The 112,572-nt window shown below is 31.2% G+C and overlaps 4 protein-coding genes across 5 annotated transcripts; 3 read left to right on the forward strand and 1 right to left on the reverse strand.

Moving 5' to 3' along the window:
• The first annotated feature begins 916 nt into the window (after nucleotides 1-916).
• LOC148276802 (uncharacterized) lies at nucleotides 917-9,411 on the forward strand. 2 transcript variants are annotated; one of them, XM_088233739.1, is made up of 4 exons: nucleotides 917-1,967; nucleotides 2,402-2,603; nucleotides 5,278-5,523; nucleotides 8,137-9,411. In XM_088233739.1, exons 1-4 carry the CDS (start codon nucleotides 1,084-1,086, stop codon nucleotides 8,302-8,304), a joined length of 1,500 nt encoding a protein of 499 aa, XP_088089865.1. In that variant the 5' UTR covers nucleotides 917-1,083; the 3' UTR covers nucleotides 8,305-9,411. The 2 variants fall into 2 exon arrangements, with proteins under 2 accessions (XP_088089865.1, XP_088089866.1); XM_088233740.1 differs by lacking the exon at nucleotides 8,137-9,411 and adding an exon at nucleotides 4,105-5,087 and having other exon boundaries at nucleotides 923-1,967.
• A 3,158-nt stretch (nucleotides 9,412-12,569) lies between these two features.
• On the reverse strand, nucleotides 12,570-15,797 carry Rtel1 (Regulator of telomere elongation helicase 1). Its single transcript, XM_088233735.1, has one exon. The coding sequence runs from the start codon at nucleotides 15,613-15,615 to the stop codon at nucleotides 12,691-12,693; it is 2,925 nt and encodes a 974-aa protein (XP_088089861.1). The 5' UTR covers nucleotides 15,616-15,797; the 3' UTR covers nucleotides 12,570-12,690.
• Nucleotides 15,798-15,859: 62 nt separating this feature from the next.
• On the forward strand, nucleotides 15,860-17,838 carry Pfdn4 (prefoldin subunit 4). The gene is made up of 3 exons (XM_088233736.1): nucleotides 15,860-16,058; nucleotides 16,559-16,786; nucleotides 17,324-17,838. The coding sequence occupies exons 1-3, from the start codon at nucleotides 16,014-16,016 to the stop codon at nucleotides 17,474-17,476; spliced, it is 426 nt and encodes a 141-aa protein (XP_088089862.1). The 5' UTR covers nucleotides 15,860-16,013; the 3' UTR covers nucleotides 17,477-17,838.
• Nucleotides 17,839-24,766: 6,928 nt separating this feature from the next.
• On the forward strand, nucleotides 24,767-101,260 carry LOC148276805 (uncharacterized). The gene is made up of 3 exons (XM_088233731.1): nucleotides 24,767-25,135; nucleotides 50,193-50,396; nucleotides 100,880-101,260. Exons 1-3 carry the CDS (start codon nucleotides 25,040-25,042, stop codon nucleotides 101,033-101,035), a joined length of 456 nt encoding a protein of 151 aa, XP_088089857.1. The 5' UTR covers nucleotides 24,767-25,039; the 3' UTR covers nucleotides 101,036-101,260.
• The last annotated feature ends 11,312 nt before the right edge of the window (nucleotides 101,261-112,572 follow it).

The following is a 112,572-nucleotide window of genomic DNA, read 5'->3' on the forward strand; positions in this document are numbered from 1 at the left end:
TGTACAGTGGGATTGGCACGTTAGTGAAATAATTAAAAAATACTGCCGTAGAGACAGCTACGTCTTGAAACCAGTAGACATAGGAAAATCGATGAATGATTACTAGTTTTATCCGGTTGGAAAAAATAACGCTTTTCGAGAATGAGAAAGTTTAGTCGTTTTTTATTATTTGTTAAAAGACAATAAAATTGAGTTAAAAAATACGTATTTTTACTTTTATTTATCGTATTATCAGCGCTATGTTTTTCGAAGTTTTTTTATTTATGATATTACTCCGCGTGTGACGTTTCAAGTTCTATTCCGCTTCTTCTCGGTCAGTTTTACCGATTGGTCCGTTGACGGTAAGTAAACTGGAAATCGTCCACAATTCTCTTATTGGTTGATTCATTTGAACTATATTTTATATATTTTTTTGCACCACAGCAGGCCAGGAGGCCTAATTACAGTGGTGAATTACATCACAGAGCACCCAGGCTTGAGAAAAATCACATTTTAATTTTTGTGTTCTCACCGGGAATCGAACCCGGAACCTTCCGTGTGTGAGTCAAGCGTCTTGACCACTACACTACGGAGGCCGCCTAGTCACGTCTTTCCAAGTAGTCCATTAGTATTGAAATATTTTTTCGTACGCTTTGACAAACTTTGCCGTAAAATTGAATGTTGTAATTTTTACCGCACGTTAGAAAACATTTTTTGTATCCAATTTCCCATAGGGCTGAAGTTCCTCATTAAACTAAGAATCAGGCAAAATGAACATAATTATTTTTATCATTTAGCAATAGCATTAATTTAATGTGTTGTGCTATTTTAGCCTTTACTTAAAGAGATTTTTAAAAATTACTTCTGCGGAATGGATAATGGATGAATAAAATATCCCCTCTATAGTATCTATGGATACATTTTTGACGTTTGCCTAGTTTGACGTTTGAGCAGTTTGGTTCCGTTTAGTTTGTTTTAGTTGTTAAGTTATAATCAATTTGTTGATCGGAGGCAGTCTTTCGTTCCTGTTGAAACTTATGAATGAGTCGTATTTATTTTCTTTTTGGAAATGATTTAAAGTAACACAATAATATATTGTTTACAATGGATATCATAGATATATCTAACTTTAGTGATATATGCCGAGTTTGTCTCCAAAGAGGAACACTTCATTCAATATTTAATTATTCAAATAATTTAAATTCTGACGACGTGCACGATCTCTCAAAAAAAATTGTTATATGTGCTGATATAACAGTGGGTAGCGGGGACGGACTACCTAGCAATATCTGCAAACAATGTGTTCATAACCTAATGACTGCCTACCAATTTAAAATTTCCAGTGAAAGCAGCGATAGGACACTAAGGAATATTTTAAAGTCACAAGAGAAATATATTTCACCAAAAACTTCTAAATCCAAAATAACCAAAAGGACTTGTAATTTAAAACCCGATATAACTTCGGTAAAACGCAATAGAGTTATATGTAAAACTAATGAAAAACACGAAAAAAAAACGTCTTTAAGTAAATTTAAAAAAAAAACATTAGTTACTTCCAAAATAGTTTCTGATAAAAACAGCGACAAAAAAGACGAATGTAAAGATGCTTGTATAACGTTTAAATCTAGGAACAATAATCCTCTACCTGGCGATGAAAAGAGTTTAATGGACGCATTTCAAGATAATATTTCTGATTCTGACACTGAAGAAAATGGTAAATGCTCATTAAATGACAGTAGTTTAAAAACAGATGAATTTGATGTAAGAGCAAATTTCTTAGATGATTATTATGGGTGTCTTGAATGTAAAAAACAGTTTCCTAATAAACTAGTCCTACATAAACATATGTCTGAAGAGCACGGAAGTCACCTAAAGAAAACATATAAATGTTACGGTTGTGATATAATGTTTGCCACGAAGTACCGGCGTTCAGAACATGAACAGAAGAATTGTCCTAAAATGCCCCCCGGTAGCAAATATCATTGCAGGTAAAGGAGTATAAAATTATAATTGTATGCAAAATGTTAAAATATTAATAGATTTAGTTTTTCTACTGACATTTCTTGGTGGAGTTGCATTTTAATTATAATGATGAAAATACATATTCAGTTTAATTCCTCATTTATTTTAAATTTTCACCAATGACCGTGTTTTGTCCTGACTGACATCAGACTGGTGAGAGACTACAAATTTGTATGTTATACAAGTGCAAGCATGGCTAGAGCCCGCATTCGAAGAACTACCAACAAGCGGTCCCTATTATAATTTTTATAGAATTCAAATACAAACATTAAATTCAAGTGCGTTTTAATTAAAAAACTTCATAAAATTATGTATTTTACACCTGTTTTTATTATATACATTCAACTAATATTAAAATTCATATAATTATTACATTGTGTGTTTCAAATGTTTATTACAGAGACTGCAAAACTATTTGGGAAACCCGCAAAGATTTCGATGTACACATTCGCAGACATCGGCCTAATATGGCAACTCCTAAAGCCAATACTTTAGAGTTGGGTCCTCTGTTCCCGTGTCCACACTGTCCTAAAACTCTAGCAACACAAGGATCCTTGTATACGCATGTTCAAAACCATAGCAAAGAAGATTTTGTCTGTGAGGTAATAAGTAAAAGAATTTCAATTTATTTTATTTTAAACAGGTGACAATGTTTTTGAGAAGGAAACATAGAAGTCTAGGTATTCTTGGGGTCTTATGAGTTATCATTAGCAGGTTTAAGTGACCACTTTACATGATTTGTTTCTCTATGTACTCTATGGATGAAGAATACAGATCTGTGTGTGAATTAAAACCAAAACCCTGGATGAATGCTTTTGACCCGATGGGTGGTCTCAGGTAAAAATCCTGACTAAGGAAATCGGGTGGAGATAAGTCTACCTCGTTGCACAGTGATTGAAGTGTTCGCTTACCATTCTTGAGGTCCTGGGTTGGATTCCTGGCAGGGTGGATATGAAATATTGATTTTAAAGGTTTTTTGAAGTGTAATATTTCATTCCTTTTGGACTGGCATCTAAAGCGTAAGACTGATCACCTTACGACCTTACGTTCATGTAAAGGATGATCGAACCACGCTGCATTTGGTTTTCTAATGCAGTGTTCTATGCACCTCAGGTTGTGGAAAGGGGGCTGATGATGATTACATGCTGTATTACATTCACCATTCTACCTGTGTTTGAAGATCCATACATCTTTACTTTTTCCATCTGTTGAATTTTTTCCAAGTAAAAGAGATGAATTATTTTTTGATGTGGGTGAGATTTATTAAAATATTTAACTTATTGGGAAACTCGTTACTTTTAAATTCTACCATGGTCAATCAATTTAAAAACCACTTGGATAACTTATTAAAGAGAGTACAACAAAACAAATCATTGGGTTTCTGGCACAAGTTGGTATCTAACATTTCACTAGTTGTCAGATATTACACTTTGAATGTTAAAAACTCATCCCAAATAAAAAATTCAAACAAAACCCAAGTCGAATATTATAAAACCCTTTTTTGTATTTATAAAATACGAAATATTCATATTTACTTTTTAAATAAAGATTATTTGATGCCAGTTATGAAGAGATCTCACTTTTCGAAAATTTATAGTTACCAACTTATGCCAGAAACCTGACGAAATTATGTGTACTAGATGTCGTTACCCTAACTTGTAAAACCCGTACATCCACAAATGGGCAAAAATGATATTTTGGCGTTTTCTGTTAGGACTTCGAATTATCTATATGTGTGCAAAACTTGTATTTCCCTACAGTGTTGCATTGTTTTTTTAATTCCCTACAATTTGCTACAGAAATAAAAACTGTTTTTACTCTGCCTTGAAAAAAAATAAGTTTGGGATTTACGAGTTTTACAAGTTAGGCCGTCGATATACATTCTGTCAAAATAATACCGGGATTGAGTAATTTAAAGGACTGCGTAAATGTTTTTTTTGTTAAGTTGGCACAACTGTACTCTACATTGACACTAAGTTTGCGCATGATTTGTCATTTAGTTTGTTGTCAGCAGTCAAAACATTAGTTGTACTCAAGCACGTGTTGAAGAAAAATAATGGACAAAGATTTGTCTTAAATTTTGTGTTACAAACGAAATTTCAGGTTCAGACGCGTTGAAAATGTTTGCAAAAAGCCTACAGTGACTCTACTATATCCAGAACAAGAGCATTTGAATGGTACAAAGCATTCAAAGAGGGTCGGGAAGTGGTTGAAGACTCGCCTCATCCTGGACGTCCTTTAATGTGAAACTGAAGAAAACATCGACCAAATGAAGAAATTATTAAAATTTATTTCAATAGAGAAGGAAAACATTTTCAAGAAGGGAATATGGAAGTCTAGGCATTTACAGGGCTTATGACCTGTCATTGGCTGGTTTAAGTGGCCACCTAGGGAGGAAATCCAGCCAGTCTGCAAGCATTTGGACATACTCAAACATTGTTGAAGAAATTATTGCTTGAAAATCGTCATTATAGCTTGAAAGAGATCGGTTTGAATGATTTTGGTTGATTTTTTGGGCATGAGTCGCGTCACAGCGCAGCTTGTTCCAAAAGTGTTGAATTTTTTCAAATATGGCAATGAACTCAATTGGCTGAGGTAAATAAAGGTCATGGTCACTGCTATCTTCAATATTTGTGGTATTGTTCACTCGGAACTTTGTCCTGACGGCCAAACATTGTTAAACAACATTATTTGAGCGTTATGAGACATTTGAGAGAGAAAAAGACCAGATTTGTGGAAAAACAATGCTTGGATTTTGCACCACGATAATGCACTGTCTCATAAAGACATCATTGCGAATTATCGAATGACCCCCGTATTCTCCCTGTGACTTTTTTCTGTTCCTCAAACTTAAATTGCTGCTTCGTGGAACTCATTTTGACTCGATTGAAGACACAAAACAAAATTCGCAAAGGGAACTCATGGCAATGCAGGAGTATGCCTACAAAAAGTGCATGGATGACTGGATTGTTCATTGGAAAAAAATGTATCGCTTCAGAAGGAGCCTATTTTGAGGGATATTCAATAAATTTGGATTGATTTGTTGTTGTTTTTATGACTCAGTCCTGGTATTTATTTAACAGAATGTAAGTTTAATGTCAAGTTGTTTTTTTACTTTTTTCATGCCAGCAATTTAGGTCCATTTTGACCATTATTTAATGTCAAACTTGAAGAATAAATTTTTGGTGTATATTTTCAAAACTTTGAACTTTAATGATTCTAAAATTTTGTAACAATTTTTTGGTTAAATGTTTCGTGGTTTATTTTTTTCAACAGATTTGTGGAAAATGTTTCAAAACTCGCATCCGGCTAATGTGTCACATAAGGCTGCACCAGAACCACAAGGCCTTCAGTTGCAAGGAATGCGATTTTAAGACATCCACTCGTAACTCTCTCCTTCTTCACATACGTAAACACTCTGGAGAGAGACCGTACTCCTGCGAGGTTTGTGGGAAGCTAACGGCTACCAAAAGTAATCTTAATTCCCACCGTAAAAGACACATGGGAGTGAAAAATTTCAAAGTGAGCACATACTTGATATATATTTGTAATTCATTCAGCTGACTCATTCATAACAGATTCTTGAGTCTACAGAAAGTTGAAGAAGAAGACTTACAAGATTACAAGGCACTATGTGTGGAGATTGTAATCCATTTAGTCTATGTTTACTGCATATACTGGGTGTTCTTTAAACCCCGTCACATCCGAAACCACAATGATCAGTATGGGCAAGAAGACATATTAGCACATTAAAAAAATTTATTTAGAACGAAGAAATTTAAACAAAATAAAATATTCGAAAAAACAAATGGTTGCTTACTTCTGTAGGGGAGAAGCGAGGGGGGCAGGGCCGCGCTTTTGACTGTGTATCAGACTCCCCCTCCCCCTCCTCGTTTCTCCCCTGCAGAAGTAAGCAACCATTTGTTTATTTTAATATTTCGTTTTTGTAAATTTCATTCGTTCTAAAAAGTTATTTTGATGTGCCACTATGTCTTCTTGCTCATACTGATCATCGTGGTTTCGGATGTGATAGGGTTTAAAGAACACCTTGTATAGTCATGATCGAAAAATGCGACATTGAATTTCTTTTATATTTGATCTTGAAAAGGTATTATAAAGGATTTATAATCCAGGTTTGAAAAAAAATATATTAACATTTAACCTCAATATCAAAGGATGTGCTTATATACTTATCAAGTTGTGACCCAATTACAGCACAGAATACTCAAACTTGAGAAACATCACATTTATTTTTTTGTGTTCTCATCGGGAATCGAACCCGGAGCCTTCTTAGCTTACACCACGGAGGCCATAGTTATGTTATGCATATATAATTGTTATGTTTTTTGTTATTTATCTTTTACTAATGAATATTTGTGTTCACAACATAAAAAAAATATCTGTGTCGAGGTGGATAAAGAATACAGTTCTGTGTATGAAACAGAACCAGAACTCTGAACAAGTGTTTTCGACTCGGTGACTGCTCTTAGGTAAAAGTCCTGAATATGGAATCCAAGTGGAGATAAGTCTGCCTCAATATAAAGTGATTGGCCCATTCGCCTACCATTCTTGAGGTCATGGGTTTAATTCCTGACAGGGTAAATGTGAAATATTGATTTCAAAGGTTGTTTAAACTGCAATATTATTCTTGGACTGCCATCTGAAGCAGAAGACTGATCCTACCTTCTTGTAACAAATGAGCGAAATACACCACATTTGGTTTACCAATGCAGTTCCCTATGCACCATAGGTGCAAAAAAGGGAATGATAATGGTGTTTGTATGTGTTTTCTACTCGTGTAAAAAAAGTCTAGTATTCAATAAAAAATTTGGTAGAATTGTAATATTTCCATCCATAGTTTGGTAAGTCTTTTAGCTTACATTAAAAAAATATGTAGACCTAAATGCATTTTAGGACCTTTATACATTTTTTAATTTAAAAAGAGATATATAAATTTGTATTTTTTTTTTATCAAAATTATAAGATTTATAAATTTAATTACTCTGATAAATATTTTGTAACATGGCAATATTAGTACCAAAGAAGGGGATGAATTGACAGCCAGTTGGGTGATTGATGCCTGCCCACTGACATATTAATACACATAGACATGCCCTGAGCCCTCAAAAATGATGACACCTAACTCATGCCCAAACGCTCAGTCATGTCCAACGGGTATTTAGTTGTTCTGCCACCGCCAGCCAGGCATGACGTTTAGAATCGAAACCAAAATGCCCGTTTGTGTCATAAAACCTTTCGGATAAATATTGTAAAAAGGATTGTGTAACTTTTCATTGGTAAATATTTGTTCATGAATGATTAACAAAACTTAAAACAATTCATATTAAAATATAAATATTCTTTTTTGTAAACGTCAAACTACGCCTGGCGGCGCAATTGCGAAGCTCTTCTTACTTACAGAGCTGCACAGATAGGAATGCGTTTTTAAAATATAATTAAAGGTGAGTTAATATTATTTTTGCATTCCGCAAAATCCAGTGAAAAGAAATAAATGGGTCGAAATTGTAAAGAATTTAAGAAAATAATCTGATTGGGATCCATCAAAAGTGAATGTTGATTGTTAATGTTATAATACAATTTTTTTTACATGCCAAAAATGGGTATCCTCAAATTCAAAAGTATATGCATGCTCATTGAATGTAGCCCTGGTTTAAATAAACAAACTCAGTAACTACGGGTATGTTTTCGTGTCACTACTCTAAAAAATATTTTACTCCATAGCGTGTCTATGTATTAAGATGTCAATGTGTCTGCCATATTGCCTGGAACCGAATCCAGGAAACCGGCTATTGGCGGACTTCACTTCCTTCCTGGATCGAAGCAATGGTGGACTGTAATTTGAATTGTATCACTACGTTTTGAGTTTGCCAATAAACTAAATTTGTAACATAACCTCAAGTCTTTTGATTGCAACAATGTGACGTTTTACAATTATAATAATTTATATGACGAATGCATCATCCACTTGTCTATTTTTCCTTTGTTATCTTGAGTACCTATTAAGAATATTGCAAATAGCATATCCCGGGTCTGTAGAAATGAGGTGCATCCTGTGTGATTTTATGAACTATTTGGAGGAAATGTTCACTTTTAACCGTGATTTATTTATTTCAGTGTGATATTTGTGGTAAATGTTACGTTGACAAACCTCCATTAGAAGAACACATAATGGCTGTGCATGCGGGACTCCGCCCCCATGGCTGTGAGCATTGTGGAGCAACATATACTCGCAAAACAGGACTAAGAAGACACATTAAAAAAAGACATCCAAAAGGAAGTTGAGCTTCCAAACGACTTGTTCTCAAAAATCAGCTTATGACACAAGTATATACATTATGTAATTTTATTGCTAAAATTATGCAGAAATTGTACTTTTTTGTTTGAAATCATTGAGGTATATAACTAGAGTAAACATAAGCGTTCAAAATATGTTCCCCCAACCTGCGGCCAATTAGTCTATGTTTGATAGAACGGACTTTAGTCTGTTGCAAGCGTTTACCAGCTACTTTTCTCCTCGAAATGATTAAAATGCCTATATGTACACTAAGATACTGCACAAATCGATTTGGAAAAGCAATGGTATAACCTTTCACCGGCAAGTAATGTTTTTATCTCAATCAATACTTGTTTAAAATAGCTATTTTAATGTCAAATAACATCTTATTAATATGTTACAATCCGTGAGTTATCTCTTGTCTCCGTCCTGCTCAGTTAGTCGGGCGTAAAGCAAAATGACAAACAAAGGTGACGCATATGCGGAAGGGAGCGACATACTGAATAGAACTTACAGTAGATCGATGTAAACAGTCCATACTTTTTACTGTACTACTTGTTTTGCTTGTCAAAGTCGACATGACGATAATTGCTATCTCCACTGGTCAATCCCTGTCCTTTAGGGACGACTTTTTAGCTTGGATTTGTATGGAGTGTTATCTCCATATATTATATCTCATCGTTTCAAATAGTGTAAATTTGTTTTCACCGCCATTCCTTTATCCGCTCATGGTGCATAGGGCACTTCATTGGTACACCAATCGCAGCGAATCTCATAAATTTATTGTTACATGAAGGCCAGGTGACCAGTTTCGGTGTCAGTCCAGGGACAGTAAAATATTGCAATGTAAAACGCCCATTTAAGTAAATATTTTATGATTAAGATAAAATTATCGATAAAACTTCTTGGTTTATTTTATTTTATTAGTGTACACGACACAAATGCCCTCTATAAACATAAATACATTAAACATAACAGTGTTCATATAAGTTATTGATTTAAAAATACTTGATTCACTTCCACTTATTTGTTTGACCAATTAGCGCTTTCACCCTCTAATGGGCATCTTCAGACCGGTCTTTAAATTAATAACTTATATGTAAACTAGCGGACCCGACAGACGTTGTCCTGTCCGAACGTTGGTTTGCCTGCTATTACCTTGGAATAAGACTTCATTGATAAATAGGTACCTAGGTACTTGTTAATGATTGAATTCCAAAACTAAAAATTATGAATATTCAAATATTGAATTTTGGTAGGTATCTAGGTACTTGTTTGCGGTTGAATTCCAAAACATAAAATAATTCATTTTCAAATATATGTTTTTTTTTGCAAATTAATGTGAAACTCAGCTCTTCTCACCTGTCTATTGTTTGTGACTATATTGTTATTTGTGTTGTTATTATGTTTATTGTTAATGTCACTTGTTTTTGGCCAAGGTTTCCATGTTTTGGAAGAAGGCCCTTATAAATGAAAAAAAACGGGGTGCACTTTATTTATGAATGCGATTTCCAAAAATGTATTGAGTGTCAGTTTATAATATTTAAGTATTACCAAAAATCCAATAAAAAGAAATAAATGGGAAGAAATGATAAGGAACTTTGGGATAGAATCTAATTAAGATCCACAAAAAACAAATGCTGTTTGTTAACATTCAAATTCAAACTTCTTTTTATATTAAAAAAAATAACATCTTCCCAATTTTTTAGCATATGCATTCTCCTCGAATGCAACCCCGGTAGATCAACGAATAAAATATTTATGCTCCTAACTTCTTTATTACATATTCGATTAAAGATTTTAATATCTATGAAAGATACGCAGCGCAAAGATCTACATTTCTTTAAAAAACGCATGTAAATCGGTTAAGCCGTTTAGGATAAGTTCAGTGACATCAAACGTACAGAGGAATTTTATATATAAATATATAAGTTATTACATCATTACAATGGAATTCCACCAAAAATTGTCAATAAATAATTTGAATCAAATAACAGTGCTCTTTTACACAAAAAAAGATAACACGGTAAATTAGAAATAGTAAAAATCATAAATTCTTGATTTGTAGGTATTGTTGCAATGTATATTGAATGCCCTAGGCAAAATACAAACTGTCTCGTTCTAAAAACTCAGGGGTTTTTTTTTATTTTTTTATTTTTTTTTATTTATTTATTCACACTCTTTATCAAAATACAATTCCATATTCACTTTGCCCAGCTAACAAGGGTACATACCCCGTTCCAAGCTAGGCAATTACATTTTAATATATTATAATACTTAACAAATTAATATAGAGCACAGACAAACAAAATATAAACTTATTCGGATACACATTTTGATTCATATACATACAGACATACACATATATACACACATGTATATATAAATATACACATATATACACATGTACATACACACACACGTACATACACCCATGCGCATACACATACATACATTCATAAAGACATAGACAATTTATTTATGCGAAACTTCATGGTTGTCATCTATAAATATATATTTTTTAAATTATTCTTTATTTTTTATATTTTATTTTTGATATCCAGTAAGGTTCTCCAATCCGTGGCATGCATCAACTTTTCTGACTCCCTACGACCAATGTCATGAAAGAGCGAGGTCAACACCTTCCGTAACTTGACAACACTCCCGTCTTTCCACGATTCTGGCAAAAGGTTATGGACCTTTTTGCCTACGTTATAGTGTTGTCTCGATGCCAGAACAGTGTTGACCCCTTCACTTAGTATCAGATCCCTATTAGAGTATCTTGTGTTATGGTTGTGGTTGACGCTTGGGTAAATGTCTCTCTTTATGTGTGTAACCACTACCGTTCTCAATATATACTGTTGAATAATATTCAGTACTCTGAATTCTTTGAAGAGCAAGTCACTTGGATAGCGAAATGTTTTTTTTAAGATGACTCTGATTAAAGATTTCTGTGCAATTGCTACAGGTTCAAGGGCGGTTTTTGTGCAAGCTCCCCAACCAATTAGACCGTAAGTCAACACAGAATTTGCCAGTGCATGGTATAGGTGTTTCAAGTCCGGGACTTTAAGTATATTTCTAAGTGGGATGAAAAAATGTATTAAGCGCTTAATTTTTGCAGTTATAGTTTCAATTTGTTCATTCCATCTCAAATACTGGTCTATAATTATTCCAAGATATTTTATACTTTGAACACTACTTAGTTTTTTGCAGTTGCAATTTACCATCACTGAACAATTATGTAGTTGAAGTTCGTGAATTTCATTAGGTTGCCCGGCGGAAGTTGCATTAAAACGTATGAACTTTGTTTTATCCGAATTTAAAGTCAACAAGTTTTCGTCTAGCCATTTTTTAATATAACTTAAGTCATTACTTGCTTTTTTATGAGTTTCTGACCAAGTTGATGCGCTATAAATTATAGCTGTATCATCTGCAAATGAAATGATTTGTCCAAGTGATGGCTTGTTACAAAGTTCGTTAATATATATCAAGAACAGCAGTGGTCCCAAAGTGCTCCCTTGTGGAACACCAAATGAGAGCTGAGCAGGTTCGCTCAAGTCACTACCCACTTTCACCTTTACGTGTAACTTTTTGCTTTAAACCAAGAAGTTTTATTGATAATTTTATCTAAATCAGTAACTTTATCAAGAAATATCTACAAAAATATCAATATAAATGTTTTATTGATTGATTTGGTGTTTATTTCGTAGAACTCCACATTGACATATTGAGTGACAATTGTTTCGCCTTATTAGGGCATTTTCAATTGTCAACAAACAATTGTCACGAAGTTTTTATTTTTATATGTTTATATTTGTAAAAATAAAATAAAGTGTTCAGTAGACACAAATCAGTGTTTGATTTCTAATTATAAGTTTAAATGTTTTATGTTAACCATGGTGGGAATCGAATTTAAGATCTCTGAAATTTTGAAATCTCTTGCAGAAGATTCCATTTGTAAAAAATGTAGATAAAATCAAATTGAGAGTAAGAAATATTTTTCAAAATATTTTTCCAAAAATTATGTTTATGTCACCTAAATATATTATATTAAAAAAATAATACGATAATAAAATCTATTATGAATTATCTACAAATCAAAATTGTACAATTTCCGTTGGTGATAGTATAAAACATAGGTACCTAACACGTGTATTTATGAAATTCATCATTATTTTTATTAAGTAAATAATAAGCAATAGTTTTATCATAATTTTATGTACACAAATAATATTATGTAGCACTTTAAAATATCATCATCTTTAATCTTTAAAATACTGTTTATCGCCATTGAAACAAAAAATATACTTATATTATTTTTAATAAAAAGAGAATAAAATAATATAAAAACATTTGAAATTGTTACTTGTGCATTCCCGAATAATAAAATAAGATCATAATTTCTGACAGTAAATTTCAAAGTTCTTTTTGTGTGATTCTTTTAGAAATCTACCCATGTCCTGCAATAGATAGTGAATTTTTTGATCAGGATAAAATATTCGGTCTAGGGTTTTTATAAACTCTTCATAGTTATTACCAGATTTGTAAAGGGATATTGACGATTGAAATTCTTTATAAGTTTCTTTGTTTAGTGAGCTTTTTACACATTTTACAAAGTCTATCAAATCCTTGGGTGCCATTTTCGCTGGCAATATTTCTTGGGTTTCAGTATTAGAAGAATCAAAACCGAAGGGTAACATTTTCAATTTTTTCCTTTTATTTTTCATGTCATCGATGTTAGAGATTCTTTCTCTCTTATGAATTGTTACCTCAGAATTATTTGAAGTAGGATTATTTTGCGGTAACGTGTCATGGCACGAATCTAGCGCACTGAATAGGTCAGCTGCCTTATTCAAATTTTGTGTACTGCTAGAGGGGCATTTCATATTTTTGTAATATTCAATATCTCCTAAAACTTCATTTGATTTTGGTAAATGATTAAAATTTCCGGTTTTTTCTTTTTTGGGTATTGTGCGAACAATCGGGTTAGAGTTTTTAAGAGAGCTCATGATATTATTTTTCGTAGCGTCGTTGATTTCTATATCGATCATTGGCTTTAATTTAGGTGAGGGAAGGGTATTTTCAGCATTTTTGAAAAATCTGCACAATTCTCCGACCGTTTCACCAAATTTATTTCCTGTTGTTAAATGACCTTTAAGCCAAGTCGATAATTGATTTTTTAGTTTTGGATTGTTGAATCTAGTATCACACAACAATATCGCTCCATAGTCATTTTTATGACGTATGACTCGACCGATGGCTTGATTAACAGCTCGCGAGGCTTCTAAAGAGTACCATTCATCCCCTGACAGAAATTCATTGTCTTTATTCCGTTGTTCTTCTAAATATTTCTTTTTTAAAACAATGCGAGGGTCTTTAAGGGGAGGAAAGGGTAATCCGGTTACTATAACTGCGCGTCCATTCATATCCGCAAAATCCAAACCTTCAGACACTTTTCCTCTACATACTGCCATAAAGCATGCGCCGCGAGAATTTGGATCATTAATTTTGCTATAAAAACCAGCCATCGTGGCATTAAATGTATCTTTCCTTTGAGGTTCTACATATATGGGTTTTATATCGGAAATGTTGCCCCAAATACCTTCCACCTGCCAATCTTGTTGACACTTGGCCATTATGGGGTAGGAAGGAAAGAATACCAATAAGCCATCGGGAACTATTCTGCAGAAACTGAGGATCGTGCGACCGAGCGACGTGATGTATTTTGGGTTATTTCGATTTTCGTAGTTTGAATTTAGAATCTGTGCATCCGGTCCTTGACTTATAATTTTTACAAATATTTGTTTTCCAGTAACAATATGTGGGTTTTCTAGCCGAGCTTGTATTGGGATTCCCAGTTCTAGAATGAGAGGTTTGAGAGGTGCGAGGGTACCGCTGGTGAGTATAATACACCTTACATTTTGGTCTAAAAGTTGTTTCATACCAAATCCAGGACTGAAACACCAATAACTGATAACTCTATCCGCAGTACTTCCAGTGGGGGCTTTGATGACTGACCACGAATCGGACTTTTTGTTTTTCTTTTCTTCTAGATGTACATGTACCTTATAACATTTGGAAACTCTATCTCTATGAATGTTTTTGGTGTTGCTAAAACAAATATTTAGTAAGTCTGAAAATTTTTGTAATCCATTGCCTTTTCTTTGAAATGGAGAATTACCACCAGTTGTAGTTAAATATTGTATTAAATTATCGACAAGCGAAATCACTACAATGCAATTTGTCTCATTAATTTGGGCTTTAGACATTAAATCAAATATATATGCACCATCAAATGTGATTCCATCTCCCGGTTTAACGGGAATTTCGTCAACTGCTCTTTCAAGTGATAATAGAATTGTCTTAAGCGTACAAAGGTCATCCGGAGTGAAATCTTTCGGCTGGGAATTGTCATTTACTGTAAAATCAGAGCCTTCATCTTGAGTTTCGGAAATTGCTTTCATGATGTGCGTCACTTCTTCGATGCACAATGCTATTTCTGTAGAAGTGAACTGTAACGATGCAGACTCTTCGCACATTCTCTCTATGTTATGAGCTTCATCTAGAATGATGACATTATTGGAAAGATCTATACCATTAGCTTTACGTGATTTTGGGTCTAATAGATAATTGTAAGGTAAGAATATAATGTCTGCGGTCTGCTTCAATTCTTTAGCCATATAATAAGGGCAGCATTTCAATTTTTTCCCAACTTTTACAAGGTCTTCGATGTCTAAAATGACATCTTTAACACTAATATCTTCTTTCTTATTCTCCACATTAGAAAAAAAATAGCAGGTCTTTGACTTTACTCTTGCCTGACAAAGAGTGACTTTATTAGCGTTATTAGTCTCTTTGGAGACTTCTGGGTGGATACACATTTGGTCGCGAGAGCCGAGAACTGCCGCCTTAACACTCCGATAGTTTGATCTCTTTAATTCTTGCATAGCTTGAGATAACTGGGAATGAGTGCGAGAGGCGTATATAATTTTGGGCATTCCCCACCCAGCTGATCCTTCATTTGTTGTTTGTTTTCCGGCCACATTCTTTAGTTTACTTTCGAGAGAGTTCATGAAAGATCCAGGGTTGTCACTTATTCCCATTTGAGCATTAATCTGAATTTGGGCTTTTTTAACAAGCAGCCAAGCCAAAGAGGAACACAGTAAGCTGAGAGTTTTACCTGTTCCTGTAGGTGATTCAAGAACACCGTTATAACCATTTTGCAAACAGTTTATAACCTTTTCCATGTACGCTTCTTGAACATCGTAAGGTTTGAATGGAAAAGAAACGGGGATTCCATTTATCATTATATCTGACATGTTGAAATATTCAGTGCGCTGATCCGGACAAGTGGAATTAAAATAATATTTCCACAGATTAATCTATCACACGTAAATCGCATAGTTACCATAAATGTCGAAAACAAACATGTCAAATCTGACGTTACAAGTTTTGTTTTGCGCCAAATCTAGCAGAAGGCAGAACTATTATTTTTTATTCTTGCCATGTAAGAAAGTATAAATATTTTAATAGACTGTATAAAGTAAAAATAGAGTCTGCCATGCTTCTGTCTTTCATTGCTACGGTTTATGGTTTGGTTTGGATCTTTTATCTGTGGTTTTAAGTCAAAAATTAACCTCACACTAAATATCGTCAATCTTTTAGAAAGATTTTCGCATTGATCTATTACATTCTGTGAAATTTTGTTCAAATTCATATGGCTAAAATGGCTAGTTCAAGCACGAAAGAAAATTTCATGCCGGTAAGTTTATAGAATAGTATCAATGTGTTTTCGAAAGCATTGTATTCTTCTTTACTTATTGCTTTGAAAATTGTTTAGACTGTCCTAAATTGTTTTTATTTGCTTCCGGGAGGATAAAGAATATATTTCCGAGTGTAAATAGGAACCAGAACTTTTTGAAAGAGTGCTTTCGACTCGGTAAAAATCCTGAAAATGGAAATCGAGTGGAGATAAGTTCGCCTCGTAGTGTAGTGGTAAGCGCGTTCGCCTACTGTGCTTGAGGTCCTAGGTTTGATTCCCACCTGGGTGAACGTGAAATATTGAGTTTTAAGTTGGTTCTGCACTGCAATATTGAATTGTTTTTGGACCGTCACCTGAAGCAGTGCACTGGGTGCGGATAGGGAAATGATTATAAATAATTTTATTGTAACCTAATCTATGTACCAATTGGTGCTCTAAAATGGGAGTTTGTGATGTCTTCAAGAATCTGTGTAAATTAAAATAATCATTTTTCTTGATAGGATTATGACGATGTTTCAATAACTTTCGAAGATCAGCAAAAAATAAACAAATTTGCAAGATTCAATGCAAAGTTAGAAGATATTAAAGAGGAACTAAAAAACAAACAAAATGATATGAAGAGCTTAGATGAAGCGTGTGATGAACTTGCTCTAATGGATGAAAGCGACGGAAAAGTTCCCTACCTTATTGGAGAAGTGTTTATTTGCCAAAATGTGGATGAAACTATCGTGAGTATAAAATTATGTACTGTTTTTTTTGTACCAGATTGAATTACAATTAAATTTTTATATTTTATCAGTTTAAAATGTATTCAGTCTAAAAATTAATTTTTAAATATTGTAATGTCGGTCGGCGTGCAAAAATTATATTTTCATATGGGGAAAGTTTAACTCTTATTGGATGTTCCCTAATCATACAATAAACGTGCAGCCAATAGTAGGCGACCTTTCTAAAGAAGAGCAGTATCGCGGATCAGAGTAAATAATGTTGAAGATTGTATTTTATCAACAGTTTGTATTGTCTCCCGAAATTACTTGATTTAGTACATTGGCGGTAATGCACGTCCACCGACAATATGTCAATAGATCATTTACTTCTTATTTTTAAATGTTCAAATCTGCATTAGATTACTTCAATTGATTTTGTCAGGTGTACTGTAAAGTCAGTTTAAATTATGAATCAGTAGCTTTACATTTTTAAAATGGTGTTGATTGTCTTATATTTGTTTTTTAACTTGGAGAAAAATTCATATTTATTTCTTACAGAAACGACTAGAAGAGGCCAAGTTAGCTAAAACTGCAGAAACTGAAATATTGGAACTGCAAGCTGAAGGAATCAAAACTCAAATGAGCGAACTAAAGGCTCACCTATATGGAAAATTCTCAACACATATCAACCTCGAAAATGAAGACGATTAAACTTATTTAACCAAAAAAATATTTATTTTATATTAATATCTCCGATATTTTTAAACTACAATAATTGTGCTTTTCAATGCTTTAACATTTAAAAGTAATATCGCTTACTTTCAAAAACACTAATGCTTTCATTTTTAGATTGTTATTTTTTTTTTTATATAAACACACAATACAACACAGATTTGTGACTAAACAATTTATAATGGCTAAAAGATTTTTTACCCTACGATTTTCAGTAACTTAAAACACAATTACAATATTGTTTGTAGCTTTTAATTGATCAAGATTCATTAATTTTTTATGTAACATGAGGTAAATATTAATTTTTATACTTGAACAATAAAAATATTTAACTCCAAAAACATGTTTTCATTTCATATTAATAAACCTTGAAAATGTACAAATAGGTAGCCAACCTATTTGTACATTTTCAAGGTTTAAAGATAATTGCGAATATCGTAGAATCTAAGGAGCGCCATAAAAAATAAAGATGCTCTACCTTTGGTACTCTACTTAACTTACTTACCTCTACTTAAGTTTCATGCCAAGACTTGGTTCAACAAATTAATCCACTTTTTATTGTTGCAAAACCTCTTGCATTCCCAAAAGCTGGTTTATAGATTGTTGCTATAAAATGGGTTCTACCTGAAAACCTGAAATATACATTATATATTTTGGATATTAGTTTTGAGGAGTCTACTTTATATGTACTTATATTTTAATATTACATAACTTTAAATATGGGGGTTCATACATTTTCGTAAACAATCATGTTAGGTTTATCATTTCCAGACTGTTTTCTAAGTGTAAGGTTTTTCAGTTTGCTTCGCCTCCCACACACTCCATTCCAGATAAGATCACATTTCAACTTTGTTGTTTTGAAGTGTGTGGGTACTAAGTACACTATTTATTTTATTTTATTTATTTATTTTCTTTTATTTAGGAAACATACAGTACAGTTACAAAGTTTACTATTTTACACAATTAGACTTAACTCTAATGGACCAGTGAAGTTTCCATATTATAAAGCAATTATATGTAAGGTTAGTTATGAAAGTATAAAAAAGAGAAGGAAAAATAAAAACATAAATGAAAGTTGTTTGAAAATTAAAATTTAAGTAAAAAAAAGATATTTTAAAGTTTGTAGTTTATAGCGAGTATTTACAAATGAAAATTATATTAAAAATGAAGAAAATTTGTAAGAGTAATTAAAAATTAAGAATTGAAATAAAGAATGAAAAACATGCTCAGATGTAAAAATAAAATAAAATAGTAATAACATTTAAAAAAAAAAGGAAAAACATAAATAGACACATATTTATTTTAAGGGATTCAAAGAATGGATGAGAAGAATCTTTAAGTGAAATATAAGACAATAAATTTAAGTCAATTTAAAAAAACATCTTCAAAATTAATATGTCTTAAATATGTCTATGTTATTATGTTTATCCCAATAAAACAAGTTTATATCTTAAATATATACCTTAAAGGGTAAACCATGGGAGTCGCATTAAACAAAATGTTCAGGAAATTAGATCATGTGATTTCTAAAACATAATTCAATAACTTTTAAACTAAATGAGAACATTTCATATATAAAGAACTTTCAATGTATAATAATGATTATTTTGATATTTGGTCATGATCATAGAACAGCAACGTATGTGATTGCCTTCAATTTTACATGAGAGTGGTTTAATTTTTTTTTTTGGACACTTTATGTCATAACTCAATAAGTACAAAAGTATATCCTTTGACATTTGGGGATGGTCATGTATATATATATATTTTTCAAACCTGGAATACAAAGCCTTTATAAAACCTTTTCAATATCAAATATTAAAAAAAAAGTCAATGTCGCATTTTTTGCACATCCCTCGTTCTACGATCAGAACGATTTCATTATCCTTTTTACACACCCAAGCATTCATGTGAGAACGATGTATATATAGTTCCTTAGTTTATATTTATTTCTGTGTAACTCATTACTAAAGATACGACACTAACTGGCAGCTGTCCATGTGAAATATAATTGTGAAAAATGTACTTTCTGTGCTGTTTTTTTATAGTTGCAGAGCAATTACAGCACTTTCTCAACACAGGCGGCGGCATTACTCTTCGTAGCGTCACGTCTGATTACTACAAAAGCATGTAGAGAATGAAAAAAAGGAAGGTAATTACCCACAAATGCTTGTAACATGTCTATATAATTAAACGTCATTGCATAAAATATGTTATGTCTCTGGGAGAGAAATTTTTGTATGCACACAGTACAAAATTTTTTTTAATATCAATAAATTAAAATTAATACGAAGGTAGGCTGAAAAATAATGCACATATCCTTGCAGAACACAAACAAAAACAAATAGGAAGATTGGACAAAATCATTTATTTATTTTTCAACATAGTCACCGTTAAGTCTAATACATTTCTCCTAAGGTTTAACAAGTTTTTTCATTTCGTCACTGAAAAATTCTTCCGGTCCAGTACTTTTTGCCTTTTTTTCCCTTTATTAGGGCCATCTACCAAAATATGATAACACCGGCTAAAAACAAGTTACATTAATTTACAATAAACATATGAACAACACAAATAACAATATAGACACAAACAATAGACAACAAAAATATAAGTACAAGAATAACATAAAATAGTAATCGAAATAATGAACATATATAACCAAACTAACAAAATTCCAAACCAAAATTAAAATAGGGTCTAACAGAAAAAACTTACCAAAAACCCGATAGCGCCTATTTAACAGAAAAGAGAAACTTACAGTAAAATATATTAAGGAAGATAAAACTTAATAACTAGAAAAATTACAACAAAATTTTCAATATAATAACAACCATATTCTTATAATAATGATAAATTTTAACAATTTAAAAAAATAAACACAAGGGAGCAATAATAAGGGTAAAGGTTTATATTTTGTTTGTCTGTGCTCTATATTAATTTGTTAACTATTATAATATATTAAAATGTAATTGCCTAGCTTGGAACGGGGTATGTACCCTTGTTAGCTGGGCAAAGTGAACATGGAATTGTATTTTAATAAAGAGTGTAAATCAATAAATAAATAAAATATTTTATATAAACCTAGAAATGTAAGAGAAATTTACTGTAAAAAACAAATAATTAATTCAAACATATTACAAATCATAATAAATAACAGTTTGAACTTCAAAAAGTATAAACAGAATTGATCAATAAAGTATTAGAGATAAATGAATTGGACAGGTTATAAAAAACATAAGTAAAATACAAAATAATTTTTGCCTCCCAGTCATTAAAGAACATATAAAAAAATGTGATTAAGATCTCCAATGCCTCCATATTCGCAGGCATTGGAGTATAAAATTTTAATTTTAAACAGATGGGACGGAGTGCAACGGTGGCCAGACCTGATATGGCTAAAAGTTACAATCCTAGACCTATTGAGTTTACACGCGCTATTATACCGTGTAAACTAAAAATTATTAATATTCAAATATTGATTTTATTTAGGTACCTAGGTACTTGTTTATGGTTGAATTCCAAAACATAAAATAATTATTTTTTAAATATAGAATTCTTTTTGCAAATGACAAACTCTGTGCTACCTACTAATAAGGGTGCATTTTGTGTAGGAATTCGTTTTTCAAAAATGCATCAAATGTCAGTAATTTTCTTTTAAGCATTACTAAAAATCCATTAAAAATAAGTTCATACGTAGAAATTAAGAAATTGTAAGGAAATCATTCATTCAGTATCCATTAAAAATTATTGATGTTAGCAAACGTTAAAATACAAACTTTTTTTACTACACAAAAAAACAACATCCTCCGAATTTTTAAACATATGAATTTTAGTCGAATGCAACCTTGGAAGTTTGATGAAAAACACATATTCGCTCCTAACCATAAAATTAAGAATAGTCCAGAAGGAGCGTGGAATCATATTTGAATACATCGGACTGCGTCCAAAAATCCTCCCACTATGCCCCACTTTCACCGCGCGCATTCGTGATGTTGCTGCCTAATGTTGCACGATGGGAAAAAATATAATCAAATGTATGGTAAAAAAAAGCAATCTGTTAATTTCTCTAAAATTTTATTGTGCACGCGGAAATATTGATTGACACAACAGAGTAGATAAGTAAAGGGTCATTTAATAAGAGTAATTGAATTAATGAACTTTAAACTAAAACAAATTTAATAAAACAAATTTTATTGAACATAAAACGGATATTTTTATATCATGTTAAATAATATTTGATGTTTTAAAGATAATGTCGGTCAAATGTCCACGATAGAGTTGTTTAATCCGAGATCCAATTTTCATTAGTTCTCTCTTATTAGATGAGCAAAGTAGGGTAAAAAAATTTACTACCCTGGCAACACCAACGAAATGTTCATTTTGTTTCTTCGACAATCTGACAGATGGAAAAATAATTCAATTTTTAAGTAATGCATTTGTTACATACACATTCATTTGCTAATTACACATGAAATGTGATTGCATCTTGTTTCTTCAAGATCCTAGCAGTATTTATACACTTTAAAAGGACACAACCCGGCATAGTTGAATTCAAATCAGGAGTTGGGTACTGAGCGACGTCTACAAAGAAACTAATGGGTCAAAACGTGAACCTATTCATTTATGAGTAGTTTAGTCGCCTTCTGTTTGATGTGCGTATGCGGTTTCTGGACTATTTTAAATTCTATGCTCCTAACTTTTATTCTGATAATCATATTGACGATAGGCATTATTATTTACAAATCTAATTCACGTATATTATTTTGCAAAAAATCGCATGTAAATTGGTCCAGTAGTTATCGAGTCTATAAAGGACAAACATATATCCATTCATTTTTGTAAATATAGAAGATAAATAGATGCTACGTTTAGCTATTTAAATTTTAAAACTGCGTTTGTCAAATAATATCTGAATCTTTGCAGTATTGGATCTTTTTAGAGAAAGTGACAAGTGACAGTAGAGGTGTTTATTTGTTCTTCAGGCAAAGAGAAAATTTATTTATCACGATTTGCGGTTTACAGTCTACATCAATGCATTACAATTATTTTATACTTTTGAATAGTCTACCATTTCACAGACTGATACAATAGCTCAGAGATTGCAAACCTTGGCTGTGTCAATGGAAATATTTATTGAAACAATACATCATTTTTTATCAGCAATCGCTGCACTTGCTTCTAAACTTTAATGAATATGATAGCAATATTTAAAAAAATGTTTTTGAACACACGATTCATTTTTATATTTCGCATAATATTTACAGTTTGTCAGTACCTACGTACGACAACATTTTATATTTTACATATTTTTAACCTACCTTACTAACATATTTAATAAATGATAAAAATGTAAACTACAAAAAATTCTGAGAAACAATTTAGATTAAAAAAAGAGCTTGAAAAAAGTCCCGTGGTAGTGTCGTACTTTCACAAACAAACCCAAAGTTCAAAACCTTCTGTATCCAACATGGCAACCATTTTCTAACAGTGAGCTACATTTTTAGAACTCGTAAAAAATACCCCCCGAAATGAAAATATCCGAATAAATAAAAAATAAATAAAGTCGCAAGAACGCAAATAATTATTTTGATTTTTTAAATATTTTTTTAGAAGTAGCTGAGATTATAGAGGCTATAAAATAAGATGTCAAAAACTATTCACCAGTAGAATACAGAATTATTTAATTACCTATTTATTAAATATTAAATTTTTGGATTTCGGGCCATTATTTTAGTAGTAAATAACGAATGGGGTTCGAACCTCGGACCTCCGATTCATGAGTCTGCGACACTATTACGGGACCATAACCCGTCTCAATATTGCGTGTGTGAAATAACAGAACTCCGGATAAGTGTTTTCGACTCGAGGGCAACTCTTTGGCAAATGCCGAAAAAAACAAGCACAGATTAGTCCATTTTGTGGTCTTTTCTATTTCTGTTTCTGGCAACCCATTTTCTAATAGTGGGTTATTTACAACTCGTCAAAAATGCCCCTCAAAATTAAACACGGAAAGAAAGCAAATATTTTTTTTTACTAAAAAATTGCAAATATTAAATATTTCTTTACCAACAGGTGGTTTTGCATTCCAAATTTTGTGTTTCTTTGACTGGCGCCTGAAGAGTAAGAGCAATCATATTGCCTTTATGGATATGACAAATTTAATTAACTCTGATTTTCGTAAAATAAAACGTCTTTTGATATTTTTCTTTAAATTAAGTTTTGTTAAAATCAATTGAGGGAGAGAAGTATTTATACCTAAAAGTATAAACTTAGAAATGGTAATTTTAGCAAAATAATCGCGCCTACATTGTTTGAGATATGCAATCTGTATAGCAATGCTGTAAATAATAAGTAGCCTGAACAGGCGTGTAAAGTGAGACATTTATCGACGCGGATATTTTTTAAATTAACATTTATAATTATGCACATTATTGCATAAATATACTATTAACATGTTTATGGCCCACAAATAAGCATTATCAGGAAAACAAGAAAACTGAAGTCAGATAGCGCAAAAGATGTTCACGTCACGAGAATAGTATATATGAGCCCATTTGCAGGTGAAGTAAATGAACTGAGAAAATAGACAAATTTTTGCATTCAAAGTATTACGCTATGAGATTTCTGCCTATTTTTTTAACAAAACTGTTTTGAAATTTTTAATTAGCGTGGATATTTTGTGCTTAAGGAAATTTTTTTTTTTCGATTGTACTGATTACAAAAATTTAATATAAAAGCGATGAGTTTACTTCACTTTTAAAATATCAGTTAGTTAACTTCGCCTGCAACGGGTTTAGTTCTTAAATATATAATAGTTAAAACACTTTGTATTTTTACGCCACACATGGGCTTAATATTAAATATAACACAAGTTTCGGGTATTCAAAATTACCCATCATCAGGTGTGAATGTAAACTAAACCTAAATAATTATACATAATAGTGCTAATTACTAACAGGGTCAGATAGAGGGGGTAAAGCAGGGTCTTTAAAAAATACATTTATTGGGAATTTTGAAAGCGGGGATGAAGAATTTTGGAATATAATATAGTTAATTAAAGTTTTGTCGGGATAAGAATTGGGAAAGAAAGAATCTGGGTTCCTTAATTATTAGTTACTATGCCGAATGTAAGAGAATGTATATGGAAAATGGGTCCAATTATTCCCGAACGCCACATTGGCGCTTAACCTACCGATGAATTTTTATACAATAATGGCGTCTTCGGTGATCATTTGAAATTTATTTGCCTAGAACAATCGCACCACTCTCTGGCAGACACGGTACATACTTCTCCCACTCCAGCCGAGCTCAGGTTCCTCTCGACTGCGAGAACAACTTTCATACTGACGGTCGACGTCGGAGAAACAACATCCTATCCCTAGCTGCCAGGCCGTCACCTGAAAACGTCACGCCGCGTTTGAATTTAAATTCGTTTAATTACTTTGCATATTCTTGTGACTGCGCTGTGCTAGTACTGCCGAGTCGCTGTAGGTTCCGTGAATTAGTTCGGGTATATTTACTGTGAGTTCGCCATCTGGCACGATGGAAAAAGATCACCAGCCTGACTCGATGGCTACAGTTACCATGAAGCCGGAATATCCCCCTTCTGAGGTGTACGCCAGCTCAGAGCCTCCCCCGGTAATATAACATAATTCTGTTTATTTTAATCACTAAGCTAATATTTACTCAATATAATCATATTTACATATCTCAAAATAATAATGCCGAAGTTGCAAAATCGATTTAAAAGATCTTCGCATTTTAAATTACGTAATTCAAATTAATGTTAATGTTAACGGAGAAGAATAAAGCTGTCGTGATATATTTTATAATTGCATTTTAAATTTCTTGATTATGTAAAAGCATCGCGAGTATCTAAATAATGTAGATATCAAAAGATACAGATATTGAAGCGAATATAAAATGTGGAAAATTTTAATTCAATGTTGTTTCCACTGTACCTATACTGATTCATAGATACCTATACGTATATACAGATATTTGAAAAAGTAAAAAGTGTGTCAACGAAAGTAAAAGCGACTCTATAAAAACAACTATATTGAGCAAACTTAATCCTGGACTAACAAAAACATGTCATTAGTGTTTCGAATTGAAATATAAAAGAAACTTTGTTTTTTATCTAAATGTTAGGAAACTGATTTTGTTGTGTTTTTATTGGAATTGAGTGTCGTACATTTATAAAAATAGCCACATCCAATTCCCATAAAAGTCCATAACTTTTATTTTATTCACGTCAAATTGAGATGTTCGTATTATTAAATTTATCATAGATTTAAGTGTTTTCTTAAAATTATTAAATAGCCTTCTTCGTAGTAAAAACCATAAATTTATTTTTAGTAAAATATTTATTTCAAAAGTACTATTTTTATAGCGCAATCGTCCACGAACATGATTTTTTGTTTTCTATAATGATGTATGTGATGTGTTATGTAAATGTATGACTCAGCAATTTACTGCAACAATTGTTCGCTACGTACTTATATTAAGAAATAATTAAATTAATGTTGAAAGTATTATTGTTAGATTATAAGAATGAAAATTATAATTATAGTCTTTTTGGTCATAATATGATTTCCTAGTATTCCTGGAATGAAATTGCATCCAAAGCATACGGTTAATTGTTTATTAATTATATCTTGAAATTATTATGGTAAATTAAGTATTAAGTATTATATAATTCTTTACATAGGATTCATTGAAGCACTTATAAACTTTAATAAAATTATAAATATTCATATAATTCAACAATTAGTAAATTAAACCTAACAAACGAATAAATTTAAATAAGAAACTAAAATTAATAAATTAAAATCAATAAACACGAATCTAATGCCAAGCTGTCCTGTCCTGCAAATATTATTCAACTCTATAATAGCTCTTTCCAAACAGCCTGTGCTTGATAAAATCTTTATTTATTTTTGCATTTTGAATTTCAAGAGATACCTTGTTGTAGAATCGTATGCAGTTGAGGCAAAATAATTATCATTTTTTGGCCACAACTAGCATATCTTTATTTCTTGTGTTTAACCTGTGGACATCTCTGTTCCTCCTAAAAACATCAATATTTTTATGTACATAGATCAAGTTTTCATAAATAAATTGACACGTGACTGTCAATATATTGATTTCTTAAAACTTATCTCTGAGCGATTCTCTGGGATTCACATTGTAAGTTGCTCGAACAGCTCTCTTCTGCGGCACAAAAACAGAATAAATATCTGCAGCACTTCCCCACAGCAGTATACCGTAAAACATGACGCTGTGGAAGTAATTGAAATATACCAATCTAGCTGTTTCTACATCAGTAAAATGTCGAATCTTTTTAACAGTGTAGACTGCAGAACTAAGTTTGTTCAATAAATTAATAAATAATATAAATTAGCTGTATGTGAACACCATTAAAGCTTAGAATCTAATTTTATGCCCAAAAGTACAGTAGTATCCACAAGATTCAGTTCTTTGTCTTTAAGTTTTAAATTAAACATAGTTAGATATAACGCTGCGGAAAAAGTAACGATGCTGTTATGGAAGAATAAAGAAATCATTTTACTATTGCAATCATACCATTTCCTTGCAGGGGTAAACAAAGAAGATGAGAATCAGTATTTTCACCTTGGCACACAATGCTAGCTTTTTCCACTTATATACTCGAGCATCTGATCACGTATTCCCGTCGATTGTGTCAGCTTTTGACATTTTCGGATAAAGGTTTATATTTGCTCGATCGTGCTAAGTTCTAGCCCACACCAATATGGTATGATCATGTAGAACGAATGGATGAGGAAACAACAGTAAAAAATATTTATAATGTAGGACGAGGACTGGCAAAAAAGACTTGGCAAGATCAGATAAATCATAACCTCAAATCTTGTCAAATGTAGACACAGTCGAAGGGCATGTATACCAATATGAATGAAAGTAGAAGCTTGCTTTATAAAACAAAGGATTTACTGGTATTTGAGTTACATTTTATCATAAGTGTTGTTCTCGAGTCAAAATCGCTCGTCCAGGATTCTGGTTCTATTTCACAGAATCGTATTTTTTTCTCTCCTGGATACGGAGTTCTGTGAAATAGGAGAATTATGATTTATTTATCCAGTGGACTGATTGGCTTGACTTCTACTAAACAAAATCCTGTATTCAGTAGAATAAAGAATACATTTCTGTTTATGCAATATAATTAGAATCCTGGATGAGTGTATTTGAGTCGATGGTTACTCTGAGGAAAAAAATCTGCAAGTTACAATTCAGTGGAGATTAGTCAGCCTCATGATGTACTGGTTGGTGCGCTTGCCTGCCAATTCATAAATATAATAAGATTACGGAATAAAAAATAATAAAGCTGGCCCTCCACTTTCCGCACACCGCACTTTAAGTCCCATGAAAGATTGCTAGTTGCCCAACGAGAAAATCTGCCTTATGGAAATCTCTGTAATCTAATAGCCTTGGCATCACCACGCCGATAGAAGGTAATCCAGAAGTACATAATATATACTCTATTGGATTAAGGAAAAAGAGAAAGTGAAATCTCACCTGACTAGGATTAAATTTATTCGACATGATTCGAAATTATTACCAAACTCTTTAAAATTTACGAAACTATTTTTGGAAGCCATCAGATCAGTATACCCGAGTGGACTTATATAAAGACTTCGGTCAGCCAGCAAGAAGCTCCGTTCGGTATTTATAGAAGGAAAAGGACAAGACCACGAGATATGTGTAAATATTTTTTTTTTAAATACCTAAAAATTAGTCCTCCCTAGTTAATTTTACCGTGCCGTGTGGATTTGTACGAACCATCTGAAATAGGCCTTTGACCCACATTGCTCCATTTCTCCAATACATTAAAATATACCGTGGGTATAATATAATATATGTAGAAAACTTCTCTCCCCGAGTTAGCGATAGGCACAGAGTACAAAGCAAACTGTGAACATGCTTTCAATGTCAAACGTTTTCGTTTTCTCTGCGATTCATAATAACAAAGTCAGTCTAAATTTTGTAATTATCTAATAATTGACTAGTTTCTTAAGAAAAACATCATATTCTGAAAGTGATGAGTGAGGTGATATTGATTTATTTCAATAATCCAACAAAATGGAGTAAATTGACGAATTCCAGAAAGTGGGATTTTAATGTTAACTTCGTATTAACAAACAGCTAGGGAGTTTCCTTGCTATACAAATCGCAGTAAATGTAGATATTTTTTTTACACAAAGGCAAGATTATTAGTCTTACGCTTCAGGTGTTAGTACAGTGGCTGTAAATTATTGGTTTTTCATGTCAATCTTACCGGGAATCGAACCTGGGATCTCATGCGCGGTAGAAAAATGCGCTTACCATTAAATAGACCGCGGACGGAATCAAAATATTGTCAGTCAGGGGTTTACAGTAAGTATTAGAAAGAAACAAATCATTCGTGTGTTTTGCAATAATTAGTTATTGCAACCCGTTGCGTGCCTTGGTTAGTGATTACACAGCACGGCGGAGAATAGTTGACGTGATCACGAATAGCATATTGCACGGTGTTTTAAAGAAGACATCACATCACAAAATGATGCACAGGAATCTGAGAAGATGACAAGTTAATTGCAACTAAAAACATACCGTGTAATTGCACAAATCGATGTTCTGATTTCGGAATCGCTGCAATTAATCTTTTCAGAAAAAGTAAATCACATTTTAGTTTGCACAAACACTAAACTCAATGATACTTTACCCAAAATATCCACATTTTGTAGAGGTAAGTAGAGAATTGTTCTTCTAATACATGTTAATTGTACAAACCGAATTTAAAAACTATAAAAGAAGAAAAATATTAAATTTCTGAATTCCGAGAAGCATCAGTTGTCCAAACATTTTATAACTAATTAGGCTTAATCTTCTTCTTCTTTTGCCACTCCTATCGGAGATTGGCAATCATCATTCTGAATTCATTACGATCCTGGGCCAGTCTAATCAGCGCTGCTGCATCCGGCACACCGAACCGCTGTCTAAGATTTCTGAGCCATGATGCTCTTTTCTGTCCCATACCCCGCTTGCCCTCTATCATTCCTTCCATAATAAGTTGGATAAGGGCATACTTCTCATTGTGGAATATGTGACCAAAGTACGAGGCTTTTCTTCTTTTGACAGTGGTCAGTAACTCCTTATTTATTCGTTTATAATGCTTAAAACCGCTTCATCGGAGACACGATCAGTCTATGAGATTCGATGCATTCTTCTACGTAACCAAAGTTTGAAGGCCTCAATTTTGTTCATCGTTGAAACTTTAAGAGTCCAACCCTCCACTCCATACAGCAACACTGGCTATACATAAGCTTTTATTGCTTTCCATCTTGTGCTCAGTCTCAGATCTCGGTTTTAGGCTTTGTAATTCAATCCAGATTAAGACGTTCATTTGCGGTTTTACAATAACCAAATCGATGTTTTTAAATTGGCAACTTTATTTTTATTTATTTAGAAAATACGAGTTAAAACAATATTTTTAGGACGGCGTAAATAGGACGAGGAATAAACAATACGCAAACGTGTTGAAAATAAAGATACAATTCGATGATTTGCATCTAATTCTCATTCAAAACATGAAAAAAACATCTTATATTCTTAAACGAAATTCTATTGTTGCCTTTTTAGACAAAAGGAAAATAACACAGTCAAAAGTAAAATATTCCTATATTGTATAATATGTAAAAACTCGTAACTGTTAAAACTCATTACATAAAATGTATCTATTTATATTTTTTTAAGCATCGAAGTATGCTTTTCTAATAGGTGAAAAAGATATGGATAGTACCAATTATTTTAAGTATTGTATTATTGTTGTAAAATTAATATCTAATATATGATATCTTTGGAAAATGGTCCAGCGCTTTTAGGAGAAAGGTTTCTTGTTTCTAGATGTGTTCATTTTTTTAACTTTGCCATTTTCTAAATTTATAATTCAAGTATATTTTTGCTCAATATTATTTATCTGTCTTATAATTATTTAACTCATACATAGTACTCGTATAAAGGATTATCGGCCCGGTAAATTTTGTTTTGTACTTGTTGAAAGGTAATCAGTCATTGTTCCTAAATAAATAAAATTAAAATAAAACGGATGCTTCCATTCAATTCAATACGATGAATTCATGCAATTGTATTCGATACCTGGTGTTATCAGCTATTGACGTACGTAATACTCGTAATGATTCTACCCTATTTTATTTAAACGGTGATTACTAAACATTACACATACATATGGAGCCAATAAGTCAAGTCTTTTTGTCATGTTGTTCTTTTAAAGATGGGAAGTGTGAAGTGAGATGGACTAAAGGAAATATTGTTTATTTGGCTATTGATAATTTTTATATTATCATGAACCGCTTTTCTAATTTCTAAAATTTTCAACTTGTCTAAATTTAAGATTTTATTTTCAACACGAAGAACTTTTAGTCCAGTGATTAAAATTGTGATTATTTATTTATCAGATGGTTTGCGAATTAACAAAAAATATTATTATTTAGACACATTTGATGTTCTTTTATTCTAATATTAGAGTTTCTTTTAGTTTTTCCAAGGTAGATTGAATCGCAATAATTACAATTCAGTTTGTATATACAAGATTTATGGTATATAGGGACATTGTCTTTGTGGTTTTTAACAATGCTCCTATATTATTAGTTGTTTAAATAGAATGCAGGTTTAATTTTTTATGGTAGGGAATTAATTGTTCATAAAAAATATCATTTATAAAAGAATCCGTCTCAATTGTTTAGGTGGATTAGCTTTATTTATTGTGAGGTAGAATATAAATATTTATTTATTTTTACACAAACGGCATAAATTGCCTTTAACATATATTGAACATAAATATGAAAAAAAAAAATACATATTTAAATACATAACAAAAAAAAATAAAATTGCATAACTTTAACAATATTAATAAGTAGGTAAATACACATAAGCAGCCAAAAATATTAACGAAATAAATTCATAAATATGAAAAAATAAAAAAGGAAAACATTTTTAAATACCAAGAAAAGTTAAAGAATAATATTGCCAGAGAAAAAAAGAAATCAGACTCGTTTTATAACTATCAAGTCCAGAAATAAATATATCGGCCTTGTCGTCATACTGATTGCCATATCTGTGGAGCCTAGAGATAGGCGAGTGCATGTGATAGTTGGTCCTAGAACTTGCAGAACAAAAAGGAGATCTGTGGCGATCTGTTGTGATTTATTTATATGTTTGCGTTTTTGTTTTTGATTTAATATTTTATCGATTAATTTATCTTTATATCCATTATTTTTAGCAATCTGTTTTAAAGTATTAAATTATTTTTTTAAATTAGAATCTTCTTATTAATAATAAAATTAGTAATTTATATTTTTGAATGTCACTTGTTCCGACAAATATTGAATGTGAAATCCCAAATTTCAACACAAAATTGACACCTGTCTTTTTAAAGTAATGAAAATTAATGGTTTACGGTTATCGGTGAAATTTAAGAAAACAGATTTTACGTACAAATATTTCAGATTTCTTTCAGTTTGCTGAAGAGAAAGTATTATAATATGGACAGCGTAAAGTTACGAGCTTGCATATTATTCGTCGCTTGTCATAATAACTTTCTTTGTTTTTGTTCGATCCAGGGTTACGAAAGAAATCAACCGCAAATAAAGAGACTGAAAATAATATTTAGTATTTAAACCGCTAAAATTCTTTATACGTGTTTTGTGGATATTTTAATTTATCGTTTGTGGTGACGATTTTATAACGATAAATTATTTCCGTCTTTCATCTGAGTTTTTGTGCAAATTTGTTTGTTATTTTTCTAAACTCATCTTCTTACTGAAGCTGGTACTACGTTGGTAATACTTTGAACAATTATTAAGGTACTATTGAAGGAAACATGCATTAAAAAAAAAGCCTTTTGGCAATATGATTTCACCTGACAATTTTGAATTTAGTCAATTATTGATATTAGAAACACAATTTCGCATCATCCCAACAAAAGCAATATTAATTGTGATTGAACAGTTTATTCTATACAGATAATAAGGTAAATGTCTAAGGTATACAGTTATTGCAATTTTATATTAAAATATAAAAAAGTCCCTGAGAAATAAATGCAGGAACTTACGTAAAATATGGGAAAATTCATTTTCTGTCATGCTCCGTTTGCCTGTTAGAGGCATTTTCTTAAAAAGTCCTTTCATAATCCCAGATAAAATTAGTTAAACCATTGAACCAATTAAAGGAATTATTTTTCTACTAAAACTCAATCAAACTTTGGGGATGTATCGGGACGCTAGTGCACCTGTCTTCATATATTTTTTCTGACACGGCCGGCGACAACGCGTTGAATGATAATACACTTATTTGTCCGTTTAGAGAAATATTTTGAGCTGCAAGCACGTCAGTTTAAATTGTACTTAAAAAAAAATGTAAGGCGGGATGTGAGACTGCGGAAGTACATAAATACGTAGCGTCGGCCAGCTAGTTTGTGTCTTTGGCCTTAATTTGGTAACAGAATGATTAAAAAACAAAAGTTCTTGGTTTTTATTATTTTTCCTTGCATACGACCTATGTGGTCTGTTCTTCAGATGGTTGTTCCTCCTGTGAGGTGGATTCCCAGCTGTTCTTCTATCTTTTGGAAGGTGTTTTCGAGGACGAGTCCCATGAGGCTACATGTCCCATGACATTGCAATATAGGGAGCCTGGTGGCGTTCATTTTTTGGACATGACCGTACCATTCCATCTTTCGCTGTCTACTCCATCTTACGATGTCTTTAGCATCATACCTCACTTATTATGGTGTTCCACACGCGACATTGTTTATAAAGAATAATAGTAATTTAAAAAAGGTACTTGCAAAAAGTTTTTTTATGTTCTACAATTTATAAAAGTTAAACGTAACGTTTAAACAAAAGTATTAAGAAATAATTATTCAAAACTTACGGATATTATATTAAAAAAACATTAAACGATAAAAAGAAAAATAAAATCTCGGTTCCATGATTATGCCTCTAGTCAATAAAGCCATTAATCGTTTGTGAACTATAGACGTAATAAAATATTATTTTCTTGGTTTGCTAAGATAGAAAAACTCGATATTAGAAAACTGTTTTTTGAATAAATTTAACTTTAAGACCTCATTAAAATTCTCTAATTTTCACAGCCGTTTAGAAGCACAAATAAGTTTTTCTAGTTTATTATGTTGTGTATCGTACGCACTCTTTTCCGAGGTTTCAGATAGCATGAAAGCGTCTTCAGGGTTAATGCTTGAATCGGGTTGTGGTCCCGTGGCTAGTGTCTTGGACTCACGGCTCAAAGGTCCGTGGTTCGAATCCCACTCTACCCTAACTTGATTTCCATTTTCCAATAGTGAGTTATTTACAGCTCGTTGAAAATGGCTCTCAAAATGAAATATTAGGGTAAATCATAAGAACGCAAATATTTCTTAATTATATTTTTTTAAATGTTTTAAAAAAAAAATTGCATTAAAGAGGGAAAATATTTTTGAGCAAGGAATATGATAGTCTTGGTATTTGCAGGGTTTATGACCTGACACTGGCTAGTTTTTTAAAAATAAATATCATCTATGGTGCATTAGTATACAATTCGCAGTTTATCTTTATCATTTTTATAACATGAAGGTAAGATGATCAGTCTTACGTTTCAGGTTTCAGTCCAGGGAGTATGAAATATTCTAGTGAAAAAACACCCTTTTAAGTAAATATTTCAAGTCAACTATATCGGGAATCGAACTGCGCTGACCACTACACCATGAGGCCGACTATAATATTTTATAAATGTAACATATAAAATATTTTTTGTACACAATTATTTTAGGCCCTTACTAGAGTAACCAGTTCTAGGGATGACTGTATAGTGCAATTCAAATACTTTTTTTATTTCTTCTATCATAATTTTCTTCGGACAGATTTTGAATAGATTCACTTTTGAAGAATGAATGACCACTTTACACGTTGTAACATTCACAGCTCCACCTATGTTCAATTAATATGTTTAAATCTGAATTATTCCCCAGGGACTAAAATTCAGCCTTGTCTACGAACATTTGGAGATACTCTAAATATTGCCGAAGTTTTTTGTTTCGAAATGTATGTTTATAACGTCATGTACCGTGTCGTAGTTAAAACCTTATCAAAAAAGTTTTACCAGCATGTTTTTAATTAAAGTGATAAATAAATCGACCGATATCTCGAGGAAATAATTTTTAGAGATATTGGAGAATTTCTAAATCTAGCCATTTACAATGCTTTTGATCTGTCGAAAAAGTCAACAGATGTCGCCTATGAGGAAGTATCAAATAATGTGAAAGCATGTCTGTTTTTACTAGATACATTTTATTTTTAATAAAAAAAATAATACCGTAGTTTTTATTATTTATTCAAATATTTCAATTTTCAGACCATTTCCTACAAGTCGTACATAATTTGTACCGGAAAAATGCAAATCGAGTTGTGGAAGAGTGGGATTTGAGCCTCGGATCTTTGGTCCGTGAGTCCACAATACTACCACGGGACCACAACCCGGTTTAAAATACATATAATATAGGTATAATTTATAAATATAGGTATAAATTAAAATGCACGCAACGATCCATGGAAAGACAGATGCTCGGTGTATGTCTAAGAGACAAAATAAGAAATGAAGAAATAAGGCGCCAAACCGGAGTCGTGGATATCATGGATCGTGCAGCGAAATCGAAATGGCAGTAGGCAGGGCACTTGGCGAGACAAAATGATGGCAGGTGGACACCCAGAATAAAAAGTGGAGATCATGGGCAAACAAAAGAAGTGTTGGAAGGCCACAAAAAAGATGGGTCGACGACATTGCCTCTATTGCCGGTAAAACGTGGATGATGAAAGCGGGTGATAGGAAGGAATGGAGACGTTTGGAAGAGGCCTTTATCCAGCAGTGGAGAGAATAAGACTGCAGAAGAAGAAGAAGAATATAGGTATAACGTTTGAAAATTGTGGAGATGTAGGAATTTGCAAATATTAGGCAGAATGGTGAATGTCACACAGCGTGTAAAGTGATCACTCAAACCAGAAAATAAGTCCTTCATCTCAGGTGGTATATCTATCTATCTATCAAAATTATTTCCTTTGTCTCTGTTAAAATGAAATTAATTGAATAAATAAATTATCTCTCTCAGAAATTTTTGGTTATGTCTAAATGTTTGTAGAAAGGCTAGATTATGACAGGTCATAAGCCCTGTGAATGTTTAAACTTCCACATTCCTTTATTAATAATGTTTTCCTCTCTGTTGCAATAAATTTCAATTTTCTGTATCTTCGGATGACATCCTAAAAGGGGTTCAATTTCAGTATTAGTCTCTAATGATTAGGGCAAGTTAATATTGATAAATATTCAACAGTCACAGTTCATACCTAAAATTTGAACTGACTCGCTGGTACCGCTTCCAACACGAAATAATAATGATCAGTAAGTTCGCTAAAGCGTATCGTGCGAATGAAATACCTACTTTCTATTTACCGTGTTTCGACAGAGTCGCTCTCTTCTTATATTGTTCACCACTACTATCAGATCTGCTGTGTAGGTATTGGAAACAGGAACTTAACGATAATATTATATACTGTACGTATTCATCTGTCACTTATTGATCAACATTATTGAAGAAAATTCTATGGAATATATTGTGAGGCCTTTCTATAGATTTTGCAAGTATGTAGATCCAGTACGCAGATGTATGGAAATGAAACTTCTAAATTGTTGTGTAATTTGACGTATTGATCTTCTTCTTCTTCACGTGTCATGTCGGGTCCCCCCCGACGCTGACGACTACTCGGAGAAAGTTTCAGAAACAATTCCTCCACAGTTCTAATCCTGGTCCATGCTCAGATGTTCCGAAGCCAGAAAAGCTGTTTTAACAAGCTGAAGTATGGCATATTTATCACCTCTCAACACATGGTCAAAATATGAAATCTTACGGAGCTTAGCGGTGGTAAATAGTTTTCTATTCGTATTGACTCTACGCAATAGTTTATTGTTAGTTATCATATCGGTCGAAGATATTATTAACATTTTACGGTGGATTCACATTTCAAGTGCTTCAAGGCGGTTTATAATATTACCTTTATGAGTCCACGCCTCTACACCGTATAGTAGGACAGACCATATATAACATTTGACCATTTATTGTCTCATCTTAAGGTTTATACCATCGGCTTAGTAATAACCTATAGTAGGGCCAATTTAATAGGTCACATTTGACATTTGTCGGTTTTAGCTTCATAGTGAGGTAACCTGCTTAAAAACATCGATTAAAGTGAATGAATCGATTCGGACTTCAAACATAATATATGTCAATTGAATTCAGTTGCTATGAAAAAGTACTTATAGGTACTGTAATTTTATTTTCAAAATCAGAAGTCGAATCCCTGTCCCATTATTATTTTCTATCTTAAATTTAAGGAACGAAATAAGATATGTACATAATTTAACAAAACTATCAACATTCGATTTTTCTGGGTAACATCCCTAGTGTTTAAAAAGAAAAAGGGTTCACTGATGCAACATTGTAACGACGTTTAGAACAGAATAGGTTTATTATGTTTAGAATGGTTTATTAGTGAAAGTAAATCATAAAATTACCTTATTTTGTCATTATTACAATAAATATGTAATCGTAATTGAAAAAAGTTAAGCAATTGTGCAGTTCTAAATTCGAAAAAATAAATAATATTTTACTACCGCCCTTACAAGGTTATGTTGTTGAATTTTGATGAAGTGTCAAATGTGACCTATTCAATTGGCCCTACTATAATACAGTCGCCCATATGGAGAAAAACCATTCTATGATTATTGACCACGAAGTTAGCTATATATTACGGCAATACAATGGGCCGTAGGCACTTGGATTTAGAATTTTAAGCGCTAACTGAAACCGTTCGTTACACGTTTGTTGTTAAACTAAAACCAAACATATTCGCATCGGGTAGTGGTCCCGTGGCTAGTGTCTTGGACTCGCGGATCAAAGGTCCGTGGTTCGAATCACATTCTTCCCCAACTTAAATATTATTTTATAATACAGAGTTATGTACAACTTGTTGAACTCTATGCAATAGAGCTTAAGGGATTCTTTAGAGAATTATTACTCTGAGGTTTATACTATCGTCACAAAGAAGATTTTTCATTTTGTTAAATGCTGTTCATGTCACTTTTATTTGAGCCTCTTCTCTTCTGTATTTTATCTCAGTGTCGGGGACTAGATTATTAGTGACAATACTGTTCAAGTACCTGAACTGTTTGACTCTCTCAATATTGACACCCTTTAGTTGGAGATTTAGATTTGGCTAACTTTCTCTACGTATTAACAAAACCTACTTATTATTTATTCTACTGCTTCAAATCAACATAGTAGTTTATTTGTATTAGTAATGGGTAACCTATGACCTATGACATGCGTGTCACAGGGGACACGCCGAGACCTTTTTTGGACGATCTTCATCCAAGAACGAGCGATGCTCTTTTTTTGTTAGTAGGCTGACTTCGTTTGTCTTCCATTTACTAGGGCTGCAATATTATTAATATTCCTGGATGTGACACGGCACCTGAGTCAAGCCAGGTTTTGTCAAGAGTATTGACATACCGAGTTAAAAAGGTTACCCATCACTGCTCTAGACTGTACCTAATCCGAAAGGTTTTAATTTACATAGAAAATATAATTCTACCAAGAAATTTTAGAAGATGATTTTCAGTCTTATTTTTTCATAGAGGTAGAGATAAGAGCTATACAAGCTCCTGATGTCACTGCGACCTGTAAAGATCTATTCTCCAAGCCCAAGTCTTTAAGAGCCTGGCTACTGAGTGAAAGGCAAGAGTTAGCATTTTGCTAAATCCAAATCCGTAAAGTATCGGGGTATTTTTAGTAGAAGGCGAGCTCTTTTACATCCTCAGGTTTAACCAGTGGTCCTCCAAGGATGAGGCTTCTTTTAAAATGAAAAGTATCACATTCGCATATAATGTGAATAGGTGTTTCCTAATCTTCACTGCAGAACCTACATCTAGATGTTTTTGAATGGTTATTTCTAGCAAATGAGGATCTCCATACTTTAAATTTGAAACTTTTGATTTAGACTGCACCTAATCTGAAGCGTTTTACTTTATATAGCATATGTAATTCCATAAAGAAATATCAGAAGATGATCTCAAATACTTCACCTTTGACTTAGACTGTGAATTATCAGAACGGTTCAAATTTATATAGTAACTGTAAATGAAATAAGAAAAGAAAACTAAGAAAAATAGGAAGAAATGGCAGAAGATAATCTCTATATATATATATATATAAATGTAAAACCTTTGATAGAGATCTCATCCACCTTACAATTATAAAAAAAGAAATTAGTTATGTTCATGGAATAAATATCAACGGCGTCTTAGTGACAGTTACTTAAATGTAGGCTGTGGTATTCTTGGATCGAGTGTTTAAAAAAACAATGATTGTTAGCGTAAACCTAGAGAGACATAATAAAAATAAACTGTTAAAGAATAACAGTTAAGGTCGTATGTAGTCTGGTAAGAGGTTCGAAAAATAAAATAGCATAAGATTTGGAAAAAAAAACATTGTTTATTTAAAACGCGACGTTGAAAATATTGATTAATGATAGGTAAAACTAAATAATAATTACTACAACTGAAATTTCTTTTCAAAATATGATTAAATGTTTTTAAACATTTGAAATGAAATACAGGCATTTTAAAACGAAACAATATCATTAAATTTTGACATTTATTGAAGATTGTTTACTTTATTTGATAAATGTATTAAAAAAAAATTGCCTCATTATTAAAAGATATTGTAGTCATTTTAAAACATTCGTTTTATCCGGTTTTTAACAATGTTGCTGTTAAAAACCGTTAAGTTTATAATTGATAGACAACTTAAATAATATCCATTTTTATACACTCCTAGTCTATTCAAACAAACACAAAGGGTGATGATTGTCGCTCTCTTTTTCTGATACCCTGGTACGGAAATCCTAATTCAATATTCATGTTTTGAGATAGTCACAACTGGTTATTATCTCATTCCAATATCCTTACATTATATTAATAGTACTCAATATGAACAACTTTATAATTTCCTGGTAACATTTTCAATTGTCAAAGGGCTGAAATTGAAAAACAAAAAAATAATAACGCTGTTTCCCCGTAGGGGTAGTCAGAGATGATAAAACGTAACATAACTCTGCCTTAACATACATATCTGCCTTCCTCTACATTCCTACATCTTTTCATGTACGCATGCCGATTATTCCGACTTTTGACGAGATCTTCAAGTAATGACGAAGTTCACTGGTTTTTTGAAAAAAAATAATGCCAATAGACTATCAAACTAAGCAAAAAATAATATTTTTTTTATGTATCGTGTATTCGTATTATAATCGAAATGATTTTTTAAAGTTTTTTAATTTTGAAATTACTACGCCCGTGACGTCACTGGTTGTCTTTGCTAAATTGTCCTGGCTGTAAGATGGCTTCCTGGAGACCGGGAATTTATCCAACACTGTAGTTGATTGGTTGATTAGCAAGAACTTGTGACGTAGTTCGATTTTATTCAACGGGGCATTTTTACCAAATTATGTTACAGCTCAATTTTAAGATGTATTTTTATAATTTAAATTTTTTGTAAATATGTAAGAAAAAATATATTAAAAAAATTATTTTTTTTTCGTGCGTTTTTGAGAAATTTCGCTGTAATGCTCTAATTTTTACCGCGTGTAAGAACACGTTTTGTAAATTCTATTTCCATTCTCATTATTGGATTTTGTCACGCCATGTCATGAGAACTTAATATGTTCTTACGCAAAAAAGATTGTCTATTTTGGGAGCAAAATCACATGGGATGGCTGTAGGAAAAGCGAAGTTGACAGGCGCATCCACCAAACAAAACTCGCCTTTAACCCTAGATCACTAACGATTCGTCTGATAAACTACTGGCACCCCGTGCTTTTGCTGTTTCTATAAGTTCCCTCCGCCCGCCTCCCTGCCCTCATCTAGTACCTTCGTAAATAGTGAAATTAGTTACCCACACGCATCGATTGCGGACGCATGGTAATTAGATCGGGATATATCGCGTAATCGTCGTCTGACAGATGAAAGGTTGGTAGTTCTGCAACTTTTTTTCCTTATATATTTATATAATTGAAGGTTGCCAAGACGGCAATAGTCAACTAACAAGTAGAATTACCGAATAAGCGAAAAATTTGCACCTATTGTCCCGCCGAAAACGTCGCATGACGAAATACTTCTGGAAGGGTTGCAAAGACCTATTTGTGGCGAACACACTGTTTCTATGTGCAGTGGCCATACCATGTAGGTTATTTCCAAAAATATTTAAACTATTTGATCTCCTGAAAATTTCGATTGCCATATAAGGAAATTTGTTATACCTAAAAAATAAAAGTGATTAAATTAATATTGATGATTTGTTTCGTTGTCTGACAGACGAAAGCTTAGTTACACCGTTACTCGAATATAAGGTTAGTGAGCTAGGGTTGATAAGATATAAAATATTTTCGGATGCTACATGGACGTAAAGGGACGCAAGCAATTAGTAAAAACATACGTGTAAAATATTTTGATGTGTGGTGAGAAATGGTGCATAAGCGAAAGTGATCGCAAAATTTTGAGACTTTCGAAATGTGGACCTATAGACGAATCCTAAGAATTTTCTGGAGAGAATACATTACGAATGATGAGGTTCTCAGCAGGATCGAAGAAATCAGGCATCTGTCAAACACCGTGCAGAATGCAGTCTATAATGTATTATTATGGACTCAGTATTGATGTAGACATTTTTAACTGCACGTTGCATTTATACAGAAAATTTCTTCATGGGGTCGATTATTTGGAATAGTTGCTGAATGTGCATCTTGAGTGGTTTATGCTATGTATATGTGCCGCATGTAATGTATATGTTTGTGTATGTTTTATATGTGCGTTCATGTGTGTGTGCGTGGATGGCTCGGAGTATGCATTCGGTATTTTTATTTATTACCTCCATAGAAAACGCAAATGTTAACAATTATTCTTTTCTCACTTGAAATTCTTATTTATTTTTTTGTCATATTTAATGTTTATATTTATTTCTTAATTTATGAAAAGGTAATTGGTCTTTTTATGTTAAAAAATGTTGACTTTAATACTAATTATGTATGACTGTATGTTTTTTGAATAAAATAAAATAAAATAAAATAAAATAAAATAAAATAAAATAAAATAAAATAAAATAAAATAAAATAAAATAAAATAAAATAAAATAAAATAAAATAAAATAAAATAAAATAAAATAAAATAAAATAAAATAAAATAAAATAAAATAAAATAAAATAAAATAAAATAAAATAAAATAAAATAAAATAAAATAAAATAAAATAAAATAAAATAAAATAAAATAAAATAAAATAAAAATAATAAAATAAAATAAAATAAAATAAAATAAAATACAATAAAATAAAATAAAATAAAATAAAATAAAATAAAATAAAATAAAATAAAATAAAATAAAATAAAATAAAATAAAATAAAATAAAATAAAATAAAATAAAATAAAATAAAATAAAATAAAATAAAATAAAATAAAATAAAATAAAATAAAACAAAATAAAATAAAATAATAATATGCAGTGACATGAAAATCTCCTGCACAATATACTAGAGGAAATGATTGAGGGATCGATTGGCGGAGGGCGTGCTCTCCGAGAGTATCTGAAGCAAATATGCCAAGACATGGACTATACCTCCCATATAGAGCTGATGAGGATCGTCAACCGAGCGGAGTGGAGGAAAAGATGCGGGGCTTTGTTGCTAACCGATTCCCAGGATTGAAACTAAAAAAGACCTTTCATGATCAATATACGCAAAATTGTGGAAAGTTATCACTTAAACTAGCCGATAGTTCATAAGTCGCGAAAGTCTATGCTTCCATATGCTCTTTAAAAAACGTCTGGTAAAATATATTTGAAAACAGGAAGTACTTACTAATATGTTGTAATGAGGAAATATAAATGATTACATAAACCGGGAAGTGAAGAGTTAATAAAAGATTTGTTAATGAGGGATTCACGTGTCTTGTACACATCTTCACGACACACTTGATAATACAAAAAATCGGTAAAACACACATTAAAAGAACAAAAAACATAAAATGCTTATTTCTTAGAAATCTAATTAATTACCGGAAGTACCTACATTATTTTATTATTCTTTAGAGGGATAATTTTATTATGTCGTAGTAATAGCAACCATCGACAAATTAATAGTATGAAAACTATCACTCCTTTGATCAATAAATTTATTGTATAATAATATCCGTATAAACTCTTGATCAAATGGTCAACGCGTTTGTCTATGATGCAAGAGGCCGATTAGATTCCGTAGAGGTCAACATGAAAAGTGTCAGTTTATATCAAAAATGGTTGAATCCTTACTACAAGTGTTTTTTCATAAACGATGTTTTTCTGTAACAGATTATCGCAATTCGATTAATTTATTAAAAGGACAAGACCATAGGAACGATTTAAATATATTTTACTATAATAGCACTATCTATATAATGTAAAGATGTATTTTAGATTTAACAGCGTTTGATGTGGTAAAATAATTCTAAGTATATTTGAAGAAATTAATAAATGGAAATTACCAATTTTAATTTAATCTATTTTTATAGTTTATATAGCTTGAAAAACCCTATTTAGCGCTTTCTTATACAATGTTTGAGGTCCCAGATATTAATAACATATTATTTATAATATAACATCTGTTAATTTCGTAATAAAAACCTATAACCTTCTATATACCCCTTTCCGAAAGGTTCTCTTCTGTTGAAACACTTATAAATCATGATAAATCCATCCGACTTATCTGTAAAAATGGCGCTGAAGTGTTTTTTTTGATAAAATTAATTTTGAATTAAAACTTCGTTATAAACTCAAGTTTGGAGTAGGGAAACTAATAAACATAATATGTTATGTACATCATAACGTGACGCCATGTTGACGTGATAAAACTGGTTTTTGTTATTATCAGTATTTTTATTACCAATTTATTTCTCTACTGGCATTTAAATACGAAACTTTATTTTTTATTTAAATGCCAGGAATTAAATACTAATTACGAAAATTTCATCTTCTTCAAAAGCGTTTTAATATTTCACATTATAAATAATAAAATAAATGCTTTAAAATTAACAGAGAGTCCTCTTCAGAACATGTTATCGTAGTGAGTGGGACTCTATGAAATTTATGTCATCATTAATTATATTTTGTGTATTATTGATTATATTTGTAATTTTATTATTTATAATAGTTAAATCTAATTCCGATACACGAAACATTCAAACATAAATATCAATGAGTTGATATTGCTCACAATGAAGTAGAACGTACGTAAAATTTTCCGTTTTTGAATTTTTTTTGCAGTCCCAAATTGGGTGTAGATTGTAAATATTATAATATTTCTGCTTTATTCTTCGGGTAAAATTTAAGCTGTATTCTAAAACCTGAAGCTTAGTGAAAATGCTATAATACATTATAACTGAGAATTGCAAGTAGTAACCTAAAATAAAAAAAACTTGTTTTCTAAAAAGTTTTTCTTAAAATTTTTTGTTTTTTTTTTTAATATTCGTAAACGAATAAAAACCAAGTAAATCAATTTATATAAAATAAATTAATGGAAAAGAAAGAGAAAAACAAGTTCTTTTACAGGAACAAAAAAAAATACAAAATAATATTGAACTTATGGCGATCTCAGAATTTGAATAAAAATAGAAAATAGAATGAGTCAACGCATCGAAAAAAGCTGCTTAAGTCTGAAATTGCTGCCAATAAAAAAAGGATTATAATAATAATTGTAAAGACCTTATTTTATTTAACTTTAAATACGTAATAAGTTTTCTTAGTCATATCCTTTATAAATATGCGCATAACTTCTAAAAAAACTAATTTGATGGATATTTGAATATGACGTTGTTCAAAGATAACATCTCATAAGTATAACATATTATTATCTAAATGAAATAATATTTTTCAACGAGGGCAAATTAAGACGCCTAAGAAAAATGATTATTATTTTTAATGCTCGGCTTTTAATATTTTATATTATTATAAAATAGTTAACTCTTGAGCCCAGGGACGGCAGTTACAAACGCTATCTTTATCTGTACATATCGAGACGGTACAAAGTAAAATCAGCCTCGTGTTGCAGTGGTCAGCGCGTTTGCCTAGCATGCAAGAGGTCTCGGGTTCGATTCGCGACATGGTCGATATGAAATGTTTATTTACAAGGGTGTTTATACACCGGAATATTTCATAGTCCCTGGACGGGCACCTGAAGCGTTAGACTGATCATCTTAATTTCATGTAACAAAAATGATTAAGATACGCTGCAATTAGTGTACCAATGCAGTGCCCTATGCACCATTAGGTGTGGAAAGAAAATGCTGATGATGAAGGAGTTATAATCTTATTTTCATAACAGATGATTCATATCCTAGATACGCTGCATTTTGGTGTATCGATGCAATTCCCTATGCACCTTTTGGCGTGGATATGAATATGATGACGATAATATGCTTTTATATAAAAAAAAAATTGCATAAGAAAAGTGTTTTGGCTCATATATTGTTGTGATATATTTAGTTATACATAAATAGTTTCTTTGTTACATTGTTGTTATGAATATGTGTTTAAAAAAAAAAAAAGTATTTAAGTCTTGAATTGAGTTCTAGTAACTCTTTATAATGTAATTCAAATGTTTTATAATTTGTATTACATGATTTATAAATTAATAAATTTAAAAAATATATTAAATTCACATAGAAACATACGTTACGATTATTTATTTATTTATATGAAAAAAGAAATATTAGCAATCTTATAATTTACCCAAATACCTACTCGTATTTCAATTTTGGTGGCTATTTTCAAAGAGTTGTAAATAACTCACTATTAAAAAATAGAAAACAAGTTGGGGTAGAGTGGAGTTTGAACCTCGGACCTCTGGCCCATGAGTCCTCAACACTAGCCACGGGACCGATTCTACTTTAATCGATATCTGTCAAGATAAAGTTAATAATCAATGGGCCTTACTTATAAACCTGCAATAAAGTTTTGCCTAGGCATTGTGTTATAATAAAGATGGTATTAATCCGTATTCTACCTCGATGCCTAGGTGTAACTTATGCCAAGTTTATGAGTAAAGCCCTGTGAGTTTTAAAAACATTTTTTATGCACAAGTGGTAACAGTAAAATTGTAAATACGTATTTTAAAACATGTTGCAACATTCCTGCCCTGAAAAGATTTTTTTGTCAAAAACTTCTTTAGAATATTTTGTACAAAAATATATGTTTGTTTTATTTCCTCATTTTGTTTTGTCTCTAAATTTTGGCTTCAGTTTCTATTTATTATTATAAAAGCATCTGTTACGTAATACGTTAGTACAAAACAAAATTTAAATGTTTTATTCGTCATTTGATGTTATCTTTGGTTGTCGTTATTTGATTTCGTGACATCTTTCTTTACTCGCAGAATTGAAGAGGTATCATGCCGAGAACATTAAGAAGTTTTGCCGATCACGACGATTATTATTTGTACCTCGAATGAATATATATCCAAAATGTTACGCTCTGGTTCCATTTTTCGATTAACAAAGCAAGATTCAGGGACAAATGGAAAAACAAATCGTACTTCGACTCTTATATTATACTACACGTACAAACGCCAAGACTTAGTTGGACGCCATTGAAGATTATGCTTCGTGACTTCAGAATTTGACATAATGTAAAATGGAATGGCGTAAAATTGAAGGAATCATGATTTTGAGAATATTTTTAGCAACATCCTTATATAACATTTTTAGTCGTAGGTACTTGACCCATTTAGTACTAATGTTCCCGTTTGGGACATATAACTTTTTATCCAATCGATCTCAGATAATTGATCAAGTGGGTGTTTACATTGTCAGCCTCGTGGTATAATGGTCAGCGCGTTTGCCTACCATTCAAGAGATCTCTGCTTCGATTCTCGACATGGTTGATATGAAATATTTATTTTAAAAGGGTGTTTTCGCGCCAGAATATTTCATAGTCCCCGGACTGGTACCTGAAGCGTAAGATTGATTATCTTACCTTCATTTAACAAAAATGATCAAGAGACACGGCGATTGGTATAACAATGCAGTGCCCTATGCAAGAGAATGATGATGATGATGATGATTAACATGAGTTGTATCTGTTTATTTTTCAAAATGATAAATAAACGTCACCAGTAAACCAAAATGGTAAAAGTAACATGTCATTCGAAAGAAAATTTTCTGCTCTACAAGATATTACGTTTGATTTGACGTGACATATTATTTTATTTGATTTCAAACCTTCTCACTTTCGTCTACTATGCATTCCATTTTAAAGGACTGTAATCAAATGTAATAATATATGTAACGTAAAATCAAACAATATCATTGAAGGCAGAAAATTTTCTTTCGATCGAGTATTACTCTTACATTTTTTTATTTGTTGATAGACTATTAAACTAAGAACAAAAAATTTTTTTTTGATGTATTGTATTATCTGCGATATGATTTTTTCAAGTTTTGCATTTTTGAAATTACTCCGCGTGTGACGTCTCAAATTCTCTTCCCTTCCTTCTCGACGAGTTCCGCTGATTGCTCAGTTGATTTACTGTAAACCGAAAATCTACCACAACTATCTTATCATTGGTTGATTCGGAAGAACAAGTGACGTCATGCAAAGTACTTCGTTTTTATAAAAATATTTTTTATTATTTTTTCCATACATTTTCAAGAAACTTTGTAGTGAAATTGAATGCTTTAATTTTTACCGCGGGAAAAAATACGTTTTTTATATCCAATTTCCCGTAGGGCTGAACGTCCTAATTACCATTGGGTTCTTCGACTGTCTATAATGTAAAGTCGATATTTATGTACCAAAATGTGTATATTTGTATGAAAATTTAACGTATCTTCCTCGGTAACTTGTAATTGAAAATGTTTAGAAAAAAAAATATGCGAATTCTATTTTTCATACAAAAATTTACTTCATTTTACTTTGTAGATAAAATTATAGATAAATGTTAAGTTCCCATTGTAACACGGGCCCAGGCATAAGAACTATGGCCGATGTTATAGAATATTCCATTATAACAACTTTACTGTTCTAGATTGTATAATTGTTTGAATAAAAAAATAATGTTGCCAACTCATCACGTAATAATAGTAAATAGGATTTGACTGACCTTGTCCGCTGTACACAGATCAACCATCACAGATCAAAATGAAACTTGACCTTATTTACGGGATAATCAAATGCATTTTTTTACAATCATGGTTGTGTAAAACCAAGTCTCACGAATGATTTGTTTTCAATGCATCTTTTTCTCACGTTCCTATGACAATGGAACAATTGGGCAGTGATAAATGTTTAAGTTTCCAAAATAAATTTAATGCTAACAGTATGAAGTTCTTTTGTCAAAGTGCGCAGTGGGATGATTTATAATGAGAAAAGAAACGCGATGCACTTAAAACTTTTTATACTGTTTTATAGCCGATAAATGCGAAAAGTTTTTGCGGTTGGAATCGGATAAAATTGTCTGAATAATAACATTTCTTTTTTGTTTGTATAAAAAAAATAACGACATCAAATTTAAGAATATTTCCATTATCTTAGTTAAATAATGAATTACTAATCTTGATACGAGTAAAAACATTGATGGTTGTTATCCTTAGTTATTTGTATCAAAAAAACAAAAGAGACTTACACGAATAGATAATTTATAATATATGACGCGGCATTCGACATAACAGGGCCCCGATTACAATAGGAAGTTAACAGAGTTATCTTCGACTGTCTATAAAAAGAAACCAATATTTGTGTACGAAAAAGATAATATTTGCATGAACATTTAAAATATCTTCGTCGGTAACCTACATTTGAACATGTTTTAAAGAAAAAAATGTATGCATATACTGCTTTTCATACAAAAAACTTAATTTTACTTTGAAGATAAATGTTAACTACCCATTTTAATCGGGGCCCTGGTGCATGATTTTCGTAATTTTTCTTAAGTAAATTACAACAGTGTTTTGCAGTAATCATCGAACATGGTCTAATGAGGAAAACCAGAGTTTTTTTTTTGTTAATAAACTAAAACAAACAAATTTTATTTTTATGTATCGTATTATCGTTGCAACGATTAAGTGAGTTGTCTTGATTAATGGATTGCGTTCCCGGAAACCGGAAATCTTTAACAACACTGGCATTGGTTGATTTAGAAAAAATGTGACGTCATTCAAAGCAGTTCATTTTTTAAAGTGCATTTTAGAGAAACTTAGCCTTACGATGAAATGCTCTAATTTTTACAGCATCAAAGAAAAAAAATATATATCCAATTATGCGTAGTAATAATCTCTGGCACTAAAGGTCTGCAGGTGTCTGCCAATAGTCCAGCTTCCCCGGAATTAGTTTTCCGTGGTTTCTTCTTCATAAAAAAAATGGGTAGAAGTTCCTTAACAGGGCCACAGTCGTTCATTTCGCCAGATCCTTACCCTATACAAGTTACTAGTAGTCAGGAGAAACATTCTTATTCCTATTCTTATTCTTAGAGGTGGGAATCAGTGCTATGTAAGCTCCTGACGTCTCTGCGACCCTGGTCTATAAAGATCCTGGCCACTGTGTGGAAGGCGAGAGTTTACATTTTGCTAAATATCCCCTTCCAAGACCAGATCGTTAAAGTATCGGGCTATTAGGTAGGGGGCGAGCTCTTTAACATCCTCAGGTTTAACCAGTGGTCCCCCGAAGATGAGGCTTCTTTTATTATGTAAAGCATCACATTAATATATACTGTGTATAGGTGTTTCCACATCTGCACCGCAGAACCTACATCTAGAAGTTTTGGAAAGGTTCATTCTAGCAAGGTGTTTGTTCAATCTGCAGTACCCTGTAAGGGCTCTACTGATTATCCTAGGAGAAACATACTTTAGTAATTATTTTCTATCATCCGCAAAATACTAATCAGTACTTTATCTAAAGATAGGTTTTGCTTATTTTTTGCCATGCTTATTTACTGCAAAATGTAGGCGAAACATACTTTATGCAGTAAATAAGCATGGCAAAAAAATTAGTATTTTGAAAAGACTAATTAGTATTTTGCGGATGATAGAAAATACTTTACAAGCTAACTGATTCAAATATTACAACATAAATTAAGAAAAATATTTAATAAATAAAAAATATGGAAGACTGAGTGTATACAGGACTTATGACCAGTCGTAGGCTAGTTTAGGTGGCCACTTTACACACTATGAAACATTCACCATTTTATCTATGTTTGAACATCCATATTTTTTCAATTCTTGAATTTGTTGATTTTTGTGAAGTTAAATAACTGAAACCTTTATTGACGTGGGTGAGGTTATCTGTGTAAACTATTTCATCTACAAGGCAATTCATTCATTGTCCACAATTATTTGGAAAAAACTCAAGACATTATTGAACCTTAACTGAAACGACAAATTTAAAATAATTATATCTGGTTTTGTTGGATACTAACAAATTGTAAAATCTACAATAAGGAGGCGAAGCCAAAATTTCTGACGTGATTTGTCTTCTTCCAGGCCTACCGACACCCCCGCTCCACGGCTGTCCAGATCGCCAGGATAGCGGCCTTCACCATCATCCTGTCGTCCATGGTGCTAGGCGGCTTCATACTGGCTGCCAGCTACGTGCAGGCCAGATCAGGCTGCCAGCAACTAGAGCAGCTGGACGCGATGCTGGATAAGGAGTTCGCTTACGAGGCCAGGCTCCGGGCCGAGGATGAGGTGAGTCTTTAATTTAAAGATAATTAAATGTCACTACCAAACCAAGAGCTTGCTAAAAAAATTAAGCATGAATCAATTACGGCTTGTGTAAAAACAGATGAAGAAATATTACATTTAGAAAAATAAAGAAAAGAAAGGAAGATAGAAAAAGACATGGCATGTACAAAACCGACAAATATAGTACTTGAGGATGGACATATCTATGTCCGTGGGAAAATGTATGAATGAAGAGGAAGCGAGGTCTGCATGCAAATATTTTTTTATGGATTTATATAAAGATACACATTACATTATCATCATTCCCTCTTTCGTAGAGCACTGCATTGTTACACCAACCGCGGCGTATCTTGATATTTTTTGTTACATGAAGGTGAGATGATCAGTCTTACGCTTCAGGTGCCAGTCCGAAAACTTTGAAATATTCAAGTGTAAAGGACCTTTTTTAATAAATATTTTATTTCAACCGTATCGGGAACCGAACCCAAGACCTCTTGGATGGTAGGCAAACGCTCTGACCACTACACCACTAGGCCACACATTACAAAAAAGTATCCCTTACCCCATGAGGCCAAGAGACCTGTGTTGAGTTGGGATACGTTAGTTGGCTGGAAGATTTTTCCCGTTGAGTAATAGTTTTGATTTAAGGTAATTTATAAACAAATACGTTTATTTCTATTTTTATTTATCTTTAGCTTTTAAATCTTTATTTTCTTTTGAATATGTTATGTAACTTGAATTGTAAACATAAAACAATAATTTTGTTGGTTGGTTGGATGAAATTGCCAGTTGGCAATAATCCTGCCAATGTACAAATAACATTATGTACAAAAAGTTAAATAAATAAAAAAGATATTGCATTTAGCAATAAGTTCACCAAAGTACATATTCTTTGTACTTGAAGTTTTAAATAAATACATAAATAAACATTCAGGATAGTGGAAGCATGCATATTATTAAAGAATACTACAAATGTATATGTTTAACATTTTTAAAAAATTAAAAAATAAAATATTTTTATTTAATACATGAACAGAAAAATTATGAAACCCACTAAACCGCGAAACCAGCTTGTCAACAGGTTTTTTTTCCATTACAAAGAAAAAATCAAAGAAATTATATAAATTTAAAAATTAGATACAGGCGAATTTGATTGGAAATCTGGATTTTTTTTACCTTCAAACAAATGTGAAGTTACATATTATAAATTATCTTCAACAAACACGAGAACATAAAAAAAGTACTGTTCCTATTGATATGTTAATCAAAATGATTAATTTATAATTTAAATACAGCATTGTTTAGTGTAGCTCGACAAAGAGTATTTTACATTGAAAAACTTGGCGTGTTTTAATCAAAAGACTTAAAAATGAATTAGCGCGTCGCACAAGCAACGGTTACATTTAACGGTCCCGGTTCGCCGGAACATTTTCTGTCGCGTCGTTCCATTTGGTCGCGCTACACTAAATCCGCCCTTGCTTCATGCTCATTATTTGTCTCAATTTTATTAGCATGCGAAATGTACAAGTTTAATTTGTAAATATGTTATTGCTAATCTCAATGAAGAAGTTAAGTCGTTTTTTAAATATATTTTTATTTTTAAATTTGTTGCAGCAGAGGGAACAAATTTTTGAGAAGGGATATATAAATATATTTTTGTCTAGGCATTTACATGGCTTATAAATTTGATTAAATACGTGAATATCATATTAACTAACATATTACAACAGAGATGAAGAACATTTTAGAGATTATATAATGAGAATCTATTAAAAACTGTATTTATTTACTGAGTTGAAATTGACTTTCAAAAGTGGTTAAGTGGTAGAGAGAAGTAAAAACAGGTATATAATTAAGAATGTCCTTAAAAATGCACATTGGGCGTATATATAAAAAAATTAATTAAGGTATATTAGTCATAACATTCGAAGGCATAAAACATAGCCGGTTACAAGACAAAAAAAACAAATAAAGTGTAAACAAATTACAACCGGGATGAAGAATATTTTACAGAAGGTAATATAGAAGTCTAGGCATAAACAGGGCTTATACCTGTCGTTGGCTGGTTTAAGTGGCCACTTTACACACTGTGTAACATTTACCATTCTGCCTATGTTTAAACATCCATATTCCCACAACTCTTCCATCTGTTGACTTTTGTGAAGTAAAAGAGCTGAAACCTTTATCATGTAGGTGAGATTCTTTCGGCTGAATCAATTCACCTACTTGGCAACGCCTGAAAACAATTTTCCCATTTTTAAAAAAATTTAATTCATCAAATTTAAATATGAACAACTCCTTAGGGAGAAAGCCCAGCCAGTCTGCAAGCGTTTGGACGTACTTAAAACGTTGTTTTTTTAAATTTTTATTTGTTAATAGACTATTAAACTCCGCCCGAAAAACTTTATATTTTTTGGCAAGAATTTAAATTTTTTAGTTAAGGTATTATTTACATATAAAATTCTCCTCAAGTTACAAGTATTATATTTATCTTTATTAGCATTTGTAGTGAGTGTCCTGACGAAGAGAATGGTACGTCTCGAAACCAGTAGATTAAAAAAGTCGGTAAGTGGTTGTATATTAATATTTGCTAACATAAGTTAAATTGTTTGACAACAAAGTTATTGCTTTAAAAATAAATAATATTTATGAGTATTAGAAAGATTCATTACAACGGTGTTAGTAGAACAAAATGCGACGAAAATTTGTAGTTCATTTAAACTGGCTTGAATACAAATCTACGTCAAATGTCGACTGTGTCGAATCATGAATTTTTTGTACCACACAAAATGTACATATAATGATAATAACTTTAAGGAAGTAAGTAAAAAACACGAACAATGTTTACAACATGTATGTACAATTTTACTTACATAAGTGACGTGAATTATTCCTTCTTTAAACATGTAGAAATAATTATCTTAAATCATTTTGTGAGCACGAGGTCTAATGAGTTCCATCAATATTCGCTCGTAAACAAAATGGCCGGGTATTACCGCGGACTCGTCGTTTATGACGTTAGAGGCTATTATGGTCCGCAATTCTTCGCTAGGGGAGTCATTTGTGCAAATTAGTGTTTTTAGTAGCTTCTCTGTGCTTACGACGGGAACAAATTATATGCCAAAGAAGATGATGTCAGTGATTATAAAATGTTACTAGGAAATCAAAACGTTGTTTACATTTGGACGAGTATTCGACTGTGAGCCTTATTGGCACTTCCAAGTGGACCGTTAATTCATTCTTACTGTCGTAAATATTGTTTTACTTTTTGTTTATTAATCGAATACTGAATCGGGTTTCGGTACCGTGGCTAGTGTCTCGGACTCGCGGCTCAAAAATCCGTGGTTCAAATACCACTCTTCCCCAACTTGATTCCCATTTGTGATATTTACAACTCGTTGAAAATATAAGAACATAAGAAAATCATAAGAACGTAAATATTTTAGAAAGTAAAAAAGCAATTCATAATAAGAAAAAAATAATTAATTATTAAGTAAACAATATTTCTTTAAGTCCACTTCATTCTAGTTTCAAAATATACATTTCAAATTACCACCCTTTTAGAAAAAAAGGGCTTGATATATAGCTCCACGTGTAGTATTTAGTAAACATGGATAAAATAAAATAGGAAATAATTCATTAGTTACGTAAACCTTAACGAAGAAGCTTGTTTGCTTTGAAAGCGGTCGGTAGAAAAAAATAAAAAAATAGTAGTGGAAAACAAAGTTGTTTTATATATTTTACTTTATGTAAATATTTCTGTTTAAAAAAAGATTTTTTGGAAATGTAATTATGAATTGTTGTTTAAATAGTAAAATAATTAGTAAAAAGGCATTAGATTGATACAGTGTCATGGGAATTAAAAATAATGTATACTTTTAAAAAAATATTAGTCTTAAAAACGTTATAACTACGTATCATATTTTAAAAATGGTGATTGGTGTTCTTATTGACAAATTTAAACACACTATTGGTACTATTTAAAGTGAAAAAATTATAGGATGAGAAATATATACCCTTTTAATCTAAGCTTTCATAATAACATAATTAAGAATTTTCGATTGAGTTTTTTTCTAAGAATAAATAAAATAAGAATAAAAAATCATTATTTATACATTATAACTGAAGGCAAGACATTTTCAACTATTCAATTTGTTTTTTAATTTTATTTTTCAACATTTTTTTGTCATCTGTGCTTCATTTCCCACAAACAATTCTTCATAAATTCATTGCAGAATAAATGAACGCTTTGTCTCCGAATTCATTCGATATGACGGTTACTTGTAAATGTTTGATTTACCTTCGAATCCATAATGATTTGTAAATATTAGGTAGTATTAAGGTATTTCAAAGGGCTCGAACGAGATTGTACAAAAATTGACGGACGTAATTTAATTAATTTATTTAAAGAAAACACCCGCCATTACTCTTATGATATTACGATGATATTTTATTGTTAAGTGTTTCAATTTTTTTAAATTCATCCAATTTCGTATCAAAAGTATTTAAGAGCTGTTACGATAAGTGAAAGAGTTTAGAGAAATGGATCATAAAAAAATAAAATAAGGGTCTCTGAGATGGTTTGGCCATGTAGAACGATTGGATAACGAAAGAATGGTAAAACAGGTATATATGGCAAGAATGAACGGTAACGTGGGACGAGGATGACCAAGGAAGACGTGGCATGATCAGACAAATCAAAATCTTAAATGTTTGGTCATGTCAAAAGCAGGCAGAACCGAAGGGCATGTATGACAAGATGCATGAATGTGGAAGAAGCTAGGAATGTATGCAATGATAGACATGTGTGGCGGTCCATCTACAGGGCTTATAACCTGTCATCGGCTGGTTGAAGTGGCCTCTTTACATATTGATTTAATGGGACGATTTATTGAAATGTGCTTTAAGGGATTGGGACCCTCGATAAAATTTTTCGACCAGTAGCTCAATCACAAATAACTATCGATGTACTAATAAGCGACGTGATAACAATATCTCACCATGTTTTTTTTTATCGTATTCGCGATCAGAATGCAACATCCGTGAACGCCTAATATTAAATGCCAAAATATTTACGTTTCGCGACGTATAATCCTGCTGCGCAATCATATATTTGAGTTTGGCCGGTGTAAACATGGAAAATATTCCAAAATTGTTTTTTTTTTTATAAATATTATTTATCATGCTATTTATTGCATTGAGCCAGCGGTTACCAAGCCAACTGCCAAGAAAAGCAGTCGCCATAGTAATTGTAATTAAATGTTCACTTTTTTGTACTAGATACTCCTTACTATTTTGCAAATGCAATATATTGTATTATTTTTATAGTAAACGCCGTTTTTTCGCCAGTGAACTGCATTTATTTACGAGAAAAAAAAAATAAACCTACACGTGCGTTAACTTAGAGATTACACACGCGTTGACTTATGACTGCGATAACTTAAGCATGTTTTTTTAAATATATTTTTTTATTTGGTCTTAAAATAGTACAAACATAGTAAATGAATGTCCTAATAATAACTTATATTTAATTATTATTTGAACATATACTAATTATTAACATTTCTAAATAATATACGTACACTTAAAAATAAAACTTCTATAAAGATATTCTTTATTGTTCATTGTGATCACTCAAATGCTTAGCATGTTTTTAAGTACGTCGATAGTTATTTGTGATTGAGTTACTGGGCCAGTAATCAGCATCACTACAGCGCTATAGTTTTGTTCGGAATACCAGCCCAGGGGTTATATTCTGCACCGCTCTCGCGCCCATAGACAACACTCTTATTTCGCGTATTTAGATATAAAAAAACGAGATAAAAAAGTTTTCTACGGCCGCGAGAGCGTTTGGAATATCACCCCTGGCAAGACAGATCAGAAATGCTTCTACGTTTAATTGAGTTGAGCTAGAGAAGTTATGAAAGAAATAATAATATTTGTATGGGTCAAAAAATTGTATTGTTATTTACGATCCAGAAGTTTCCGGAATCTATTTATGCCTAATAAATTGTATGACAAAGATTCCACACAACAGAACCAAACTAAAGATATCTGAAAACGAACATACACATTATGTAATATTTTGAGTGAAGCAATTATTACGAATGATCGTGTAGTGCGTATAATATAGCCCAGGTTTCTGTAAGCCTTATTTATGGATGCATGAATATAGGAATCAAAAAAGAGATGGAGGTGATAATTTAAACGAATATATTTTTATTACAATATTTAAGTCTGTCCAAATGTTTGTAGATAAAAGACAGGATTTCACCCCCTCGGGAGTCATTAAGATCAACAAATTACAACAGGGATGGAGAATACCTTAAATAAGGGAATATGCAAGTCTACGTATTTACAGGGCTTATGACCTGTCATTGGCTGGTTTAGGTGGCCACTTTACACACACTGTATAACATTTAGCATTTGCCTATGTTTGAACATTTTCAATTCTACCATCTGTTGATTTGAGTAAAGATAAAGAGCTAAAAACTTTATTGTTGCAAAGATATTTATCTGACTGAATTATTTCACATACTAGGCAACGCCTGAAAAAAAATTCCAATTTTTAAACTTCTCCTTGAACCAGTTGGTTTTATTACAATGTTTGAGTTTGTCCAAATATTTGTAGACAAAATACTGGATTTTGACCCCTCGGGAGTCATTAAGAGTAACAAATTACAACAGGGATGGAAAATACCTTAAATAAGGCTACACTGTTAATTCGTTATACAAGCAGAAAAATATATGATTTGGGATTGATTTGATATTCGTGACGTAACGTTTTGTTTATCAATAAAATCACAGGCTAAGATTTTTTCTTGATAAACCTAGTCACTACATTTGAACAAATGAAAAAACTAGACTACACTGTTAATTGATTAGTGATTTTTACGGTATATTATGGCTAAATTAAATTAACATCAACAATGTTTCAGTCTTACACGAAGTCTTGAACACCGTGTACTCGTATTGAATTTAAAACAAAATGAACAAAAATGGAAAAGTGACAAAACAAAGTAAATCGGGGACACTCGCTGTGAATTGTCACACTGTACACTAATGACGCTTTCTAGGCCAAGTGGGCAATGTTTTGTAACATTCTGTTACCATCAAGGAAGTGTTTTGTGCCTCTAAACCTGAAGTAGTTGCAATACAGAAGGAACATATCCATAAAAACGTTACTTCTGTTTACAACGAAAATATTTTACACTTGACTACAAGTCATTTGAATATTCATGGAACTAACATACTATTGACAACGGAGAAGCATTGTTTTGTGTTAAGAAAATATAGTTTTTTTGCTGATAGGAATATTTTATACGATGGCATTGTGGTCCTGCGGTCGTGGCCGTATCGAGGTTCATAGTTCGAACACTGCTCTATTAATTTAAGGTTATTTTTAATCAAATTTAGCTTAATTTTACGGAGGTCGTATTTTAGGCTAATAATGATAATCTTATGCAGCAACAAAAAACGAAGAAACGAATCAATTAAAAGAGAAAGTAAAGAGAAAAAAAGATCGATTCAGGTTGATGATAGGTGCGAATTGTCTATTGTATATTGAATATGATGATTTATTTTGAGATTCATAAGAAAACTTATAAAATTTTATTCAAAATTATTTTATTTATTCTTAACTAACAAATTACAACAGGGAATGAGAATACCTTAAAGAAGGGAATATGGAAGTTAGCATTTACAGGGCTTATGACCTGTCAATGGCTGGTTTAAGTGGCCACTTTACACACTGTGAAACATTCACCATTTTGCCTATTTTTGAACATCCATATTTCTTCAATTCTTCAATTTGTTGATATTAGTGAAGTTAAAGAGCTGAAACCTTTATTGTTGTGAAGAGATTCATTTGACTAAATTATTTTACTCACTAGGAAATGCCTGAAAACAAGATTCCAATTTGTTTAAACTTCTTCTTGGACCAGTTGGTTTTATTAAAATATTTGAGTTTGTCCAAATGTTTGTGGACAAAAGACTGGATTTCACCCCCTCGGGAGTCGTTAAGATAAACAAATTACAACAGGGAATGAGAATACCTTAAATAAAGGAATTGGAAGTCTAGGCATTTACAGGGCTTATGACCTGTCAATCGCTGGTTTAAGTGGCCACTTTACACACTGTGTAACATTTACCATCCTGCCCATGTTTGAACATCCGGCCACTCTGCAAGCATTTGGACATACTCAAACATTGTTGAATTATTACGTAGTAAAAGAAGAAGTATGAAAATTGGAAAATTGTTTTCAGGCGTTGCCTAGTAGGTGATTTGGTTCAGCCAGATAAATCTCACCCACGTGATAAAGGTTTCAGCTCTTTTACTTCACAAAAGTCAACAGATGGAAGAGTTGAGGAAATGCGGATGTTCAAACATAGGCAGAATGGTGAATGTTACACAGTGTGTAAAGTGGCCACTTAAACCAGCCAATGACAGGTCATAAGTCCTGTAAATGCCTAGACTTCCATATTCCCTTCTCAAAATGTTTTTACTCTCTGTTGAAATTAATTAAAAAAAAAAAAACCATAATTGGCTCATCTGTAGAGTTGCTACATGTCGCTTAGTAACTTTTTCCTTTCCACCGTCGATATTATGGTAATTTTTTTCCGGTTTCCATTAATTGAATAAAGATGACAGTGCGTATTGCACAATAATGCATATTGAACAAACGAAGTGCTGTAGGTGTAGAGTCGGCTCGGCGATATGAGGTAATTTAACAACTTTGTGCAATAAAGTACACAGAGAAGCACGAATAATTTTCTGCACGAATGGCAATCTTGAAAAGAAAATATACGGACACGTGCATTCTTGCGTTCAACAAAAAATTCATATTCATAACCCCAATATTGAAATTTCTCAACCAAAATAATACATGAAAAGTAAAGATGCTTTTGTATTAATTACATTTTTAAGCAAATTAAAATGCACCAGGGCCCAATTAAAATAGGATGTTAACGGTTATTTTCAATTGTCTTTAACTCTTAAAGGACTGTGGTAAATAATCCCTTTGCGCGCGGTGTTGTAACATCGTGTTACCACTAGCAAAAGATGGAATATTCTAAAGTTTAAACATTTGAAAAAAAAACATAAAGACATACTTTTTAATAAATCTTTATTCATAATTTATGCAAAAAAAACAAATTATTTTGCCCTGTTATTGCAAAATAAATTAAAAATCACAAATACGCCGCTCATATTACGGGCGTGCGTCCCCCATAACTGTTATCAACCGGCTGAAGATTGAATCTGTTTTAAACAATACCCGCCACAGAATAGCGTCTCTGACTTCCTTGTTATGGTTTTTATCTTCGTGCTCTCTCTTGTATAAGGTATCTGAATAAATGTGTTGCTAAATTAGCGGACTCATTCTTCGCGTAGCATGGATAAATATTTTTCGTATTAACATTTAGCATAGTTATACAAATTGGACTTTGCAAATCGGGTGTGAAAATGTCCATTTTAAGATTACAGAAAATACGAATTCATTATTCAAAAAAATAAGAGAGATATATCAAATCTTGTATCCTATGTCGACAATGTGACATCACAGCCACACAAGAGTTAAAATAAAATCTAATTTTCTGTCCGCATCTTCATCAGTATAAATTATAAAATCTGCACATTTTCGTAAAAAAAAATCAATTTTTCTTTAAAGACAATTGTTGAAAACTCTGTTAATTTCCCTTACGAAAGTGGATTTTTTTATTTAACTTTTTGTAGATAATGTTAATTTTACATTAGCGGGCTTATTACCGAATGGATTTTTTTCCCAACTAACCAATAAAATAACTTACAATATTTGAGTTTGTCCAAACGTTTGTAGACAAAAGACCGGATTTCACCCCATCGGGAGGCATTCAAATTAACAAATTACAATAGGGATGGGAATACCTTAAAGACGGTGATACGGAAGTCTAGGCATTTACAGGGCTTATGACCTGTCATTGGCTTGTTTGAGTGGCCACATTACACACTGTGTAACATTCACCATTTTGCCTATGCTTGAATATCCATATTTCTTCAATTCTTTCATTAGTTGATTCTAGTGAAGTTAAAGAGCTGAAACTTTTATCGTTGTGAAGAAAATCATCTGACTGAATTATTTCACATACTAGGCAACGCCTGAAAATATTTTTTCAATTTTCAAACTTCTTCTTGGACCAGTTTGTTGAATTATAATTTTTGAGTTTGTCCAAATGTTTGTAGACAAAAGACTGGATTTCACCCCATAGGGAGTCATTAAGGTTAACAAATTACAACAGGAATGAGAATACTTTATAGAAGGAAATATGGTAGTCTAGGCATTTACAATGATAGTTCACAAGCCATGTAAATGCCTAGAGTTCTTTATTTCCTTCTTTAATGTATTCTTCATCCCTGATTTAGTTTGTAAATGTTTAGTTTTTGTAATTCAAGTCCAAAACATATTCAATACAAAATAATAATAAAAAGGCTGAAGATATACAAAAATATAAATAATTGTATTTGTATATAAATTAACTTTTTGTGCCCAATTTTATTATTGGAACCACCAGAAAAATCGCAGATAACTCTTTGCACTGGTCTACTACGTTTTTTGCTGAAGGGCGCAGAAAATCTGGGCAAAAATAAACACTATCAGGGCCTCAATGAGAGGGTTATAAGAGTTGCCTTCAATTGTCTTAATTAAAATATTTAAAAACGAGTTTTCTGAATAAATCGATCGAATAATTATAGTAAAAATGTTTTTAAATATTTTCAATTACAGGTTATAAATTTTCACACAAATATACAGTTTCTGGCAGAAAAATCGATTTGACTTCATAGACAATTGAGGATAACTCTGTTAACATACCATTGTAACCGGGGCTCTAAAGACGGGTCTTAAGAGTGTTCTTACGTTTAACAGGAGTTAATCGCTAAAAGTGATTTTTTTATATTTATATGACAGGAAACAAAAAAAAACGAAAAGGAGAAAAAAAACAACGTAAAATGAACTGAAACAGCTGGCGTCAAACGATATGGTGATGAAGAAAAACATATAAATTTGGGTTTTAATTTAAACATATTCGTATTATAAAAAAATTTAAGAAGTCGGATTTTTTCATAATGTCCAAGTAGTGATGATTTTTTCGGTTTTTCCGATCATCTCATATGCAAATAAAACGAAGTAATAAAGCAAATTAAATGTATTACCGCAAATAAAAGACCAAACCACCAAACTGGTACAGCCTGTCACCGATCTTATACAATCTCTCACCTTTACTTAAATAAGCGGGAGAACGTTTGCGGATGTGTGAACAAAAAACACTTTTATTATAATGAAGTCCAACTTATAAAAATTAGTCCAATCGTACCTACCTATAGTCGTCTTTTGCATGGGTAATCTAAAAGAGATAGAAAAAAAAGCACGGCAATGTCGTTTTTATTTTGTATAGTGATTTAAAATTTAATACATTTAACGTCCTTTTATTTGTCGAGAAAATATACAGCTTAATATTGAAAATTTGTAAAAAAACTATTATTATTATAAAATCAATTGAACGATTACACTGATAAAAATAATGAATGTACAAAAAAGAAAAGTTTGAGTTTTTCTACTGAAATTTCTTGGTGGAACTACATTTTAATTATAATAAAATACGTATATGGATTTATTCCATTTTTATTTATAATTTTTTACCAGTCACCGGGCCCGGGGACATAGCTGTCGATGGAACTACCAACCAGCGGCCCCTGTTATAGTTTTAATAAAATTTAAATACATGTAATTCAAATACATTTTCATTTTAAAACTTCATAAAATTATAAAATTTTCACAGGTTTTTATTATATACATTCAAACAAAAATTAAATTCATACAATGGTTATTACTTTAAACTTAAATTAATTTAATTTAAACTCTTTTATTTCCATAATTAAATTAAATTATAATTTACAACCCCTGCTCGCACGTGTATATAACATAGACATTTGTTTAGTCTCCCACCAGTCTGACGATGTCGGTCACGACGAAACCCGGTTACTGGTAAAAAAATATAAATAAAAGTGGAAAAACTATATATGTTTTTTATTATTTAAAATAAAAAGTGTATAATATATGTGGGAGGGTGTGTGTATGTGTATGTGTAATTGTGTATGTATGTTTGAAATGGAATATGCACATATGCATGTATACAAAAACTACATACTGAATAATATACAACAACCCTTTTGAGATTTTTATGAAATCAATCTATTTAATTTTTGTTTATTTTCTATGTAGGCATTTAGAATGTTTAACATTTTATATACCGGGTCTTAGGTTACATATTTTTATTTTATTTTATTTTAAACATTCGTATAATACATTGTACTCACACGAGATAAAAAAAAGTCATTTAGGTATTGTGAGCAAAATAAAATAATTGTGATAATAATCCATAATTATCATAATTCCCTTTCCGTATCTAATGGTGCGTACGCCAATCGCAGCGTATCTTGATCGTTTTTGTTACATGAAGGTAAGATAAAGGTAAGATAATACTTTCCTTAAAAATGATTTTTTAACTATTTTTAAACATATTTTTTAATTATCTTTTTGTGTTTCTGATCCTACATTAATCATCATCATCATTCCCTTTCCCCACCTAATAAATCATAGGGCACTATATTGGTATACCAATCGCAGTGTATCTTGATCATTTTTGCTACATGAAGGTAAGATGATCAGTCTTACGCTTCAGGTTCAGAAATATATTTAAAAAAAAAACACCTGTTTAAATATATATTTCATGCCTACCTGTTTGTGGTGATATACTCTGATATACTATGTGTGTGAGTCAACTAATTGCTCGTCCTATCTCAACACGTGACTTTTAGTCCTATGGAGTTAGGACTTATGTCTTAAATAATGTGCAATAAATTAATGTTTGTAAATAAATAAATAAAAATCACCAAACTAACCACTCTCTAAGGGGCACAGAAGATTCAGAACACCTCTACTGGTTTCATTTGTGTAAATGACGAAAATGCCGTATACTGACAAGCAAATAAATGTTTGAAAAAAAATTTGTTCAAACTCAGCCAAGCGTATCTGTTTGAGTTTTGTTTACTTCTTCAACCAATAGTGCAACAATATTTATTTATATCCTTTTAAAGTACCCATTGTTTAACCCTGTGAACGTGCTTGTTGTGCAGTGGCCAATACTTACGTTCACATTTACACGAAGATAAGTTAAATTGTTGAGGAGTTCTTACATTGAAGGCATAATATTTACATTCGCAAGCCTATGAAGAGTTGTTTGTTTTTTATGAATATCGGTACACATTAAGAATGATGTATGCGCTGGACCACCCTCACGAAAACTGATTAGAAAGCTTTGCACAAGAATACGGTTTTGATTCTCGACCCGGGTCTTATGCTGGATAGACGTGACATTTTGTCACCCACTCGGCAACGGTCGAACGGTCATTGCGAGCTTTGTCATAATAAGCTTTTTTAGAAAACCGATCGATAATTCAATTGCAAATACGAATTAAAAGGTGGCAACGCTAATAAATAGATAGATTATTTTTAATAATATATAATAATATAATATTACGCGCGCCGATTATTCCGACTTTAAACATGTCCATCTTTCAGTATTTGTTGGATTTGATCATGCCATGTCTTTCTTGGTCTTCCTCTATTTCTGCATCCATCAAAATTTGCATCGTAAATATTTTTAGCCGTTCTTTCGCGGTCCATTCGCTCTACATGTTCAAGCCAACGCAGAGCTCCTTTCTTGATTTTGTCGATAATGCTTATCTCAGCCTTGCATAATGTACAGATCTCAACATTTGTGCATCTATCGTACATAGTTTTACCACACATTCGTCTGAGAGATCGCATTTCGACAGCATTATCCATATACCTGTAATATATATATATATATATATATTTATCCTTGTTAAGCTACTAACATATTTTTATACCTTTATTGTTCATTATATTAAAGTGTTTAATTTACAAACCCAATTGTTGTTTATTTTTCATAATTGTTTTATTTGCCGTAGAACAAGAAAATAAAAAGTTTAAAATATTATTTTAACTTAAACCAAACTATAAATTTGGGGCTACTGTTTTTTTGTATACTTTTACTAGTTTGTTTACGATAGCAACTGATCCTTGTTTTTTGGCGGAAGAAAATGATTTATCACAGTTATTCCTCACTAATTATTTCCTTATGAAGTGAAGTTTTTTGCGTAGTTGTATAAACAAGTTTTACAGAAAAATCGTTTTTCTGTTGAAGAATATTATTTTGCAGTTACAGTCTAAGTAACAAAGATTCGTATTAGTGTAACACTGTGTAATAATTATTTTACTGTTCGTCCGATATTTCCAAACACTACGATTTTCTACTGATGAAAAATCGGACCTTCGGCTTTTGATTATGAGTTCGTCATGCATCATTTGACTTTTCAATGCTAAACTGCATTTTCTTTTATGGTTTACTGGAAATTAAGAAATATTGATTTTGTTTTCAAAACATTTTGGGATAATTTTTGCAAACACTGATAAATCATAGCAAAGAACACCCATATTAAGGAAAATCAATTTGATTTTTTGATCTTACTAGGAATCAAACCCGAAACTCTCAGTGTGCGAGGAAAGCGTTTTAGCTAATGCACCATGAGGGTAACCAAACATTTCAATTTTGGATTACTTTTTAACTAAAAATAATGAATTATCCTTAAATTCTAGTCGTAGGAATCAAATAGACCTTGAATATATCATTTGACAATTTTGATCAAATTTTATCGTCATAAGATCCGGTCAAGATATTTATTTTAAATAAATTAATGTTTTATTTCAACTATCTTCCACATTCCCTACTCTCAGATGTCCTTAAACCCTGTTGTATTTTGTTAATCTTAATGACTCTCTAGGGGGTTAAATCCAGTCTATTGTCTACAAACTCAAAATATTGTCATAAAACCAACTGGTCGAAGAAGTTTAAAAATTGGAAAGTATGTGAAATAATTCGATCAGATGAATCTGTTCACAACAATAAAGGTTTTTTAGCTCTTTAACTTTACTAAAATCAACAGATGGAAGAATTGAAGAAAGATGGATGTTCAAACATGGACAAAATTGAGAATGTTACATCGTGTGTAATGTGGCTACTGAAATCAGTCAATGACAGGTCATAATCCCTGTAAATGCCTAGACTTCCATATTTCCTTTTCTAAGATGTTCTTCACCCCTCTTGTAATTTGTTATTTTTATATATATTGAAAATATCGTGAGCATACAAAGAAAACCGATCAAGTCACAATTTTTGTTTGTTGGCAAATCTAGGTTGACATTTATACATAAGCACAAACAAATAGTTTTGTTAGTAAGTACACTTTTGACTTTAAGTTTCTTTTGCTTTACTTATCAAATCATTAGCAGAATCATTACCATTGTGTTAGTATGGAAGTGTTTTGATTGTGTCAATAATTCCTGTAGCACATGTTCGTAGACTTACTTTATCAATATACTATTATTATTTCTATAAACAAAAATTAAGATATAAGTAGACTTGCTCTAAAACTTGGTGAACAAATGTAAAAGCCGCTAAAATTGTTATCAGGTCAGTTTTCAGTCATATTGCAAAATACAGACTATTGAATTATCGATTATCATTTTGATCATCAGTCAGTCATTAGTAAAGTACTGATATTGTGATGACCGTGAGATGATGTTCTGGTCTTGTAGTCTAGTGTTAAGATTGATGAATTATGAGTAATAAGAGTCTAGTTTGCATTCAAACTATAATTGTGTTCACAGGAACTTACATAACTCACTGAAGGTCGCTTTTTTTAGTGAAGATTGTCCTGATAATAAGAGAACAATAAATTATTTGAAGATCTTAAGATACAGATTTCCGGTATTTCCACGTTTATATTTTTAAACGGAAAAAAATCTTGATAATTATTTTTTGTCAAATTTCACACGTTTATATAAATATGGCACTATGTTCAAACTAATTTGAACTAGTTTACTCACCGTCACGCTATTTATCCGTGGAGGTAGTCAAAGGATTGAAGCTGTACAATGAGTAACCCGAAGAAATAAAAGAAAAAAAAGAAATAGAAAGAATTGAAATATTTCAAATTAATTTGAAAAAATATGTTCTTGAGAAATTTTGATAAAAAATTCTAATGTTAATGAAAGTTCATATTAGTTCTTAAGGTTTTATGAAGAAACTTAATAAAGCATAAATAAATAAATAAAATAGAGACGATGGAACGCCATACCACTCTATCTTAACATTCAAACCATGCTTCCTCTATTTTACATTATTTTAATTTATTTAAACTCTTTTTTAAAAATTTTATTTTAGTTTTATTTTTGCACCACAACAGGCCAGGAGGCCCAATTACAGCGGTGAATTACATCACAGAACACCCAGGCTTGAGAAAAATCACATTTAATTTTTGTGTTCTCACCGGGAATCGAACCCGGAACCTTCCGTCTGTGAGTCAAGCGTCTTGACCACTACACCGCGGAGGCCGCCAATAATCTTAATACGTTTATTGGAAGCAATGCTCCTAATCTTGATTGTTTTTGATTGCATCCTTTAAAAATATTTTTTTCAGCTTCGTGGTGTAATGCTCAGCGTATTTGACTACCGTGCAAAAGGTCCCGGGTTTGAATCCCGACATGGTTGATTTCAAATATTTATTTAAGTTGTTTTTGCACTAGAATATTTCATAATTTTTATGATTTTCATAATCCGAATCATTTCTATTAAACTTATATGTTATTCTTATTTATATATTATGTAGGTGCATATAATATGCATTTGTGTGTTCGTTTTGAATCAACGTTCGCGTATTGTCAATCCTTATTTTATTGTTGTCATTATTTCGTATTTACTGCATTTTGTGATTACCTACTGTATTGTATAGGACTCGTCCCACATTATTCATTCGATGTGTATCAGTTAAATTTAAAAAATAAAATGCTTTTTTTTTTCTTCAGAATACGGTTTTGAAATTTAACATACTTAAAAAAAAAAAAAACAATTTATATCATTTCGTCATTTGAATTTTAACAAAAAGGTTTCTAACTTTTTACTAAGCTCTTTATTCTACCATTTTTAATACAATTTACAAGTTTTAAGCAAATATATTATTTTCATACTTACGCACCCATACAAACGCACCCTCTCCCTCTTTCATTCCCACACGCACATGTATCCTCTCCCTCATTCATTCACGCATACACACATTCACATACACATGAATACAAACGTCACACAAATACAATTTCTAAACTTCTTTTCTTATATATTATGTGTCATTATTTTTACAGTGGATTTTTTTAATTGGCTTTAGTATTTTTAAGATTTTTCTAATTATTTTGTTTATGTAATAGCTGTAAAAATCCCAAATAAAATGAAATAAAATGAAATAAAATAAAATAAATAATCCCTGGACTGGTACCTGAAACACAAGACTGATCATCGTACCTTCACGTAACAAAAATAGTCGAGATACGCTATGATTTGTGTACCAATGCAGTGCCTTATGCACCATTTGGTGCAGAAAGGGAATGATGATGATGATTTTTAAATAAACTTTCGCGAATTGAAGTATCCTTGAAATCGATTTTTTTAACATTGAAAAGTGCAGATTTATTCTCTAAGATTATTTGCAAGGTCTCTGACAATAGAAATACTGTTCCGTATAGTTATTTTTCTGGCCAAAGTGGTACATTGATTTGCTGTCAATATTGAACCAAAACGATAAATATATCACTGATTAGTAAACAAATTATTTTGATCCAATTGGCAAGAAAACCACTGAATTAGTTATATAATATAATAATAATAATAAACAATATATAAATAAATAAATTAAAGCCAACAAACGTCTCATTTGGTTGAAGTTGTGAGTAGAGGCATGTTTTTCTATTTGATCTTCAATAATGAACTGCTCAAATGTTTGCATTTCCCCTTTAAATTGACTTTTCGTTTATTTGACCACAAAAATATGTTAATTTATATTTAAAATGGTGGGTGTTTTATACGTCTTTTTGTATTTTTTGTGTCCGATTTTCAAAGCCAAATAGATATTTTAACATTAAGTTAGCAGTATTTTCTTTCTTCTAAAAACATTGATTATTCATTAGATATTATCAATACATAATCATAAACAAGAAATCAACATTTTTGTTTTCGCGTTTAATGGTGCATAGGATAGTCCTACGCTTCAAGATCCAGTCAATATAAATATTATATTAATGACTCACGCACGGAAGGTTTTGGGTTCGGTTCCAAGGAGAACACAAAAAATAAAAATCCATTTTTTTAAGGTGATTCCAAACGAAAATATGAAACTAATTATTTATAGATGGCTTTTATCATTATTTATTGAAAAATGTCATTTTTACGTTTATTTTCAATGGAAATTTTACAAAACTTGGTTTGCAGAAACTTTACACTATATTGATTGTAACGAATACTATAACAATATACTTTAGGTTCTTTTCACAAAATGGTGTACAAAACAAAAAATATAATATAAAATAAAAATGTATAAATACAGCAAAATAATATAGTTTTGTGTTGTAATTCATAACTATAACTAAGCCTTTTGGCCTGTTGTGTTGCAAAAAAATCTTGGGTTGAAATATTTTAACATATTACAAAAGAGATAAAAAATATTTTAGAGTAGGTAATATAGAAGTCTAGGCATCTACAGGGCTTATGACCTTTCATTGGCTGGTTTAAGTGGCCACTTCACACACTGTGTAACATTCACCCTTCTGCCCATATTTGATCATCTATATTCATTCAATTCTCTCATCTGTTGATTTTTGTGAAGTTAATGAGCTGATACCTTTATTTATACGGGTGAGATTCATCTAATTGAATTATTTCACCAACATACTAGGCAACGCTTGGGGAGCCACTAAAACTACTTAAGCCAATTAAACCAGCCAATGACAGGTTATAAGCCCTGTAGATGCCTAGAATTCTATATTACCTTCTCTAAAATTTTCTTCATCTTTGTTATAATATCTTCATATGGAAGTAGAATCCAGTCCTTGTCTACAAAAAATTGGACAAACTCAAAATATTGTTTAAAATATTTTTTTACTTTTTTCCCCTAATTTATTGATAGTGTAAAATTACGCTTTTGTAATAAACATGATCAAGATATACTGCGGTTTGTGTACCAATTCTGTGTTATATGCAAAATACGGTGCGGAAAGGGAACGATAAAGATGATGATGACAATTTGAATTTGATTCACACAACGTATTTGCGATTTTTCTCCCTGGATTATGGCACTAGAGCAGGGTTTTTTTTTACAAAATAAAGAAGTTTACCATTAGCGTGTCTCCGTCGTTTTGATTTTTTGATGAATTGTTTCATATGGGAGCTAAGACTACCTTTAAACCCAAAAAAGCGCCGAGTTTTATCTGCCGTCTTCGGACGTACGGTATACAAATATGATAAATAAATAGATGTTTTTGATGTTTGAACCACTTACTTTGTGGAATATTATTATTAAATATATTAAAATAAAATAAAATCACTTTGTTTTTATGTACCACTTATATTTTTTATAATTTGACAACCAACTAGTTTCGGCAATACTATGCCTTCTTCAGGGTTAATTACAAACTAACATATCAAATATGAATTTTTCACAGTGAAGGTAAAGTGGGCGTGGCTACGGGGGTAGAGAAGCCTTTTAGAAGAAGTCCTTTTAAATAGGAAAGTCTTTTATTCAGGAGAAGTCCTTTTATATAGGAAAAACATCAAGTACTTTTACAACTAAAGTTAAAGAACATATGAGATGTCTTAAAAATAATATTTTTTTTGAGTGTGCTGACCATATCCTAACAAATAATCACTTATTCAACTTTGAAGATGGCATCGAAATTCTACATACAAACAAAAAAGGATATTCACTTGATTATTTTGAAATATTGGAGATTAGAAAGGCTGTAAATAAAAATTTAAATGTTATTAATAATCAAATAAATCTTAGTAATAGTCCCATTTTAAATATGTTCCCTCTCCCTAAATCCACACACAAACCCCCTCTTTTCTCTACCCCCGTAGCCGCGCCCACTCTACCTTCACTGTGAAAAATTTATATGTTATGTTAGTTTGTAATTGACCCTGAAGAAGGCACAGTATTACCGAAACTAGTCGGTTGTCAAAATTTAAAAAATATAAGTGGTACATAAAAACAAAGTGATTTTATTTTATTTTTATATATTAAATAAATATATATTTTTTCTTAAAAAAAAAAGTTTTGAGGTTCGGAAAATGGGACGACGAAACCTCGATTTTGTTGATTTTAGTTGGGATATCGATCCAACGTGCAGTTGTCTTTTTTGCATAATATCGAGGAGGCATCTGCGAGACAGTGACAGAAAAACAATGTTCAAATGACTATTCATTCAATTTCTCTGATACGGCGCATTGTCATAAACCTGAATTAAAACAAAGTTACAAGCTAGTTCAATTTCAGTGAATAAATATGTCATCGGCCTCATAAATTATATTTACGCATTATTTCATCAATAAGCGGGTGTTGAATGATTCTGTGATTATTTGTTAAGTAATCAGACACGTCCCAGAAAATGGCCTTCGGAAAAGTTATTTTGTTTTTATCATCCAGTATTAATTGTACTTCATACAAGGTTACTTCGATCTGTGTTATACGTGATTCGTATCACTATTACAATAACTTCTTTATCATCGACGATAATTAATTATTCGTTTTATTTGGATGGTTTAATAACTATTTTTTTTATAATTATTAACTTATAACCTCCAAAAAAAGATAAATTTATTTTAAATACTATAAATATTGACCGCCCTCAAAAAACATGATTTAAGTTAGTAATAATATTGCTCCCAAGTAACAATCTTCCTCTCACTTTTCTTCACTGTAATCTCTGTGAAAAATTTAAACGTTTATCAGTTCATGGTTTTCTTCATTGTTCTAATTCTTAAAGCACTCTTCCAGAATTGAACTTAGTTATGTAGAAAGCAGCTAGCCATCAAAAAGTGAAACTGAGATAATAGAACCCCCGTGAAAAGAGTGAATAATCAAATCTAGGCAAAAGTTGGAATGTTTTTGATTTCGACAATTGATAAACAATGAATATAAAAGTTTTTATTGTATATTACAAACAAGAATCTTATTATGTATTTGACCAGTTTAAATGATTTTTAAAGGACTATAAGATTTTTTTAGTACTGTGGGTGTTATCTACAAATTAAGCAATGCTGTTTTTGTGATCGACACTATTTTCAGAAGGTGATTATAACAGATTTTGTATGAAAGTGGTCTGGCTGTTTTTAGCAGAACATAGAATTGATCTTACTGTACATGATAAGACCAATATCTATTTTATTTTTAAATTGTAGACTGGCTGCTTTCTGCTTAACTACGTTCAATAATTCTTTTTTCCTCTGTAACTCATAAAGTGTCCATGCGGCTCGACTGTAGAATCATCTCCCACCCACTATCAAAGATGTTTTTACTGTATCTCTGTTTAAATTACGTCCAAAAAAGCATCTCCCATAACGTCCTTTTTATATCCTCTTTTTCTTTTTCTTTTTTTTATGCCATCGAGTAACAGTATTGATTTACGGTGATTTATATATGTACAAATACAGTTATTTATATTTTTGTACATCTTTAGCTTTTTATTTTGTTTTCTATTGGTTAGGTTTTGTCACTTTTATTTTATTTTTATGCAAGGAAATTCGAGACACTGATTTTGTCGATTTTAGCTAGGCAAAATCTGTCCGATATTCAGTTGAGGTTTTCGTATAGTGTTCGGGAAGGCATCTGTGAGAGAGTGATAGAAAAACTGTATACAAATACCTGTTCATTTTTTAATTTTAATTTTAAATTTCATTGATAAAACCCTTACGGGTTACATACATGTAACGAAATATTTTTGCTTTTAAAATTCACATTCTACTGTTAATGATAATATTTTCAATATCTTTTGTAAAAGTTGTCTGAGTCTTTTGTTTAGTTTTGTCTGCTGGTTTATTGTATAATTTCAGTCCATGGTTTATTAGTCTCGACTGTCCTTGTCTCGTTTTAGAAGGTTGTATATGATATCTTTTTGATATTCTCGTATTGTGTCCACATTTACTACATTTTTTTTCAGGTTTTAGTTCTTCGTCTACAATTACATCAGTGGCTAATTTATGAATACATTTGAAGGATTCTTGTTTAAAGAGTTCAGTTGCATTTAATTGCTTAGTTTGTTTAAAAAGTTCTTTAGTTGCTGTTAGATAGGGTAGGTCATATACTAACTTCAATATTTTATTTTGCTGTCTTTGTAGTCTGTTAATGTCATTTTGATTTCTTGTTCTCATAGTGGTTGCATGTAACATATTTAAGTTTTTACATAGGCTTCGTACAGTAGAATTTTTTCCGTTTTTGGAACAAAGTTTTTTATTTTAAAAAAAGACGCGATAATGTCGCCACTTTGCTAATTAAATTGTTGATATGAATTGTCCATGTCAATTATTTTAATTAATTAATTAATTTATTTATTTTTTACATATTTATTACAGCAATTTACAATGAATTATTTATATACCAAATTAATTGAGTGGTAAAAGTATACATATATATATATTTTATTTTTGCTGGTGGTTCATCTAAACTGCCTAACTAGGGATAGCTTCCCCATTCTAAGGCAGTAAATAATGTTTTTTATAATAATATAAAAAAGTAAAAAAAAAAAAAGATTTTGTATGCTTTTTCAGTCTTAAAAGTAAATAACAAATAAACAATGAAAACACAAATAACAGCAAAATCGTTATATCCTAAATCCTAAGTCATTACCAGTAAAACAAGAAATTAGCTGACGTCCAACAATTATCGTACAACAATTTCTTTGACACCCTCCGACCAATACAGATTAAATATGCAGTCAACACCTTCCTCAGCCTGGCAATCCCACCACATTTCCATGAATCTATGATAAGGTTATCCTCGGGCCTATATAGTATTGCTGCTTTTGAGCCAAAAAAGTACCAACTCCGCTCTGTAGAATCAGATCCTTATTGGAGTGTCTAGTATTATGAACATGACAAACCGTTGCGTATTTTTTTCTGTTGAGATGCCTATTTGTCCGTCTATTGTTAGTCCTCAGAATTTAACAAGTTTAATTTTAATTCGTCGTTCATTATTTATTCAAGCATCTACTTTATGTCGTTTTTTTCTTGAATAATTTTTTTTTTTAATTAAGTGTGAGTAAGTTTGTTTTTGTCCATTTAGTCAACATATTTAGGTCTTCATTGATGTCATTGTTTGTTAATACGTCTGTTTCCGCTCTTCTCCGCATATCCCCTTAAAATAAAATATTCGACTGAGTTTGAGAAGAGTCACACGACGCGCAGGTCAATGCGCTCTGATCTGAACGGAGAAAGGTGAAAGCAGATGCACACGGAATACTGTACTCAGGCGGAAGGTAACACAATGCAATAAGTACCATTCTTCCATGCTCTGTATGTACAGAAGGTAAGTATACACTACCTAAGTACAAACATCATGTAGGCATCTACATATCGCTCCTTTAGAACGAAAACGACTTAAATAAAAAAAAAACTTAAAATGAGTTAAGATCATAAAACGACTTCAATGAACACTATCCATCTTTCTGCATTAAAAAAACGCAACATTCGGGTGGGAATAGGATAAAACCGTTACATTCTCTTTTTTACTCAGAGAATTTAGATTCCGTGTCAGTGCGGAAGCGACGCTATTGGTGTTGTGTTTACATTGCTGTGTGAAGGACGCAACGCAGACAAACATATATTGACAGAAAGCCGGTTATATCAACTTTATTTTGATACAAATAACAAGTTTTTAATATTTTTTTATACCAAAAAAATTTAGCTTTGTGATTGTTTTGTTCCGGCTTACCAATAATCTAAGTGACTTATTTAAGTAAATGTCATTTTATTATTAAAATCGGTCTCTTTTTTACTCAGAAAACTTAGATTCCGTGTCAAAACGGAAGTGACGCCATTGGTGTTGTGTTTATATTGCTATGTGAAGGACGCAACGCAGATAAACATATAGTGACCAAAAGCCGGTTGAGTCGATTTTATTCAGAGATACAAATAACAAGTTTTTCATATTTTTTTATATTAAAACAACCAATTCAGCTTTGTGATTGTTTCGTTACGACTTACCGATAATCTTAGTGACTTATTTAAGTTAATGTCATTTTATTATTTAAATTATCGATACTCTTAGCGACTTATTTACGTTTGTGTCATTTCGCGAATAAATAAAAACATGTGTTTGGTGACCTGATCTGACCTAGTAAAAATGATGTCATTATCTTATTTATCAAAGTGTCTTGTTTAAAATTATAATAATTTATTTTTATTACACCTTTTTTCATAGATTCATAGCTAAGCCTTCGGTATGATTTTGAACAAAAAATTTAGTGCGTACTTCGAAAAATACGAAACAATCGTCGAAAAAGTACGAAAGTGTCACAATTTACATTCTTCTTTTGCGATTTCCCAAAAAGTTAATTTTTTAAGTTGAGTCGTTTTCGTCCTAAAGGTACGATTTATACGTCTACTGTATCTTTAGACTCCAAACGCTCCTGTCAAGTCAACTGTTGATAAATTCTGAACAAATTACATATTAATTAAAACGCTGTCAGAATGAAATAAAATAATCAAATAATAATTTAAAAAAACAATAATTGCCTTAGGTATTAATGATGAAAAATATCTTAAAAGTTTCATCTAACAAAAAATAATCGACAGGCGAATTACGTCTCTTGAAATTTAGACTAAACTTAAGCAGATCGGAATTTTTCGCAACAGAGATGGAAAAGATTTTAAGAAGGGAATATAGGAGTCTAGGCATTTACAGGGCTTATGACATATCAATGACTGGTTTCAGTGGCCACTTTACACACTGTGTAACATTCACAATTCTGCCTATGTTTGAACATCCACATTAACCGTTAGAGTTATCTCCCATCTGTCTACTTTTGTGAAATAAAGGAGCTGAAACTTTTATCGTGTGGGTAAGATTCATCCGGTTGAACCGTTTCACCTACTAATAACGCCTAAAAAAAATAATTTATTTCCACGGAACGTTTTTAGCAACATTTGAATACCGTGTTTTGGCGGATATGAATACCATTTTTATTTTATTTATTGATTATTTGTAATATTTTCATTTTTTATAAGGAAATACTATAAGATAAATTAAATAAGGATAAATAAATTAAGTAATTATTGATGAAATTTAAGAGGATGCTTAGAGAATGTAAACTTAAAGATAAGCCATGATCTAATAAGCTTTGAAATCGACCTAGAATATATAGTTATTTCATAAAAAAGTTTTTATTTAATAAATATGTATATGGATAATTACTGATTTTATAAACCGGAAGAAAAACTGAGAGTTTTTAAATTTTAAGGAGTACAATCTTAGCTGGTCCATCAATTAAAATGTAAAATTGATGTAGATTGTAGTCATTATTACTGTTATTATGAATAGCTTATAAAGAGTATTTTTGTATTTTTGTTGCATCGCAACAGATTAGGAGACTTAATTAGAATGGTGAATTACATCACAGGACACCCAGGCTTGAGAAAACTCTTCCGTGCGTGAGTCATGTGTCGTAGCCATTACAGTACGGAGGCCGCTTTTTTCGTACTTCAGGGGCGCTTTACAAAGGTCATTTTAAGTATACAGTAATGAATTTAATTTGACTTATTAAACTCATATGAATTATTTGTAATCATGTTCAAATGATTTCTCTATCATTGGATTGATGCTTGTATTTTCAAATTTGAGTAATGGAGAAATCAAATTTACGATTGTAATTTCTTCGTGTATGTAGCTAGGCTTCGTGACAAAACGTCTGATTACTTAAGTGTTACATCAAGTCAGAACCAACATGGCTGCTGAATGCGAGAATTATTAGAGTGAGTCAACCACCCATATTGCGAAGAGGCGATAGGAGATTTTTGGGTGTCAAATTGAATTTCATGTTCCAAAACGAAGAGCCCATATATTTTTTTTTACTTAGCTGTGTCGTTTACATAGTAGCAATCATGTTACATGCAAAAATTGTATTTTCTCGCTGTCTCATAGATACGAAAAATTGCAGCCAACGTTACGTTGTCGGTAATAACTGGACCACAGGGTGAACTTATCTCCAATAATTTGATTTCCTTTTTCAGGATTTGGAATCGAAAACACTTAGGGCTATATTTTTTTTCAGAAAGAACTGTATTATTTTCCCGGATAATGGGAAAACCATTAAAATATTGTCAAAATTAGCTACAGCATGATTTATTTGTTTTAAAACATAGCCATATACAGGGTGTTCTTTAAACCCTGTCACATCCTAAACCACGATGATCAGTATGAGTACATATTAACACATTAAAATAAATTTTTAGTACGACTAAAATCTTAAAAACTAAAATATTTTGAAAAAATAGGTTGCTTACTTTTTCAGGGGAGAAACCGCGCGACCGCGTCCCCCTTGCTTCTCATCTGCAGAAGTTAGCAACCATTTGTTTTTTTAAATATTTTATTTTCTTAAATTTTCTTCGTTCTAAATATTTTTAAAAATATGTTAATATGTCTTCTTGTCCATACTGATCATCCTGGTTTCGGATGTGACAGAGTTTAAAGAACACCCTGTATAAGATTTCATTTCAATAATCCTCAGAGCGTGGTATATAAAAAAATATGTAGGTAATACACTATTGTATCATTTTTGTCCTCACGCATTATAATGATTGTCCTCCTACGCAATCTAGCTAGTAAAAAACAATCTTTTGAAGAACCAAATTCCTTTGAAAGTTATTTTGTATGTAAGACTTAATGATATTTAAGCCTTTTTTTACTTCAGGAAGTAAAGATCATTTGAATACGTTTGTATCGATGGAGCAGTTTTTTCTATTTATTTTTAATTAGATAATAATACAATTATATTTATTTGTTTTACGACATAAAAGTGTCCGTATCACATATTTATTCACAAACTAGAAATGCAATCATGATAACAATATTACGAAAGGTTAAAAAAGTTTTTGCGTTATGAAGATTTACTTCGAAAGGCATAAACAAAAAAGGAGTTAAAACTCTGGTATTTAAAAAAATAATGAATTGACTAATTTTTTGGTTATGTGTTATCGGTGGTCCCTAAAACAATTATTGCAAATATGTTTTATTTGATGGTGAATTTTCTAACATTACTCGGTGTTTCGTAATTGATTTAAATACTTCAAAAACGCAAATTTTACTAGAGTACCATACATGTATTAGCATTTTTCGGATGATAAAAGACATTTACATAATTGCCTTAAAAAAGTACTATCTTGACTATTAGAAATTATCATATAATTGTATTCTGCTGTAAATCATATACTGTATAGAATACGAACTACGTCATTTAGTACCAAAAAAATATTTTTTAATTAATACAATTATTATTCCCCGCGATGATTTTTTCTCAATATCTTCTTTAATAAAACATACGAATACTTGTTTTTGCATTATTTGTTGGAATTATTTAAAATAAATATTTGGATATTTTATTTATATTTTTTATGTGAAAATCACACGTGTTTCGAGCTTGAAGGTAAAGTTACCGCTTACGTAGGTACTGTATTTTCTTGGCTAAGTAAACCTTCGCATAGCCTTGCTGTCAAGTTCAAGTGTGGTCACTAGGACAAAATTATTTGACGTAGGATAAAGTGTATATGAATAAGCAATGTTAAGAACGGCGGTGGAAGTCAAAACGTTCTACCTTGTCAAATTGGTCTTTAGACAAATAATCAAAAGTCACGCCGGAGGAATACACAAGCGAAAAAGACAAAAAATAGTCTTAGAACAAGCAGTCAACAATACACTTCAAAAGAAAATGTGATCATTGAAATGCGATGTGGTGTTGCCTCTATTAGGCAGTCATACAAAAGCTTTGTAGGGTATTTTAAAGGTTTCTGTTTAATTTTATTTTCTACTTACGCATACAATGCTGTCTGAGAATATAATATTATGTAGAAGTACAAGTATATGAATCACGGTTAATTCTGGGTAGGAATCACAAAAAACACATTTTTATTTGTTTATTTATATATATTAATAATATTACATAGATTTTTGTACACTTTGCCTAGCTAGCGAGGGTACATACCCTGTTCCAAGCTAGGCAACTACATTTTTAAACATAAAAAATATTTACAAACTAAAAGAAAGAACAGGCAAATAAAATAAAAACTTACTAGTATACACATATTGATACGTACACATATATATACATACACACATCCATAAATACATATATACATATACATACACATATCCACATACATGCATACATAAAATAAACAAAATTTAATTAATTAACGAGAATAAAAAAAAATATATTTAAGTCAGTTTTTAGACTAAAAATTCTTACGGCGATAAAATCAAAATAGCTTGCATTATTTAAATGATGTAAAAATAACTTTGACTTTATGTTACTTACCTACATTTAAATATTACTGTTTACTTATTTTTTTTCGTAAAACTGTTATAATTTATGAAAACTATTTAAATATGTACCGGCGTACCTTTATTTAATATTTTATCTTTATTAATGTATATCTTACAAAGCGCAATACAATTCGATACTTAAAATATATAAATAAAATAGATAAAAGCTGTTTATTAGACGCATATTTATCAAACCTACATATTAGGAGCAGAATTCTCCTACTATTTTGACAAACTTCTCTTTAATGTATATTTTTCTTAACAAATTACTACAGGGATGGAGAATACCTCAAATAAGGGAATATGGAAGTCAAGACATTTACAAGAATTATGACCTGTCATTGGCTGGTTTAAGTGGCCACTTTACACACCGTGATGAAGAAGTTATTATTTTAAAGTTTAGAAAAAAAAATTAAGCTTATAAAACAAACAGTAAAAACATTATGTTAGTTACGGTGTCTATTTCTAACATTATTTTAATTTTAAGTTATTTTATTCCATCTGTTTGAACATCTATATTTCTTCAATTCTTCCATTTGTTGATTTGAGTGAAGATAAAGAGCTGAAACCTTTATTGTTGTGAAGAGATTCATCTGACTGAATTATTTCACATACTAGGCAACCTGAAAACAATTTTTCAATTTTTAAACTTCTTCTTGGACCTTTTTTCTTGTTGTAATATGTACGTCTTAAATTTTAGTTTGTTATGCACATGTTATTTTTAAAATAAATGAATTAAATGAAAATAATAAATAAAACAAAATAAATTTCAGTAGGAACAGCAACCTCAATAAAACTGCGTAGTAAATAGAGAAGATACATCGGAGAATGAAATTCAGTATGTTAAATTAGAAATTCAGTTAATGACTGCCTTTTTCATTATTATTTGATAACGATTTGACGTCGCGTTTAACGACAACACGCCTCCACGATTTCTATACCAGCGATAATGGTTGCATGGTGGATTGAAATCATTAGCGCTCTGCTGGCCGCTTCTTCTATTTTCTTCTTCTTGATTATTACTTGCACTCCTCCCTCCTGACATCGGTGGGTGAAACTGTAAACTTTGCCAACCGTGAAATCACTTCGGTTATAATCTAAATAGAGCACTTTCTTCCGATACTAATTTGCGACTGAATACAGACAGCGATAAACTTTGTACTTTGCTCGGACCGTTTGCAGTCAATCCAGTAGCTCAATCACATTTTGAAAAAAAGGAATAACCCGCTAGCCTCTATTTTGAGGCTTGTCAGCAGGGGGAAAAGAGGGGATATGGAAGGTGGTAACGAAAAATACACCACAACACCCAGACCAATTGAGAAAAAACCTTATTTAGATTTTTTTCTTGCAAGCGGGAATCGTACCCGACTAACTATCGACGTGCTTATAAACAATTTCTCAACATGGTAGTTTATAGTATTCACGATCACAATGCAACATCCGTGAACACCTAATATTAAATGTCAAAATATTTACGTTTCGCGATGTATAATCCTGCTGCGAAATCACATATTTGAATTTCACCAGTGTAAATATTAAAAATATTCCAAAACTACTATTTTAATTTATTTTTTTATTATTTATCATGCTATTCATTGCATTTAGCCGGCGGTTGTCAAGCTTAATGTCTAAAAAACAGTCGCCGTAGCAATTGTAACTTATTTTTTACTTTTTTTGTATTAGATAACCCTTACTATTTTGCAAATGCAATATATTGGATTATTTATTTTAGTAAACGTCAATTTTTGGCCCGTGAACTGTATTTATTTACGTGGAAAATAAAAAACAATTTGACACGAGCATTGACAGATTACGCACGCGTTGACTTATGACTGCGATAACTTAAGCATGTTCATTGTGATCACTCAAATGCTTAGCATGTTTTTAAGCACGTATATAGTTATTTGTGATTGAGCTACAGTTTCACCTGACATTTGCTAAGGTTATAGGAGCTAATAATATTCCTTTCCTTTCCTAAGAAATAGATCATTATCGTTAACCCATTGAGAAAAATCTATTTCTAATTAATTCATTCCATTATACGCGTATATTTTAATCTTTTAAAAAAGATTTAGATATTTCTCTGAACATTGGTGATTCAATCTAAGCCATTTATTAAGTTATTTGTTATTTTCATATCAGAAATTTTTAATGCAGTTCTTAAATAATTTGAAGAACTGCATTTGAAAAAATCTGTGGTAACTAAACACGTGAATATCATATTAACTAACATTTTACAAAAGAGATGAAGAACATTTAAGAGATGGTAAAATAGAAGTCGAGGCATCTACAGAGCGCCTGTCATTGGCTGATTTTAGTAGCCACTTTACACACTGTAACATTCACCATTCTGCCCGTATTTGAACATCAATATTCATTTCATTCTTTAATATGTCGATGTTTGTGAAATTTAAGAGCTGAAACCTTTATTTATGAGGGTGATATTCATCTAATTTAATTATTTCACCTACATACTAGGCAACGCCAGAAAATCTTATTTTTCCAATTTCTATACTTCTTCAAGGACCAGGTGGCTTTATCAATAATATTTTGACTTTGTTCAAATTTTTGTAGACAAGAATTGGATTCAACTCCCTGGGGAGCTGTTATTACTAACATATTACAACAGATACGAAGAACATTTTAGAGAATATATTATAAAAGTCTTGGCATTTACAGGGCTTATGACCTGTCGTTGGCTGGTTTAAGTGGCTCCCCAGGGAGTTGAATCCAGTCCTTGTCTACAAAAATTTGGACAAACTCAAAATACTGTTGATTTTAATTAAACTAGAAATAAAACTTGGGTATATAAAATACATAAAGTTGATATTTAATCAAGGATGTGGAATAACATTTAGTTGAAATAACGCGAAGAAACAGAGAATAAACGATTTCAATTATTTTTTTAAATGATGAGTCAGTATTATTGATGGCAGGTTGAATTCAAAATACAAATGTTTGTTTAGTAAAACGGTACCTAGATTAAGTGTCTATTCTCCGAGTTTTGCGTTTAATTTATCAAATGTCGTGGTATGAATTACCCAGTTAATTGACCATCGCCCCATTGTTAAAAGTTATTGTTTAATTTTCACAACCAATGCGATTTCACTGTTATTATTCTTTTGTTTTATCACTTTTGAGGCATGTAGCGCATTAATTTTCTTTTGCAAAGATAATTAATGATTATTTTTAAAAGTACTGTTTAATTTCATCTTGTTCATACTTTAAAAAAAAACTTAAATAAATGTTTAATTTGGTAATAAAATACAGAGATCTTTTGATTTTTTTTTAAAAGAAATATCCCGCTAAGTCTCTATTTTGAGGCTTGTCAGCAGGTGGGTTTAGGGGGGATATGGAAGGAGGTAATGAAAAATTCACCACAACATCCAGACCAATTGAGAAAAAAATCTTTCTTGGGTTTTTTTCTTGCAACTGACGGGAATCGAACCCGCGACGCCAGTTTCACAGTTGGCCGTCTAACCAACTGCGCCACGGCTCCTGTCTGTTAGTCTATCGTTCTGTGAGATGCACATAAGTATTTTGTCCAAAGGAGACATGAAAATCTTCTTCTTTGTCTTTACGTGTCATGTCAAGTCCCACCGACATTGACGATCACTTGGGAGAAAGCTTCCCCATCCTGAGCAGTGCGAAACAGCTCCTCCACAGTTCTAATACTGGTCCATGCACGGATGTTTCGAAGTCAGGAAAGCTGTTTTCTCTTGATCCCTCTCGTCCCTCGATCTTTTCCTTCATGACAAGCTAAAGTATGGCATATTTATCACCTCTCAACACATGGCCAAAATATGAAATCTTACGGAGCTTAGCAGTGGTGAATAGTTATCTATTAGTATTGGCTCTACGTAACACTTTATTGTTGGTTATCATATCAGTCCAAGAAAATGTAATACATTGATGAAAATAAATAAAAACATTTAATTATGATAATGACGAACGACATATTTGTAATATTTTTATTATTGTAATTAAAATCAGGTGTAGCAAGAATTAATTTTAATTTTAATTTTTCAAGTACAAAGAATAAGTACTTTGACGGACTTATTACTAAAAGCCTTTAAGCTTGTTTTAGTTTGTTAAAAAAAATTGTTCTAAAAAAAAAAAAATATTAAATGCACAAAAATCCCAACTAATATAAAATAAAAACGGTTTTTTAATGGGGAGTTAAGGTTTACACATATAAATTATGATATAAATAAATAAAGTTTATTATGCTTTACACATTAAGGGTGAGAAAGGTGGGATCAGGTAATGAGTTTGGAAGGAGATAGGAAGAGTAATCAGGAAAGAGAAGGAATATTTAGAATTTTCTGTAGAGACTATATCTATTAAAAACATTTAAAACTCTACCTAATGATTTATACGTAAACCAAAAATAAAAGTAATTATAATCCATTCAGAAATATGTTAAATCTGACACCGCATAAAGATTGGCACTTATGTTTTAATTTCGTGATATTCGAGTAAAACATACGTTCTTTATATAACATTATTATTCATCAATGTAATCAGTATGTAGCAGATATAATTTAATGCGGGTACTTTATCATACATATTAATTTGAATATAATATAACAAATTACTTACAATAAATATCCATTTGCATGGATGGTTGTTATAATTTCCTAGAATTACATTTGTTTACTATTAGATTCTGAGGCTTGTATAAATCACAGTAATTTATCAATCGACTACCCATTTATTAAAAAATAATACTGACGTTTTGCGCAGCATATCTTTTTATGATGCCTAGCAGAACAAACAGTCTAAAAAATAGGTACTTATACACATCGACCTATTAATACACATAGACGAGCCCTATAGAGTAAAATATTAAAAAAATGAGTGATTCAAAAACTCACTCATAGTTCCCTAGTTTGTTTATTTATTCCAAGGCCGCATTTAGCGAAATTGCATGGGCTATCAAAAATGGCAAGGTACTTATTTTTTTTAAATAAAAAAAATGTATTTACATGTTTGTTAACACAACATACTTTTTTATGAATCCCAATCAAATAATTTCCATAAATTCATTTTTATTTCTACCCATTTTTTTCTTTTTGCTGGATTTTAGAGAATGCTTAAATATTAACTTACTTTTATAATATTTTAAAATCAAATTCCAACTAGTGCGTCTTTGTTAATAAGAAATACTTCGATATTGTGCCGCTAAGCATAGTTTGACATTTTAAAGAAATAATATTTATACTTCTATAATCACTATTTTAAGCTTTGTTAATAAATAAAATAATATAACAAATTTTTAAAAAATACTTAAAAATTAAAATATGAAAAGTTAAAACACCCTTTTTACAATGCTTATCCGAACGCTTTCAACACGCTTTCACGGTACAAGAAGGCATTTTGATTTCGATTCTAAATCTCAAGCTCACGTCATATCCGGACGGTGGTCGTAAATAGATAAAATATGCGTTCGGCATGACTGAGCGTTTGGGCATGAGTTAAATGTCATAATTTTTGTGAGCTCATGGCGCATCTACATATGTGTATTAATAGGTCAATACCTATACTGGTAGATTTTTTTAATGTTTGCAAAAAAGGTCTGAATCATTATCTAGATAACGCTAACAGTACGGTCTCCATAATAAGCCATGCATTAAAAGACGTTATGATACCCGGGGAGTAGAAAGTTACACCGGGTCACTAGCGTCGTTCTTAAAAAATAAATTTTACTACGCGTCTCAGACAAAACGGTCAGAAAGCGAAAAGTAACGGAACGCTCAAAGCACAGTAAAATACAAGCGTAGTTAAAAGTTTAACCTTTTAGCGCATTGTTTTCATTTACAAGTACCACATTTAACATTGCGGAGAACGTTGCGGGTGCTATTTTAAATGGTATAGCATGCGTAGATAACGATTCTCGATGGTAAAGCGTTCTTTACGCGCCCTTTATCGCCTAGAATACTAGGCCTGGTGTTCAATCACAGATCGCTGCTTTAATTAATGAGTCACAAATCGAAATTTGACTTTTTTCAGTACAGCCAATCAAAGTTTTTAAGACGAGTGTTTGTTGTTATTTTTTATAACCTTACTTTTTATATGTGTGTTTTTAATATCAATAGATGGATTTTTTAAAGCAGCATCTTATTTAAGAGTGCTGTGCTAACTGTCACACAGAAAGCTCTGAAGTTAGGCACTAAAGCGCAAAATTCTAAAAAGGTTGTTGAGCGATTGGGGTCATTTATAATGCAAAATCCAAGGGAGTCTTCTTCTTATAGAAAAATATCACCGATTAAAGCATAATTCATGCTGATTTGCGTCCCTTTTGAATTGAAGTATTGAGATGTTTGTCACGTCAATTAATAGTCCTTAACCAACACTTCTTCTTCTTCTAGTGCCTTGCCGGGTCCCCTCGACGTAGGCGATCACTACAGCGAAATCATATGTATCTGTCCTGCGCTAATTTTACATTTGACAGCCAGGACGATTGGTTACCCAGGGTTCAACCAACACTTAACCATAGTATTTTTTTTATCGCGATGGTAATTACCGACAAGTGCGGGCATTGTGATTGAGTTACAGGAAGAAAATTTTCTACAAAAATCACAAAAAACATAGGTATTAAAAAATCGTTATCATTCCGTGGCGGCTTCACAATTGGAGCATATGGTGTCCACAAAGAGCCTCCGCGCATCTCTGTCGGCTGCCAGTTCCTGTGCATCCCCCTAAGCCAGATTCGCGTCCAGTAGTTTTGACATGAACTGTCGACAAACATTCAGCTGCGGACGTCCAGAAGGTCAATAACCTGATGCCTTGCAAAGTAGTAAAGTGTGGTTAAGACTTTCAGGAGACATCCGCAGTAGGTATGTGGCGCAGCCAGCCGTATTCTCTATTATTTTTTAATTCAGGATTTTTGCCTGAGAGCAGCTATAGAGTCGAAAACACTCGTCCAGTAACACAATCACAAATAACTATCGACGTGCTACTAAGCGACGTGATAACAATTTCTCACCATAGTTGTTTATCGTATTCGCGATCATAATGTAACATCCGTGAACACCTAATATAAAATGTCTCCGCGACGCATAATCCTGCTGCGCAATCACATTTTGAATTTCACCTGGGTAAATATGAAGAATATTTCAAAATTGCTATTTTTATTTATTTATTTGTTACTTATCCTGCTATTCATTGCATTTAACCGGCGGTTGGCAAGCCAAATGTAAAAAAAAGCACTCGCCATAGTAATTGTAATTTTATTTTTACTTTTTTGTATCAGATACTCCTTACTATTTTGCAAATGCAATATATTATATTAATTTTTACAGTATATGCCGATTTTTTGCCAATGAGCTGTATTTATTTACGAGGAAAATAAAAAACAAACCAACACAAGCGTTGACTTAGAAATTACACACGCGTTCACTTATGACTGCGATAACTTAAGCATGTTTATTATTGTTCATTGTGATCGCTCAAATGCTTAGCATGTTTTTAAGCTCGTCGGTAGTTATTTGTGATTGAGCTACAGGACTCTGGTTCTATCTCACACAGAACTGTATTCTTCATCCGCCTAGACACAAGCATCATACAAACATAAACATAAAAGAATAACGTATGAATTTCAATTAAATTTCTCTTGTTGACATAATAATCCACCTTACCATCCACTTAATTAAAATATCCTTTTCACGTAATTTTTATTTGAAGCCCCGGTTTTTTGGTATTGCAATTTTTTTTTTGTGTTGTGTTTATTTAAATGGTTGTAAAAAAAATAAATTATTACAACTCACATTATAATCAATATGTACAAAAATAATTTCAGTTACCATATTACAAGTTATTCAATTCATACGCATTATGTTTCCTATTTTTTTTTATATTTCTCATTATTCGTCTGATTGAATACTCTCTATCTTGTTTAGTTTTCACTGCAGTGTTTCGAAAGTTGAAATATTATGTGCCCAATTGAAAATGATAATCTATTTGTGAAATATTACGACGCTTGTAAACTTTTTACCGTATCTATTATAAATCAACAAACATCGATACTCGTAGCAGTAAAGATAAAACTGATTTCGTGAACATGGACGTAATAGCGCTCTTTGTTGGCTTTTAGGAACGAATTTTAATTAAACGATTTTCCTTATACATCACATGGCTTCCGTTTGATTAATAATAAACTACAGGAACGTATTGGAACTGCTCATATTATAACATAAAAAACCTTTAAAAAAAATAATTATAATGCTGACAAATAAAATAATTAAGAATAATCGCTAAACTGATAACTACCCTACAAAATGTTGCTATATTTATTTATTCACAATATAATTTTGTTGACATTTTTTTACAATAAACATAAGTGATAAAACAGAGTATTAAAAAAATCAAACACAATTACATGGCAATGAAATACATATTAATAGTAAAATAGTAAACAAAAAAATCCCACAAAGGCATGGCCTGTTCGTGGGTATACAAGAAAATGTTAATGAATTTTTGCTCCTACAATAAATACTGGACAGTTAAAATATTTTTGTGTAACGTAAGAAAGAAAAAATAAAATATTCTGTAAAAGGTGATTTGGCATCTTTTTATAGTATTTAAATATATCTCTAATTTTTTTGCCTCCTCTTTCACAGTAGTAGCCGCTCGATTGTGTAATAATCAACCCACTAATGTTAGAGACGCCCCTTCTTTATTTACATTTAAGTCAAGATTGAAATGTCACTATCTAAATATTTAAATTGTTCCTTTATCCTTCTTCTTTCCTTCCCATCCCCTCTCCTCTCTTCATAGTAAAGTGTTATTTTTTTTATACATATATTTATTTTTGTTAATCTTTGCTTTTAATTTTTGTATAAAATTGTAAGATTCAATATGTCCATGTATTTATAATTTTCTCAAACTGAACGGTTTGGGTAGGTAGGAAGAAATTGCCTTAAGGCAATGTGCCCGCCCTTATATGTATATTTATTGTATATGTATATAAAGTGTCAAATAAATAAAAAAGGAAATAAAAAATATTTTTAAAAAAACACAATATATCATAGAAAAAAGAGTATATATCTTTAGTTTGAATCCAGGATAGTGCATGTTTTTTAAAAGAAGGAAAATGTTGAAAGTTTGTAATCAATGAAATATTATCAGTAAAAAAAGAATAAAAAATATTTAGGCCTATAAAATATACATGTCTCTGCGAGCCACGTTTTACAATGTGGCATTTCTAACACACGATTCCTTCTTTGACTTGATCTATTTGAATTACTTGTAAATAAGTTTTGGTTCTTAAATATATATTTAAAACATTGAAAACAATATATTTGTCTTAGATCCTGATCCAGAGTTCGCGATACTACCCAATGTAAACTAAAGACATTTTCAGGAGAAATGTGCAAGTTGAAAGAGACCATTGCAGGAGACTGCTGCGAGAAATTGCATAGATTTATATACTATTAAGCGTGTTGTCCAAATGTTTATTAAATTTATTATTATGTATGTAATAAAAAAAAAGTATTCTTTAATAATATGCACACTTCCATTATGTTGTTTCCCAAATCAACACCGGGCTCTTGGCCTCATAGACATAGGGATCCTACGTTGAAAAAAATGTAATATATATATTTAAATGAATAAGTAAATGAAATAAAAATAGATAAATATAAAAAATAGCAAATAATGCCAAAAAATTTATTAAAATGAAACAACTAACTAAAATGTTTTTAAAATTATCAAGGATTTTCCAACACAATACAACAAGGGCGGTGTGCTGCATAGGTCATCTAATTGAAAGATCAGTTGAAGTGAAGTTTTTGACAATTTATTTTTACTCGGTTTAGGATGAAATAATGATATATTTACTCATGTATATATAATATTCCTGAGAACCAACCCTAGGATCTTATATATGATACCTGAACGCATTTACCACTTCATCGCGAGGTGAACATCATGAAGTGATATTATATTTTAGAAACTGGTTGTGGTCCTTTGGTCGTGTCGTAGACTCGACCAAAGGAGTGGTTTAACATTTTTTAAGACCGTTGCTTTTTACGAAAATCAGACAATGTTACCGGAATTGAAATATTATGTAGAATATTTTTTTTTGTGTGACAATTAACTCATTTAAAAAATGAAAATTGCCTCATTAATATTTGATTATCGTTAAACGAGAATTTATTTATAGAAGACATCATTTTCTTTATTTTTTCAACTAAGATTTGATTTTTTTCATTAAAAAGAATCCGGAAAAAGTAAAGCAGTCTAAAAGATTTTAAGTCTTAATCATCTTTATACAAAAGAAGCTTCGAAGGTTGTTACTCTATGTTAAAGCTCAAGGCTAAAATATTTTGTCTTTTGTATGTAAGAATATTGTAAGATTAGCTACCATTAAACTTATTTTCATGAAAATTAGCGCTTGAAAATAAATAACAAGGCCAAATAGGTTGTTTAGTTTGCTTCTGTAAATATGCACCATAAACACTAGCATGTCTATCGGTTGCTATATTCGTATAGCATCTATGCTTTTTAAAACGCTCATTTCAAATTCGAATCACGCGTTCGACTTTCAAATCGTGATGGTCCAAAAAGGTCGCGTGTGTCTATGGCAGTCCAAAAACATTTAAATTAGTGTCAGAATTACATTAACATGGCTGATTCACGACGGTTTCTGCGCGAAGAAGACAACTCTGCCAGTAACGGAATAAAAAGGTCGTTGAGTAGAATTTATAAATAAACAGAGTTCCAAGGAAAAACATACAACATGTATTTTTGTAGATTTTATGCAAAAACAAGAGAGGTCACATTAAAGATATCTAACCTTGGCTGCATTTTATATTCAAATGCATCCAGAGATAAGATGCTAGTCAATATGTTTTTTTTCATTGCATTGCGTAGTTCTTTCGTCAAAAGAAATACAGACAAGTAGCGATAACCGGATCTTAAAACGTACAAAATAAAACATAATCCAATAGATTAAAATAACAGTTATAGTTTTGAATGAGATGATGTGTGAATATAGAGGAAGCGAGGTCTGTGTGCAAAGACAGAGTGATATGGCGTTATATCCTCTCTGTCTACCCCTACGGGGAAACGGCATGGTGGTTTATTGTTGATGTTGTAATAGTAACAAAATTATTAAATTTGATATATAAAACTAAAGACGCAAGTTGTTTGACACTAGGGTACATAAAAACAAATTTTATCTTTTCTCCAACCTTTTTAAAAATATTTTGAATCTTGTACGTACATATATTTAATTTATAACTTTTTTAACATATATTTCTTAACGTTCAGTTTGAATTTTGATTAGTTTTTTTTCCCATTTCATAATATTTTTTTACTGACTTATATAAAATGGAATTTTGTGATTTCGACTTTTTTCTAAATGGGATTCGCATTATTACCCTTTCTTTGGTATTGTGATCATGTTGGCTTTGATAACTTTTTTTCCAAAATTCTGTTTTTTTTTTGCGTAAACAGGTTAGTAATTCATTTAACATCGAATTTACACTTGGGTATCGGTTTTTAAAAAAAATAATTGTTAAGGCTTTGTCATGTCATATCATCATGTGAATACCAAATCTACAATCACTTTTACTGTGTAACAAAAAAAACATAAAAATACACATCTATCATGCATAAAAAGCATAATTTTTGTTCAGCATTGTTTTTCTGGTTTTAGAGAATTATAGTTAAAATGTGGGAACGTTAAACAATGGCGTAAGTGTATAGGCATAGTATAATGTAAGCAATAGTTACTTGTATGTATTGTGTGATAGTAGCGTGAAGAAAATCTCGTTGTTTTCTGCGCGCAGAAGGCACAATCACGTTCATGCTTTAACGGTTTCCCACGCTTATGCTTGCCGATTTAAAAAAATACATTTATACCTTCGTTAGCCTTTTGTCGTAGTTGAAAAGAACTTATGTTTGATAATGTAATTATCTGTGAAATTACAAATAATTTTGCTTGTTAGAAATTACTTTTACTTTCTAATAACTAACAATTACTTTTCTATTGCAAGAAATAGAAAATACAACATTTAAAAATAATGCATTCATATATTAATGATATTAAATAAAGCACACTAAATCAAGTTAACTAATAGAAAAAATACATTTAAAAAAGGCAACAAAATATGTCTGAAGACAGTTAGAATAGAAGAAATAAAATAAAAAAATGAGTGACTTGAGAAATATGTAAAAAAAAAACATTTTTAAAACTGTACTTGCTAAAACTGTTTTTCTAGTAAGGAGGCCACTTAAATTATTATTTTCTTAAATGTAATTGAAAAGATTTAAAAAAAAAATAGCTTTTTCGTACATATTTAGCTCAAATACATTTTTTATTTTTATTTTGAATTTCGAAATAGGGCACACAAAAATATATTCTCATATGTGATAAATAATAACAATGAAAACATATTTAATTTTTAAGTTGTTGAAGGCATATTTCTTAACCTTCTGTTTGAATTCTGATATTTTTTCTTTCATATTTTTTTTTCCTGTCATATAAAAAAAAACAATATATGAGTTCGTCTTTTTTCTAAATGTTAGTCTGATTTTACCTTCTCTCTAGAATTGCAAACATGTTTCTGTTGGTTTTATTTATTTTATGTTAAATCAAAATATAAAAAACATGTACATATACTTTTTCTTAAATTGAAGCAATATTTGTTTCTGGACTTAATAGTTATAAAACTAGTCGTGATTGCTTTTTTTCTCTAGCAATATAATTCTTAAAATTTTCTCTATGTTTTAAAATGTTTTTCTTATTTATATTTCTGTAAACATTTCGTTAATGTTTTTGGTTACCGATGTGTATCTACTTGTTACTATTGTTATGGTTATGCAATTTTAAATTTTTTATGATGTATTTATATATGTACAAATGAATTTTTTTCTTCATATTTATGTTCAATGAATATGTTAAAGGCAATTTATACCGTTCATATAAAAAAAAATAACTAAATACTCATTCTCATATTGGTTTGTATCCGGGTGGATTAAGGTTTGTGTAATAGAATCTGAATCTTAAACGAGTTTTTTCGACAAGATGGCACTCAGGTAAAAATCCTGATGAGAGAAATCAAGTAGAAATAAGTTCGTCTCGCCTCGGTTGGTGTGTTCGCCTACAATTCTTGAGGTCCAGGGTTCGATTGAAGATGGTTTAATACTGAAGTAATTCATTGTCCTTGGACAAGCACCTGAACTTTAAGACCAATCATTTCTAATACCTTCTTATAACAGATGATCGAGGCACGCTGCATTTTATTTAACAACGTAGTGCCCAACGCACAATGTGTGCGGATAAGGGTTTAATAATTATGAATTCGTATAACTTACAAAACAAAATTATGTCTGGCGAGAATATAAGTAGTACATTTAAAAATTTGTACAATTCAAAAATAATTGTTTACTAAACAACCGCTCGAACGCACATAAAATCGATCCATAATTTATTAACGTTTGATTGATTTAAAACATATCAAGTTTAAATCATTATCTGATTCAAAATAAAATATTAACACGTTTTATCTACACAATACAATATATCGTATGATTTCTTCACTTAATATTATCTCTAAAATATAATTTGAGCAACTTTTTATAATGCAATGAACTCCTAACATTTATTCGACGCGTGTTAAAACGTTACGTTACGTCATTCCGCGTTACAAAAAAATAATAAAAACTAACTAATGTTCACTGGAATATGAAGCATACGTGTAACACTTTTGGAGCAATATGAAAATAAACTGTGTTTATCATTATATACATGAAAGGCAATTTGGGTTACGTTTTGTCACACTTAATCAAAACAGAAATTGGATTAAATAAAATACAAAAAAAAGCGTAAATAACTAAAATTAGAAAGAGAATTTTCTTTGACAAAAGATGGTGCTTCTTGAAAAACGAAACTTTAACAGGCTTAACACTAGGTTTACCTGGATTTACAATAATTGTTTTAAGTTTCTCTATGGTACAGATCTCTCTCGGGATTACATTTTTAAAATGATCTTTTGACATTTCATTATATCTTTCACCGAAATAATATAAGCCTCTTGAAGCAAGGCATGGTTAAGCCTTTGCTCACACAACCTTATTCTATGTGGTTTATACATACATGACCAAATATATATTTATACATATATAGATTGCCCAATTACAAAATAAAACAATAATACTAGTGGTAACGGTTGATGGTATTATTGAATCGTGTTTTTTGCCAATAATATAATTTGATTAAGGTGAAAGTCTTAAGAGAATTGAGAATAATTACTATTCACTGCGTTTTTAATCTTTATTGTCTTAATTTTGATTATAATTATGTATATAAGAGCATGCTTAATTTTTTTCCAATATAAAAAAATATTAATAATAAAAATAATCTCCTGGGGTTATTTTTACATGTGAGAACAGTTGATTCAATATTGGTTTGGGCAAATGAGACTTCCACCCAGCTCCACTATCCATTTTTTATAGTCTTTTTGAATATTTTCTCGTTACTAATTATTTTAATGGATAGTGGAAGTAAATACTTATAATTCCTTTTGCCCGAAAGTGGTATTAGTTTGTATTATTTTGAGTTGTCTTTATGTTGAGGATCTAGTAATTATATTATTTGTATGAGTTGTATTATTAGTTATTATTTGCTTATTCATTTATTTTTGCCTTCTTATGTGGTTGGTCTTGTACAGTTGTTCTGAATATGGATTTGGAAATACAGACAAGTTGTAAAGACCACTAATGCCCGCTAGGTGACGTTCATCGTCATCCGCCCTCTTGTGTTCAAAAATGAACATAGGCGTCCCCCTTAGACCTCCACATCTCACCCTATTCTGAACATATCGCATTTAACCACTTCCCGTAATCCGTCATATGTCACCAGATTACCTTGTCTTAGGTCTGACGTCACTTGTTCTGCTTGTTATGAGTCGGAATTTCAGGACTCCTTTATACCATCCACAGTCTGTGGTTTTTGGCTTTGTAACTAGCCCAGGTTACGTTAAAAACTTTTCAAAAATGTAATCTAAATGCAATTTCCAATAACAACCGTCAAGTAACTAGAGCAAAAATAGACACCCTTTTTTAATTTTTGAAAGTATTGGCCACCCACCTACTCAAAGCACAAAAGTGCTCTTAGTGCGATAACGATTTTGATAAAATATATACCACAAATTTGACGGATAAAATAATCGATTTTGCATCCGTCAAATTAAGAAATATTAACATATTTCAACAGAATTGGTGATCATTTTAGAGAAGGGAATATAGAAGTCTAGCCATCTACAGGACTTATGACCTGTCATTGGCTGGTTTAAGTGGCCATTTTACACGTTGTTTAACATGTACCATTCTGCCTGTATTTAAACATCTGTATTTCTTCAATTCTTCCATTAATTGATGTTCGTGAAGTTGAAAAGTAAGTTAAGAGTGTATTGATGTGTGTGAGATTCATCTGATTGAATTATTTCACCCACATACTAGGCAACACCTGAAAATATTTTTCAATTTTTATACTTGGACCAGGCGGATTAATCAAGAATGTTTTGAGTTTGTCCAAATTTTTGTAGACAAGAACTGGATTCGGCCCCCTAAGGAGCTGTTATGAATAACATATTACAACAGAGATAGACAACATTTTAGAGAAGGGAATATAGAAGTCTAGGCATCAACAAACATTTGGACAAACTCAAAAGATTGTTAAATTAAGAAATGATATTTTTGATTCATTATCATTTAGACAGCTCTTCAAAGAGACCTATTGTTTTCTTTCTTCAGGCAACAATATACATTGTTAAGAATTAAAATTCAAGTAATAAAGCCGACCTATTCGTTGTGTGTAGTGTGGGTTAATACGAGGCATAATGAAGGTGAAAGCTGAAGAGGTCGCCTCCATCTAAATGTCATCTCTGAAGAGTTATGAGCCGTAATGTTACCTGTACTTAAATTTACTTTCAGAAAGTAAATTTGCGGAATCATTTAAGAAGTACACGCTTCAGTGCTTTCTCTAAATACAAAAAACCTCCTTAAACGGTTTCAATAAAAAAGCTATTAAAGTAAAATGGTTATATGCACCTACGAATGTATCAATTACGCAATTCAATAGAATAAACTTCAATATTAAGGTGGCGTCTTTGTTTCCCGCGGTACACAAATAGTATAGAAAGGTTCATAAAACCCCTTTGATCAGACGGCCAATTATGAAGGATAGCTGCTAGACAAAAAATACAAGAAATATGTATTCTACATTGATTTGGGTGTTTTGGTGTACTTTTCATATATTTTTTTTGCGTTCTTATAATTAACCCAAATATTTCAATTTTAGTGGCCATTTTCAACGAGTTGTAAATAACTCACTATTAAAAAATGGAAATCAAGTTAGGGTAAAGTGGGGTTCGAACCTCGGACCTCTGATCCGTGAGTCCGCAACACTAGCCACGGGAGCATAACCCGATTCAATTTATTTTCATTAAAAATATAAATATTAAAAATAATCTCTTACTCACCGATGACGAGCCTGTAGAACAGAGGATTAGTGAGTTATGATTGAAAAAATCTTGTTTTTTCCAAGGTTTGAACATTTATGTAAAATATTGTAATTATTCCATATCAAATGAGCCAAAATCTTTATCGACGGGGGTGAGATTCTTCATCTCTATCACCTGCTCTGTAAATAATACCACTGCAGTTTCTTTGTGCACCATTAGGATCAAAGAGGGAATAATAAAATAAAAATAATACCAAATTGTTTGTAGTTTGTAGCAAAATACTGTCTTCTACCTTTGAAAGAATTTATCCTTGTCTATAAACGTTTGATCATACTAAAAATATTGTTAAAATTATATTTTCAGTATTTTAAAAAATGTGTAAATAATTACCGGATATTGCTTATTAAAAATAAATAAATGGCATACAATTTTATTTTGTTATACGGCGATCTCGATGAACTATTAAACCACCCTTGAACCTGTAGCAATTGCACAGAAATCTTTAATCCGAGTCATTTAAAAAAAACATTTCGTTATCCAAGTGACTTGCTCTTCAAGGAATTCAGAGTACTGAATAATATTCAACAGTATATATTGAGAACGGTAGTGGTTACACACATAAAGAGAGACATTTACCCAAGCGTCAACCACAACCATAATACAAGATACTCTAATAGGGATCTGATACTAAGTGAAGGGGTCAACACTGTTCTGGCATCGAGACAACACTATAACGTAGGCAAAAAGGTCCATAACCTTTTGCCAGAATCGTCGAAAGACGGGAGTGTTGTCAAGTTACGGAAGGTGTTGACCTCGCTCTTTCATGACATTGGTCGTAGGGAGTCAGAAAAGTTGATGCATGCCACGGATTGGAGAACCTTACTGGATGTCAAAAATAAAATATAAAAAATAAGGAATAATTTAAAAAATATATATTTATAGATGACAACCATGAAGTTTCGCATAAATAATTTGTCTATGTTTTTATTAATGTATGTATGTGTATGCGCATGGGTGTATGTACGTGTGTGTGTATGTACATGTGTATATATGTGTATATTTATATATATGTGTGTATATATGTGTATGTCTGTACGTATATGAATCAAAATGTGTATCCGAATAAGTTTATATTTTGTTTGTCTGTGCTCTATATTAATTTGTTAACTATTATAATATATTAAAATGAAATTGCCTAGCTTGGAACGGGGTATGTACCCTTGTTAGCTGGGCAAAGTGAACATGGAATTGTATTTTGATAAAGAGTGTGAATAGATAAATAAATAAAAAATAAAAAAAACAATTTGTTAACAGTTGCCATTAAATCCTTTTAGTGCGTAGGGCACATCATCGGTATAGTAAATGCAGTGTCTCTCGATCACCCGTTACGAGAAAGTAAGGTGATCAATTTTACGCTTTATGTTAAACGATCTTGGCTCCCTCTTAGAGTGTAATTATCTTTTCTATGCTGATGACTTGAAAATATTTCGTAAAATTGAATCAACAGATGATCACGCAATGCTTCAAAAAGATCTTGATTCCTTAAGTGAATGGTGTAAACTGAATGATATGCACCTTAATGTTAAAAAATGCTATCAAATAACGTTTACAAGAAAAAGAACTCAAAACTGTTTTACTTATAGCATTAATAATATTGACCTCAACTCAGTAAGCACAATCCGAGATCTTGGAATCACATTTGACTCACGTTTAACTTTTTCCAATCATTTCAATATTGTTAAAGAGAAATCTTTACAAATGCTGGGCTTCATACACAGAATATCCAAGCCATTTAGAAATGCAGCATCAATAATTTGTTTGTATAATTCTCTTGTACGTAGTAAGTTGGAATTTGGAAGTATTGTTTGGTCACCTCATTATGTGATTTATAAAAATATAATTGAAACTGTACAGAAAAAATTTCTTCGTTCTTTGTCGTTTAAGTGTAACATGGGCAGAATACTTCAATGTTATGAAGAGCGCTTGGAGTATTTTAAAATTGAAAAGTTAGAAACTAGGAGACAAATTATAGATATGATGTACTTGTATAATATAATTCACAATAATGTTGATTCAGTGTTTTGTGTTCAAAGTGTGTCATTGTACGTTCCCCGTAGGCGCCTTAGATCACCTAATACATTTTACCTTCCAATTTTTACAAACAATATGGCACATTTTAACCCTCTTGCAAGTATGTTAAGACTCTATAACAAAATGGAAAAAAAAGTTAACATTGACATTTATCATGATAGAGCAAATAGTTATAAAAAAAACATTACTATGTATCTTAGATCAAATGCCTAATCCTTAGTTTTGTGTATGTAAATTAATTTTAGTCTTTTTTTATTATATCTTATATGTTTTTAATTTCTCTTTTCTTTTCTTTAAAAAAAAAAAAAAAATCTTTCTTTATTTTTACATTTCACTAAACTTAATCTTTACCATTACTTAAATTGAATTTACACTCTTATTTTATATAATTTATGAAAGATGTTGAAGTTCTGTAATTGAGAATATATGTAAAGAACGTTAGTTATGCTCACTTGAAAAATGTATGTATTGTATGTATTCTTGTTGAACTTCCAAATAAATTTAAAAAAAAAAAAAAAAAAATGTGCCAGTCTTGGGAGAGTGAAAAATTCAGTAAAAACTACTTCATAAACAAATCATTTGTGTCAAACTTCCCTCGAATCGAACCCGGTACTTCAAACATGGTAGATGAACGAGCCAAGCATTACATTGCGAGGCGGTCTTTTAGATTTTCTTTTTTAATGTTTTTTATCTAAAGAGCAGCCATCGTGCAAAAACACTGGTCCAGGATTCTGGTTCTATTTCAGACCCAGAATTGTATTCTTCATTTGCTTGGACACGGAACAAATTCTTTGTTGATTCGGGACATTCGGGAATGATGCGGAGAATTTCTTTTATAGCTTTCGTTTTTTTCACGATCCTTAATATCAACAATTGTGATCTCCTTTAGTTTATTGGCACCTACGTAAGTTTTTTCCTTCTACGGTTGTTGATATTTTCCCTTTTTGGGTACAGAGATACAACGAGTAGTGACACAACCAAGAACGACTCATGCCTGCAAACTTGCTTCGACCCACTAGAAAATCCGTATTGAGTCGGGGCACCTGCAATGCATTCATAAACGAACGAATACATGCAAATGAATGTAATTATTTAAAATTCTGTAATGTCCTGCCGGTAAAACAACAATGTGACTACAAATTGATTGTAGATCACTTTGTTGATCCGTAATATAAAAAAGAGTTTCCCACAATCACAATACTAGATTAAAAACTAAAGGCTCCTTGATCGTTCCCCGAATTACAAATCACTTTGGAGAACGAACATTAAATTGCGTTATTCCAAGGTTGTTCAATGATTTCCCAAAAACCATCATTAACATGAAAGATCTTCAAACGAAAAAAATAGAAACTGAAGAAATATCTTCTAAATACTTTAGAGTGCCTGTTAATAAACACATTTGTATATTATACCCATAAATAAAATAATGTAAAATAAAACTGTCATAAAATAAAAAAAATGTGTCCCATCAAAAGTCTTAGGACTTAGTGGGTAACAAATTGTAATATGTATTTTAAAATATCAAATAAACGCTGTTTTGCAGGACTGAAACTGAAATGCATAAATTTTGTCGTCATCGTATAACAACGACGTATGTTTGAAAACTACGACATTGACATTATTATACGTTTGATTTTAAAAAAAAGGCTTTATATTCCAGGTTCGAAAAAAAATGTAACAAATCCGCGAATCAAACGATAAACATTTAAGCTTATAAAGTTGTCACATAAAGTGTCAAAAATAATTTTAAGCCGTTCTTATGTAAAGTTGATAAAATCACATACGTTTTTCTACGATCATGACAATTGATTCTCCCACACAGATATGACCAGTTGACCATGGCAATTTGAGTCTTTGCGACAATTCCTCAGTGGTTAATCGAGGATCTGAGTAGACCAAGGATTTTGATATGTCACCAACAAATGTTAAACGCCTTTTAGATTTAAGAGCATCTATTGGATTTCTTTTACTTGATTTGAACTTAAAATCAAAATTGACATCTACGTGTTCTACATATTTCATTTATATAAACATAGAACTACTACTACCATCACGCCATTTCCCCGCAGGGGTAGGCAGAGAGAATGGACCTCTACACACGTATATCCTGGCATACATTCCTGGCTTCTCCCACATTCATACATTTTGTCATACATGCCCTTCGGTTCTGTCTGCTTTTGACATTGCTTAAGATTTTGGTTTATCTGATCATGCCACGTCTTCCTTGGTCGTTCTTGTCTCACGTTGCCGTTCGTTTTCGCCATATATACTTGTTTTACCATTCTTTCGTCGTCCATTCGTTCTACGTGACCAAACCATCTCAGAGACCTTTTCTTAATCTTATCAATTATACTTGACCCAGATTTACACTCTCGCCTGATTTCATCATTCGTAACCCTATCATACATTGATTTCCCACACATTTGTCTTAGAGATCGCATTTCAACCGCCTTCACTCAGCTTTCACCCTTCCTAGAACAAAATTTTTAAACATTTTCAAAGATGGTGAATGGTAATTATATTTATTTATTCATGCATTTCATAATATATTCAGTTTTTTGTTCACTTTGCCCAGCTGTATGAAACAGTACTTATGATTTTCTTGTTGTATTACTGTAGAATGTTTCATTATTGAAACTTTCTACTGAATATGCTGTATAATTTTTAGGTTAATTTTTTTGACATAAATCTTGCAGAATTTTTTGGTTTAATTTTTTTTATTAAAAAAATTATATTTCTTATAAGAAAATTTATGTTTTTTAAAAAAAATATATATATATATTAAGCCAAATATGTTAGTATTATAAAATTTTGTAAAAGGCAGATTTGCCGTTTATGTCAATAAAATAAAATATAACAGGCAAAAAATATTTTTAGTCAACATGATATATGTGTATACCAATTATATGAATTCTAAAATTATCAATTCTAAAAATCAAAGTCAACTTGAACGATCATAATACCAGAGAAAAAGTATAAATCAGATTCCCAATCAGGAAAAAAAACGATGTCACTAAAATCAATTGTATATAAGGCAGTAAGAAATATTATGGTATGGGATAAAACAATTTAAAAAAAAACAAACTTATGGGTAAGACATGATATGTGTTGAATAATTTATAAATGTCCAATTTCCAGATTTTAAATTCAGCCCAATTACAGGGGTGAATTTCAGTACAGAACACCCAGGCTTGAGAAAAATCCCATTGAATTTTTGTGTTCTCACCGGGAATCGAACCCAGAAACCTCCGTGCGTGAGTCGAGCGTCTTGACCGTTCCATCACGGAAGCCACCATTAAAAATAAAAATAATTTTAAATATATATCATTCATACATATTGATAAATATGTGCCCAATGAGTTAATAAATTGACAAAAATTTGATTTCAGTTCTCTCGTCTTCCCGGCCTTCCTCAGGCTCTGCACCAGGACCCTGCTCCATCAGCTCTGAAGAAGGACGACGGACTCCAAGCTCAGGAATCCTCACATGTTAAAAATGAAGATAAACTGCAGGTTAGAATACTTTCTCTTGTGTATTTTAGTTAATCTCTCGCCTATCTCTGAAGCCGGATACAGCAAACAACAATATACTCACAATATTTTATTGCTCGTGAGCGAGGATGAAATATTTACAATGCATCGTTACATCAGAATGTTTCGCAAGTTTTTAATTAATATTAATAACAACAAGTACAAAATAGTATCTACAGGCAATAACTGTTCGCAAATTTGTATTCTCAAAATACAAAAAAAAAAACGAAACTAAAGTACAACCATAGAATTAAGAATAGTCCAGAAACCGCATACGCACATCAAACAGAAGGCGACTCAACTACTCATAAATGAGTAGGTTTACGTTTTTATTTATTTATTTTATTAACATAAACGGCAAATCTGCCTTTTACTAACATTTATGATATTAACATATTTGGCTTAATATTATTTTATTTTTTTTAAAAACATGAATTTTAAAAACAAGATTTATAAAAAAAAATTAAACCAAAAATTATATAAGATTTATATTAAAAAGATTAACTTAAAAATTATATAGCATATTCAGTAGAAAGTTTAAATAATAAAACATTCCACATTAAAACAATAAGAAAATCATAAGTACTGTTTCACACAGATAGGCAAGGTGAACAAAAAACTGTATATATATATATATATTATGAAATGCATGAATAAATAAATATAATTTCTATTCATCATCTTTGAAAAAGTTCAAAACATTTGTTCTATAGGAACAATACCCTATCATAAATATATATGATACGTGGGAATAACTATTGCCGAGTTCATGAAGTCTATTTAATACGGCATTACAAATATACACTGTCCGTGAATTATTGCTACAAAACGGTGGCACCTGTCTAATCATTCTTCAAGGCACCCTGAAGTTGATGAGAGATAATAGTTCAAGGCAATCCCATATTGAATTTACAATTTTGAATAAATTTAAAAGGTCTATATATTTTCTTCTATCGTTAAGTTTTAACAAATTTAATGTTTTTAGTAAAAAATCGTAATTTAAAAATTCATGGCTGATTCTAAGTTTAAAATTTATATACCGTAAGAATTTTTTTTGGACTCTTTCATGAGGATTTTGGTGACAGTTGTAGTAAGGGGTCCATATTGTAGAGTTATACTCTAACTGGCTTCTCGCTAGTGAAGTATACATCAACTTTAAAGTGCTTATGTTTTTGAATCCCTAAGTCACACGTAACATGAAGCCTAACATTTTTAGAGATTTACTAGTAATATTATTTATGTGCCTAATAAAGGATAATTTTCGACCCATTAGTTTATTTGTAGACGTCGCTCAGTACGCAACTTCTGATTCGAATTTAACCATGCCGTGTTGTGTCCTTTTAAAGTGTAGAAATACTGCTAGGATCTTAAAGAAACAAGATGCAATCACATTTCATGTGTAAATATCAAATGAATGTGTTTGTCACAAATGCATTACTTAAAAATTGGATTATTTTTCCATCTATCAGATTGTCGAAGAAACAAAATGGAAATTTCGTAAGTGTTGTTTACTTATCTACTCTGTTGTGTCAATCAATGTTTCCGAGTGCACAATAAAATTTTAGAAAAATTAACAAATTGTTTTTTTTTTACCTTACATTTGTATTATGGTTATATTCTTCTCGATCTGGCAATATTACCCGGTGACTTCAAGTAAGCGCGCGGCGAAAGTGTGTCTAAATGGGGGAATTATTGGACACCGTCCGATGTATTCAAATATGATTCTACGCTCCTTCTGGACTATTCTTAATTCTATGAGTACAACTTATAATAAAACATATTGGGCTCTGGCGTTTCCGGCACACTGCCACAATCACAACTAAATGATCATCATTCATCGTTCCCTTTTTCACACCCCGCAGTTAAAAGGGTTCTGCATTGATAAACGAAATGTATAACAGTTTAACCGTCTGTTACAAAAAGATAAGATGATTTTTCTTAGCTTTAGGTGCAAGTCCAGGAACAAGCAAATATTGTAGTTCAAAAAACGTTTAACTGATGTTGTACATTTGCCCCAGCCAACTTTTCATAGGTCGCAATGGATTGAAATAGTGCAAAGTAAATTCTAAGAGTTACAATATGTAGAATGTCTCCAAGAAAGCAGAATATATGACACAGTTTTCTCAACTTAGAAGTCAGTGAGTGGGTCAATGTCATAATTTTGGGTAATAAAATAATTTTGTTTAAATCAACCGCACTGTGTATTTTCATAACCTCCTGCCATATCCCATCTGCTGAAAAGCCTCTAAAACACAGTCTAAGCGTGTTATTCATTTTGAAAAAAACATCAATTCTGTATTCTACGCATTAATTATTTTTAAAGCCTTGTAACGCTCATTTTCAGAAGAAATAATAATCTAATCAAACAGCGTATCGAAAATATTGACACATTGTACATGCGAAATTAAGATTAGTGATATAGCTTTGAAACGTTTCTACTCAACTTTGTACCACAAAATAGTTTTTTTCTCTAAAACAACTCGTTCATACCACAGTTGACTGAGCAAACAAAATAAACGCTTTCGGTAAATTTTCCGCGACTTGTCAAGTGTTTTGTGTTGACACTGAAATAATTATTTGCACTGACGTAGAGAAGAGAAATCTGCTAATAACGATTACCGAGTGAAGTTTTATGACATCCAGGTGACATTCAAATGACTTGTTTATTAAGTGTGTCAGAAAAACATTTAAATCTTAACTCGCGGTTATGATTAGAGAGAAACTTAATGGGAGAAATATTGTTTTTGATAGCAATTTTAATAATTATTACGCCGTATTTTAGTTTTTGCGTTAAAACTGTTTACTTGCTTTCGCGTTTTGTTCTTTACATAATAATTATTAGTATTTTACGTATTTCGTTTTTATTTATTTTTTGTTAATAGAGAAATATCACTTGTTTTTTATTTTTTTAAAGTAAAAAAGGTCTATGAAATACTGTCCAGGAAAATATATTTTTTTTGCTACTTATTGGTAGCATAAAAAATATTTGAATTTCCGCAAAAACGGTCATTGCTTTTGGCCACGCTCCTAGTACGTCACGATTCATGTTTATTTTTAACTTTGTTCTAAACCACCCAAGTTTTTTTAGAACATCGTCATGAATCTCGACATCACAACTATCAATGTCATGTCGATATATATATATATCATGTCGCGTTTTTCTACTAACATATTTTTTTATATTTCCCTTTTTGAAGTAATACACGAAAACACTTCTCCACAATATCCATATTGATCTTGAAAATACAATGGATTATTCTCAATGCATTTCATATATTTTTATCGATATTCGTAGTACGTGATACTCGTATTTCTCTATTATAAGGAACGAATTAACGTTTTATGGGACACCCTAATTTTCGTAGAAACAAAGATCAAATTCTACTCTAAAGATATTTACTGGTACTGGATATCGTCACCCTAACTTGTAAAACTAATAAATCTGCAAATGGTCAATAATTGTATTTTTGTATTTTCTGTTAGAACTCCAAATAATATATAATGTGTAAACCTGGCACAGTTTTACATTAATTTAAAAAAAAAAACTTCCCTGGTATTCGCTACTGAAGTCAAAACTGTTTTTACTCTCCACTGAACATAAGTGAGTTTGGGATTATGAGTTTTAGAAGTAAAGCCGATGATATTAGACAAATGTAAATAAATGAATCATTGACGTATTTCTGGCCATACGACTACAAGAAGAGATCTCAGCAGAATGCTTGTACAAGGTTTTCCTGTAAGTTGAATGACTCAATACCTAAAACACGTACGACATTTGCACAAATATTATTTGCTTTTGTGCCCACAAGAGTACTCAATATCCTGGATGAACATATTACCTTCTCCAAAACAAAATCCACCTGAGGAGAAATATTAAAAATAAAATTTTATCGAGGGAAAGATATAATTGTAAGAGACTGTTCCGAGATATTACATACAATTATTTATTATGCATCATAATATAATGCATACATAGTAAGTGTTGCGTGTTGTCCAGATGGTGCTGCGGAATTAATATTTATGTTATGCATTAAACTATTGTGTTTTTAAATAATATGTAGGTACGCTTCCACTTTCCATTATGTTGTATCCCAACTCTGCCTAGGGCTTTGGGAAGTTTGGGATACGTTACTATTTTATGTTATAATATGTGTATTTACTTTTGTAATAAATAAATATACATAAATTAAATTTAAAAATACCTTAGTTTCCATGCTGTTTTCTCTCTGTCCCTGCTCAAACATATTAATAAAATAAATGTTTGATTCATCCATTGTAAGTTAAAATTTTCATTTAAAAATCGATAAAATGCAATATTATTTGACAGATTAAGGGGTTTTTAAATAAAAAGAGACACAAACTTAAGGTTTACTCTAATTTGTTTAAGTGTCTGCAAGATATTTTAAATATGTTTAAAATACAAAAGAAAATAAAGTGCTAAAGTGGATTTAACTTCGTAGATTTATTAATAGTAATACTATCCTAGGGCCTCTAAAATATTATTTTTTTTCCAAAAATGTGCATACATAAAATATAAAGTATCTTTGTCGATAACCTGAAATTGAACTTGCTTAGAAAGAAAATAAATGAATATTATATTTTTCCAACAAATAAAATTATTTTACTTTATAAATAAAATTAAAGATACCTGTTAACTTTCCTTTGTAATACTGGCCCTGGGCCAATGACCCATGACTCGACTTTTTACATTAGTTCAAAATATTCAACGAAAGTTATCTGCTCAATTCTTACAAAAGTAATATATATATGTTTTAAGAATATATGTAAGTATAGTTTTTTAACTTACAATATTTAAAACGAAACTAATTTACTATCTAACGATAAATATTACCAACTGAATAATAACTGTCGGATTACATTTACCCAAGGTTTCTCGCTTTCTAGATCTTTTATTTTTTAATAATTATGTCGTATTACAGAAATTACCAAACGCCATAGAATATATTCGGGTGGATTAATAATTTCTATCTTTTATATCTCACCTTGATAAATTATCCAATGTTCGCGCAATATATAATGTAGAAATATTTTTATTTAATTAGTAAATATGTTCAATATTTCTCAGAATAAATTTTACTTTCTATCTAATTTAAATATATTTTAAATCAATCTAAAATAACAGTATAATCACGTAAGATACCTCCATACAAATTATTTGTTTGTAACTTATATGAAACATTTTAGAAAAGTAGCAGCTTTACATTTCGTACCCAAAAAACGAATTCTACATAAAAATAACAAACGCGAATGCTTTGTAAACCTAATATAGGGGTAAAAATAAAACGAACATAATAACAAATACACATATGTTTATTTTAGCCAAATTATTTCATAATTATAAATATTATTTTTTTTCAATTTCTCTCATTACAAAAACGTATAAGCAATAATTTAAAAATGGATGATAAGTACACAATAACTGAAATATTATGATTATTTTATTAGAAGACAAATCATACAATTACTTGTGTTTTTAGTTTTTTTAAGTTTTTTAAATTTAATTTATTTAATTAACATGCCGACGCTTTTATACGTTTTACATACATACATTTACAGATAGAAATGTATTTTGCGACTTTAAAAGTGGAAGAAGTTTATAATTGTATTTATAATATTTGGAATTATCTAAAATTTAATGGTTTCACTTATAAAAATAGAAGGAGAAAATAAAAATAAATTATGAAGACGAAGAAATATAAAAATCTTCTTTACATGTTAGATTAAAAATATTTATGAATAAACATAAAATAGATTACATATATTGCAGTGGAAAGAGCAAAAGTGCATATTTTTCCCATTAATTTTTAGGCAGAAAAATATAGATGATAGAAAAAAACTTTTTTTAAATTTTTAATTTTTTTATTTTATATGTACAAAATATATGGTTAAATTATCATATTCGCATAGTTAAAAGTAAAGATGACCAAAACGGTTAAGAAACATAATTAGTAATTAGTAAAAAATTACACAATAAGTCGATTATGTACCAAATAAAGTTAGTAACAAAACCGCCCAATTTTTAAATGATTTTATTTGGAGCTTTGACCTTTTCTTACTGTTTGCAACCGTCATTAGTAGAGGTTATTCACTTATATTCTTTAGTATTTGATCGACCCATCGGAGTTTATTGGCAACCGGAGTGTTGCAACTTCGTCTGTGCCTGGCTTATATGAAATCGCCATAGGTAATAAGTAGCGCTCATAGTTCACTTGGCGGAACTCACTCGGCTGTTGTAATATCCGTAGAAAATGCTTGGATGGTCCTCGCTCACATTATTTGTTAAGATACTGGTCTTACTTGAATTGACAATTTTGAGCAATTGAACAACGAAAAATATGATCGGATAATGCACGGTCTGGCAGGGGCGAACCGTGTATAGACGCGATTATGCGCAGCTTACCATTATATTTGACTAAATGTTTTATTGTAACTTTATTTACAGAAAAACAAATAAATAATAAACATTTATTTGAAATCATTTCTACCATTTGTATTTTTATCCTAATATAAATATAAATTCTAATAAAACGCGCCCAGTGGTGAGACAAGAAACTAGCCGATTATTTCATCCTATTTTTCATACAAATAAGTATACTATATTTTGAATGTATTAACTCCAGTGCGGGTTATTTCTTCTAGATTAAACTTGCAGATTACACAAATTATTTGAAGATTCTTGATTTGGAAAACAGTATTTCAAACATTGTTTCTTAAGGACTATTTTTCTTTGAGATGGTACTTTTGACATAAGACCATAATTACTTTCATGCGTCATATTGCAGGACATAAAGCCCTCCACGCGGCCGTTTTTAGCACTATTAATTACTAGAACAATGCAGCCAGTTGACATTTCAATTGAATACCTAATATCGACTGAATTCATCGAGGTATTTTTTATTTATTTTTAATGAATTATATAGCAAAGTAATGGATAATATATCTACATAATATAATATATCACGAAGTTACATCGTTTCAGTTGATATCATGGATGAGAGTTGTTGTATCACACAGAACCACAGAAAAAGATCAATTTATAGTATATATTTCTTACATTATATTATGTACCTCCTATGTAGGTACAAATATATGATTTTTTTTTATAGCTTACCTGTAAATAAAGTCACCATTCGCTACTGCGGTCTGATATTGTCGTTATTAACAAAAACGTATAAAAAAACTAGATCCTTGTTGAATTTTGAAAAATAATCAAAGTGTTCTTATAATATAAATTAGTTCGAGATTCAATTATTCTTACATATGTTTTTAATTTTTAGTACAAATAAAAACAAATTTCACCACAAGAATTTTCGCCCAATTTAGCACAGAAAACAAAGGCTTGAGAAAAATCTTAATATCTTTATTACTTATGTTAACACGTTGTATCTCGGAGCCGTGTAAACACGTGATTATATAACCACGCGTTGTGTCCCAGTCCCGTGTTTTCACGTGGTTTACCAGCTGTCTAAAAAAGTACATTTTATTGACATCTACTGACCTTTATTAGTGCTTTTTTGCTGCTGGTAAACTACGTGAAAACACGGGACCGGGACACAACGCGTGGTTATTATAATCACAAAGCACAAAAAAGAAGTGATACCCTGTATATGTGCGAACATTGCAATGTGGCTGCCTATAAAGACCAATGTTGGCAAAACTACCACACAAAAAGATATAAATAAATTGTTTTAAACAAATATGAAAAGTTTCAATTGATTTTACTCAGTATTTTCATAACTATCACACTTCTAAGAAACTCTTCACAAAGCATGAAATTTCTCTAAAATGAGCCGGGCACAGGGTAAATTCTATGTGTTTCGGCTGGTGCTCAAAGTCTTAACACAGGCATTACTTGCTATGAAATACGCTGAAACACTATTTTGACATACCCACGATAATTTTTTTTTACAAATTTCTGGAAGTAACTGACTTGTGCACTAAAATAATGGTTATTTAGAAGTATTTTCTGTTGCGTTACTCATTTTGACCAAAATCTGACAGTCACTTCTAGTATCAATCCCCAGGTAGGTATGTATATATATATTTTAGTATAATTAAATTTCACGTTAATAATATAATATACATTGAATGTCACGAGAAGAGCTATTTCGTAAGTAAATCAATGTAAAAAAGACATTATTTTTTAAGGATGCGTTAAAAATAAAGAGCTGTAATTTTGTGAAAGGCCATGACTAATAGAACCGAGTAGTGGTTGTATAATGTTTTTGTGTTATTTATTATTGCGATCACCGATCTGACTAGACATGCTCTGAGAATTGATCTAATCAGAGGTCGTGAAAGGTGTTGTGCCTTGTTCGGTGCTTGTACGTGCGTTCAAATCATCTCTTAATAAAAACGGACTGAATTTTAGCAACACATTGATCGATAAAATTAACCCAATGCGCGATATCTGTATTTATTTTTATGTGTCTATAAGACTTAATACCATTTCAAAAATAAAAATATTGGCGTTCTTATAAGTTACCAAAATAGTAAAAAAATTTGTGAACATTTTCAACGTGTTGTAAATAACTCACTATTAGAAAATGGAAATCAAGTTGAGGTAGCGTGTGGTTCGAGCCTCGGACCTCTGATCCATGTATATAGTTTTTTCTTTCATCATCGTAGTGTTTATAAAAATTACCAGAGATGGGGATTTATTTCCAGGGTTCAAAGAATACAAATCATTGATATATATCACGATATACATCAAGATATATTACGATAATTATTGCTGATTTAAATTTATTTTAAATGGTACATATTTTTTTTTCTTCCTATATAAACACCTTTATGGGGATACCCGTGTCCAAGCATTCTTTTACACAATTAATATTATGCTCCCAGTTCCTAGTTATAAAAGTTGGTATCTCAATAATAGATACTCGCATATAATTATGTATATCTGTACTTTAAAAAATAATACATCACGGGAGTCACATTGAATGAAATGTTCGGGAAACAAGGTTTTGTGATTGTGCAATTTCCAAAACATCATAACTTTTGAACCAGATGAGATAATTTCAATCTATAAAGAGATTTCAATAAACGATTACAACTATTTTGATAATTAAAGCAACAACAATAACAAACCATTACGCCTTTTCCCTGTAGGTGTAGGCAAAGAGGATAGAATACCACATAACTCTGTCTTTGCATAAAGACCTTGCTTCCTCTATATTCATACATCTTCTGCACGCACGACAATTATTTTTACTAATAATATTGATGTTTTTTGTTGATATTTCTTGATAAAACTCCATAGTTAATGATAATGATAAAATTTATAAATAAACTTATCAATGAAACTTCTTGGTTTAGTTTTACTTTTTAATAGTAAAAAATAAAAAGTAAAACTAAACCAAGAAGTTTCATTGATAAGTTTATTTATAAATTTTATCATTATCATTAATTATTTTTACATTTGACATGTCCATCTTCAAGTATTTGTTGAATTTGATAGTACCATGTCTTTCTCGTTTTATGCATCCATCAACATTCGCATGTTTTTTTTCTTTCGCTGTCCATTCGCTCAACATGTCCAACATGACTACTGAAGTTTTTTTGCATGAGTGGAACAAAGTGGATATTCGGCGGACATTCAAGTGGAGAGTCCACTGAAGTCAGGACAGTCCACAGTGGACATCAAAGTGGACATTCAAGTGGATTCAGACTTTTATATTATATGAATTATTAAAAAAAATACGTTTTTATTGAATTTGTTTCTTACAGCTGTGAGAAATCGAACCCGCGACACCAGTTTCACAGATGGTTGTCTAAACAACTGCGCCACGGTGCTGGTTATTTTTAAGTAAAATTTGAGTATTCCCAAGTGTCAAACATTGGTAGATCTCTTTTAAATTTTAATGTGGGTTCATATACCGCTTTACCGGCAGTTTCACTCCCCGATTAGTTAAAACATAAATATTACAGTATAGTTTTAAATTAGAGCATAGTTACATAACTATAGTTTATTATACTTTAATCCGGTAAGTTGAATTACGCAAAAGCATTTCATTACGGTCCTGAAAAAGATGAGTGCCTAATTCGGGAATTCGAAAGTTAAAAATGAAAGCATCCAAAATAAAGCGTAAGGAATCAATAATTTCTGATTTCATGGTTCAAATTGAGCGTTTATACAGCTAATTTATATATTTTAATGTATGTAGGTGGCAATAGTTTCATTTACAGAAAATGAAATAACGTTATCGATTGATATTTTAAAAGGAAATGAAATACTTTTTTGACCAGAGAATATGGAAAACGAAAATAAATTCGGTTTAGAATTTCAACCATCAATGCGCTCTGTAGCTGCAGGACGCATAAGATCTAGTTACTTTTTGTAACTGATTATTTTAAAAATAAAAAGGTATTATTTATAAATAATGCATCTAAATGGGATCTAGATTTCTTACCATTTAAGCGCTTTGTACCGTCGCGTCATAACGTGCTGTAATCTAGTGAAACTTGAATCCCTAATGTTCATGCATTTTGTAGATAAAAACGTATTGAGATTAATGTACAGTGCTCTGATCCCCATGGTGGCATTATATTGAACGTGTGGTAAAATAATGAATTAATATCGAGGCTTTAATTGTTCGTTCAGAATATTATGTTTATTATAGCTATCTAAAACATACGAGGTATAAAATTTATACTACTTAGGCAGTAATAAAACACTAACAGATTTTTTATTACTTTTAATTGTAAATTAGAAAGTGTTTATATGATATATTTCTTGAAGCAGAGTGTTTTCCAATATCATACAATTTTAACATGTTAGATTAGATGTATACGTACATACATAGAAAAAGTTGCAAAACTTCCTAATATTAGTTGCAAAGTTTATCGAACTTAAAATTGTTCCTTTCTAAATGTCTGTTGATATTTGAAATCTAAAATAATAATACAATATTATTCTTGAATTAATTAAATTATTATAAACGCTTTGCTAAATGTGTAATTAAAAATAAAATGTTTAATCAAACATCGTTTCTGCTAAATCATTTCTTTTTAAAACATATTATTTCGTTTTGTTTCGTAAATACTTCTTTTACATTTATTATATTTAACATAATTTCAATTATTGCATTAAATGTAAATTTTTTTTTGGTGTGTGCATGAGCGTCCTACCGTCCTTAGCATAAACAAAGAAATTGACAATATTTATGTACATACTGTTTGTTTACCCAATAAAATAAATAAATAAATATTAACATGTTGCGAGACATTGGCGGAAGATACAGAAAAAGATTGGAGGCCTTCAAGATGTGGACCTTTAGACGAATCCGATGAATTTCCTGGAGGGACCACATTCCAAATGACGAGGTTTTCATTTCAACAGAGAGGGAAAAATTTTTGAGAAGGGAATATGGTTGGTTTAAGTGGCCACTTTACACACTGTGTAACATTCACCATTCTGCCCATGTTTGAACATCCACATTTCCTCAACTCTTCCATCTGTTGACTTTTGTGAAGTTAAAGAGCTGAAACCTTTATCACGTGGGTGAGATTCATCCGGCTGAACCAAA

The sequence above is a fragment of the Micrasema longulum genome, unplaced genomic scaffold (genome assembly GCF_059751315.1).
Source record: "Micrasema longulum isolate JH-2025_06_02 unplaced genomic scaffold, ASM5975131v1 h1tg001144l, whole genome shotgun sequence".
NCBI lineage: Eukaryota > Metazoa > Arthropoda > Insecta > Trichoptera > Brachycentridae > Micrasema > Micrasema longulum.

Bases quoted from the DNA above. Each gene is read 5' to 3' on its own strand.
- Rtel1 (XM_088233735.1), bottom strand. From the start codon at position 15,615: ATGTCAGATATAATGATAAATGGAATCCCCGTTTCTTTTCCATTCAAA.
- LOC148276805 (XM_088233731.1), top strand. From the start codon at position 25,040: ATGGAAAAAGATCACCAGCCTGACTCGATGGCTACAGTTACCATGAAG. The intron at 25,136-50,192 runs GTAATATAACAT...GTCTTCTTCCAG, and splicing joins CCAGCTCAGAGCCTCCCCCG to GCCTACCGACACCCCCGCTC. The intron at 50,397-100,879 runs GTGAGTCTTTAA...ATTTGATTTCAG, and splicing joins GGCTCCGGGCCGAGGATGAG to TTCTCTCGTCTTCCCGGCCT.
- Pfdn4 (XM_088233736.1), top strand. From the start codon at position 16,014: ATGGCTAAAATGGCTAGTTCAAGCACGAAAGAAAATTTCATGCCG. The intron at 16,059-16,558 runs GTAAGTTTATAG...TTTTCTTGATAG, and splicing joins CGAAAGAAAATTTCATGCCG to GATTATGACGATGTTTCAAT. The intron at 16,787-17,323 runs GTGAGTATAAAA...TATTTCTTACAG, and splicing joins AAAATGTGGATGAAACTATC to AAACGACTAGAAGAGGCCAA.
- LOC148276802 (XM_088233739.1), top strand. From the start codon at position 1,084: ATGGATATCATAGATATATCTAACTTTAGTGATATATGCCGAGTTTGT. The intron at 2,604-5,277 runs GTAATAAGTAAA...TTTTTTCAACAG, and splicing joins AAGAAGATTTTGTCTGTGAG to ATTTGTGGAAAATGTTTCAA. The intron at 5,524-8,136 runs GTGAGCACATAC...TATTTATTTCAG, and splicing joins TGGGAGTGAAAAATTTCAAA to TGTGATATTTGTGGTAAATG.